Source organism: Melitaea cinxia, chromosome 12 (genome assembly GCF_905220565.1).
Source record: "Melitaea cinxia chromosome 12, ilMelCinx1.1, whole genome shotgun sequence".
Classification (NCBI taxonomy): Eukaryota; Metazoa; Arthropoda; class Insecta; order Lepidoptera; family Nymphalidae; genus Melitaea; species Melitaea cinxia.
The window spans coordinates 14447985-14592163 of record NC_059405.1 but is presented as its reverse complement, the minus strand read 5'-3'; the positions used below and the strand labels follow the sequence as shown (position 1 = coordinate 14592163).

At 34.9% G+C, this 144179-nt stretch overlaps 8 protein-coding genes across 9 annotated transcripts; 4 read left to right on the top strand and 4 right to left on the bottom strand.

Moving 5' to 3' along the window:
- Positions 1–34179: 34179 nt before the first annotated feature.
- On the bottom strand, positions 34180–36609 carry LOC123658282. The gene is made up of 4 exons (XM_045593719.1): positions 36546–36609; positions 36032–36257; positions 35675–35826; positions 34180–34349 (listed from the first exon to the last, which is right to left on the bottom strand). The coding sequence occupies exons 1-4, from the start codon at positions 36607–36609 to the stop codon at positions 34180–34182; spliced, it is 612 nt and encodes a 203-aa protein (XP_045449675.1).
- Positions 36610–47629: 11020 nt separating this feature from the next.
- LOC123658281 lies at positions 47630–48247 on the bottom strand. Its single transcript, XM_045593717.1, has one exon. The coding sequence runs from the start codon at positions 48245–48247 to the stop codon at positions 47630–47632; it is 618 nt and encodes a 205-aa protein (XP_045449673.1).
- Positions 48248–53850: 5603 nt separating this feature from the next.
- On the top strand, positions 53851–54825 carry LOC123658163 (SRR1-like protein). Its single transcript, XM_045593600.1, has 2 exons — positions 53851–54065; positions 54135–54825. Exons 1-2 carry the CDS (start codon positions 53911–53913, stop codon positions 54817–54819), a joined length of 840 nt encoding a protein of 279 aa, XP_045449556.1. The 5' UTR covers positions 53851–53910; the 3' UTR covers positions 54820–54825.
- On the top strand, positions 54016–55241 carry LOC123658164 (protein FMC1 homolog). 2 transcript variants are annotated; one of them, XM_045593603.1, is made up of 2 exons: positions 54016–54099; positions 54832–55241. In XM_045593603.1, exon 2 carries the CDS (start codon positions 54840–54842, stop codon positions 55161–55163), a length of 324 nt encoding a protein of 107 aa, XP_045449559.1. In that variant the 5' UTR covers positions 54016–54099; positions 54832–54839; the 3' UTR covers positions 55164–55241. The 2 variants fall into 2 exon arrangements, with proteins under 2 accessions (XP_045449559.1, XP_045449558.1); XM_045593602.1 differs by lacking the exon at positions 54016–54099 and adding an exon at positions 54110–54198.
- A 53-nt stretch (positions 55242–55294) lies between these two features.
- On the bottom strand, positions 55295–76900 carry LOC123658162 (short/branched chain specific acyl-CoA dehydrogenase, mitochondrial). The gene is made up of 9 exons (XM_045593599.1): positions 76820–76900; positions 76615–76738; positions 66237–66337; positions 64615–64821; positions 63928–64098; positions 58320–58483; positions 57521–57665; positions 56118–56253; positions 55295–55622 (listed from the first exon to the last, which is right to left on the bottom strand). The coding sequence occupies exons 1-9, from the start codon at positions 76847–76849 to the stop codon at positions 55444–55446; spliced, it is 1257 nt and encodes a 418-aa protein (XP_045449555.1). The 5' UTR covers positions 76850–76900; the 3' UTR covers positions 55295–55443.
- An 8806-nt stretch (positions 76901–85706) lies between these two features.
- Positions 85707–96474, top strand: LOC123658320 (activator of 90 kDa heat shock protein ATPase homolog 1). The gene is made up of 4 exons (XM_045593757.1): positions 85707–86336; positions 87430–87966; positions 89581–89737; positions 95923–96474. Exons 1-3 carry the CDS (start codon positions 85980–85982, stop codon positions 89710–89712), a joined length of 1026 nt encoding a protein of 341 aa, XP_045449713.1. The 5' UTR covers positions 85707–85979; the 3' UTR covers positions 89713–89737; positions 95923–96474.
- Positions 96475–103051: 6577 nt separating this feature from the next.
- Positions 103052–115184, top strand: LOC123658280. Its single transcript, XM_045593716.1, has 14 exons — positions 103052–103063; positions 104439–104654; positions 104931–105022; positions 105363–105426; positions 107505–107639; positions 109236–109658; positions 110810–110887; positions 111622–111813; positions 111901–112125; positions 112407–112441; positions 112617–112677; positions 113220–113360; positions 113757–113987; positions 114822–115184. Exons 1-14 carry the CDS (start codon positions 103052–103054, stop codon positions 115164–115166), a joined length of 2250 nt encoding a protein of 749 aa, XP_045449672.1. The 3' UTR covers positions 115167–115184.
- Positions 115185–115424: 240 nt separating this feature from the next.
- On the bottom strand, positions 115425–142187 carry LOC123658279 (protein TANC2). The gene is made up of 16 exons (XM_045593715.1): positions 142106–142187; positions 140982–141395; positions 140195–140308; positions 126937–127112; positions 126177–126321; positions 123268–123396; positions 122595–122726; positions 122309–122514; positions 120775–122221; positions 120390–120637; positions 119242–119527; positions 118892–119002; positions 118320–118477; positions 117986–118065; positions 117455–117689; positions 115425–116864 (listed from the first exon to the last, which is right to left on the bottom strand). The coding sequence occupies exons 1-16, from the start codon at positions 142185–142187 to the stop codon at positions 116571–116573; spliced, it is 4257 nt and encodes a 1418-aa protein (XP_045449671.1). The 3' UTR covers positions 115425–116570.
- Between the last annotated feature and the right edge of the window lie 1992 nt (positions 142188–144179).

The window sequence follows — 144179 nt, the reverse complement described above, 5'->3', positions numbered from 1 at the left end:
TTTTTGTTTTTATTTTTATTATTAGCCATGAGTGGTAGTATAAAGTTCATCCTGAGAGTGCTTCCACCCTCCTTGGAGCCCTCAAGTGGGGACGCTGTTAGCGCCAGAAGTCACCTCAGGATATAGAGCCCCACCCCGCTAGGAAGCAGGCCGAGCTGGGCGAGATGATCTTCACCGTCCCACCCGTCGTCCACCCCCGACGGGACAGAGCTCTCGCCTGACGGCCCTCTGACGGGACGTCGCAGCCGATTGACCGAAGGTGGCTAGCCTCCGGCCTCCCGTGTCAGGAGAAATCCAGACCAAAGTGGAGTGTTGCCTTGGAGACGTACAACAGCCGACGCTCTTTCGGCTCAGCTACCAGGATTCCTTCATCCCCCCTTACGGGTCCCCGCGCACGGCACAAACACGCGGGTGGTCAATTGGGGCCAACCCTCGCTCATTGTTGCGACGGAAGGTCCGCAGGAACTTGACCACACCATCCCTGCAGAAGTGTTATGTTAAAACCTTGTTGTGAGTGTCTATTGTGTGTAGAAGGTGTATGGGTGCATGTTTAGTATGTACGCACTTGCGCGTGTGGGGGCCTGTGGGAGTGTAACTGTGTAGTGTAAATGTGGTGTTCTAGGTGAGTATATTATGTATGTGTAAGTGTGTTACGGGAGTGCCCGCGCCGGCACTGCCCAAGGTTGCTAGCGCAGGCACTCTCGACTTGTTATTCATTTAGCACCACCCAGGGGGCACGTGTAGGGGCAAGTGGTTAGGTAGTACCTACGGACGCGAATAACTTTACCCTGACAGGCTCTATAGAATTAAGATAAAATTTTACTCGTATAAAGAATTGCTAAAATATTTTGTAAGGATTTTAAAATATTATCAAATTAGCGTCTGGTATTAAATATAATTCTGAGATCTTGGACTTTCTAAGATGGTATTGTTTCTAAGGTGGTATTATTACCTGTAATTAAATACATAAATGGGTACATTAATGTATTGTATTTTCGGTTATTATTTGACTAAACTGAATCAATTTCTAACGTCTATGCTTAGAAAAGACACCTTTTATATACAGTAGAAGGGTTGGTATTTAATCCACCAACACACTACCATAAGTAATAAGTATCTGCGATAACAACCAGGACCAAATTTAAGAGCTCTTAGAGGTGGAGGAATCAACAAGAACTTGCAACCAGACAGATATACAAATATCTCCCCCGAGTAGGGATCTAATCTGCAATTGCCGCTATATAAGGGACTACATACAGTAATGCGCCAGTGACTTTGCTTTGATTATTACTGTTCAAATCAATTACCTACTTTTAATTACATTAAGGGCCTGTTTCACTGGTTGTCGATAACGCTATTTCACGGATGACGGTATCCAACAGATAAAAGTTATTGAGGTATTAAAAGCTTTAGTTGCGAACGTCTGCAATACTAGAAGCATCACAATGAGCGCGTTATCGACCCTATCCGATACATTTTAGAACGATTGTATCTAACAAAAACAAATAATGTATCTATTTGTAAATATTTAGTTCTTAAGTTGTGAATTGTAAATATGTATCTGTAGTCTTTCGACTAATTGGAAGCTCCATCTTTCTATATTCGCAGGGCGCGGGCGTAGGTTATACTCGCACTCTTTACAATATTATGTAGGTAGTACTTAAAAAGATTATAACGAAATTGTAACGTCCACCGAACACGTGTCTATCGTGTGGCGGAGGGAGTAACTCAGAGCAGTGCCTAGGACTTGCGACCCAGGTGTAGGTTTAAGGAGATCTCCTTTGAGATACGTATCAACGCTCACCTTCACTGCTCGAGTTATCCGCCATAATATGTAACAATTAATTCGTATGCACAAATTAATTATCGAATGAGTCTAGGTTAAGCTTCCGCCGACGACGCAGCCTTCGTGGCGAAAACTCCCGGGGAGCTTCAGACTTTGTTGGACAAGTTTGCATACGCATGTTCGCTGTTCTCCATGTCCATAAATGCAACGAAGACCGTAATTCTAGCGCAGGGCTACACCTACCAGCCTTCTATCTTGCTGGAAGGCGAACCCTTGAAAGTAGTCGACAAGTTCTGTTACTTGGGGTCAACTGTGTCGAACAATCTTTCCATTGACGGAGAGATTGATATCCGCATCGGCAAAGCGGCCACGACGTTCGGCAGGCTGCGTACAAGAGTATGGAATAACAAACACCTTACCGCAAAGACTAAGATGATAGTCTATCAAACTTGCATATTAAGCATACTCTTGTACGGAGCCGAAACCTGGACGTCGTACGCCAAACAAGAGCGAAGACTTAACACTTTCCACATGCGCTGTCTCCGTAGCATACTTAACATCACGTGGAAGGACAGAGTAACAAATGAGAGAGTGTTGGGGATTGCACAGCTTCCTAGCGTTGTCGCTCTCCTCAAACAGAAACGCCTGAGATGGCTGGGACATGTACACCGAATGAGCAGTGCGCGTTTGCCCAGACAAACCTTATTGGGCCAAATTGCGTTTGCAAAGCGTAACGTGGGGCGACCTATGCTGCGTTTCAGGGATTGCACTAAACGTGACATGGTTGCATTTAACATTGATCGCAACTCTTGGGAAGACCTAGCATCGAACCGCAATGAGTGGCGGAAGACCATCTTCACGGGTTGCAAAACCCACGATAGCACCTGGTTCGAAGACCTGGCTCAAAAGCGTGCAAAGAGACACAATCGCGGGGGGGCTCCTCCACCGATGAATCCCCAATATGTGTGTCCAAAGTGTGGACGAATGTGTCGTTCACGGATTGGCTTATTCAGCCACGAACGGCGTTGTCGCATAAATAACACAGACACTGATTAAATCATCTGTCAAGATGTTACAGGCCATTACAACTAGGTTAAGCTACTAGCAGGATACAACAAATGTATCGTGCCAAGCCAGAGCCAAGACTGCCTTAGCGGCGGTTGCACGGTTCGTTTTATACACGTCAGAATAACTCGAGTAATATAACGAATGAGGGTAGTTGACTATCGAACGATGTGCAACTGTTATTTATAAATTCCTTGCTAATTGCGTACGACAGTGCTATTGTTGACATATCTATATTTTAATTAGAAAATGTTTTATATTTCTCATACAAAAGACAATAATTGTGTTTGCTGGCAAACGAAAAAACCAATTACATCGCCAAGTAATACAACGTAAGTAGACAAAAAAAAAAAAAAAATAACAAACGCACTAGTCGTCACTACGATTTTCGAAGGTTCCCCTCGATTTCTCTGGGATGCCATCATCAGATCCTGGTTTTCTTATCATGGTACTACCCTTGGGATATCTCATTTCCAACGAAAAAAGAACTATCAAAATCGGTTCATAAACGACGAAGTTATCCGCGAATATATATATATACTCGTATAAGGTCGAATTAAGTAACCTCAGGCTTTTTGAAGTCGGTCAAAAAATATCAACCTTATTAATAATAAGTAACGAATACTTTTTCAGGTAGGCAAAATACCTAAACCAGTCAGTCAATTTAAATTGATCAGAAGGGAGACATAATTTATCAACTAAAACTCAGAGTTAGTTAATATAATGTACTGTAATACAAAGTACTATTTACTAACTTGTTGAACTAGTTCTAGGGAGGGGGGGAGTCCTATGTCCAGCAGTGGACTGGAATAGGCTGAGCTGATAATGTTAATGATAAAACTTACCGTTTTGCTAAAAATTGCGAAAAACTCATTTTTTTCACCTTTGACGTTGATAAAAAAAAAATTCCATACAGGGGAAAGATGGATTGGAGGGAACTTTCAAATTTTATTTATTACGAATATTTTGAATGATTTCACCAATTTTCAGCTTGTTGTAAATTTATGTAGCTTCGAATGTCTAAATTGACCGGAAAATTAATACGTTTAAGTATTTGTTACGTGATCAGAAGATTAACATCTTGAAACTAGATAAGGATGCTAACATTTTGAATTTTAATCACACATTAATATTTAACACGATGTTATTACACAATGACATTAATTAATATTTAATACAATTTTCTTTATATTTGCATTCTATTGCCAATCATCAGTCTAAATTGTTTTTATTAACGTCCGACGTGTTTTAAGTTTGATGTCAACGCCTGCCTGTGCCCTCATATTATATATACTTGGACCGATTTCGATGCGGATTTTTATGTAAGAGCGAGTTATTTTGCGTTGGTTCTTAGCTATGTGTTACAAAAATCGACCCAGTAGTTTAGTATATAGACAATATCAGTTCTTTTCCAAAATGATGGAAGTCAGTGCATAAAATGGATTTTTTTTTTAATTATTATTTGACTAAACGCTATATGTGCCAATATAATTATTATAATGACAGTTATATGGAAACTTTGATTTGATGCTGCGACCAGTTTGTTCTGCAGAGACTAAACCGCTAGCGCAGTTTGTAGGGCTTGCTCATTGCTCCAGGCTTTGTGGGTTCTATTCCCATCCCGAGTCAGGGTATGATATACATATTTATTTATATATGTATGAAGTAATATATTTCTTTGAGTTTGTATATTTGTATAGTACCTTTTTACAGCAGTAGTGATATGTATTGTTTTAAAAAGAGATTCTTGACACTCCATAATAGTCACAATTAAAAGAAATATTTAATTTTAATTTTATGTATAGGAATTGGTAAATAACTTTAAATGTCGTTTCTTTGTTTTTTCAGGTAGGTTAAGGGTTTTTATAATTTATTTTTGTATCATAATGTATAAAGAAAAATTGTATAATAAATTTTTTGTTTTTTCAGAGCAACACATTGTATTATTTTCCGATTCCAATTTTAAGTAGTTAACGAATGTCTTATATATGTATTATTTATGTGTAAGTTTATCAAAAAATGTAGCTACACCAGTCGGCTGTTACCTAAAACACAAGCATTAATTTGCTTCCGGTAGGAACAGATGACCGCGTGTGTATGTTGTAGATATTTAATTATTTATTTAATCCAACGATTCGAAAACTTACAACAGGCATATCGTGTTTGGATTTACTAGGTAAGTTTCAATTTTATTTAATTTTAACGGGTTGCTTTTTACTGACATCGAAAAAAGGAGGAGGTTCTCAATTCGATAGATTTTTTTTATGTATCCTCAGAACTTTTGATTGTTCTAACAAGTACTTTTAGCGTTATATCTGATAATGCGTATGTAAATACGTATTATCACATTGACTACTTTTTCGTCGACCTACGAGTACGTTGAATTATACCGCATAACTTTTCACTGGATGTACCGATATTGAAGATTCTCATTTTAATCGAACGCTAATCCTTGTCTTGCAGTTTCATTTAAATTTGATTGAGATCTGATGACTAGTTTTTGAGTTACCTTTGATAACCCGTTTTTACTTGACTATTTTTTCGTCTACTTACGTTTTATTACTTGTCGATGTTATCAAAGTCGGTTTTTTTCGTTTGCGAGCTACGCAATTATATCGCGTATTACCTCTTAACTTTGTATAAGTTTTAATGGTGTTTTAATTTTTTATGTCACTAGGTCGGCAAACAAGCGTACGGCTCACCTGATGGTAAGCGATTACCGTAGCCTATAGACACCTGCAACACGCATCGCAAGCGCATTGCCGACCCAATCCCCAATCCCCCCAGGAGCTCTGGTCACCTTACTCACCAACAGGAACACAATACTGCTTGAAAACAGTATTATTTAGCTGTGATCTTCTGTAAGGTCGAGGTACTACCCCAGTCGGGCTGCTCCATATTTTGAGCAGGAAATTCCTGCTGTGCCCTACCTCAGTTAATTTAATTTTTTCGATTCTTTTTTTATATAAGGCTGGTTGTTTACTTGTTATGTCTCAATTCGATTGTTTTGTTTATGCACATTAAATAATGTTTGTTTTTTATGAATTTTTGAATTTTTTTAAGTGTGATTATTTATTGATTATTTTATATTTATTGATTATTTTATATTTTTTGATTATTTTGTTTTTATTGAATTGTTTAAATTGTTTGTTAAATTTAATGTTATTTGTTGTGATCAACTTAACTAACGCATTGGGTTACTGTAATAAATCAGCGGTAAATCTTCGGATGTAACTCGCACGGATCGGGTGGTCTCCCCATAAATTTCGATTACGAGCTCTCGACGACCAACAAAGATAAACTAACAATTAACAACAGTGATTAAATCATTCCGTTTCCCGCTTCATATTGTTAGTTCTAAGTTTTTGTTAATGAATAAAAAAATAAATAAATTCCAATTCCAAAAATTTTTTTTTTTATGTACCTTAGAAAGTTTGACTTGGTGGTATTAATGCTAAGTTTTAGTTTTGAAAAAATTATAATTCTTTAATTAACGCCTTATAAGTACGTCGTATGGTTTGATGATGATGATATTTAATAAAAGATAATAATAATAATAATAACTTTATTTGCAAAACACACTGCTCCTAACATACATAATATATGCATATACATATAACATCAGAGGCAGGCATTACAGTCAAAGTCTGAGGTCTAATACATTATGTGAGTAATAAAAAGACAAAGAAAATAAAATAAAAAATAGACGATAAAAGAAGATAGTAGCGCGGCAACAGTGTGTCTCACAAAAAGGTGGGACCTCAGCTATTCTCAGGACTAAAAGCCCTGACACTGGTTTTCAGGACCACCATTCGTTTTCCCATTATGGCGGCAATAGTAAAAAGGATAATTAAATCATAATGCGAAATTAAAGTTAAACAAATATTAATTGTTAATAAATATACTAATATATAATAAATAGACTAAGGAAAACAATAAATTATAATATGTGACATATTAAAGACAAAATATGACCTACATGACCAATACACATATACATGAACACATACACACACACTTACAATTATATAATACGATGACACACAATAGTACTGAGCACTTGTGACCAAATCAACGAATGCTGCTAAATTGATAATGAATATATATAATTTATCACATTTGCCATGATCAGACTATAATTTTAAATATCTTGTTGCCCTAAAAGTAAGATTCTTTTATAGAGTTTTTTAAAACTTGATTTGGTTGTTAAATTACGTAGCGGTGGTGGCAAGTTATTCCAACACTTAGTTGCAGCATATTTAAAGCTACCGCGAAAAGCGGCTGTACGGTGTATGGGCAAGCTCAGGGCATACTGAGATGACCTTGTGCAGTGCGCGGTGTTAACGTTGCGTGCCCACTCAAGTTTGTCAACCAGATACGTAGGTTCGCCATGCTTAATGACTCCAAATAACACTGTGGCTAGGTGTAATCGCCTACGGTTCTCCATTTTCAAAATGGACGCCTGATTCAGGTAAGAAGTGACATGATCTCGCCGTGGTATGTAGAAGCAATAGCGTGCACAGGCGTTTTGAACCCTTTGTATGGACTTTTTTGTTCTCTCTAGTAGTCGTGGCCCTATAACGACATCTATGTAGTTAAACTTAGAGAGTACTAGTGTCTCACATAGTGCTATGCGCAGCTTTTCATCAAGAGAATCCCTGATGCGATATAATACTTTAAGCCTATAAAAACAAGTTCGTACTATATTAGACACGTGCGATTCGAATCGCATATTCTCGTCCAACAATAGTCCAAGGTTCCGTACTTCACATACACCCTCAATCCTGCTACCGTTTATTTCGAGAGAAGGGGCTTTGCTCTTCACTAACTGCACTTGGTGACGGGTGCCAAGGACTATGTATTTTGTTTTATTTGGGTTCAAAACCAGCGCATTGGATTTCGACCTGTCAAAAATGCGTTCTAGGTCACTGTTAATTAATTCCAATGATTTTTCCAACTCATGTGGCTTGAACGATAGGTAGATTTGTATATCGTCAGCATATATGTGATACCTACAGTTTCGTATAGATTTAATTACGTCTCCCGAATATATGCTGAACAATATGGATCCAAGTATAGATCCCTGAGGAACTCCTCTAACAAGGGGGCTGCGCTGCGACCAAATCACATTCTCCCTCTCATTTCTAATTTCTACGATTTGATGTCTATCTTGTAAATAGCTTGCGAGCCATGAGACAACGGCCTCCTCCAGTCCATAAAATCGTAGTTTTGCTAGAAGCAAGCCTATATTAATGGCATCAAAGGCGCGAGAAAAATCGAGTTATCCATTATGGTTACCTTTCCATCATCTTGGGCGTGAATTACATCATCTAGCACACTCACAAGAGCCGTTACACACAACTCACAAGATTGTTAAATATCTAATAAAATACAAATATTTTTTTTAATCAATATAAACTAATGTATATTATGTTTTGTGACATTTTATTCTTTACATATTTTTCACATACGAAGTGAGATCATCGATGTAATAGTTTTTGGCGGGTACATTGTTAAAGAAGTTTCCTAAAAATGTATTTATTATACTTATAGTTACTTCAAATACGCCGTTTCCAAAGGTTGGCATAAAAGTCTTCCAATTTTCATTAACTAATTTTTCGACGATTTCACCTGAAAAGTTATAAAAATATTAAAAAAATTAATGTATTTATAAACGTACGACGTATTTATAAAACATTCGAAAACAGGCGAAAGAAAAAATGTAACAGATTTTTAGGAAGACGTAAAAAAATCTTTCCTAGCTTTTTAAATGGGCCTTAAATTTATAATGAAAGAAGTTTAAAAATAAGATCAAATTACTTTCTTATACTTACTTAGATCTTGGTTGCCGAACAGTATTTTGTCAGCCGTCAGTGTTAGTTTTTCGATATCAAAATTGGATGCTAAATTGTCGGTATTAGGTACAATGTATATCTCTCCATCATCCTTTTTGATGATTTGAACGAAAAATTTCATTTTCATGTGCATCTTATCTGTAAATATAAAACAATTGCAACGATAGTGTTTCTTATATCTGTCCTAATTTAATTATTTTTAATCAATGTTGTTCTATAGCTAATTAAATGTTGTGAATGGATAGCGTACAAACATGTATAAAAATTATGTACATATATAAAAACGCACTGTTTGTCAACTTTAATCGTAATGATGATAGGATATCATCAAATTCTCCTTAAGCTGCAATCAGATTCAAGGTTCGGTGAATACCTCTTTAATGCTGTCACCATCATCACTTCAGCCTATCGCAGTCCACTGCTGGACATAGACCTTCACAAGTTCTCGCCAAAAATGGCGTGAACTCATCTATTTTGCCCATAGTCACCACGCTAGGAAGACGGGTTGGTAATCGTGGGACTGGCTTTGTCCCACCGAAGACGCTGCTGCCCGTCTTCGGCCTGTGTATTTCAAAGCCAGCAGTTTGATGGTTATCCCGCCATCGGTCGGCTTTTAAGTATCAAGGTGGAAGTGGGAACACCCACGGGAAGAGAAGGGTTGGCTATATTCTTTATTACCGTAACCACACAGCAAATTTTCAATGCTATAAAGTTGACAAAAAAGCGTTTAATCCGCCTTATTTTAAGCCGTATTATATGGACGCTTGCAACACCAAGAGCACCGCAAGCTTGTCGCCGTCTGTATCCCCCTATCTTCCACCGGAGCTCTGCCCACCCTACTCGACACAGAAACATAGCACAAAATGATTAATTTGTATGTTAGCATTAGTAATTTCAACACTTACCAATTTTCAGTCTCAAAGTTCCACTTCCACTGGTGGCTTCAGCGCCAAACAATTTCTGAGCAACAGGGCCAATGTCCTCTAATTTAAACTTGGTCTTAATTGTGAGGTCACATGTAATGTCCAAGTCCGTTACTAAAGCATCAAAATCGTTGCTGTAACAATTGTTAGATTTAATTATATATATATATACTAGCTGACCTGGCGAACTTCGTATCACCTTATTTTTTTCTGAAATATAATAATAACATTATATATCAAAATAAAATATAGCCTATCTTTTAAGTTGGATCAAACTGCACACGGTGTGCAAATTTGACTAAAATCGGTTAAGTAGTTTAGGAGTCCATTGAGGACAAACATTGTGACACGAGATTTATATATATTAAGATATATAAATATAGAGATTTTGAGGAATACTTACTGCACATGATTGATCATACAATCTTTCACCCCCGTTAAAGACCCCTCCAAGACTGTAATATTTAACATTCCTAACACTGGTACTGATAGACCTGAAAGGGCCAAAGGATCGACCGCTGGCATATTTAATTCTTGGATACCTTTTGTGGCAATGTCTTTTACAGTATTTTGCACTGTTTTTGTAACGCATTCGTCATCCTTGAAAGAGCATTTATTGATCGTATCCACTGAAATTAGAAATTAAATACATATTTTACATGACAAAGTCGCGCACTTTTTATGGATAGCATTATAAATTGTTATCAAAATTAAGTACATATTACGCAAACTCGTAAAAGGAACACAAGTATAAGCAGCCTGACAATATATCACAATATACATACCCGTAGTATAAAAATTATAAAGAAAAAGTTTATTTGTTTTTTTAAATAAAAGGTACATTTTTTAAAAATACTATAGGCTGTAAAAGATACTACGATATATCCCAGGCCTTATACCTTTTCTTAAGGAGTAAACTCCAATAATGTTAGCATATATGCCACAGCAGATTATCGATAGGTGTACGCTTCAGCCTGTAATCCTACTGCTAGGCATTGGCCTCTTTCCTCATGAAGAGAAAAGGATCAGAGCTTAATCCAACACGCTGCTCCAATGCGGGTTGGCGGATATATAGAAACCCACAAGGACTGCACAAACACCCAGACCACGGCAAACATCTAATAATAATAATAATAATAAATGCCGTGTGGTTCCCGGCAGAGTAGAATAGGACCACCCCTTCCTACGCCTAGGGTGTCGTAAAAGGCGACTAAGGGCAACAAAAGCTGCATAACACCCACGCAGCCTCCTCGGAGAGCGTGAGTGCCTCTCCAAGTGAGTATATTAGCACTCGAAAAACAAAAATGATGGAGGATAATTTGGAAAGGCGCATAGGGCCGCTGCCTGGGGGACGCCAGGGCGCGTCTGGAGCTGGCGCTGGACGTGGCAGCATGCGGGCCGCCAGCCAACCCCGCCGACCGGCACCACCACCTGACCGGTCAGCTTATCCACCATCCCCACCAGTTGGCTTGGCGACGACAGAGTTCCAAGGGACTCAGCATTCGTTGCCCGCCGCTGGTGGAGTACGTCGCATGAGATGGACACCGAAAATGAATGAGTGTCATGCGTGCGTACTATAGGGCTGTAGGACGGGAGACCGGGCGGACTGGCTACCGGGCAGTAATGCACCGCGAGTTCCTACTGCTTGAGCCTACACTAACTGTTACGGAACAGAACTTGGCAGATCGAGCTCGGTACATCCAACGAAAGGGCCTATTTGACGCCGCCGAGCTCGAACGATTTCGACGTGAGGCTGCTCCTGAAGTCGAACCCGTGTCCACGGTGCGCAACGAAGTGTCAACGCAACAAGAAGGCGTTCGTAGCGTAGCGCCTGTGGAGGCGATCACTGAGGGAGCAGTCGCCCAAAAAGTAGAACAGATGAGAGGGATCTTGCAAGAGGCGATTTCCGAGACTCGAGGCGCTCCTCTGGAAATGAGACCGCGACTTTCTCGCCTCCCCCTCAATGCCACGACGCGGCATGCCATTGAGGCAGCTAACAGGCTGTTGCCTCCCTATTTGGAAACCAGCTTCAGCTTGGAGGATACGGGTTCTATTCTCTTCGGTGCTGCTCTAGCTGTGCACCGCCTTGTCGGAGCCAAGACCCAGGAGTCTGGACGCGCTACTCATAAGAATAGCGACGTACCAGCCTGGAAGAGGAGAATAGAACGCCGTATCAACCTGGCCAGGGCCCTCATTGGTAGGCTGCTAGCTTTCAGGTCGGGCAACACAAGGCCAAGGATTGTGCGCTCTGTTAGAATGGCCTTCAACGGGCTAGGCATCAGCCTCGATCAGCCTGACATAGCCGATAAACTAACGGAGCGCGTCGACGGCCTGAAGCAGAGAATCGCGGCATGGGGAAAGCGCATTCGCAGGTACTCTGAGAGAGTTGAGCGCTTTCGACAAAATCGCCTCTTCGTGAGTGATCAGAAAAGGTTCTATAGAAAGCTGGAGAACCCGATATCGAGCTCTGCTTCCCTAAAACCGAATACGGTTGACCTCGTCGCCTTCTGGCGCAACATATGGTCAGGGGAGGTGGAGCACGAGGAGGGCCCTTGGATTGCAGCGGTTCAGGGCGCATGTGCTAAAATCGAACCGATGAACCCAATCGCCATCTCTACGGAGGACGTCAGTGGTGCGGTCCGGCGGGCTCCGAACTGGAAAAGTCCGGGGGCCGACGGTCTGCATCACTACTGGCTGAAAGGGCTCTCGGTCTGCCATGCGACCTTGGCTCGACAATACCAAGAGGCAATAGATCGGAAGACACTCCCGAACCTTTTCACTACCGGGATCACTCACTTAGCTCCTAAGTCCACCAACACCGCAGATCCCACCAACTACCGCCCCATAACGTGTCTGACCTCCATCTACAAGACACTGACGTCCGTTCTGAGCTGTAAGATCTCACGACATATTGGTGAGTTTAATATAGAAAGAAAGAAAGAAAGAAAGAAACATCTTGTCTGCAGCTCAGAACGGATGTCGTGGAGGCGGTCGCGGTACAAAGGAGCTCCTTCTCATCGACTCTGTGGCGGGCCAGCTTGTCAGACGCAACCGTCGGAACTTTTCGGCCGCCTGGATTGACTACAAAAAGGCTTTCGACTCGGTGCCTCATTCATGGCTCCTGAGGGTCCTCGAGCTGTACAAGATTGACCAGGCAGTTCGAGACTTCCTCGGAGTATGTATGGGGCAATGGAGCACGATCCTATGTCTCCAGGGCGAGCGACTGACGGGTGCGGATGACCCAATCAGGATACGGAGGGGTATTTTCCAGGGTGATTGCATGAGTCCGCTATGGTTCTGCTTGTCTTTGAACCCTCTAAGCACCCTACTGGAGCGTTCGGGGACAGGCTTTCAGTTTTTTTTTTTTTTTTTTTATATAACAATATATATCCACGGGCTCATAATGCCCGTGCTTTTATTATTCCAATATTAGTTTGTTAATTTCTATAACTTGGTACTTACACATGCAACTTAGAGGACTAATTAAACTAGACTTAGTATCTCTAATCCTACGTGAGTCCACCGACCAAAAATTTAAAGTTATACTAAATTTACTTCTATATACATATATTAATTACTATATATTATATATTTTTTGTATTCCTACTGTCAGTTTTATTATCTAAGTTTATATTTACACTTATATACTAGTTACCGTATATGTACACTTATGTCCTAGTTACCTTATATATACACTTATGGCCTGCTGGCCTACTTACAATATACACTTAGCCTAGGTTACTGTTAGTAAGATTTTTTTTTTTTTTTTTTGTAGTCAATATTATATAATTTATCCTAATTAATTTGGTACACATGTAAAATTATTTTGCACACGTTTTGTAATATGTAATTAATACTATTTAATTTAACACTAACTTTATATGTTTATGTACACCCTATTTCTTTACTGAAACTAATTTCTTCACACGCCAAAAGTTCTCAGTGACGGCTGCGTCTCTATGATGAATCGCCATCTTGAGACTGTGCTCGAGTATTTCCTTGTCCGTGGTCTCCACTGCCCTCGCCACAAAGCGACCAATTGCGTCGTCCCTGTCGTCGGTGTAATAGACACAGGTGTTGGTGTGTCTAGTCACCGCGATTACAGCGTGCGAAACGCTGTCGTGGATCCTGAGCCTCCTCGTCTTCGTCTGGAGGACTATGACGTCCTCGTAGGTCTGGCCCTGCGCCTCGTGGATGGTTAAGACGCGCGATCCCTCCCCGGATCCGTATCCCTGGTCAGTCAGCAACCTCTTCTCCTCTTGCGTAAAGACCAGGTATAAGGTCCGGTCTCTTCCTGCAGGAATACGCGCGCCCGTGAGGCTCTCCACTCGCAAAGATCGGATCTTTGAGCTTGAGCTGTACACGTCCTTATAAACTTCGCTGATGGCAAGGGCGACGTCTTTGGGATTACGATGCGTGCATGACAACTCGCACGAGATGGTTGTTATCTGGGTTGGTCTGCAGTACCGCATTTCGAACATATTGTCCCTGTCGATGTACGGCAGCTGGTTTATGTCTCCGATGAGGACCATCTTCTGTGCTCCTGATAGTCGGGCGGCCATTACTATGGCTCCGAAGTGGTTCATGAGGGCCTCGTCCACCGTTAGGCGGTTGATTTTTGAGTCCTCTTTGAAACCATTAACTAGTACGGAGGCCATAGTGCGCACCTTTTGCTTGGCTTTGTTGCCGTAGCGGTGCGCCAGTTTTTCTTTCAAGTCTTTGGCCGCCTCGACTGTGGTCGTAATCACGACCTCCGTGTCCTCATCGAAGTCCCCGACTATGCGAGTTGTCTTGCCGCATCCCGGTACCCCGTTTATCCACTCCAGTGATGGTAGTTCCCAGGGCACGGTCAGTAAGCCGTCCCGGTCGCCTGAGATGGTTTTCGCCATCCGTAGCATCCGGTCTCCCAGCATTACCTTCGTGCATCTGGCCACTACCACCACTGGGTCCCCTTCAGGTGTTTCGAAGGTTTGTGGCTCCTCGTCATTCCCCTGCGACTCGACTGCGCTCACGAAGCCTGCAGTGCTGTTATACGCTGCCATATACCTACCCGACATCTTGCCCTTGAGTGTTTGTCGGGTTTCACTGTTGTATATGGCCGCTTCGGCTTCCTCGAGTTCCACCTCCAGTAATCTTTGGTGATCATACTGGTAGGCCTGCATGATCTTTTTGCAGGTGGCAAGGCTTACCTCGCGGTTTGCCTTTATTATCGCCAGGAACTCGATTAGGGCGTTCTCCGCATGTTGTAGCGGTGTGGTCGCAGGTCGAAGTCTCGGCGGTGTTACATGTCCCATGTCGGCCTTAGTACGAGTCGGCCTTAGGCTTTCAGTTTCGGAGAGGAGGTACTAAAGTCTCCCACCTTCTCTACATGGATGACCTCAAATTGCTGGCACCTAACGCTGCACGCCTGCAGGAACTGCTGAAAATCACTACGGAGTTCAGCAGTTCCATCAGGATGCAGCTTGGAGTGGATAAGTGTGCGGTCGTGCATGTGGACAGGGGTCAGGTGACTCAATCGTCGCAGCTTAGTCTCGAATTAACATCATTCAAGACCTTTTCCTTCCTTTCTTGTACACCTTTGGCATACTCAGATGGACTCAGACCGAACTTGACGCCCTGGACAGAAGAGTCCGCACAACTATGACGTACCATCGCGTGCATCGCCCTAAGTCGTCGGTCATGAGACTGTACATGCCGCGGAAGTGTGGTGGTCGAGGCATGTTAAGCGCTAAGACCATGCATAACCGCGAGGTGTGCAGCCTCAGGGCCTACTTTGAAACGAGACGGGACAGCGCTTTGCATGGTGACGTTTCAATGTGTGACAAAGGACTAACCCCCCTAGCCTTGGCCAAAGAGAACTGGCAGAAACCGGTCGTACTGAGCACCTCTGACCGGGAGACCGTATGGATGGAGAAGGAACTGCATGGACGGTTCTACAAGGCGCTTCACGCATCACACATTGACAGTAAGGCCTCCGTACAGTGGCTGCGATTCGGCGACCTCTTTGGTGAAACCGAAGGTTTTGTCTGTGCAATACAAGATCAGGTGGTCAAGACGAACAACTACCGAAAGCACGTCCTGAAGGATGGCACTCCCGACTTCTGTCGAGCCTGTCGTCATCCCGGTGAGTCACTCAGGCATGTGCTTTCGGGTTGTTCCGCGCTTGCTAATACTGAGTACTTGCACAGACACAACCAAGTGGCCAAGATTCTCCACCAAGAGCTTGCTCTTATGTACGGTCTCCTGGAACAGAGGATGCCGTATTACCAATACTCACCGGTGCCAGTACTCGAACGCGACGGAGTCCGGCTCTACTGGGACCTGCCTATCGCCACAGACAGGACGATACTGGCGAACAAGCCTGATATCGTGGTGATGGACAGGGCACGGTCGAGGGTATTTTTAGTGGACATCACCGTCCCGCATGACGAGAACCTCGTGAAAGCCGAGACTGAGAAAAAACGTAAATATCTGGATCTGGCGCACGAGATTGTCGACATGTGGGGTGTGGGGTCTGCTGAAATAATCCCTATCGTAATATCTGCCAACGGTTTGATCCCGGTTAGCCTCGCTCACCATCTGAGGCAACTGGGGATCCGGGACGGTTCGCTCGCAGCCAGGATGCAGAATGCGGTGTTACTTGACTCGGCTAGGATTGTCCGTCGGTTTCTCAGCCTACAGCCCTAACCCCCGGCCGTTTGATCTCCCTGCCGGGGCGTATTCCTCCACCCGCTTATATTTATATATGTAAGTATAAGTAAATTTACTATATTATTTATATAAATAGTTATTATAATATATGTATCTATTATGTATTGGGCGGGCGGAGTGACATTCAGTGAAATAATAATAAAATGAATTTATTGCCACATATATATAAGTTAAAATAACACGTTAAGTAAACATACATAAAAGAAACATGAAAACATAGCATACATTAAAACGTATTAAAATTAGACAAAATATAAAATATGAATAGGCAATAGGAAGTGGCTCAGCTTCAACTGACACAGGACTAAAGTCCCATGAAGCGCTGTTTTTCTGCATTTCCTTTATCTGTATGTATATATGTAAAAAAAATGTTTGTCATGTGCGGGGATCGAACCCACAACCGCCAGCGCAACAGCCACTAACTAGTGCTGTGACCGTTGCGTCAACGCGTCGATAAATGTAGGTATAAAAAAAATTGAACTTACCATAAGCAGAGTCACACAAACTCAGTATAGCACAAACAACGTAACATACCAATTTCGAATCCATTGTTACTTTGTACTAGCTCCTTACTAAGTAATTAACTAAAACATTCGGGCTGTAAATTTATATTTGGTTAAGTCAATAAAAAACCCAGCTAAGTCCGACTCGGACGTATATACGAAGTGTTCCGTACTACCACAAAAGGTAAAACACTCGTTTCTTGTATAGAGGTTAATTTCTAATGTTAATCAATCTGTAGACTAATCAGGTGATAAATAGCCAGGAGCCATAGGAGATTGGATAAACTAACGGATGGAAAACATCGTGTTTTTTTTAATAAATAACTAGCTATACTCGCGGCTTCGTCCGCGTGGAATTTAACATAAAAGTTGTTTTTTAGTTTGCAGATTTATAAAATAAATAAATTTTTATAATAAAAGTAGCCTAAGTTACTCCTTATTACATCAGCTATCTGTCAGCGAAAGTCCCGTCAAAACCGGTACAGTCTTTTCAGAGATTAGCCGGAACAAACAGATCGACAGACAGACAAAAATTGTAAGAATGTTACTTTGGTATATGTAACGTGTTCGTAATTTCTTATGCATTACGTAAAAAGCGATCATTTTAATATTACAAACAGATACTCCAATTTTATTAATAAATAGATAGAAGATATAAGAAGAATAGTTATTTTGGCACCCATTTATTTAACGATTTGCTGCATATTTAGATTAAGCATTAGAGAAAATAAGAATATTTTAACGAACAAAAGTGCCAAGGTCATCTCCTCCAGAAGACCCCTGACACTATTGATAACATTAAGCAATAAGCGTTGTTAGTAAAGGATTCTCTTTGCAACTTTATTTATGTACAACATACACACAATTGTTGTTCTTTAATGCTTGTGTGTGTGTGTAGGTAACAGCCGACTGATACAGCATATTTTTTTATATATTAAACACAGACTCACAAAACTCAAACACAACCCCGGAACAGAAAACAGGGTCCCTACAAACTGCGCCAACGGGCTAGTCACTGATGCGGAATCCTAAAAATAATAATTAAAATTAAGGAAGCAAATTTTGAATACGTCCGTTAATTTCTTGTGTTGAATGTACGAAATGTAATAAAATTAAGTATTGTTATCATCGTGAAGTATTTTTTTCTGTAACGTACATTTGGTTCTGGTTTAGGTGTATTTTTTTATAGAAACTTACAATTAATACAATGTAGGTGTCAGGTTTGTTGCGGTTGTGCTGTGTGTTTACGGCAGTAAAGAATATAGCCACGTCTTCTCTACCCGTGGGTGTCGTAAGAGGCGACTAAGGGATAACATAGTTCCACTACCACTTTGGAACTTATAAAGCCGATCTAAAGCGATGCAGATCGCACATCCAACTGCTAGCTTTGAAATATACAGACCGAAGACAAAAGCAGCGTCTTCGGTGCGACAAAGCGAGTCCTGCGGTCACCAACCCGCCTACCCAGCGTGGTGACTATGGGAAACACACATGAGTTCACGCCATTTTTGGCGCGAACATGTAGAGGCCTGTGTCCAGCAGTGGACTGCGATAGGCTGATGTGAAGTGAGGATTGTTGTGGATGCTAAAATTTTGCCATCCTTTGGTTCAAATGCGGATGCGGATATATTTCAATTATTATATACATTTTTGTAGTTTAATAAAAATTAATAAATATTAATTTTAATGTTTTGTTTATTTTGAGAAAAAATCAAAGGACATAGTAATGCGCAACTAACTATAGAATTTTATATTAAAAAAAACTATGTACTATATTTACATATTATATGTATATGTTTATGTATATATGTACCGTTTTATGTATGAATATTGTATTATATAACTATGTTAAGTATTTTAATTTGATTTCATTATGTGTAATAAACTTGCGTTGCTGATTGCACACTATTACGGACACAATTTTGCTATACTACTTTCCTTAAAGGTTGCCTAGAAGAGATTGCTATAAGCGATAAGGCCGACTTTGCATACTTATTTTTGTTTTTGTATCAAATGGTTCTAAATTTTATCTTTTTTTTGTGCGATAAAGTTTTAGCAAATAAATAATAATACGTTTATTAAATACTAATATTGCAGCCTTCTCAGTCTACTCGAATTCCTTAGTGGGTCATATTATATATTTAGGACATCTTTTTAACATTGTTAAGTTCCCTGTCAATCGAGAAATCTAAGACTATAGCAAATCGCTTTTAAGGAAGTCTTTATACATACAGGACGTTTATGTTTCCGGATCTGGGATTCCATTATTTATCAATATAAATTTCCGAATCCGGCGACATTATAGGAAAACCGTAGGTGATAGAACGTCATATTAAGTTTTGATATTATTATTTTTTTCTAATATAAAATAGGTCCAGATTCTATGAATGATGGTATAAATTGTTTTTTTTTATGCCAGTATGTGCCAGTATAATCGTTAAATTGATAATTATATGGAATCATTGATCTAATGCTGCAACTAGGTTGACCTGCAGGAGACAACTTATTACAGACATATTTGGATTGTGCGTAGTTTCCTTGCACGTTATGATATGTTTTATATCTTGCGGTTAATAATAACAGGTTAATAAAAAGGATCGTGATGAAAACATTATGTTAAAGATAAATATGTATATTATAATATATATGTTTCATACATGAAAAATAGTCAAATATTTTATATTGACACCTTTCACAAATAAGAAGTTAGGTCCTCGGTAAAATAGTATTTGGCAGGAACATTATCAAAGAATTTTCCCAATATTTCTTTTATTATAGATAATGCAGCACCGAATGCACTGTCTCCGAATATTGGCAGAAGGGACTTCCAATTTTCATTAACTAAGTTCTCGACGAATTCACCTAAAAAATGACAAAAACATTAAAAGTCATATCGCATTTACAAAATATTCGAGAATAATAAAACTTCAGTTTTCTGTTCAAAATTCAAAATTTTGATCGTTTAAGATAACGTGACGATCATTTAAACTTTACGCGTTTGGCATTTTGGAAGACAGGGTAACGTCTGTCGGCTCAGCTAGTACCATATATATAGTTAAAATGCAATCATGATAACTTTACCCTTTAATGTAATATAATATAATTTTTTCTTACTTATTTATTACGGGTTTATTATGGAAGCAGTTATAAAGTAGAAAGAATAGTTTTCTTATACTTACTCAGATCTTGTTTGCCGATGAATAGTTTTTCAGCCTTCAGAATAAGATTCTCGATTTCGTAATCGGATTTTATACCGTTCTTCTTAAGTACTACATATATGTCTCCATTATCCTTCTTGGCAATATCATAGGAAAGTTTCATTTTCATGTGAATCTTCGCTGTAATTATAAAACCATTATATTTTGGATTTGCACTAATTTAACAATTTTATATCAATAATTTTGCTATATTAAGGGTCATTTTTAACGTTGGTGGACAAATTTTATATTAAAAATAAGAAATCTTAGTTACTTTGATAAAATTGTAGTAATTTCATCACTTACTAATTTTCAGTACCAAATTTCCATTTCCACTGACGTCTTTAGCGCCAAACAATTTCTGAGCAGTAGGGCTGATGTCATCAAATTTAGCTTTTGCATTAATTGTAACATCACAAACAAGGTCCAATTGTGTTTCTCGTGCATCCAAATCGTTGCTGAAACAACAAAGTGTTTTATGCTCTTATTTTTTAAGTCATCATTAGTCTTATAAGTTTTCAAACGAACCGATTGCTATTAAATATTTATTTAATTATTGTTTTCAAGCAGTATCGTGTTCCTGTTGGTGAGTAAGGTGACCAGAGCTCCTAGGGGGATTGGGGCTACACCAAAGCGCTTGTGATACTTCTGGTTGCAGACGTCTATAAGCTACGGTAATCGCTTACTATCATATGAGCCATAAGCTTCTTTGCCGACCTAGTTTTAAAAAAGTTCGGAATTTGGACAAATACGTATAACAGATTTGAGGAGATTTTGTGGAATACTTACTGGATATGATTAATCACACAATCTTTCACCCCGCTTATAGTACCCTCCAATAGTTTTACATTAAACATTCCTAATATTGGTATTGCTAGATCTGACAGGTCCATACGATCAGTCGCTGGTATGTTCAATTCTTTGATACCATTTGTGCCAACATCTCTTACCAAATTTTGTACCGTTTTTTTAAAGCATTCATCATCCTTGAAAGAACATTTATTGATCGTATCCACTGCAATTAACAAATTAAATAAGTGTATGCTAATTCCTTAATGTAGGTATAACTAGTTATTCGTCAAATTAATTTATGTTACATGACAAAGTTGTGTATTAAAATACTTATCGAAATTATGTAAAACATGCTAGTCGTACGATATATCGTAGCAGAGCAGTGGGTAATAAATCAAAACGACTAAAACTACGAGAATACCAATAAAATATAAAACTAAACGTTAAACATAATCAACGATTGTTTTTTAATGTTTACACGCGCTTCGCGCTTCATCCTGTAATATCCCACTGCTGGGCCTATAATTGGCCTCTTTCCCCATGTAAGAGAAGTATCAGAGCTTAATCCACCACGCTGTTCCAATGCGGGTTGGCGGATGTATTCCCTACTATGAGTAACGATCCCCCTATCAGGTGTACACGATAACAACCGGGACCGACGGCTCAACGTGCTCTCCGAGGCACGGTGGGGAGACCCAAAAGGACTGCACAAAAACCCAGACCACGGCAAACACCTGTATGGCCAATACAAATGTTCGTCATGTGCGGGGATCGAACCCGCAACCGCCAGCGCAACAGGTACAATCCATGGCCGTGACCGTTGCGCCAACGCGGCGTCTGTATCGGCGCGGTGTATGTTTACACGAATTTTACTAATTATAATGAAACGACTTTTTCGCATTCAACCACGCTCACGTGAAGACTGACTCCTCCCATGACCGTGGTTGCTGTAAAGTATACGAAACGTATGGCATCTTAAAATTTGATAAACCGCGATAAAAACCGAAAAAGTTGTTTCATTATAATGAGTAATCAACAATGCTACGGCAATTAACAGTAACTAGTGGTCGCCTTGTGGTCAAAATTCGACCATAATTAATTTAAATTATAAGCGTGATCATTATTAAGATTCTGTTGTCAAAGACTATTACTTCTATAATAATAAACTAAAGAGTACATATGCGGATGTTTCAAATACATGGTAAAGTGTGTAATGTTTTTTTTTTATTGATTTAATTTATTTTTTATCCATAACTAGCGACCCGCTCCGGCTTCGCACGGGTATAAAATATAATTATAGCCTATGTAATTCACTGAAAAAATGATTAAAATCGATCCAGTAGTTTTGATTTATTCATTACTGCCCGTGGCCCGCACGCGTTAACTTAGAGTAAAAGCCGGCCGGAACCGCCGCAAACGCTTCGTACCGCGATTTTTAAATCTGTAATATCTTCGAAAATATTCATTTAAATCATATACTGTAAAGGGCCATATAGATCTATATTAAATAAAAAATACATTTAAGGTATTTAATTGGATAAGGATTAATGCTGTATTGGTTAAAATCGCTTCGTAAATTAGCCATTATTTGCCGTAAAAAGTAAATGACAAAAAAATGTTATTGTGGGATATCCATAAGAGATAGGTATATACCATCGCGGAGTTTTCTGTAGACCTTTTCAATGTGTACAATACTTAGTACATTATTTTGATAAATCTCGTAGGGTTCAGCCTGCGTTTGCAATTTAAGCGAAAAAACAATAATTATTTACGACATAACATTAGAAAATTCAAAAATAACAGTATTTCTCCACTATTTAATGGATGTTATTATACATATAAACCTTCCTCTTGAATCAATCTATCTATTAAAAAGAACCGCATCAAAATCCGTTGCGTAGTTTTAAAGATTTAAGCGTACATACATGTGCAGGGACAGAGAAAGCGACTTTGTTTTATCATCATTACAGCCTATACAGTCCACTGCTGGACATAGGCCTCCACAAGTTTACGCCAAAAATAACGTGAACTCATGTGTTTTGCCCATAGTCACCACGCTGGGCAGGCGGGTTGGTGACCGCAGTGCTGGCTTTGTCGCACCGAAGACGCTGCTGCCCGTCTTCGGCCTGTGTATTTCAAAGCTAGCAGTTGGATGGTTATCCCGCCACCGGTCGGCTTTTTAAGTTCCAATGTGGTAGTGGAACTGTGTTATCCCTTAGTCGCCTCTTACGACACCCACGGGAAGAGAGGGGGTGGCTAAATTCTTTAGTGCCGTAGCCACACAGCACCCGTAGCCACACAGCACTTGTTTTATACTATGTAGTGATTTAAAAAAAATATTTGCATTCAGAACTCCATCTCTATGTAAACTATAAGTTTGCGAAATATCAAAGTCCTGCGTCCGCGCAATTTTCGTATAAAGAGGTACAAAGGGGTACTACGTTTTTGCTCCATGCTTTAACATAGAGATAAAATAGTTTATAAATAATAAATAACACAATAAATATCTTTAATATTGTGTATGTTAATGATACGAACGAGTATATCGTTGGCTGTTCCTATAGTAATCAACTTAATGCTAAATATACATAAAAAATAAAACATATATGAATAAATAAAAACACATTTTACACCGTGACTCGGGCGGGAATCGAACCTACAACTACCGAAGCAGAAAGCAGGTTAGTAAAACACCGCACACTGCGCTATCTCCATCGGGCAAGTCAGTAATCTATACACAATACAAACTAGTGGACACTCAGAGGTCATCAATTAATCATCATCAATTCATCATTCAACCATAATTAAAAAAATTATTAAAGAAAACCAAAAAATAATAATGAAAATAAAGAACCTTTTTTCAAATTTTTCAATTTGACTACAGACTGACAATCAACAAAAGAGTGATATGCGTGTGTGTGTAAAATACATGGTAGTGTGTGTAATGTTTGTTTTATTGAATAAATATTTATGCACAATTTTATAAAATATATTAGCATTTTGCACTCCTTCTCTATATAAATTATAAGTGTGTGAAATTTCGTATTCCTTCGTCCACGAAATTTTCGTAAAAAGGGGTACAAAGTTTTTGCTTTACGTATTAATATATCTATATAAAGATAAATAAAATTATAGTGCCTGTTTGTAATATTAAAATAACCGCTTTTTACTAAATGCACATAGCATAGAGCTAGATGTACACGTTACATGTACAAAAATAGCGTTTTTTAAAATAAAAAAATTGTCTGTCTGTCTGTTCCGGCTTATATCTAAAATGGCTCGGACTTTTACTGGCAGATAGCTGATGTAGTAAGGAGTAACTTAGGCTATTTTTATTTTAGAAATTTATTTATTTTATAATTCTGCGAACTGAACAATAGCTTTGTTAAATTCCACGCGGACGAAGTCGCGGGCAAAGCTAGTCGTTTCAAAAAAATATTTAATCCGTTTCAAGCAATAAATCTATAGAAGAATAATTTGTTTACAAATTACTAAAATAATAAGTTTAACATCTCATAGCACATTATCGACAGATATATATTACTATTTTGTAGAGAATATTTTGGAACTTACCATATGCAGAATTGCACAGACCCAGTAACGCGCAGACAACAAAAGATATCAATTTCAGACCCATTGTTACTTGTAGCTGCTAATAAAACAATTAACTATGGCTTATATATAATTAGCTTCTTAATTTATATTTAGTTCAAGTGGATAAAAAAACCATTGCTAACTAAGCGTGAGCCGGTCTTGTACGTGAAGTGTTCCGTATCGTTAAAAAAAAAATCAAAATCAACAATTACTTTATTCCAATAGGCTTCAAAAGAACTTTTGAATCGTCATTTTATAAATTAAGATTATATTACTTTTAGGTAATTACTTATCGTTAAAAGCGAAGCTACCACTGAATCAGAATGTGGATTCTGCTAAAGGCTGCTAACTCTCGTTTCTAGGATAGGGGCTCACTGTAAATTTAATGCAGCTAATCAACAAAAGACAGCAAGAAGGATGGAAAAACGCACGGACAGCGGTCCTAGTAATAGCGTTATTTTGGCATTGGGATGCGGAATCATAAAAATAATAATTAGTGTCAAAGCAAAAAAATTTAAATACGTTACTTGAGTTAAATATAATAAAAATAATTGGGCATTGTTATTATCGTGAAATACTTTTTGTGTAACAAACATATAATTCTGGTTTAGGTATATTTTTTGTATACACCTTACAATTAATTATATAAGATCTCATGTGCTAATTATAATGATCCAGTATATACGCAAAATAATACATATACCGACACAGACGGTCGCCGTAGATGGATACGTCTTTGAGGACATCATATCGACATATATCTGACACCCTGCCTACTGTAATCGCCTCCAGATGACGTTAATTAGTAAAATTGTTGTTGAAATATTTTCAGTCTTCATTTTGCATTAATTTAATATAAAAATAATTGTTTTTGATGGCAAACGAAAAAAAAAACCGACTTCAATTACATCGACAAGTAATACAACGTAAGTAGACGAAAAAATAGTCAAGTAAATACGCATTATCAAAGATTTCTCCAAAAGTTGTAATCATATCTCGATAAAATTTAAATGTGACCACATGATAAACATCAGCTTTCGATTAAATTAAAAATCATCAAAATCGCTACACCCAGTAAAAAGTTATTCGGATTTTCGAAGATTTCCCTCGATTTTTCTGAGATCCCATCATCAGATTCTGGTTTCCTTATTATGGTACCACACTTACAATATCTCCTTTCCAACTAAAAAAGAATGATCAAAATCGGTTTATAAACGACAAAGTTATCCCCGAACATACATAAAATATATATATACCTTATACGGTCGAATTGAGTAACCTCCTACTTTTTTGAAGTCGGTTAATTAGTGTCTGATCGAAACTGGTTTTCATCCGAAACCGAAATGGAAACCGAAACTCACATGGACTATATACTTAGTGTAGTACCCGACTATTGTAGGAGGGTAATGTTTTTCGAGTGTATGTATGTATGTATGTATATTTCTATGTTTTTACTACAGCCTAAACGGCTTGAAGGAGTTAACAATAAATGTTAAAATCCTTCAAGCCAAGGTATCGTTAGTTTTGTCTCGATGGCCGAGCGACACTGCCTATATAATTGAAAAATTTAAAAAAAAAGAATTACAAAACACCTGTCGAGTGCAGTATCATATTAAAGTTCTTGATTAGCTGATTTTAGAGTACTTAATTAGCTGATTTTGATATATCGCTACCCCTAAATCCAATATGGCGCTGTCAAGAGATCAAAAATATTTTTGAGTTAAAAATATATAATCTTTATCTCATAAAATAATTATTATACGCTTCAGCCTACAATATCCACTGCTGGCCATAGGCCACTTTCTCCATGTAGGAAAAGGATTGGATCTTAGTCCACGATGCTGCTCCACTGCGGGTTGGCGGATGTGTTCCTACTATGAGTAACGATCGCTATCAGGTATTTATGATAACCACCGGGACCGACGGCTTAATGTGCTACCCTACCTCAGCTCGAATTCAGATTTCACCCGTACTAAATACACATGAGAATTGAGAGCGCTTGGTTGTTCATCGCGCGAATTATATGTATTTTCTCCCCACCAATTATCAATTATTACCAATAGTTATTTTTAAAAAAACGCAACATATAAAATGTTCGTCATACTTATTTCAATTACCATGCTTAATCTCAAGTCCATAACTTCTATATTTAGTGAGATATTAAGGTTTTAATGCAAAAATAGAACTAACTTTGCGATTTTTTTCTATCGAGAAAATTTTATGGAATCGTGTTTTCGAAACATATTAAAGATAGTTTATGTCCTGAACTTAACCATACATAAATTTCAAACTTAAATATTCAGTAGTTTGGAAGATATGGACATCCTGCCGAGTGGAAAATAAGCAATTTGAGGTAGCATACACTCTTAATGTGCTCTCCGAGTCACGCTGGGGAGATTCACAAGGACAGATATTCAAACCGGAAGGAAATATTTATTCAAATACAAACAGCCATCCCGAGCGGGAATAGAACCCTCAAACCGCAGCCGGTGGGTGTTTTAGGCGACTATACGTACCACTACACCAGAGTTGTTGCCTTATTGTTGTTGTCTACCCACGGTGGTGAGTTTGTTTTACTGCGAGACACAGTAGCGCAAGAGTGATATTATTGGATACATTAATCTTAAAGTTGCAATTTATTGGTTGAGGAGGAACAGGTCCTGCAAGAAAGGCAAGAAAAGTATTTATACGAATATTCATAATTATTTTCCCCGAGTGGGAATCGAATTTGCAACCGATATTCCCAAGGAAATTACAAAACAAAAACTTTGGGATATGCCGTTAGATCGAATTGCCATTATTATTTAAAATATAATCATTAAAATTACTAAAACCAGTATAAGTACAATCGAGAACCTTTTTCTTTTTTTAAAGACGGTTAAAATGCGAAAACAAAAGAACATTGAAAAATGGATATTACAAACATAGGATTATTAATTTTATTTAATATCATAATATGCAAATGCTTAGAATATATTATGCATACATTTAGATTATTTTTTACGTAATGAGAAGATTAACATCTTCTCAATAGACAAGGTTGCTAACAGTTTTAATTTTAATCATACATTAATATAAATCACAAACAGTAACCTTTTTCATGTACGAGCGAGTTACCTTGCAATGGTTTTTAGCTATATGATAAAATCAATCCAGGAGCTTAGTATATAAAGAGTATTGGCTCTTTTCCAAAATAATGTAAAACATTTACGATCGATAATGTTTTTTTTTTATGATTAATCAACTAAACGCTCCATATGTGCCAGTTTAATCGTAAATTGACAATTATATGAAATCATTGATCTGATGCTGCAATCGGGTTGGTTTGCAGGAACTCTTCGAAAAATTATAACAGACGCATTTGGATTATGTTAGTTTCAATGAGTAGTTTTTTTGCACGTTATGATACGATCTTGCGATATGACCACGTTGACCTAACGCTGGACCCAAAATGGTCTGCAGAGAATCGAAAATGTTTACGAAGAGATGGGTAAAATTCGTTAGTATAGTTTTATTTTATTTTTAACTTTTTATGAGTTGCTTTTTTACTATTAGACTTTAATAGTTATAATTATAATACAGAAGTTAGTTTTAATTACTTTAAAAAAAACACAAGCAAGCGCGTGGTTATGCTAAGTATCTAAATTTATAATTTAATCAATTAACACCTTATAAGTACGTTTTAAGTATAGTTTTTATAAATGTGTATAATAATAAAATCAAATACACAAAAACACACTCAAATATATATATTTAATATGTTAGAACTAGCTGTGCCCACGAATTCATCAGCGTGGAATTTAACAAAAAAGTTATTGTTCAGTTCGCAAAGTTATAAAGTAAATAAATTTCTAAAAGAAAAGTAGTCTAAGTTACTCCTTATTACATCAGCTATCTGCCAGTGAAAGTCCCGTTAAAATTGGCCAAGCCGTTTCAGAGATTAGCCGGAACAAACAGACAGACAGACAGACAATTGTAAAAAAACATTATTTTGGTATATGTATCCTGTATACATATGCATATATTAAAAAGCGGTTATTTTGAACCACTACCACCAAGCCACCAAAACCAAACAGCCTCTTTTTCCGTTTCGTTGCATACGACACAGAGATTTTAGATTAAAGCAGTTTGAATGTTGAGAATTCTCTAGAAATGTCAAAACTCTGGTGACAGTATTTTGCTAAAAACAACAAACACACAACAAAACACAGTTTACATATTGTTTTCTAAATGAGTTAAAGTTTAAATAAACAATTAACAAATCCTTTTTTTAATGTCGAATCAGAACTTGAATTTCTTATACTTTTGATTACAGATTGATAAAGTCCCATGTGTTAATAGTGTTACTAGTAAACAAGTAGTATAACAATAAAAATGAGAAATATATAAAATGTAAAATATCCATGGTCAATAATGTGTAGGTGTGTATGTGTAATTTTGTGAGTGTGTATTATTCATACGTGCTAGCAAGTTTCTCTATTACAGCCCTTTTAAAGGAACTTCTAGATGAAAAAATGTCAATCTCAGAAAACAACTTGTTATACTGACGTGGCAGTCGACATTTTATTGAATTCCTGCTATAGTTTGAGCCACAAAGGAGAACATGAAAGAGATTCGTGTGCCTGGTACGTCTACTAGTACTAGGAGTATAAAACTGTAACATATCTGATGTTAACTGAATGCAATTAATAGAATTAGAACAGATGTCATGTAATAACATCATATCCGCTACGTTACGGCGATCTTCCAAGGTGGTGATTTCATAATGAGCACACGAGGTATCATATTTTGAATCCCTATGTCCAGTGCGAAAATTTAAATATTGAACAAATTTACGTTGAATTTTTTCTAAAACCTGAATATATGTTACATACTGGGGATTCCACATGGAAGAACAATAATCCAGGAGACTTCGAACATAGCAAAAATAAGCAATTTTATTGTATTTATGTTATTAAATTCTCTCGAGACCCGCATTACAAATCCCAAGTCTTTATAGCTTTTATCTCATATGCGGTCTATGTGTGCAGAGAAAGTCATTTTTTGATCCAACGTGACGCCCAGGTCAACAACAGAAGAAACTTTCTTGATTGTAGCAGCTTTAAATTTGTAGGTACCACAATAGTCGGTTCTATTGCGTGAAAAAGTAATGTGAGTACATTTACTTACATTTATCTATATATTTACAATCGTCTTGAAGTAATAAGCAATCTTCAACTGACTATATTCTCTTATAAAATTTGGCCTTATCGGCATATAAAATGAATTTAGAGTTCTGGATACAATTGCATAAAACATTTATGTATATAGAGTACAACAAAGGCCCAAGCAACGATCCCCGAGGAACCCCGGAATCAATCGCAATATAATTAGATTTGCTACTGCCAACGACAACTGCTTGAGATCGATTAGTAATATAAGACTTGAACCACCGATACAAGTCTCCACAAATACCTAAAGAAAATAGCTTCTGAAGAAGTATGGCATGATCCACGCGATCGAAAGCCTTTTCAAAGTCTGTATAAATTACATCAACCTGAAAGCGATCACTCATACTTTGTAATATTTCATTTTTGAAGACCGATAGATTGACGAGAGTAGAGCGACTCTTAGTGAACCCGTGCTGTTCCTGCGGAATATTTGTTAAAACAATAGGATACAAAGCCCTGTAAACAATTTTTTCTTGAACTTCACTAAACGTATTCAGGATCGAAATCGGTCTATAGTTTTCAATTTTAATTTTTAACCCTTTTTTGTGTATTTGTACAATGTAAGCTTGTTTCCAAACAGACGGAACTATACATTCCTTAAAGGATTTGTTATAAAGTATACTTAATGGGTAGGCAAGAATATCTGCACATTTCACAATAAAAGATGGTGGAATTTTATCAGAACCTGCCCCTTTTGTTACATCTAAGGCCGATAAATATTTGTATACCCTTTGCCTATCTACAGTAATGTCAGTTAACTTATTTATTGATTTTGAATAAGTATAGGAAGGAAACTCGTACTTTTGTAACGGTTTTTGAAACATTTTTTCGAAAAAATTGCTAAAAGCCAGACTAATATCTGCCTTGTTTCGAAGGTTTTTATTCTCGTAAAACATGATTTTCGGATAGTTACTTTTAATTATTCGTTTACTTTTTACATAATTAAAAACATATTTGGGGTTCCATCTAATTAAGTTTTCAGTTTTGAATATATATTTTGTAAAAAGGTCGTTTTCAACATCTTTACATCTCTTTCGCAGAAGGGAAAACCTATCATAGTCTACAGGGTTACTAAATTTCTTCCATTGACAATGTAATTTGTTTTTTTCTTTAATAATACGTATCAGTGATTTGCTATACCATATTGGATATCTATCCTTACCATGCGAAACAAGTTTTGGAACACATTTGTCTATAATTTCATATAAAATATGATAAAAAATCTGTGTAGCGTCATTTATTGGGATATTATTTAAAATAGTATGCCAGTCAAAATTGTTTAAAAGTTGATGAAAAATGTTATACTTTGCTTTATTGAATAAATATTTGTCAGAGCGCTTCTCACCAAGTGGTGGTGCTATAACATCAGTTAGATCAACAGACAATGAAGGGTGAAAGCTATCCTCTTCCACAAGTACATTCAAGGACCTCGCAACATCAATACTAAAATTACTGAAAATAAGATCAAGTGTTATACCACATGAATTCGAAACGGTGTTATACTGCTGTAAATCTAAGAAATTTGTAACATTCAATAGATACCTAGCTGACTCTTGAACTTCAATTGACCCTTTCTTTACTGTCGTTGGGCCGGTAGGAGTCCAGCAGATACAAGGGAGGTTAAAATCATTATTATCATTTACATTGCAAAGTAACTAGATGGCGCTAGAACGGAAATCTAAAGCTTTAGATTTATATAAATATAAACAGGACTTAAAAATTAGTTTGCCAAAGAAGTTTCACTTCTGACATGTGTACTTTGTACGCACGCATTTTTTTTAAGTAAATAAATTATAATAATAATAATCGTTGAAGTGGGTAAGAAATGCTGTGTGGCTACGGCACCAAAGAATATAGCCACCCCCTCTCTTCCCGTGGGTGTCGTAAGAGGCGACTAAGGGATAACAAGGTTCCACTACCATCTTGGAACTTAAAAAGCCGAATAATACAACGTCGATTGATGAAAAAATAATTTGCATTATTAGATCTAACTCGAAAAGTTCTTGCCCGATCTCGAATAAATCGAAATGGGACCACAGGAAAGGTGGCCTTTTCGTTTAAAAAAAGAATCCTCGAAATCGTCCACCCACTAACAAGTTCTGAGAAAATATTCATTAAAATTAAAAAAAAAACCGACCAAGTGCGAGTCAGACTCGCGCATCGAGGGTTCCGTACAAACAAAATTACTAAAAATATTTTTATTATATCACTAGCTGCCCGGATAAACTTCGTTCTGGCTAAAGTTAATAGTAAAAATTCATTTTTTTAAATTTATTTATTTTAAATTATTTTTTGTTTTTAGTATTAAAACCTTCCGTGGGCCTTAAGAAACATACAAAAAAGAAACGTGTGGCTCTGTAGCATTTTTATCAAATTATAATTATTTATTTATTTATTATTTATGTAGTTTTTTTTTTTCTTTGATATTAATTCAAGTTACACTTTTTGATCGTGGTGACCGATAAGAAAACATTTTTTTTCTTTTATTGAATAAATGAGAAGTTAATATCGTTTGAAATATTTTTATTATCTTACAATCATAGATCAAGTAAAAAGTATAGATAACGCACTTAGAACAAAAAAGTGAAGCCACTTTTTTAAATATGTGTGAGTGAGTGAAGTGTTGACACTTTTTAAAAAAAGTCCCTGAAAATTTTATTAAATGGGATTAAACACAATTAATTTAATATACATAGGTAAAATGGGTATGCGAAAATAAAAATCTGTTTATAGTTTTAAATATATTTACTCCTTTTTTGCTTCAAATTGTTAAATAAATCTATTGCAGCCATGTTTTGATTTAATGAATTATATAAATCTGTGTCAATAAAAATTGCGTTTTTAAGTAATTGATGATTCCTCTGAAGGGCAAGTTCCTGTTTTAAAGACGTCTAACTCTTTGCTGTAATGATTTAATTTTTTTACATTTTTTTTTAAATAAAGTTCCTGTTTTTTTAACTTTTCTCTTAGTTTATGTTTTCTAAGTGTATCAAAGATTGAATCTTGGTTAACGACTTTAAGACTCATCCGGTAGGTCCTAGAACAAAAAATTCAACATTAAAATACCTAGTAGTAAGTAGTAGTATATACGTGATGGTACTCTGCGAAGTCCACGTTTTGTACCGTACATGTCAGCTTTATCAAAATGGTTTGAACAAACCACACTAGATGAGGATGGCTGTCGTTGTAGTTCATTTCAGCTCAGTCGCACAGCAGCTACCTATTCTATCTCCTATTAAATATTCGTTGTAAACCTAAAATCATGACATTTAGTAGTAAAATATGAGTAGTTAATTCACAAATTTAAACAGACAAAAACGAGTTAAAAATTCATATTGACTTCAATTTAGGTAAAACATAAAATCACACGATAAAAAAAAACACAATAATGATGTCCACATTCTACTTAATTATTTTTCTAAGATTGCCTACAATTTACTTACCCGCATTTTGGGCTAATGGAAATAAAAATTACTGGTAACACTCCCTCGGTATGTCATTTCGGGGCATAGAAATTATAAGTTCCGAATAACCTCAATATTATTTTGGAATAACAAAAAATATAAAGTTTTGTATGTATTTACGTGTGAAACGATATTTCTTCAGACTTTTTGTTCACTTTGGTATTGTTTTTGCACTATTTAATTACAAAAGAACGGCATTTTATAGGCAAAGTTACTACTGTACGAGGCCTCGTGAGATACTAACGAAAATGAGCGTAGTTTGATGCATATGTGTGCGTGAGCGCGTGTGTTTACTTGAAGGAGCCGAGTTTTGTGGCTTCACTACAACAAAGGCCGCGCATTATCTACTTTTTTTTACTTCATCTATGCTTACAATACATGAAGCAGCTCGTCTCGATCCGTGCGAGCTTCGTACAGTCGTACCATATACATACACGTTAAGCGAACGCTCTGCCGAGCTACGTGGTAGGTGGGGTGGGGGGTGTTAGGTTTTATTTTCGTTACGGAGTTTCTTGATTTGGTTACCGCGCTCAAAACCTGCGATAAAAGCTATGGAATAGCTTAAAAAATTAGTCAAATTGGTCGAGCCATTCTCGAGTTATGCGCTTAGATTATTAGATGTAACTAAAAATTTACGCTTATCACAATTTTTCATTTATCTGTGCTATGAGACGTTCCTTCGTACCAATTCAAGATTCAGAGTTCACGGGAAGTACCCTGTAGGTTTTAATTCCCCTGCGAGTGTCGTAAATTTGTAGAATAAACGGCTGTATATTTTGATTGCGTTGGCTTAGAAGTTTAATTATTTCATAGCTCGAAAGGAGGACAGTAGACTTGAGTATTTGATATGAATTTCAGCTTCATACTCCACGCATTCCTAAGAAAAATGGTCTTGGCAGACAGACCGACAACAAAGTAATACTATAGGCGTTCTGTTTTTCCTTTTTAGGTACGAAACCCTAAAAGTCGGTTAACAAATAGGAATTGTGATAAAAACATTGCATTAAAGATAAATATATATATTATAATATATAGGTTTTATACATGAAAAACAGTCAGACATTTTATGTTTACACCTTTTACAAATAAGAAGTTAGGTCCTCGATAAAATAGTATTTGGCAGGAACATTATCATAGAATTTCCCTAAAACTTCTTTTACTATAGATAACGCAACGTCGAATATACTGTTTCCGAACGTTGGCAGAAGGGATTTCCAATTTTCATTAACTAATTTCTCGACGAATTCACCTGAAAAATGAAAAAAACATTAAAAATCATTTCGCATTTAGAAAATATTCGAGAATAATAAAACTGTTCAATTATCAACTTAATATATTGAAACAATGTTTATGATTAAGTCAGTAATAATAGTATTTCTTACGTCAGTAATAAATAATAATGATATAAATAACTTTTCTTATGTATTTACTTTTTTATTATAATTATCTATCATCTTTTTAATTAAAATTAATCACTAATGGGTTTCTAAGTTGGAAAGTTTATTTTTTAAGTTGCTGTGTGGTTACGGCAGTTAAGAATATAGCCACCTTCTCTCTTCCCGTGGGTGTCGTAAGAGGCGACTGAGGGATAACACAGTTCCACTACCACCTTGGAACTTAAAAATCCGTAATCGTATTTACTTGACTATTTTTACCCTTTAATGTAACATAATATAATTTTTTTCTTACTTATTTATCACGGGTTTATTATAGAAGCAGTTATAAAGTAGAAAGAATAGTTTTCTTATACTTACTGAGATCTTGTTTGCCGACCAATATTTTATCAGTCTTAATATTAAGATTTTCGATTTCGAAATCTGATTTTAAACCGTCCTTCTTAAGCACAATATATATATCTCCATCATCCTTTTTCACAATGTCAAAGGGATATTTCATTTTTATATGAATCTTATCTGTAAATTTAAAACAATTGCGCACAAAAGTTTATAAAAATTAAGAACTAGAGACAGACCTCCGCGAAGTCCGACAGACAGTACTGAGTAGTTTGAAAAGCTGTGTAGGAGATCTATTTCCAGTAGTGATTGTGATTAAATATTTCTTTATATACAACCAGAAACAATACATGTAACATAAAATATGCAAGAAAAGAAAAAGAAAAAAGAATGTTTACAAAAGGCGGTCTTATAAAAAGGACAAGAATAAGAATAAAGCGGCTTTGAGCGGATATAGCGGATATTTAGGGAGTAAATGGCTCCGAATATGATAGGGGTTATATACGTATTACACAATTTCAGACCAATAGATTTCACAGTGCTGTCTCAACGGCGCCTCGGAGAGCACGTTAAGCCGTCGGTTCCGGTTGTTATCACTCCTCTTTGATCCTTCTCCTACATGGGGAAAAAGGTATATGCCCATCAGTGGGATATTATAGGCTGAAGCGCGTAAGGACATAGCAATTACAATGGCTTCCACCAATTGACTAGTATCAGAAAGACATTTAAATATAAACCGTCGAACTCCAACCAAACCAAACCAAAATGACCAAAAGGTTCTAAAATTTAAGAAACGAATTCTTAGTTAATTTGATATAATTTTAGTTAATTCAGCACTTACTAATTTTCAGTACAAATGATCCAATTCCACTGACGTCTTCAGCGCCAAACAATTTCTGAGCTGCAGGGCTAAGGTTGTCAAATTTATTCTTTGAATTGATTGTAACATCACAAACAAGGTCCAATTGTGTCTCTCGTGCATCAAAATCGTTGCTGAAACAACCATTGATTTAATTATGTCAGTGTTTTATGATCACACTTTTATAAGTCATAATAAATCTAGTCTGATATAACTTATAAAAGTTTTCTAACAAACCGATTGCTGATTAGATTAAATTACAGTTAATTAATTCTTCTTAGATTTAATAAGTTTAGTTCTTTTATTATCACATTTGAGGAGGTTTTGTGGAATACTTACTGGGCATGATTAATCACACAATCTTTCACTCCCGTTATATAACCCTCTATCACATTTATATTAAACATTCCGAATATTGATACTGATAGACCTGTGAGGTCCAAACGATCAACCGCTGGCATATTTAATTCTTTGATACCATTTGTGCCAACATCTATTAGGATTTTTTGTACTGTTTTTGTAAAGCATTCATCATCCTTGAAAGAACATTTATTGATTGTATCCACTGAAATTAACAAAATAAATTAGTGTATGTTAGTTACTTAATATACATATAACTGGTTATTCGTCAAATTCATTTATGTTACATATTTTACATGAGATAGTCGTATACTGTTTTAGTTAGCATTAAAAATACTTATCGATAATATACATTTAAATTCGTGAACAAAACCAGAAAATTGATGTATAAGACTACCAACATAGCGTACACCTGTAATATTGACATTATAAAGAAAAAGATCATTTGTTTTTTGTTATCAATAAAATTAAATAAAAATATTTTGGAACTTACCATATGCAGAATCGCACAGACTCAGTAACGCGCAGACAACGAAGCATATCCATTTCGGACCCATCGTTCTTGTAGATGCTAACAGAGTAATCAACTGTAGCAGTCAACATTTTAATTTATATTAAGTTGAAGTCAATAAAAAAACAGTGCTTACAAACCATGAACCGGATTCGTACATGAAGTGTTTGTTCCATGACGTAAAAAAAAAAAATTAAAATCAGAATAAAAAATTACTTTATTCAAATAGGTTACAGAGTTACTTTTGAATCGTCATTTGAAGAATTAAGGGTAATTATGTACATGGCCGGCAAGAAATTTATGGGGGTGGGGGGAAAGCGGTTGGGGTAGGGGGTGTTAGGGATTGTGGGTTTTTCACCCCCCCCCCCCCCCCGGACAACTATTTTCGTGTAAACCCCATTGTTACAGAGATACAGTGGTTGAAGTTTTGAAGTTCAATTTTTAAATCGGAAAAAATTAACCTACTACCTTTGAGGTTTGAATAACGCTTGGCTCCGGCGCTGCGGGAAGTGCAGCCCTTCCGCCCATGTGTGCGAGGGCTGCCCTCCCTCCGCGCCTCCGGCTTAAAAAAAACACTCTAGGGGTAGGGCAGACCAAGACCACGTGGGCAGTGGGGTGCTCCGATTCGGTTTTGGGTATTTTTCGAATTTATATACCTATATTCTAGCACACAATGTTACTAATTTTAGAGCTATTTTTTAGCTAGAGTCAGAAATAACAAAAATTTAACCTCCCATAAATTAATCTACCTGTGATGTACATAATAGCCGCTGACTGTAAATTTTAATGCAGCAAATCTACAATAGACAGCCAAATCGATGGAAAAACGAACTAATAGGGGTCTTAGTAAAAGGGCTATTGTGGCAGCTTTGGGATGCGGAATCCTAAAAATAATAATTAATGTCAAGCAAAAAATTTCAAATAAGTAAATTTCTTGTGTTAATTAATGTACATAATAAATAATGAAAAAAATAAAATGAGCATTATTATTATAGTGAAGTATTTTTTTTGTGTAACATACATTCGGTTCTGATTTAGATATATTTTTTGTGTAAAATATTACAATTAATTTATATTCTCTCATGTGCTAATGACCTATATCTAACCTAACCTAAACTAGAACTGGTGTAGGTATATTTTTGTATAGAACCTTATAATTCATAATAAAAATACTCTTATGTGCTAATGATAACGACCATACAACAAGATAATACAAGATAATACATACGCTTCAGCCTGTAATATGCCACTACTGGGCCTCTTTCTCACTACGCTGCTCCAATGCGGGTTGGCGGATCCAATGCGGGAAAATAATACATAAATCGCCTTATATCTAACACGTTGTGTACTGAAATCACGTCCAGACAAATTAATAAAATTGTTGTTGAAATATTTTCACACCTCGTTCTCCATTTGTACAATACAAAAATTAGTGTCTGGCTGAAACTGTTTGAGGTGCCGATGCCGTTAGATTTGTTTTAATGGCCGAAGTGACACTGCCTACATAAATAATTGTGTTTGCTCGCAAACGAAAAAAAAACCGACTTCAATTACATCGAAGAGTAATACAACGTAGATCGACGAAAAAATAGTAATATTTTGTTCGTATTCCATATAACGCGACATTATAAAATTGTAGAATTATATAATGTTCTACTGTTATTTCTAACATTTTGTTAGCGACATGATTGTAGGCAGAAATTTCATAAAAGGCCCGTCGTCGATTCGCGCGAAGCGCTGACATCGCTTATTACGGCGGGTTTTTTAGTTGAAGCGGATTTATATTGAATTACGGTTTATGTCTTTTTTATTAAAAATATGTAATGTTCATGTTTTCACACAGCTCCGATGCACGACTGGAGTTTACCCCTTCAGATCAACTGTCTGAATAGGCACAAAAAGGCTTACTAGTCTAAGAAATATATTATTACTATATCAAATTGTAAATAAATGAATGCAATAACGCCATCTATCGGAACCTAATTGCGTTATTAGAAAACGTCTGAACGCCATCTCTAACAAGGTCATTCGTTCAGTAGATTTTACTGTTCAATTTTTTCATTCCGGGGCCTTAAATGAAAATCGATTCTTAAGGAGAAAACTCCAAAAACAGTCAAGTAAATACGCCATATCAGATATAGCTCAAAAAGTTCGAGTCAAATCTCAATTATATTTAAATGGGACCACATGACAAGCACCACCTATCGATTAAAAAAAGAATTATCGATATCGGTCCACCCAGTAAAATAGTAATGAGGTTAATATAACGTTGGTCGACGTAAAATAGCCAAGTAAATACCCAGTATTAGCGATAACTCAAAAATTAAAAGCTCAAATATATTTATAACGAATAAACTGCTACTCTCTACTCTAGTGGAATATTGTAATTTGATCGATAGTGAACGAAGTAATTTCATTAAATTTTGATAGATGGCGTTGTGGCAAAGTATTGAACATGACCACAGCCGTCTTAACATCGTCATGTAAATACGTGTCATCAAAGATTACTCAAAAATTGCTCATTATATCTCAATCATATTTAAAACGGACGACATGACAAGTATTAGCTTTTAATTTATACAAAAAAGATCAAAATCAGTGTACCCAGTAAAAAGATATAACGTATTATACAACGTAGGGTGACGAAAAAACCGTCAAGTAAATACGCAATATTAGATATAACTCACAAATTACTAATCAAATCTCAATTAAATTTGAATGGGACCACGTGACGAATAGTAGCTTTTAATTTATATAAGAAACGTCAAAATCGGTGCACCCAGTAAAAAGTTATGAGGTATAATACAACGTAAGGTGACGAAAATAATGTCAAGTAAATACGCGTTATCAAAAATTAATCAAAAAGTAGTTATCAGATCTCGATAAAATTTATATGTGACCACATGATAAACATCAGCTTTCGATTAAAGTAAAAATTATCAAAATCGATACACCCAGTAAAAAGTTATTGCGGATTTTCAAGAGTTTCCCTCGATTTATCTGGGATCCCATCATCAGATCCTGGTTTCCTTATCATGGTACCAAACTAGATATATCCCCTTTCCAACAAAAAAAGAATAATCAAAATCGGTACACCCAGTAGAAAGTTATGTGGTATAATACAACGTAGGTCGACGAAAAAAGCGTCAAGTAAAAACGCATTATTAGATATAATTCGAAAAGTAGTTGTTAGATCTCAAATAAATTTAAATGGGACCAATTGGCACACACCACCTTTCGATTAAAACAAAATTTGTCGAAATCGGTCTACCTGGTCAAAAGTTCTGATGTAACATACATAAAAAAAAAAAAAAAAAAATACAGTCGAATTGAGAACCTCCTCCTTTTTTGGAAGTCGGTTAAAAAAATTCAGAATTTTGGATTTTGGACGTCATAAAAAAAGGAATTTTTGTAATTCCAGTCGAGTGCAGTATCCACAGAACATATATACCCTAAACGGGGCAGTATCATATTAAAAGACTTATTAGCTGATTTCACGTCCCTTAAATCCGATGTGGCGCTCTCGAAAGATCAAAAAAGCTTTTGAGCTAAAAAAATATATCATAAGTATCTAAGAATATTGAAAAATGAATAATACAAAAATATGATTAGGTATTATTTTATCTAATAACATAATATGCAAATGTTTAAATAATTCACACACATTTATTTATTTATTTGGGAAACATACAATATAAAAATCACATACAATTAATTTTCTTACAAAAACACATTAATCACTAAAGTTTCCATTAACAATAATATACACACAATATAAATTAAATTAACTATCAAAAAAGACAAAAAAAAAAATACTTAGATATAAAAATTTGTGATTTATAAAAATAAGTCATAAAAAGAGTCGAGCGTGTCAATTATGTCAAATGAAAGGATTATAATTTAAAAATAGGTCAAAGATTAGAATTAAAATTAAGTATAATTTATTATAATTTTTTTTAATCAAAGAAATACATTATTATTTTTTTACTTATTACGTCCCTAACATGCTGCTTAAATGAGGTTAGGGTACAATTAAAAATGTCAATAGAGTTAAATATGTCGTCATAGTTTTTACAGGACCTGAGAACAAAGATGTCTCCAGCATATTTGGTCCTGGTTACAGGGACAGAAAATAACCTTTTTGAACGCGAACTCGTCCGAGGGCATCTCAAATTAATATTTTTTAACAAAAACGCCGAATCAATATGAGATTTCATTTCAGTATCTTATACAAAAAGACTTGGTCTCTCTCTAAGCGCCGATCAAGCAACGATGGGAGGGGTAACGGTGCGGTAACATCATTGCGACTTAAAGCTTTAAAATTAAAGTGCCTTTTACATTAATATAAAACAAAATAATTACGGTACTTTATGTGCGAGCGAGTTACCTTGCGATTGTTCTTAGCTATGTTTGATAAAATCAAGCCAGGAGCTAGTTTAAATAAGTTTCCTTGCACGTTATGATATGATCTTGCGATATATCCACATTGAGCTGATGCTGGACCCAAAATGGTCTGCAGAGAATCCAAATTTTTAAAAATGTTTTGGAAGAGTTCGGTAAACAAAAATGTCGTACGGTTATGTAACAATAAAGTGTTTTATACTCTTATTTCTTAAGTCTTATAAGTTTTCAAACAAACCGATTGCTGATTAGACCAAAAGACAGTTATTAAGTTATTCTATGTTTGTTACAATAAAAAGTTTCTGTCTACCGTCTTTTATCTATATAATCTATAATCTATATCTATATCCTATATTCTATATTCTATATTCTATATTCTATATTCTATATTCTATATTCTATATTCTATATTCTATATTCTATATTCTATATTCTATATTCTATATTCTATATTCTATATTCTATATTCTATATTCTATATTCTATATTCTATATTCTATATTCTATATTCTATATTCTATATTCTATATTCTATATTCTATATTCTATATTCTATATTCTATATTCTATATTCTATATTCTATATTCTATATTCTATATTCTATATTCTATATTCTATATTCTATATTCTATATGCTATATTCTATATTCTATATTCTATATTCTATATTCTATATTCTATATTCTATATTCTATATTCTATATTCTATATTCTATATTCTATATTATTATATATAAAAGCGAAAGGTCACTCACTCATCACGAAATCTCCGAAACTATAACACCTACAAACTTGAAATTTGGCAGGTAGGCTTCTTATAGGACGTAAGCATCCGCTAAGAACGGATTTTACGAAAATGAACCCTAAGGGGATAAAACGGGGGTTGCAAGTTTGTATGAAAGTCCTATATTTTTAAAGTAAGAGATTTGAAATTTAAAATGTATGCTCTATAGATGGTAAAAAGGTGACCAAATAATGTATCTTTAGAAATCAACTCTCTTTTGGAGTTGAAACGGGGGATGGTAGGTTGACTCACTCATCACGAAATCTCCGAAACTATAACAGCTACAAGCTTGAAATTTGGCAGGTTCCTTATAGGGCGTAGACATTCGCTAAGAACTGATTTTATGAAAATCGATCCCTAAAGGGATAAAACGGGGGTCGGAAAATTCTATGAAAGTCTCATGTTTTTCAAGTAAGAGACTTGAAATTTAAAATATATGCTCTATAGATGGTGAGGAGGTGTCCAAATAATGCATCGTAATCTATATATATAAAAGAGAAAGGTCACTAACTCACTCATCACGAGAACTCAAAAACCGCTGGATGGTCTATCCATCCAGGTTGGACAAAGACAAAATTTAGCAGGGAGTTAGCAGACGTCCGCTAAGAACGGATTTTATGATATTCCACCGCTAAGGGGGTTTAATTGGGGTTGATAGTTTGTATGAAACATATATAACCTGAAAATAAAACTAAAAATGTGGTGTATAGAGAGGTTTTATAAAAATAACTATTAAATTATACTAAATTGTGCCTTTTAAAAAGTTACTCAGTTAGATAATAAGCATTTCAAGTGACTGAAATAAAAAAATAATTTGCGTTAAACATCTTAATAGTAATGCATATCTGCATAACCACGCGGGCGTAGTCGCGGGCAACAGTTAGTGTATTATAAAACAAAGTCCACAAAAGTGTATATGATCGATTCGCTCAAAATCCACTGAACGGATTTTCATGCGGTTTTACCGTTGGTAAGAAGAAGGTTTACGGAACGGCTAAGCCGATTTTGATGAGAGTTTCACTGGAAGTTTGCCGGGAAAACTTTGTGACACACTAATTTCAATGCGGGCGAAGCCGCGGGCATAGCTAGTTATTATATATTTATTAATCTTAATATTACATTACATTTCGGGATTTGGACAAATGCGTATTTCAGATTTGAGGAGGTTTTGTGGAATACTTACTGAATATGATTAATCACACAATCTTTCACCCCGCTTATAGTACCCTCCAATACTTTTACATTAAACATTCCTAATATTGGTATTGCTAGACCTGACAGGTTCATACGATCAGTCGCTGGTATGTTTAATTCTTTGATACCATTTGTGCTAACATCTCTTACAACATTTTGTACTGTTTTTATAAAGTATTCATCATCCTTGAAAGAACATTTTTTGATCGTAGCCACTGAAATTAACAAAATAAATTAGTGTATGTTAATTCCTTAACATAAATATAGCCAGTTATTCGTCAAATTATTTTATGTTATAATGAGAAAGTCGTGCACTTTAGTTAGCATTAAAATACTTATTGAAATTAAGCCTTTAAACTTAGGAGCAAAAGCAGAAAAAGGACGTATAGGCCTTGTAACATGTCGTATATTTGTAGTATTGACATTATAAAGAAAAAGATGTTTGATGTTGATGTTTTTTGTCATCAATAAAAGTTAAGAAAGCTACATTGTTCAAAGATAGGTGAGGCTGTAAAACATGCTAGTCGTACGATATATCGTAGCAGAGCAGTGGATAATAAAGTCGAAACTATTGAAACTACGAGAATAAAAAACCAATAAAATATAAAAATAAACGTTAAACGTAATCAACGATGTTGCTACGGCAATTAATAGAAATAAAATAGTTTATAAATAATAAATAAAACAATAAATATATTTAATATTGAGTATTTTAAAGATACGAGTATATTGTTGTCCGTTTCTACAGTTATTAACTTAATGTTTGGTATAGATAACATTTGTTTTTATATATAAATATACTTAAAATAAAACGCATTTAAATGATAAATAAATAAAAACATTATTTACAACGAAACTCGGGTGGGAATCGGACACAACTACCGGAGCAGAAAGCAAGCCGGGTTAGTAAAGCACCGCACTCTGTGCGATCTGCATCGGGCAAGTCATATTGTTAATCGTTACATAAAAATATTTAATCGATTTTCAAGCAACGGATCAATACAAGAATAATTTGTTTACAAATTACTAAAATAATAAGTTAGTCACGTGATAGCAAATTATCGACAGAGATATATTACTATTTTGTACAGAACAGTCACCAACCCGCCTGCCCAGCGTGGTGACTATGGGCAACACACTTGTGGAGGCCTATGTCCAGCAGTGGACTGCAATAGGCTGGAATGATGATGATGATGATTGTACAGAATATTTTTGAAATTACCATATGCAGAGTCGCATAGACCCAGTAACGAGCAGGCAACAAATATATAATAAATATATCAATTTCGGACCCATTGTTACTTGTAGATGCTAACAAAGTCAATAAAAAACTAAGTTTGTTGAAATAAGTAAAAAAATATAACTGAGCACCGTTATTATCGTGAAGTACCTATTTTATTATGTAACAACATCTGGTTTTGGTATAGGTATATTTTATGTATTAAATTTTACATTTAATTATATAAACTTTCATGTGCTAGTGATAATGATCCAGTAGGTAAATAATACGTATATCGCCATATATCTGATACGTTGCCAGCCGAAATCGCGTGAAGACAACTTTAATAAATTAAATTGTTGTTGAAATATTTTCAGTCCTCGTTCTCCATTTGTTTAATACATAAACTAGTGTCTAACCGAAACTGAAATCGAAACCGAAACACCTGGAAAACTACTACTACACTTAGTGTAGTTTTACCCGACTACAGAACGAGGGTAATTTTTTACGAGTAGTATGTATATTTCAATGTTTTCCACTACAGCCTAAGCGGCTTATAGGATAACGTTTGAGGTGCCGTTAGATTCGTCTTGATGGCTCGAGTGTCACTGCCTACATAAAGAAAAATTCAAAATTGCGGATTTTGGACGCCGTAATTCACAAAAAAAAACAACAAATAAATACAAAGCCTGTCGAGTGATATGGCGCTCTCTAGAGATAAAAAAAAACTTTTAGAGTTAAAATAGTATCATCCATATCTCAAAAAAAAAAGAGTGTGATTTAGACCACACCGCTGAAGTAAAATTTCATTACAATAGGCCTGCGCTGTGTCTTAGATATACAAAACATGGCTATGAGAGGAAGAGAGAAAGAAAGCGTATGCTCGTACCTCTGTCTGTCGCACCGTTTGCTTCGCCCAATCACACTTTTCGTAACGCTCTCCACACGCATTCACGAGCTTACTCCCGTAGTCAAGCGTACGTAAAGTAGTTTACTTCAAAAATTATAATTAAAAAAAAAACGAGTGCGCTTTAGACCACACGACTGAAGTAAAACTTTTTTACTTGCCCTTACAGTAATATGCGAAATATAACACTCTCTCTCTTTCTATCTTCACCAACCGGTTTGAAGGTGCCAGTTAGTTGTTTGATCTTCGTGAGAAGTCTTTAGTTTGTGCCCTATCCGCGTGCCTCTTAACTTCCTCACTAAGTAAGTTAGTGTGATCATTCTTGTCCCAGCGATTTGATCTATGGAGTTCAGCGTGGTACCCGCATGATAGCGCTAGGTATCCGTTACCACTCTATCAGCGTCCATTAAACCTTACTAATCCACTTTTCTTTCTATTACATTTAAATAGTTTCCTGCTCTCTTCGGCGGTATCTAAAACAAACTTTTTAAGGCTGTTCCAATCAGCATTGCTAAAGTCGAAGGGAATCAAATGACTTGATCCTTGTGTCAACTACTTTTTGAAAATGCTGTAGAGCCGGTTTATTTGTCCGTTATCAACCGTTGGTAATCGCTTCAACCGTTGGCACCCGGTACTGTCTTTTAGTACCCGGTAGTGTCCCGCATTTGTCATAGACGATTGCAACCTCGACTTAATAGTTATGAAGTCGATCTGATTTTTATGGCCAGATGGAGAGATCTACGTCTAAAGTCTCCTCGGATTGTTTTAAAACCAGGTGTTCATGACAGAAAGCTGATTTTCCACACAGTATTGAAGGAATTTTTTCACCTCTATCATTCCTTTTCCCAAGGCCATAGCCACCGACAACCGTGTCTTTGACCGGATCACTGCTGGTACACCCCACTTTTGCGTTCCAGTCACCCTATCACAATGGTTACCTCTCTGAAAGGAATTATGTTCAGCAATGTATCTACATCAACATAAAACCGGCCCACGACTGCTTTCTCTGAAGCAGAAGTAGCCGCGTATATTTAAATTATATTACAGTACAGTTCTAGCATAAAACGGCAAATGTTATGAGGTTGCTCTGGCCCTCAGCATCATCAGTCTTTAAAACAATATATTTTGCATTAAGCTAGTTTTATTAATATACTGGATAAATTGTTTGGGAAGTGTTGCAAAGAGCACACTAATTTTCATGCATTGAAGTGAACTTCGTCTTTAGTTCGGATCTTCTACTAATCGTGATTGGTACCCAAGGGACAGGCTTGTCAGTATATAGGTATATTTTTATTTTTATTACATACAAGGCAAATACAATAATATATATCAAGATCTTACATTTCCTAAAATCTTAGTTATTGCTTAACAAAGATAATCAGTGCAATACGTTTATGGCTTCATGAATAAAAGTAATTAAAAAAAAAAATAAAACAAAAAAAAAACACTGGGATGGTAAAAATAAAATATTTTTTGTTGGCAGTAATAAAAGTTGTTATTTTCAAGGCAAAGTACGTCTTTGCTTAATACACGAGAAATATTAAATTAGTATTTTCCTAGTGCTAGTGCACTTATTATGTTAATAGTTAATTGAATTATGTGTATAGTGTGTAAATCTAATATTTTTACCCGACTGAGGAGAGTAAAAAAAAATTATGTGGTGTCATGGGACACCAGGTAGGAACGAAGTTCCTTCGGATAATATAATAATAATAATATAATATTTATTTATTTCAAATATTTGGTACATAACAAAAACAATTTGTAACGATAATAACTACATTAGTATAAAACTGTGTTGCAGTCGTAACGCAGACGTAACGTTTAAGATATGTTGTAAATTTCTCTTTTCTCAAAACAATGACCAACCCGTGAACAACAATTTTATCAATTAGATACTATCTGTATCCGATTTTACTTACTGAATCTAAATGGCTCTTTATACGTTTGACACCAACTAACTAGAAAAATAATTAAAAGGAAAAGAAAAAAAATGTAACAAAAAAATAATGACAATTACTCGAATGAAACAAAGAAATATTTAAAATTTTAACAATATAACCTAAGCTATTTACAAAACGCGCACTCAAGCAGAGAAAATATACCTCAAGGATGATTTATAATGCAAAAAATTCAAGACAACATGCGATATAATTACGAGATATACATATTTAGGAGTTAAACAATATATTTATTTACAGTTTAGCACTCAAACAATATATATTCGATATCCACAATTTTATTTATTACAAAACCAAATTACGTTTTTCTCGCTAGCCCTTGTCAAAATTATCGATCATGCGCTCTGAGCTATTTCTAGAGCGTTCTTTAAGAAATGACAAATTAGTTAGAATTTAAAAATCGCGAGAGATATAACTAATGTCAAATACGCCGTATACTACGGGTATCGTGCGGATATGCTTGTTTATTAAATATATATAAAAATAATATTTTGTAAATCAAATAATAAAAGTTAATATATGTCTGATACAAATAAATATAATATACATAAACAAATAATAAATACCAGGTAGCCTACACCACTCCCCTCCAGAGACCGTCAAGGGCGATAAAAATCTGGAAAATGAACTCGACGTCCAGAACGAGTTGTATGCTGTTTCTGAACATCTGGCAAAGGTTCTGGTTCAGAATTTGTAGGGTCAGACAGTATAAAGGTCGGCTTAGTGCGGTCTATTGATACCGTGATCTCTTTACCCTTTAAAAGTATTTTGAAAACTTTGTCATCCCTTGACAAAACCTTATGGGGGCCTGAATATGCAGGATGGAGAGAATCACGCGATGCGTCTTCGCGGAGGAAAATGTGATCGGTGGTAGCTAGTTCCTTATAAACAAAAACTTTCGGGCTAGCGTGACGAGAAGCGTTCTGTTTAAGGCGAGCGGAGAAGTCAGAGAGATCCGTTGTACCACCATCAGCAGGCTGGAAGAATTCGCCCGGTAACCTTAACGGCTCCCCGTAAACAAGCTCAGCAGATAAGAACTGAAGATCCTCTTTGAAGGCACTACGAATGCCTAGGAGAACCCATGGCAGAGATTCCGTCCACCTGTCATTAGCATGGCAAACGATGGCAGCTTTGAGTTGACGGTGAAATCTTTCCACCATGCCATTGCACGCTGGATGATACGCAGCCGTGCGTTTATGCTCGAAACCAGCGGTCATTGAGAGGCACTGAAATAACGCCGACTCAAATTGACGACCACGGTCGGTTGTAATTGTAGATGGACAACCGAATCGAGCGATCCACGTTGACAGGAGTGCTTGGGCCACTGTTTCCGCAGTAATATCCGCGATCGGCAGTACTTCTGGCCATCGAGTAAATCGGTCTACCGCCGTTAGGCAATACAGATAGCCTTGCGAAAGTGGTAAAGGGCCAATAATGTCAATGTGGATTAGGGTGAAACGAACTTTGGGCAAGGACAGACAAACAGACAAAAATTATAAAAACTATATTTTTGGCTTCGGTATCAATTGTAGATCAAACTCCAAGTATTCTTTTAAAAAAATATTCAATGTACAGTTTTGATTTTCCTACCATTTTATTATATGTATATTTTAATGAATGTTCGGGGATAACTTCGTCATTTATGAATAGATTTTGATAATTCTTTTTTTATTGGAACGGAGATATCCCTGGTGTGGTACCATGATAAGAAAACCAGGATCTGATGATGGGATTCTAGAGAAATCGAGGGAAACTCTCGACAATCCACATAACTTTTTACTAGGTGTACCGATTTGATTAACTTAATCGAATGCCGATGTATATCATGTGGTCATATTTCATCGAGATCTGATTACAACTTTTGGAGCAATCTTTGACAATGCGTATTTCTTGACTAATTTATTGTATTACTTTTTTTTTTTCTTTTATTGATTTTAGGGATATTGTATTACTTGTCGATTTAATTGAAGTCAATTTTTTTTCGTTTACCTGCAAACACAATTATTAATAATGAATTAATGCAAAATAAAAATAAAAAATAACGATAAATTAAAAATTGATACAAAATACACAATTACAATCCATGGCTGTAACCGCGGCGTCATGGATTGTACCTGTTGGTCTAGCGGTTGCGGGTTCGATCCCCACACATGACAAACATTTGTATTGGCCATACAGGTGTTTGCCGTGGTATGGGTGTTTGTGCAATCCTTGTGGGTCTCCCCACCGTGCCTCGGAGAGCACGTTAAGCCGTCGGTCCCGGTTGTTATCATGTACACCTGATAGCGATCGTTACTCATAGTAGGGAATATATCCACCAACCCGCATTGGAGTAGCGTGGTGGATTAAGCTCTGATCCTTCTCCTGCATGGGGAAAGAGGCCTATGCCCAGTAGTGGGATATTACAGGCTGAAGCGTACACAATTACAAGATTGAGAGTAATTGCTTCTCAAAAACTGATAGACGCTCCAACAAATTGTATTTTTTTTTAAAATCATATTTAAATACGAATTACATATTTATAAAATATGAATAATATTTTTTTACCGACAATAATTAAAAATATAAATAAATATAAAAAATCAAAATGAAAAAATAATTAAAAATAATAATGATAAAATATCAATAACATTTTTTGATTTTATCAACATAATAATAAAAAATAAGAACTGCCTATTTAAATAAAAAATAACGAGTGCAATTAGAAAAAAAAAGAAAAAATAATTGATCAGGGACATGAGGATTTGAACCATTATCTTCTCAGTTGATCCTGACCGGCCGATTTCCCACCAAGTTATTGCAACTAAATTGGCAAATGCGAAATTTACCTTCGCATTCTAACGATATTTTTTTCACTCCTTAAAAACAGAGATAAAACGACATTTTCTAAAAATGAATCCTAGCTAGATGGATTTATCTCCCCCGAAACCTCCTATATACTAAATTTTATGAAAATCGTTGGAGCCGTTTCCGAGATTCAGATTATATATATATATATATATATATATATATATATATACAAGAGTTGCTCGTTTAATAGTATTAGATACGTAGACGAAAATAAAATATGATACCTTATATATAATTACCTATATTTATATACCTATATTACCCATATTTCCTACAGTTTCATTAATGATAAATGTTTCTAGAACTTTAAATGAAAAAGAACCAGTCAGTGGCATAGTGAGTGGGGAGCAAGCGGGGACATCGTGCCCCAGGTGCTACTCACAAAGGGGTGCCAAATGATCCGCAAAACAAAAAAATGGTTTTAGAATGGGGATGGGGCTTCGCTAAAAAGAAGCTCGCTACGCCACTGGGACGAGTGATATTGTGAAACAGGATATCGGTACCTACACGAGGTTGAACCAGAGTAGTAAAAGTAGTTTACATAAAATGAAACTAATGAATGCAATTATTATTATAGCTCCTGGTTTTAAGAAGATGAAAATTAAAAAATATCTCCATGTCTAAATTTTAAATATTTGCAAACGCTAAAAAAAAAACAGTAGACAAAACTTGGAAAAATTGGAATCGGTCCCCGTTCTATGCGCTTAATAATTGGCTTATTGTGGACAAAAATAAAGTCTTTCTTTCCTAGTCAAATATAAAGTATACAAAAAATTGACCAAAATAAATAGATTAGAATCGGTCTAACCGATTGCACATACTTAACAGTTATTATAATGATATTTTTTACTTGCTGTTCGTTAATATTGGTAGGCTCACTTCTTTATCGTCGGCTACATCAATAGTTGCAGTGTGGTTACGGCAGTAAGAAGATAGCGCCCCCTTTCTTCCCGTAAGTGTCGTAAGAGCTGACTAAGGGATAACACAATTTCCCTACCACCTTGGAACTTAAAAGCCGACCGAGGGCGGGGTAACCATCCAACTCATCACCATCATCATTTTAGCCTATCGCAGTCCACCGCTGGACATAGGCCTCCAAAAGTTCGAGCCAAAATTGGCATGAACTCATGTATATTGCTCATAGTCACCACGCTGGATAGAGACTCTACGTAGAGTCGATAAAGAAAAAGTAGAGTTTTCTCTGCTTTTTCATAGGTTAAGATTAGGATTAAGTTGTTAGGTACTGGGGCATATTTGCCTGCCTTTTTGATTGGGGAGCGACTATTTACGAGCCGTTCCCGGAAAGCTTAAAATACTTATTATTATATTATCGACTATACGACTTTAAATTTTATAACAATTTAATTTTATATTTTTATTTGTGACGCACCTCTGACATGTTTGGCGTGTGCACCCCCCCCCCCCCCCCAAAAGAACAAGGCCGGACTGGCCCAGCCTGCAAAGACTACTAATAAGCCGACGGACGGGATGGCAGCAAGGCTTCCATCTCGGACGAGCCCCAGCAAAGGGCCGACACCTACTGTAAGTAGGACGAGCAAGGACAAGGCGGGGGCGGTGGGGGCTCCAGAGTCACCGGAAGAGGCCATGCTCTGCAGTCCCCACCTTCTTTCCCGCCAATCCATAGAGCATACCAGGAGTAGCTCCAGGATGGAGGCGGCTGACGACTTGGTGCACCTCTGCGCGACGGCTACGACCAATTCGAAAAATTTAAAAAGGGAGTATAAAAAAAATGATAGGTCAGGTCATCGATGGCCTCTATGAACTGTTCGAGGCGAGTGAGGCGGAACTCGGGAGGCTGAAGGCTCGAGTGGGTGAGGGGAATGCGGTAAGGGTGGGACCGTTATCCGACGATGCCGGCCCCGCACCTGCAGTGGCCCTGGACCCCTCGCTAAGCCAGAAGCTCGAGGAGCATACCCGCCTCCTGCTCGAAAACGGGCAGCGCCTGAAAGCAGGAGCAGGTGGTCGCCGCGCAGAGGTCATATGCGAGTGTGGCTGCGGCTGGATCTCCGCCGAGGGGACAAGCCGCTCTACACTCGCTGGTTGTCTCGTCCACGGACGAGACAATGACAGGGGACGACGTGCTCTCCCAACTTAGGGAAGCGGTCCAGGCGAAGGATGGCTGGACCAAAGTGGAAAGGGTGCGCAAGGCCAAAGATAAAAAAGTTGTCATAGCCTTCAGCACGAAAGAAGAGCGGAGCAAGGTTAGAGAAAGGGTAGAAGAGAAAGGTAAGGGCCTCTTGGTCGAGGAGGTCAGCAACAGGGACCCGCTTCTGGTTCTGAGGGGCGTCCTCTCAGTTAACACTGACGAGGATGTGTTTAAGGCCCTAAGGAACCAGAATCGGGAGCTGTTCGACGGCCTCGACCAGGAGACAAACAGGGTTCGGGTTCGATTCCGCAAAAAGGCCAGGAATCCGCATGCGGGCCACGTGGTGCTGGAAACCTCGCCCACCCTTTGGAATAGGATTGTCCAAAAAGGATATGTACATATCGACCTCCAAAGGGTTAGGGCCGAGGACCAGTCGCCGCTGGTCCAGTGCGCGCGATGCCTGGGATATGGGCCACAGCAAGAGGTTTTGTGCGGAGTTGGCAGACGTGTGCAGTCACTGTGGCGGTCCGCACCTCAAGACTGACTGCGTGGACTGGGTGGCGGCCGTCCCTCCCTCGTGTAGGAACTGCAGGCGGGCGAAGCTGGACAGCGTAGATCACAACGCGTTCAGCAACGACTGCCCGGTCAGGAAGAGGTGGGATAACCTAGCGCGATCAACAGTCGCATATTCTTGAGGGTGCAATGGTCGGCGTGGTGGCATGCGAACGAGTAGTCTCAAGCCCCCTGGCGAGATACGCGCGGGACGGTCTGCGTGGGTCCTGGCTTCGGAGGAAACTTATATGTTTGTTGCGGAACAAGACCCGCGCAGAGCAAGAGGGGAGCACGCGGCCACCGACTACCGCACGGGACATCTGCGTTTGGTTAAGCAGGGCAACTTCAAAACATAAAGGGTTTGTAAAAATAATGGCGAGTCCTGATCCTAGCAGTATGGGTTGGCAAATAAATAAATCGCTCTCCATTAATAAGGCAGGCAATTATGCTATTATTATATAGTAAGTATATATTTAAATAGCATAGATTAAATTGTAAATTAGGATTAGTATAAGCCACTGAGTTTGTAAATTAGTGTAAGTAGTTTTAAAAAGCTAAAATTAAGATTAAAATAGGAATCAGACTTTGTAAGCCAGTTATAGCGTATAAGATTTAAGCATTATTACTAGCATTAAGAAAATGTAAATTTAGGAATTATACAAATAAAAATCAATTAGATAATGGGTAAAACAAATGTATAAGTAAATAGAAACTGTAAAATAAAATTAAAATAGATTTAAGACCCATAGTGTGTAAGACAGAACAAAAATTGTATCCCTTTAAAAGTTGTCAAAATTTAACAGTTTGGACTGGAGATGATAAACATCACCAGGGCAAAAATAATATTATGCTAAAATAACAACAAAAGAACAGCCCTGTAAAACAAAACCATTCTTAAAAAAGCAAATTGTGTACAATTATTTACCCGTAATTAAGAAATATAGCAGTAAGTAGCCAAGCTGACGTAGGCCAAAACAGTAGTGGTTCCCCACCCCGAGCAAGAAAGAGATGAATGAAAGAAAGAAAAAGTATGCGGCATGAAAGTACGAGAGGCATGAAAGCGAGAACTGGTATGAAAGAGTAAATAGCAAATAACGTGCTCCGACCCCCATGTCGGAGGTATAGATTTAAAAAAAAAAAAAAAAGACCACGCTGGACAGGCGGGTTGGTGATCGCAGGGCTGACTTTGTCGCACCGAAGACACTGCTACCCGTATTTTTATCATGCCACTATATTGCGAACACATAGTGTTCAAATATGCGTTTCACCTATAAAATTGGTCAACAGTACCGTTTTTATGTTAGTGGAAGGCATTTCCGTCTTCCGATGTTATGTTCGATGGCGTTGTTGGCGTCAAATGGTATGTAGCCAATGTTGCTTAAAATGTCAAAATCTCTAATTGACAGTGATGGTTTTCAAATTATTACGACTAAAAAGTCTTTAAAAAGTAAATCAACTAAAGTACCTCCCAAGGAAACGAATTTTCAAAAACAGGAAACTAAAATAGATATTGAAAAATCTTATCGGTAAATGTTTACATACTCTAAAGATAAATTTGAGGTTAGTGTCATGTTTTAATTTTTATTTATTTTTAGACGTGTTCACACCTGTGTAGAGGAATTAAGCACATCAGAATATTTGAAAAAAATAGATAAAGCCGTAAGTAATATTTTAAAAGATAGGAACATCGTAGAAATCGTTTGTTTTGGCCTTGGGCACATCGGAGAGTGCAATATTTCGAAGTACCAATTAGCACTACTACTATGTCTAAAAAACAAATATAAACCCAATAAAGTATGTGTACATGACCCGATATTTTATAAAGATGAATGTGAAATTTTAAAAAAGTTCAAATTAGATGTTATTAAAGAAAATACTGAAGGAAGTTACATAATTAGTGAACAAGGAGTAACCTTAGTATATCTTCCACACTGTCCAAAACAACTCACAAATAATTTTTTTTGGAGCAATTGGGTAGAGAACTTAGAAAATTGCATTCTTCTTTGTAATAGTTTTACATCGATTATAGAAAATCAATTAAGTCGAGTTGTAAAAGAAACTGTTCCATTAATACATAAAATTTATCCTTTCACTCAAGAAGTGCTTTTAGACAATAATTTCATATATAAGGATATATTTAATGATATATCAGTACATTACTTTCCAAAAGATAAATTGGAATGTGTACCAGCTGACTTTTGGAATAAACCAGATAAGCCAAAATATGAAAACGCTGAAGAATTTATAACGTCATTAATGATAGAAAAGTTGACGATCTAAATTTGTTTGAAGGTCTCAAAATGGCGTCATTCTCATCAAAGCCTGCTCTTGTTACATTGCGGCAAGTGCTCTCCGAATTACGGAAACAGGCAACTTCTAAGAAATTAGCCGAGAATCAAATGGCCAGATATATTTTAAGTCAGTATCGAAAGCATCAAACGACAGATCAACAACTTTGTAAAGCAGCAGATGAGATGCACTTCAGAGCTAAGACATATTATGACTATTTACATTTTTCTAGAAGATACAAAGAAATAAATGCAGAATTTAAAGGAAAAGGAGAAAGGACTGTCGAGGAAACGGCAAGGATGGTCGGCTTCAAACTACCACATGACCCAAAATAACAGATGCAATCAAATTTATAAAAAATTTAATGTAGTTTTAAAATAACATTGAACATGTAATTAAAATGTAAAAATATAGAATAGTTTTAAATTTATTTGTTACTTTTATTTTATACATTTAAATTTATTTGTTACTATAATTTTTATTGTTCTGTATATAATTATATATATGATATAATTGTTAAAGTAGAGAAATAGTCTGCTGACAGTTTAAATTGTATGTAATTGGTATTCCTTAAGCTAGTTTAAATGCTTGTAACTTGAAATCAGTTTGAATTTCTTATTGAGAGTACTCCTTTTCAATGAGTTTAGCTATTGTCTGCAATTGCATATTGCTTGTTCCTTCATAAATGGTACCTATTTTAGCGTCTCTAAAGAATTTCTCTTGTGGGAAGTCACGAGTAAATCCAACGCCACCCATGAAGTCTATGCACTTTGAGGTCAGGGTTTGGGCAATTTCTGAAAAAAAAAATTGATTTCTAGTGTTTACGCGAATTTTACTCATTTAATGAAACAACTTTTTTCGGATTTTATCGCGGTTTATTATTAACTTTTGATTCCCGACGTTTCGGATACTTTACAGCAACCATCCGTCCTCCCGTGACCATGGTTGCTGTAAAGTATCCGAAACGTCGGGAATCAAAAGTTAATAATAAACCGCGATAAAATCCGAAAAAAGTTGTTTCATTAAACAATTGATATTAATATAATTATAATGTTATTTTAAAATTTTATAAATTCGGCATAGAACTTTACTAAAATTTCTTTATGTGGCACTAAGTGCTAAATAATTGTTAGATGAATTAGCAATTAATAAAATTATTGTAAAACAGTTGATAGGAAAATTTTTGGATTTTACTTCTTAAGGAACGATATTAGGCCCTTGGTATAAAAAAGCTTTTAAAATAAGCAATTTTATATTCTACCAATACCGTGTTGGAAAATAATGAAAACCTGAAGCGTAATATTTAGCCATAGCGGCTTCCTTGACGAACTCGATTCCATTTTCCTTGAGACGGGCCGCGTTGTAAGTGAGGAGTCGGGCCGCCTCCAGCTGTGTCTGCAGATGAGCTATTTGGTAACTTATACCCTGGAAATATTGGGAAAATTCTTCATAATATTCTATGACATTTTAATATAATTAATTACTTTTGGAAAAACTGGGGGTTAGTCGTAAAAGTCGTCATCAGTAAAATCGAACAATTATTTATGAATATAATTGGTGGATTTGGTCTCCAGAATGACACTTATAATTATGTTACATTATATGTTGTAAAGCTCATACAGTACCTATTTGTAATATTCTGGACGTTTGATATTGTGTATGTTCCGGACTTTGTACCGTACCTTTTTCATTCAAGAACCCTATTTGTTAAGTATGAAGCTTTTAGACTTTTTTAACCGACTTCCAAAAAAGGAGGAGGTTCTCAATTCGACTGTATTTTTTTTTTTTTTTTATGTATGTTACATCAGAACTTTTGACTCGGTGGAGCGATTTCGACAAATTTTCTTTTAATCGAAAGGTGGTGTGTGCCAATTGGTCCCATTTAAATTTATTTGAGATCTAACAACTACTTTTCGAGCTATATCTAATAATGCGTTTTTACTTGATGCTTTTTTCGTCGACCTACGTTGTATTATACCGCATAACTTTCTACTGGATGTACGGATTTTGATAATTCTTTTTTTGTTGGAAAGGAGATATCCCAAATTTAGTACCATGATAAGGAAACCAGGATCTGATGATGGGATCCTAGAGAAATCGAGGGAAACTCTTGAAAATCCGCAATAACTTTTTATTAGGTTTACCGATTTTAATGATTTTTAATTTAATCTAAAGCCGAAGTTTATCATGTGGTCACATTTAAATTTCATCGAGATCTGATAACAACTTTTTGAGTAATCTTTGATAATGCGTTGTTACTTGACTATTTTTTCGTCGATCTACGTTGTATTACTCGTCGATGTAATTGAAGTCGGTTTTTTTTTCGTTTGCGAGCAAACACAATTATTCATTTAATACTTTAGCAAGCTATATTTAACGTTTACGTTACGTTACGTTCTTTCTTCAAATTAGAATGATTTCACTTCAGCCTACAATATCACACTACTACTGGGCATAGGCCTCTTTCCCTACGTAGGAGAAGGATCAGAGCTTAATCCACCACGCTGCTCCAATGCGGGTTGGCGGATATATTTCCTACTATGAGTAACGATCGCTATCAGTTGTACATGATAACAACCGGGACCGACGGCTTAACGTGCTCTCCGAATAGAATAGAATGATTTGCAAAATGACAATTGCTTTGTAATAAACCTTCTTTGACATTGAAACTGTTATAAAATTCGTGACTTGCCTGGTATGCATAGATCTTTTGACCAAACTGCTTCCTCTCCAAGGTATAAGGAATGGTGGCGTCCATACAACCCTGGCACAGACCAATCATCTGGGCCGCAATACCAATGCGACCTTCGTTTAAGAATCCAGCCGCATATTTGTATCTGGTGGAAAAACACAATATTAAAGTAAATTAGTCGATAGTTTTGGAATATGATATTACGTTTTAATATATTATTGGTTTAACGTACCTACTGGCTAAATCGAAATGTATTTAAATCATTGCAAAAACTTAACATTGAAGAGATTACGAGTCGACGAACATATCTTTTTTAAATAAGAAAATATTGAGGAGTTGTAAGTGTAATTTGAAAGTCGTATTTTTTACCAGAAGACCGGTTTATTTAGGTTTTTGTACTAAGCTTTAGATTCGAGGTTGTGACATAGAATTTCTTATAGGTAAGTAAAACGCAGAAGCCATTAAGAATGACTAGTTAATTATTTATTATTGTAATTAAGAAAAAATATACCATATGGCTATATTCTTTTCTGCTGTGTGGCTACGGTAGTAAATAATATAGCCACTATTCAGATATAGATATAGATATAGAACATAAGAGGCGACTAAGGGATAAAACAGTTCCACTACCATCTTGGAACTTAAAATGCCGACTGATGGCGGGATAGCCATCCAACTGCTGGCTTTGAAATATACAGGCCGAAGACGGGCGGCAGCGTCTTCGGTGCGACAAAGCCAGCCCTGCAGTCACCAACCCGTCTGCCCAGCGTGGTGACTATGGGCAAAACACATGACTCACCCTTTTCCATATTCACCAAGAATGTTCTCTTCTGGTACTCTGACGTTGTCGAAGTGCACCATGCAAGTGCCAGACGCGCGGATACCGAGTTTGTTTTCCGGTTTAGCTACACTGAGCCCGGGGGTATTCCGTTCTACAATGAAACAGGTGATGCCTTTGTAACCCTGAAAAAATAGTAGTACCATAAACATTTAAGTTGATAAAATTTATTTGGAATTCGTTATACGGCACCTATTTATTATATTACAGTTAAAATAATTAGTAGCTTCTTTTTGGTTAACCTACTGTCTGTATTTCCCTAAGGTAGGCAACCTTATATCTGTATTTTAGATAGTGGCTGACTGATATAGGTAATTCATTTATATTTTTTCTTAGGACCCCGCTACAGCCCACATCATCATCGATTTCTTTAAATTTATATCGCCTACAGGGCTTCACGATTCAGCTTATATCATCAAGCTGCTAGGCATATACCTCTTTTTCCATGTAGGAGAAGTATGCAGTGCTTGGCTATTATAATAAATGAAAGTAACTTAAGTGACAACTTCACATACTCGTAGTACACTTCACATGGACGAGTAGCCAGCGCTGGACTTTAAAATACGCGACTAAATGTAACTGATATATCCATAAAGTGATATTAATTATAATTACCACAAAATGTTTTATTAAAACGTTTACGTATTTAGAACTTCATTTAATATTGATAAAAATTGATGATATACCTACCTAAATATTTGATAGGTATAAATTTATTATACTCAAATACTACTGACGTAACTAGAATATTCTTTTGCAGCTATTATGAAAAACCAAAAACATATTTGATGTTAGTATAGAACACTATATTTCACTATTTCACTGCAAACGTTATCAGCGCTTGATAAGGTCAGGTTAGTTATGTGTTATGTGCTCATTAGAGTTCAGAATTGATTGTTTATTTTATTTATTTATTTATTTGGAGAACGGTACAGAAACAATTACAAGAATAACAGTGTAGCATAAAACAGAAAAATAGATACAAATTGTCCCCTCTATGTCTCACTAAGAACATAGGGATAAGATTTATAGCAAGGACAGTAAAGATGATTAGTTATTATTACTAATAATTAATTTGAGCTAATGATTAATTAATTGATCTAAGCAAATAACTTCCTAACTTTAGTTTTAAAAAGATGCCGGGAGCATGATAACATATCTATTTCATTAAATAAACTATTGTGTAGGACACACATTCTGTGAAGTGGCGCGCGTTCACCAATATTTGTTCTAGTTAATTCTATATGGAAGAGGTTTTTAGACCGAGTTGGTTTAGCTGGAGCTCAATAATACTGTTATGCAAGAAGTTGTGGTGCATTTATTTCACCCATGCAAATATGTCTAAAGGTAAGTGCAACAGCTACCGAACGTCTATCGTAAAGCGAAATCATGTTGTATCTATCTAATGATTCATTATAAGAGCACCTTGGGGAATGAATACGGTAGTTGAGGATACGTAAAAACTTGTTTGTATAAGTTTTAGGCGATTTTTGTATGTATCGTAGTAAGGGTTCCAAATAAGTAGGGGAACACCGGGCAAGACGGGGTGGTGGGCAAGACGGGGCATCAGGCTTTTCAGATGATTTAAATTGATCAATCTCATTCGCTCTGCCATCTCGCTACTGGCCGCCACGACAGCTCTTAGTCACACGAGTACTAACACGGTGGCTATTCATTTGTTTTAGTTATCGTCGAAAAGTAGATTTCGTTTGTTCGTATTAAAATTTCTTATATATACGTTTCGTAGTACATGAAACTTGTATTTAGTGAATTTTAAGTGGCACCTCGGTTAATCCTATCTACAGTACATTGCAGTAACAGGTAATAACTTGTTTTGTTATGAAACATTATTCAATTTTTTTTTTGTTTGAATATTAATGTTGAAACGAATCAACGGGCAAGATGGGGTATCTGATACCCCATTTTGCCTGACACGATGGATGGATGGTTTATATTTTAAAAAAATCATATATGTTTATAAAAGAAACTCAGGAAGAGGAAAACGGTCAAGGGAAGCACTGAATAAGGCGATAGAAGTTGTTTTGAAGCGAGAAATGGGATATATGTTGGCTGCAAATTTTTTCTTAGTCCTACAAACTACATTGGAATGAAAGGTTTTTAACCTTTCATTCCAATGTAGTTTGTGGGAAAAAAAGAATGTAAAGGTACCTTTGGGTAATATTTAATAATAATTAAGCAAAAAAAAAGGCAAAAAAAGAATGTAAAGGTATCTTTGGGTACCAGTATTCTCGCAAAAAGAAGAAGAAGAGGATGGGCTTGATGGATTATTTATTAGACATAGAAATCGTTTTTTTTTTTAACTATAGATACTATGGCAGCACCTCTTACAACAACAGCAACGAGCACTGCAGTTATTGTTACAGATCCTGCTACTTCAACAGTTGTGACAACTAGTACAACTGAAATTAACACATATTTAAATTAGAGTCCTTCCCATAGATTTTCTTATTGGCCTAATTTAGTGCATTAGTCAGCCCAAAGCGACTATTGCCTCTTCCAGTGATCAAGAAGACATTAAAAGTGACGAAAAAACGCGGTAAAACTACTATCATAACCTCTTCACCCTATAAACAGAAGTTGTTAAGAGTTAAGTTAGAAGAATTAATTTAAAAAAAATGTGACAGAAAAGTTAAAAAAGCAAAACAAGGAAATCAGACAGAGAAAAAAGGAGCGAAAACAGAAAAAGGAAGAGTAACAAAACCTATATTAAGACTAAAGCCACAAAGAAATATAATCCAAAGAAACGTATTAGACAGTCGTCTTCTGAAAAGAGTGATGTTGAAACCGAAAACACTCCATGCCTACATTCTACAGGGTTATATTTCGGCTCCAAGAAAGGTTGGATTGCTTTTTCTTCTTGTGGTAAATGGTTACATTATGGCTGCGCAGGAGTGGATGATAATGATGCCGAAGCAACATTCATTTGCGAGTTCTGCACTCCTGAATAGTCGAGAGAATGGCTATACCCCATCTTGCCCATTAGGCCCACCCCATCTTACCCGACCTATCGGGCATGACGGGGTGATATGTCATATTTTACATTTTGTTATATTATTAACAATTCTGTGGTGCTGTGTTCCTGATTTCAATTTAATATGTAAGATTGATAACTACAAGCCTGATTAAGAATAAATATGATTATGAAAACATGAACCCCTATGATTTCTGGAGCTTTAAACCTTAAGTACCCCATCTTGCCCGGTGTTCCCCTACTCAAGTTGTGAGCGCACTAAACTTTTGTAAAGACACAAATGTTTCTTTTCTCTTGAAAGATTTCGCGATGCGACAGATAAAACCTAAAATGCGGTAAGTTTTTTTTATTATATGATCAATGTGTGTATCAAGTGTAAGCTTTGAATCTAGATAAACAGATAAATCACGAATCGAAACTTCAGTATCGAGTATATGATCTTCAAGCGAAAAGGTGGACGGTATTATGTTTTTATTTCTTGAAAAACGAATATATTTGCACTTGCTATAGGCCAAAAATAGTTTATCGGCTCTACAGTATTCAGTTAGCCTATCCAAGTCTTCCTGCATCAAACAGATATCATTATTGTTTGTTACGGTAGAGTGCATTTTTAATCGTCTGCATATAAAAGAAACTTTGAATATTTAAAGCAAGGCGAGATATCATTAATGAATAAAGTGAATAGTGATGGATCCAATATTGATCCCTGTGGGATACCGGATGTTACAAGTGCAGCGGAAGATGCGTATCCGTGCGTGTGAGACAGACACTGTGTCGCCTAGGACACTCTTCAGGAAAACGCAGAGTTGCCTAAGCTCTGCGCCACCCCCTTGACCTCACTGGCTAGGCCCACAGGAATGACGAGTCGAAACGTGTGGAGCCAGTTCGGCTGCAGGAGTCTTTCACATTTTAGAGCGCCCTCGCATTTTATGCCACGAATACTTGACGGAGACCCCATTCCGGGTTTCAAATAAAACTTTCCTTCTCCAGGACCCTAATGATTTTAAGCCAGGTTTATCCCTCGGTCGCCTTTTACGATCCCCACGGGAGGAAAGGGGGTGGTGCTATTCTACTCGGCCGACACCACACGGCAAAAAAGAACAGAAATACATAATACGTGAATATTTCAACTGTCTAACTATCGCGGTTCTTGAGATACAGCCTTATGACAGACAGGTGGATGGACGGACGGACAGACAGCGAAGTCTTAGTAATAGGGTTCCGTTTTTACCCTTTGGCTACAGAACCCTAAAAAGTATATTATTATCTAAGTCGATTCAGGATGCTTTCAGTACTATGGCCGATAAACCATTTGACCACTAGACTTCTTGCAATAAAAAGCTTGAAGAGAGCAACGACTAGCACTTAACTCAAAACTCACTTCACGCATCGAGCGTCCACATCAGAGAATGATATGCTGTATATTTACCTCATTCTCAATAGTTTGATTCTACGTACAGATTGGAAACTGTCATTTGGCTTTGCTTCTTGTGCCTTGTGGTTCATGCTATGATGTTAGTGAAGACTAATAGAGGTTACTTTTTACTGGCTTGGCAAAACACCAAAAGGCATGGGTTCCATTTAGTAAACCTAATAGCCTCACGACATATCTCCGTATAAGTATATGAGTTTTTGTTTTAATTATATTTTAGGTTAATAAATCTTCTGTAACCAGCGCCGCTGCCCTAAAATATGGACACGAGTAAAATTCGTGGCTGTACAAATAATGCTTAATATTTTTTTAAGTTATTTCTTACTACTAAACATGAGAATTGAAAAAGAAAATGTTGATGAGAAAACTTGAGTGATTAAATTCTGCTTAAACCAAAAAAAGTTAAATTGCAAAATTATTTAAAATTCAAGCACAAATGTGAATGTTTAATTGCAAGTAGTACACTTTAGTACCGAAAATCCCGGTTCACAAAAACAGACCGGTTCCGGGAACCCTAATGCTATAATGTAAACTTTTACAAGAAACACATTACTTGTTTTAGTTTAATTATCATATATATATATATATATATATATAACGTAGATAAAGTTTGAGTTCTTTGCATTTGAATTGGTTATTATCCTTGATTTTTTTTGTCAATTCTATCACTGTTTTTCATTTAACGCAGTACCGATGTGCACTGTTCTAGTTTTCAAGAGATAAATACATTGTTTGTTATTCTAAACATTTATAACTTAAATTTACATAAATGCAATATAAACAACTATTACATAAAGTACACTTTTTCAATGAATATTTACGTTCGAAACGGAATCCTTATCGTATGATACAACATTTTTGTAAGTATATTAAAATATTGTGTAATGAAAATTTTCTTTACTTGTTATATATAGGTATAGATTTTTTTTTAAATTTTATGACAGGTAACAGGTATTCGATTTACGTAATATGAACTTTTTAAAACAAAAATATGAAAAAAAAAACACGTGTGAAAAATGTAGGTAAACAATGGTATCGACAGTTTTTATTTTTAAAATTTATTTAATAACCAAATGGTGGAAATTAATGTACCTACATGACAAATTAAGTAAAATAGTTCACTACTTTAATAACTTTAGTCTCACCTTTGAGGGGTCTGCATTAGCCATAACAAGGAAGACGCCAGCAACATCCGAGTTGGATATCCACATCTTTGAACCGTTGATAACGAAGTCTTTGCCATCTTTCTTCGCTACGGTTTTTAAAGAAAACGCGTCGGATCCAGACGTGGGTTCCGTTAAACAGAAACTACCCGCCTGGAAAGATAATTAAAATAGTTATTTACTATTTTCGTATTATAAAATTCTTACCCGTAATATTATTATAATTTTTGCATTACGTCAGATGAACGATTTTAAATAAAGACGTTGAAAAATATTTTTAATATTGTGAAGTCTTTGCGTTGGATGTTTTAACTAGTAACTTTCTATTCATGTCAGAAAAATATAAGACTCCATCAAAACGAATAACATCTACCGTCTCTTGTGTATTATGGACTAAGATTAGCTATTTTGTTACTTTATCGTTTCTTGTAACCAAATATTTCTTTTATTTATCATGAATAATACTCCAATTCAGTTTCATTTTTATTCAGTCAGTCAGTCAGTCAGTCAGTCAGCTCAGCCTATTGCAGTCCACTGTTGGACATAGGCCCTCCTCAAGTTCCCGCCAGACATCCCGGTTTTCCGCAATCCTCATCCAGCCTACACCGGCAATTTTACGTAGATCGTACACTATTACAATCATTTTATGACATCTGTGTATAAACTTACGTATTCCGTGCACAGCTTTGTCAAATACTTCTTCTTCTGTTCTTCTGTCCCTAGCTTCATGAACAGAGAGTTCACTAATGTGTTGTGTATGTCGACGTACGCGGCAACCGCTGGGTCTACTCTGGACAATTCTTCTACGACGAGCATCATGGTAAGGAATCCGCAACCTGAGCCGCTGTATTCCACTGGGGTTTCTATCCCCATTAACTGTTGAAAAATTAAAAAAATGTGTGAATATAATTAGTTAATTTTTAACCGACTTCCAAAAAAGGAGGAGGTTCTCAATTCGACTGTATTTTTTTTAATTTTTTTTTTATGTATGTTACATCAGAACTTTTGACCGTGTAGACCGATTTCAACAAATTTTGTTTTAATCGAAAGGTGGTGTGTGCCAATTGGTCCCATTTAAATTTATTTGAGATCTAACAACTACTTTTCGAGTTATATCTAATAATGCGTTTTTACTTGACGCTTTTTTCGTCGATCTACGTTGTATTATACCGCATAACTTTCTACTAGATGTACCGATTTTGATAATTCTTTTTTTGTTGAAAAGGGGATATCGCTAGTTTGGTACCATGATAAGGAAACCAGGATTTGATGATGGAATCCTAGAAAAATCGAGGGAAACTCTCAAAAATTTGCCATAACTTTTTACTGGGTGTACCTATTTTGATAATTTTTAATTTAATCGAAAGCTGATGTTTATCATGTGGTCATATATAAATTTTATCGAGATCTAATAACTACTTTTTGAGTAATCTTTGATAACGCGTAGTTACTTGACTATTTTTTTGTCTACTCGTCGATGTAATTGAAGTCGGTTTTTTTTTCGTTTGCGAGCAAACACAATTATGTCTCTATCTATAGCCTAATCTTATGTTGTTTTACCTTCTCCAATACACGGCCTATCTAGCATATAAAAGTGAAGTACCTTCCTGTTAAGGAGCTATAATAGCATTAAGCACTTGACAACCCTACATATGGATTTAAGGTTGTAAAGGTCGCTTTTAACTTACTGATTTTATGGCCATATTTGTTTTTAACACTTTCACGGACAGTACGTGATATTACGTCAGAATGTAAGATTATCATATGGCATAACGTACCATGACGTTAAAAAAATAGGATCTTGTACGCCAGAAAGTTCATTTCCGATGAACTTTAAAGTAAACATTCTATTAAGTGTACTTTGTGTTACAACATATCAAAATACTCTAAACTTTACTATCATATTGAACAAGTATTTGCGTATGTCAAAAAGGTGGACAGTTAAGGACTGCGGCAACGTTACACACACATGAGCAACGTGTCAATACGTCGTTCTAACTACCCGCATCCCTGCATTTAGTAGTCTCTGCATTAACATATCAAAAGTCCTGGGCTTAATGACAAAACATACTTATTGTTTTGATAATGATGACGTGATCAGACGTTTCTGTCGTAAAGTCTTCGAAACATTTAATATCATGCCAGCACGACGTATATAAACGTCAAGTCTATTTGTATGAAATTTTTTTGTGTCATTCTTGAACAGCGATTACCATGATACTGGTCTCGAACGTGTTAAAACTACTAAAAAAAAAAAAAAAACATCAATAGATGAGAAAAATGAAACTTACGCCATTGTCAAACAGCATCTGCCTAATTCCTTCGTCGATTTTGTGTTCATCTTCCATTTTCTTAACAAGGGGCGCTATTTGTTCCGTCGCTAATTTTCTGACTAAACAGAATTATATGGTCAGATTTCATTTTAATGTGTGTAATAATAAAAATCTTATACTAGAAAACTACTACATTTCCATCTAACAATATTTATTTAATTTAAGACTTTTTAAAATCGTTTTAAGGGCTATCCAAAAGTATAGGTACTTAGTTGTTTTTTCTTTTAGATTCAAAGTTTTAATGCATAAATTATCCAATTTCGACATAGTTATGCCAAATTAAATTTTTATTTCGACCGAAAATAGCTGTAGTGACACGATTCTAATTTTTTGGATTTGAATACTTAGGTCTAAAGAGAAGTTTAATTGCATTCTACATCCACAAATCTATGTTTTTATCATCATCGAATTATTACTTGTTGATCATCATAATGCATATTATAATTATAAACAAACTAGCTGTGCCCGCGACTTTATCCGCGTGGAATTTAACAAAAAGTTATTGTTTAGTTCGTAAAGTTATAAAATAAATAAATTTATAAAATAAAAGTAGCTTAGGTTACTCCTTATTACATCAGCTCTCTGCCAGTGAAAGTCTCGTCAAAATCGACCAAGCTGTTTCAGAGATTAGCCGGAACAAACAGACAGACAGACAGATACAAATTGTAAAAAATTATTTATCGTTGTGTCCATTTGTTATAAGTATTCTTTGACGGTTAGCAGGAAAGTGGACATAAGGTGCCAATCAAACCACTAATTGCAAATTCATGCGACGTTTCGATCCTTTATTGGACCATCATCAGGCATCTTTACATGTAGTAGTCAATAGACATCTCCTTATCAAAGTTCTTTCATTATGTAAGATTCCAAATCCAAATACATTATATATTATTTTTAAGTTATGTTTTAAGCTGTATTCTATGAATTTTGAAAATTTAAACTAAAACATTTGAATTTGATAGGTAACAATATGCACAATTTTAAGTTATTAAGTTTTTTGGTTTTTTCAATTTCAAGGCATCAAATTCTCCGAACTTGACTATTGAACTGCATCTTTACATATATTTTTTTTTTAAATTTATAATTTCTTTCTTCTTATTTTGATTTTTTTTTATAATTTATATTTTTTCTACCTACATGTATTTTTCTTCAATGTTATATATTATTTTTCATTATTAATCATTTCAATAGTTAAGCTTTAAAAAATTAGTCATTTCTTATAAAAATATGTCATTCAAAATTAGCCAGTTACAAACTTTTTTAATACATTATAATTTCTATTTTATAATCATTACTTGTTATAATTACATCGTGTTCTCAAATTTCTTCTATTCTCGTGTCTACAACATTAACAACAAATTATATATGAGACATAGCCGAACACGTTGTAGGTATTGCGCAAGAACAAAAACTACATACTCTAGTAGTAAAGATGCCTGATGATGGTCCAATAAAGGATCGAAACGTCGCATGAATTTGCAATTAGTGGTTTGATTGGCACCTTATGTCCACTTTCCTGCTAACCGTCAAAGAATAATTGTAAAAAATGTTATTTTGGTATATGTACCGTATATATCCACATGCATTTAGTAAAAAGCGGTTATTTTAATATTACAAACAGTCACTTCAATTTTATTTATTTGTCTAAATAATGTTATTCTCTTTACGTACAGTCAGTCATAACTAGTATCACCGAAGTCACTAATAGATCAAGAGTCCGCGAGGGCCAGATTTTCGTCATTTTATAAAAGCAGAAAGTTTCTCAGGACATGCTTCCGGTGCCATGCAATATCGGTAGAAGTATTGACTAAATATGAAGTTTAACTCATATAAAGCAAGCATTATTACATAGCAAAAATAGCAAATTAATTTTATTGATAACGTATCACAATAGTATTACAAAATGTCAAATATAGCTTCAAAACTCAAAAGACGTTGTTGCTACAAGGTTACTGATAACTGGACGTAATCCTAGCGGGAGGTAATGAAGGAGTCAAAATGCAACAAATTTGATCTAAAATAAAATACTCCTTATTTTACACAACAACAATCAACACAATAACATATTACAAATAAAAAAAAACAGTGTACAAAGGCGGTCTTATCGCTAGAGTAGCGATCTCTTCCAGACAACCTTTGGGCATATAGGATACAGCGTAGTGAAAGCGGTAGGGAAGTGTACATAGAGAAGTGACAATTAGTGTCACCTAGAACAATATCAACTATCGAGTACAAATACACATACATGGGTATACAATATACGAGTATAAGTATAAAATATATGAGTGAAAAAAAATACTCTTGCTACTTCTGCTTAATAATATTTTGTACATGAAGCATATTTCATAGCTTCTACGAATACTTTGAAGAATTAAGACGATGTCGTATTTTGTTTATTTATCGACATTATCATAATTTGACTTTAAGATAAAGAAATGTCAAGCCTTATTTCACGCATACTAACTTGACAGCCAGTTGCTGTGTATGTACATAAATAATTTCAGTAACGTATATTTGTGGGTGAATATCCAAGAGTAGCGTGTGCAGGTTTTTTTATTATAATCTAGAAGTCCTTTAGCAAGGATGGAATGGGGGACTAATTATTATAATATTTTTTTCACCCAAGTATTTCAACACGTTTGTTAAAAATGCGAAGAGGCCTATATTTTTTTAGGTAACTTTGTTTAAAATTAATTATTTTTCGCACTGCTAATACGTATGCTCGGCTTGCGCCGGCGCCCCTCATGCTTGATGTGATATGTAGGTAGTTCGTTGCTTATTCATTTGTAAGTTTTTCCTACCGACAAAAGTCAGTTGTTAATAAATAACCAGCTGCGTGGCACTGTCGTTTTACTTATCCCGGTTATCCTTAAAATAGTTAAGGATATTACACTTGACTTGCGTCACCCCTCGCTAGATGCCGCCCCAGACCATGGCCTATAGCTCTAGGCTAAAAAAGCCCATGGCTTTAATACTATAATTATGTTTCTCATGAACCGGTTTCTTGGTGGTTTCTTGTAATGGAAACCCTAATGAGAGGATACTCATTACAAGAAAGTTGATCTCACATTTTTTAATTTTATATTATTTTTAAAATGCGACAACATTAACACGAGCGTTGTAAAGAGTCTACTACTAGTGGTCCGGGAGCCAGCGACAGACAGAAAGTGGGAGAAAACGACTAAAAAACTTTTTTTTTTCCATGCGTGGGAGGCGGCAACTGCCCGCCCCGCTCACGGAGTCACAGCTGACGGTCGCGAATATACATAATATAAATCCCTAATGCATTTTACAAAGTTTCAGTTAGGAGGAAATAATTGACCAAATTTGTACCTGACTCCCGGACCATAGGTACGATAAGAAGTAGAAGCAGGGAATTTTTGATCCGATATATTTGTGACTACTAAACCAGAATAAACAGACTTACCATACGCATGTTGTCATACCAGGACAAACTGGCTTACCTGAGGCCAAACTACTTTATACTATGACAAACCAGTCTATAGTACGTGTGTCATCACGCCTGGATAAAAAAGGTTTACCTAAGATCGACTTATTAACTTAACCACCTTACCATACCTATGCGCATGGATAAACTATTAACCCTAGATCAAGATAGTTTGAATCAAAATTCTTAATTTAAACTTTTTTTTTTCCTTTTTTAAATCATTTGTTTTTATTCGTTTATTCACTAGGCATTATAATTGTATCGGTGATAATTTATTATTTGTGTACGTATTATCTCAATGACTGTAGTTACGTCATCGTGTAAACATCAAAACGGTCTTGATAAACATATTTTAATGTGTTTACGTAAAAATGTGTACAACAAATCTATATATGTGTGTGTGTTAACTTGGCCTCTTTTATTAAAATTCTTAAAGTAAAACTTTTCTACGCACGCTTCACTTAGGGAGTAAGCTGGTGAATGCGTGATGTGAGCGTTACGAAAAGTGTGATCGGGCGACCCAAAAGAGGAGAGGAAGATATAAGTTAGTGAAGAGAGAAAGAGAGAGCGTTACGTTTCGTAAGTTTTACTTTAGTCGTGTGGTCACAAGCACACTCATTATTTCATTAGAAGCCTTTTCTTTCTTTTCTCTCAAAAGAACGGAGAAAAAATATTTTTGTTGATTACTTACTCTTTCTCAATTCATTTTGTTAGAAATTTTCAAATGTTCTTCATTATTATTTATCGTTGTGTCCATTTGTTATAAGTATTCTTTGACGGTTCGCAGGAATCATCATGATTTAGAATCTTACATAATAAAAGAACTTTAATGAAGAGATGTCGATTGACTGCTACGTGTAAAGGTACTAATGGTTTGGTTTTCTTTGGTTTGTTGTTGTATAGATTAGTTAATGTTGTACAAATTTCTTCAATAATAATAATAATAATAATAATACACTTTATTGTACACCAAAAACAGAAATAATACATATCAAAGAAAGAAAGAAAATATTGACAATATATTCATTAGGTACAAAGGGCGGCCTTATCGCTAAAAAGCGATCTCTTCCAGGCAACCTTAGGGCAAAGGAAATGGTCTAGCGTCAGCATAGGTGTACAAGTTACAACAAATTTGTTATAAATATTCAAATAATTAAACATATACATACATACATACATACCTACATACATACATACATAAATAGATACATAAATACATACATACATACATAAATAGATACATAAATACATACATATATACTGACATATATACTTATATACCCACGTACATGCAGACATACATGTAAATACATATATGTATACATTATAATTATAAATTACTTGTTTATTGTTGAGTTTGAAGAAAATGCTTCCAAACAGTCTTTTTAAAAAGTGCAGGTGTTTGTACACGTCTGATATTCAAGGGCAAGGTATTCCATAAGCGAGAGGCTTGAACTGTAAAAGATTTGTCATAAAAGGAAGAGGAGTGAGAAGGAATTTCAAGAAGAAAATTACTGTCAGAACGAAGACAGCGTTCGTGAGAATCACCAAGGAATTTGAAACGTTCTTTCAGATAGGAAGGGGTAAAGGGATTAAATAAAATGGAGTAAAGTAGGGTAAGAATATGAGTATTCCTGCGAAGGCGAATTGGGAGCCACTTGAGTTTTTTGCGAAATTCCGAAATATGGTCATATTTGCGTAGTCCAAAGATAAATCTTATACATACATTCTGAATGCGCTCAAGCTTATTAAGCTGCTCCTCTGTAATGTCAAGATAGCAAGTATCAGCATAATCAAGAATTGGTAATAAGAGACTATGTGCAAGAGCAATTTTAGTAGGAATGGGCAGAAGATTACGCAATCTGCGGAGAGACCCAACCGAAGCGAACAGTCTGCGACTAATTTCACATATTTGAGGACCCCAAGAGAGATGTTGGTCAAAGATAACACCTAAATTTCTCACGCTTTCGCTATATGGAATGGTGAATCCATTAAATGTAACAGGAGATAGCTCAGATTTATCAATGCGGCTGAGCAGTCTGGAGCTTCCTATAATAATAGCTTTCGTTTTATTTGGATTAATATTTAGGCCATAGGCTTTACTCCATTTACCAATGGCTAAAAGGTCATTGTTTATACGCGATACACACTGAGATAAGTTATGAACAGTGGAGTGAGAGTATATCTGGAGATCATCTGCATAGAGGTGGTAGAAAGAAGATATTACATTACAGATAGAATTTATAAATATTGAAAACAAAAGAGGGGAGAGCACGCCACCTTGCGGGACACCGGTATTGACCATTGACCAATTGGAGTATGAGTCATTCAATTTAACTCGCTGCCGGCGACCCTGCAAGTAACTAAGAAACCAATCAGCAACCTCAGGAGATATGTTAAGAGAACGTAAAATATCACATAGTATATCAAAGTCCACGGTATTAAAGGCGTTACTAAAATCGAGTAACGTTAATACCGTGACCTGTTGGTTTTCCATATTTGATCGTATATCATCCGTTATTTTTACAAGCGCAGTAGTCGTACTGTGACCTGGGCGAAAACCGGATTGCATAGGATTCAACAGACGGTGTTTTAAAAGGAAACTGCTGAGCTGTTGATGCACAAGCCGTTCGAGTGCTTTGGACAGAAAAGGGAGGATGGAAATAGGACGATATTCGGATAAGGACGACGGATTAGCTTTTTTTGGGAGAGGTACAATTTCAGCATCTTTCCACATTGATGGGAAAGTGCAGGTAGAGATGGAAGTATTAAAAATGGATGTAATTATCGGTGTTAGTATATCAAGGAGAGGAAGGATCATTTTCCGACTAATGCTATCAGAACCAACGGAATTTGAAGTTATTGCTAAAATATTCTTCTTAACATCACATTCAGAAAGCTGATCAAGAAAGAAAATGGGAGAATCAGGAACTGACAAAGCTGAAAGTTGATTTCTTGTATGGGCTTTAGTTGCACTATCTATGGCAACAGACGAAGAGAAGTGGAGATTTAACTCGTCAAGATTAAGATTTTGAGAACTGTTATCTAGACGCGCTTTGCCAATTCCAAGTGATTTAAGAAAATTCCAGACTTTGCTGGAATCTTCTTCTTCGATGACAGATTTGTGGATATGGCGACGATGTGCATCTCTACACACCCTATTACAGTGATTCCGAGCCTTTACGTATACCTCTCTATTAGCCTCACTGTTATTCAGTCTGTACCGCGACTTAGCACGAACTTTTTTTTCCTGCAATTTTTTAATTTCGGGTGTAATCCATGGGGCAGGTAGATGTTTTATTCTTACTGGTCGAATGGGTGCGTGAATATCGTAAAGTTGTGTAAGCAGAGAGCTGAAAACAGCTACCTGGCTGTCAATTGTACCTGCATCGTAAATCGCAGTCCAATCAATCTCAGCTGCATCCCTCCGCAGTTGTTCCACATCCATTCCACCAAAACTACGCTGCAGAAGAATTCTTGATTTAAGCTTAGGAGGTTTGATTTTGTAGGATAGATATAATAAATCGTGGTAAGAAAAAGCATCAGCAGCACATTGACCATGTTTTTCAACATGGTCAATGGAAGAAACAATAATTAGATCTAAAAGAGAAGGAATACAATTTGGTAAAGTATGAGTAGCAAGCAAAGGTAAGATATGAAGATTTGAACCATTAATTAGAGTTTTTAGCCGGGAAGACCGGTGATCGTTTTTGAGCAGACAGGTGTTAAAATCACCCATGATTACCGTATGACTATATAAAGGACTAAACTGTTGAAGTAACAATTCAAGCGAAGTGAAATAGTCTACAGTAAGACATGGGCTATAAAAAACACCGAGTAGGAGTTTTGTGTGTGACAGATTCACTTCAACAAAAAGATGCTCAGCTCCACCGGCCTGAGGTTGTGAAGTATCTATGATGGTAAAAGGAATATGAGAGCGAAGATATATGGCAACCCCTCCACCTGTCCGACCAATGCGGTCATTACGGATCAAGTGAAATCCCGGTATGGAAAAGGAAATAGAAGGCAAACAAGGTTTGAGCCAAGACTCGGAAACTAGGATAGCGTGTATATATTTATTACCAAAAGATGACAATAAATCTGGATAATGAGCAGGAATACTCTGTGCGTTTATGTGGACTAAATTAAAATTCTTGGGAGTGTTTTCAAAACAAGAGTTTAACGTGTCGCTCAAAGAGGGTATGCTATAATAACTGTCATTGTTACTTGAGTCTTCGGAAGCAGACGATAGCGATAAAAATGCGTCACTATCATCAAAGAAAGACATAAAAAAAGAAAAAAAAAATGATAAATAAATAAAAGAGAAAATATATATATAATAAATGTAGGTATATAAAAATAATAAAAAAATAAATAATAAATAATAAAACAATATATATAAATATAATACAATAACGTAAAAATAATAATAATAATAATAGCAGGAATAGATATTAAAAATATATATATATTATTAAGGTATAAATAGATAAAAATCAATTTCTATATAAATTAAACCTTTAAATCAATAATATAATAATGATGATAATAATAAAATAATATAAAAAATAAAAAAAAAATACTATAGAAAAATAAAATAATTATAACTATTATTATAATAATAAAATTACAAAATGAAATAAAGATGAAATATGTTAATACCATTTAACGTACCCACCAGTTGCAATGAAAGAAGTTAGAATTTACAAACTTCCAAGCGTACAAGCAAGGTATAAACAAAAATTATAAAATAGTTAATAAAGATGAAGAGATAACGTTAATGTACACAACACAGAATTAAATATAAAGTAGCATGGCAAATTATACACCACTACTGGCAACACAAACACCCAGAAAACAAAGTATCAATAGTAAAACACCCAGAAAGTAAAGTATCAATATTTATACATATTTTAGATGCCTGATGATGATCCAATAAAGGATCGAAACGTCGCATGAATTTACAATTAGTGTTTTGATTGGCACCTTATGTCCACTTTCCTGCGAACCGTCAAAGTGTTCTTCATTATATTCAGAAGGAATAAAATCTTGCAAATGTATTTAACTAAAGAAACTGCCACTAAAACAACTCGTAGCGTTGTAATCTTTATAAAATTATTGTAAGCTCGACGCAATACTGGCAAATTAATGAATGAATTTGGAAAAATCAAAAAATTGAAGACAGTGCCGCTAACAAGTTTATCTGCTAAAGAGAACGCGTGTTAGAGTTCGAACCAAGCATTTCAGAAACATCCCATGTAGCTGAACGAGAGAATTTCAAATATTATGAATAAAAAGCGACAGTATCAAGTTCATCTAAGTGACATACAACAGAAGAAAAAAGAAACTTTACAAAATATCTGAAGAAGATATTAAAATAACCACAAGTGCAAGCATCCTTCAGGATAAATACGTTTCTCGTCCTTATTCATTCGCTCCTGCGAAAACAAAATTTGGAGAACATTTACGCTTACAAAATTTGGAGAACATCCGGCAACCCGCATCGGAGCAGCGTGGTGGATTAAACTCTGATCCTTCTCCTACGTGGAGAAAGAGGCCTATACCCTAACTATTTTAGTCTAATTTGACCAGAAATATTAAATTTTTAAATCTGACTTCTAAAATATTTTATTTTAAATATCAACAATTTAGTTTTATTTGAATAATCATCCCACAATCCTCATAAGAATTAAAAGCGTATGTAACGTCATATATTTATTTTTAAACTTTGATAACGGCACTGCTATTTAACAATAATAATTGAAGTCATTATATAACTAAATACCTACGACATAAGCAGATTACGTGTTTCAATTTCATCAAAATTCATTTCAATCAAAAATCAATTTTATGTTCTTATTTATTATAAAAACTTGCTATTACGAAATCGACGCAAGATTGTACATTAACATTCGTTTGATATTTATTTTATCACTTTTTTTTCATTATATTTCATCTTTAAATTACTTTATTTACTTAATTTATTAGGCTTATTATTTATCAATGGCTCCTAAATGCTAGTTTTCAAAGGACGGTGTTAATGTTTATCTTATTGATAAGTAAATAATAAGATAACAGTCATTGTCATTGTCAGCAAAAAGTGAAATAGGATCTTGAGCCAGTTTCATGACAACTAATACATTATAAGCTTTTGTTTTACTGATAGTAGTAATATGTAACAGATATGAAGTTTGATGGCGATAAGGAGAAAGCAAAAAAGAACCTGTTGGATAGCGGTATAAGTCAGATAATCTGAAACTTTATCAGCAACCCGTTCAACAGATCCGAAACATTTTATTTTTGAGTAAGACACCAAAAAAAAAAAAAATGAATTCTTGTACTTTGATTCTTCGTGTTATAATTGAATTACTGAGACTTAGAATCTTAAATAAGAATCAGATTCATCCTAACTTCAAACCAAAATGTTTCTACATGTTCTATATAGCGGTTAATTTTTTATCATAAATAGGTAGCTTATTTGTAAGTAAGTATTCTAAATCTCCAGATATCAACACAGTCAATTTTATCGCAAGTCCTAAAATATTAACGCAGTAAGATTGACACACCTCGCGTTTCTGTCTTTGACAGTTTTCTCTTGAGCTACGCGTTATGACGTGATATTTTATAGCCTATGTTACTTACGTTATGTTACAGATAGTGAAAGTGTGAAGTTTTAAAAGTAATATTAGTGAGTTAGAAAAACTAGTAAACAATCTTTTCCTCTTTACCATAACATAGCATAGAAATAAGTATGTTAATGTACGCAGAAACCGGTTGTGTATGTGTAAGTCAACCACACGTGGTTAGCGTTAAATATCACATACCTACAGTTTTAAATGCCATCAAATAAAACCACTTGGTAATGTATTAAGAAGTTATAAGATTTACTTGTGTCCTTCATGGCCAATTCATCGTCTGTTAACATGGTAAGGGGCCGAGGAGGCGCGTCCGAGCTGTAATTCCGCGACGCCTGCGCTACAGCTGCGACCGGCGTCCGCCATTGCTCCAGAATCTACAATCGTGACGTTTCAAATTACTATCTATTTGATTTTTTTAAACATAATTAATAACACTTTTTTATGCTATAACACACCTTAAAGCCAACGCGACGCAGTGGAAACATGATTTTATTATTTGCGTTATGCGCGTGCGCGTGCGAACTCAGACGGAATACAAACTGGTTGATTTCATACAGCTAGCCGAGTAACTCACTCGCACAGAGATAACACGTTTGCCTAATTGTTTTACTGTTCATCATTGATAATTCTTTACTATTGATTTTAGTGTTTAAAGTAGTTTATAATACAGATAACTGTATATAAACGTCAGTCTGTATCTAAGGCTATTTTTTAAGAATTCAATAATATTTCGTTAGCAAAGCAAATGATTTAAAATCTTAAAATTAAAATAATATTAAAATTTCCGTCATCGTTCCTTTGTTTTTCGATACAATATCAATATTCTTTTGTAGGTAGGTACCCAGTATTATTATAACTACTTTTTGAGTAATCTTTGATAACGCGTAGTTACTTGACTATTTTTGCGTCGATCTACGTTGTATTACTCGTCGATGTAATTGAAGTCGGTTTTTTTGTCGTTTGCGAGCAAACACAATTATTTATTTTTCCTAATTCCTCGCAACTTCCTTAATTTTTCATTCCATAACAATCTTTTACAAAGTAATAGAGTATAATAAAAAATATATAATAATAAGTCGTTATCGAGTTTTGTGCTTAGCAACACTTTTAACGATTTATTATTATTGTTAAAGACCTTATTACCGATCTTATGAATGTAAAATTAGAAACACTGTGTCTGTGTGTTAGTGGGTGTGTGGGTACGTGGGTTTGTTTCCTCGCCTAAATCAATAAACCATTTTATTTTTTAATGTTTTATTAGATTTAACTTTAGAAAATGAACTCAAAAGTAGTATCTATACTAATTACAATCACGAAGAAACATCAGTGTATTAGTAACATTAGGGTAATTTGCATGGTAAGGGCAGTATCACCAGTTGTGGATAACGCTATTTGACGGATGACGGTACCCAAAAGATAAAAGTTTTTGATATATTATTCATTTTTGCCATCGAATTCAATTGTATTTATGAAATATTTCTACTCATAAATATTATTCTAAAAGTTGTAGTCTATTAATGAGGAGAAACAGTCCTAATCCACAACCTACGTGCTATAAAAACGACTACTCGAGTGTAATGCTACCATGTCATACTTTAATATACCTATAATATAAATTATGTACCTAACTACTTACGCATTGTTGTAACCGCAAGTTCTAGTTTAACAATAAGCTTTCAATAAGGCTGCTGTTACATTAACATTTCCAAAGCGTGAGTATTCTATTGCCCCGTCATCACTCACACAAGCATCGCAATGCATACCACTTATGGTCCGGGAGCCAGTGACAGATTTGTATGATCAATTTCCTCTCAATCGAAACTTCTTAAAATGCATCATAAATTTATATTATGAAAACTATAATCCGACAAATTTTAAAGTGACAGGACATGATTTAAAAAAACATTTTTCTTCCTCATGCGTGGGAGGCTGCTACTACAAATCCCACTCACGGAGTCGCAGCTGATGGTCGCGAATATTCATAATATAATTCCCTAATGCATCTTACGCCGCCGCGTTGGCGCAACGGTTACAGCCATGGATTGTACCTGTTCGCTGGCGGTTGCGGGTTCGATCCCTGCACATGACAAACATTTGTATTGGCCGTACAGGTGTTTGCCGTGGTCTGGGTGTTTGTGCAGTCCTTGTGGGTCTCCCCACTGTGCCTCCGAGAGCACGTTAAGCCGTCGATCCCGGTTGTTATCATGTACACCTGATAGCGATCGTTACTCATAGTAGGGAATATATCCGCCAACCCGCATTGGAGCAGCGTGGTGGATTATGCTCTGATCCTTCTCCTAAATGAGGAAAGAAGCCTATGCCCATTAGTGGGATATTACAGGCTGAAGCGTAATGCATCTTACGATGTTTCGAATGGGAGGAAATAATTGACCAAATTTGGACCTGACTCCCGGACCATTAAAGTCGACGGTGACTTTCAGAAGTAAAACATACACGTACCTAGTATAACATGTTTGGATAAAAACTAGCTTCACGTCATTGAGTTATTATTACTAGCGTAGTAATAATAGTTCAATGGTTCACGTAACTACCAACAGACAACGGTGTTCCACCAACTCTTTATTTCATTTTAAAACGACCATATTTTATTCATGTAGCAAAAGTATATCTCATAATACGATTATATACTTATTTTAAAAGTAGCTTTAATTGAAGGTTTGTAGTAATAAATATACTTCGGTGCATATATACCTAACTATCGACCCGTCCCGGCTTCGCACGGGTGCAATTCTGAATGCTGCAATGCTACTACAGAATGTCTCTACATACAACGTTCACAGGATTTTTTTGTCATTAGATAATACAAACATGTTTTCTTTAGAGATTACTCTTATAATAGCGACATATAATTGACATGTATTATACATGTTAACTTTTCTCTGGAATCACTCTGTTTACTAATGAAAACCGCATCAAAATCCGTCGAGGGACAGCGGAAAGCGACTGTTTTATACTATGTTGTGATAATAATTAATGTTTTATTGTTCAGTTATTCATGCATTCAAAATTTTAGAGCTCGTTATCGTTGCTGGTTGTTGATAAAGCTTTAATGTTACATTCCTTTCTTGACGGACTTCCAAAAAAGGAGGAGTTTCTCAATTCGATTGTTTTTTTTTAATGTATTTTACCTCAGAACTTTTGATTGGGAGGGTCGATTTCGATGATGTTTTTTTATCGAAAGATGTTGCGTGTCAGGTGGTCCCATTTAATAATTTAATTTGAGCTACTTTTCAAGTTATATCTATTTACTTGACTACTTTTTCGTCAACCTACGCTACCGCGTAACTTTTCACTGAGTATACCGATTTTAATAACTTTTGTTGTAAGCGAAAGCTGATGCTTGCCATGTAATTCCATGTAAGTTCAATCGAGATCTGATGACTACTTTTTGAGTAATCTTTGATAATACGTATTTACTTGATTATTTGACTGTTTTTGTTTTTGGTCTACTTATACCTTGTATTACTTGTCGATGAAATGAAGTCAGTTTTTTTTTTTTCGTTTGCGAGCAAACACAATTATTACCTTCAAACTCCACATTATCTGTCATTATTTTTATTCGCCACCAGTGTATTTTTGAAATCTAAATTTGTAATTTAATAGTTTTTTTTTTGTACAACTAATGTACCTACAAGCAAGCGTACGGCACACCTGTTGGTAAGCGATTACCGTAGCTTATAGATGCCTGCAACACCAAAAGCCCCACAAACGCGTTGCCGACCCTACCCCCAATTTCCCCTGGAGCTCTGGTCACCTTACTTACCATTATTTAGCTCTGATCTTCTGCAAGGTCGAGTTACTTCCCAAAACGGGCTGCTCCAGATATAAAGCAGGATATTTCCTGCTGTGCCCTACCTCAGTGAAAAATAGTTAAGGTCAAGAACCCTATAAAGGCCTGGTCATCAAATCTATCACTAACTTACATAAGTTATAAACTTTAACAGGTTCAAATATGGTAATAGGCATGGCCTAGCTGTTACATAACTAGAATAAGCATATTAGGTTCAAATGCGGGCTAGCATAGCATTGTTTTCAAGGACGATGAAAAAAAAACGTAATAAACGTTTCGAATAAGATTTTGAGGAATTTATAACAGTATATCAAAGATTTGCTATGTGCTTATAGTAAAGAATATAGCCACCCCCCCTCTTACCGTGGGTGTCGTAAGAGGCCATTATGGGATAACCATCCAACTGCTGGCTTTGAAATATACAGGCCGAAGATGGCCAGCAGCGTCTTCGGTGCGACAAAGCCAGCCCTGCAGTCACCAACCCGCCTGCCCAGCGTGGTGACTATGGGCAAAACACATGAGTTCGCGCTATTTTTGGTGCGAACTTGTGGAGGCCTATCTATAGTTCAGAAGGAGACTGCGATAGGCTGAAGTGATGATAGTGATATCAAAGAATGTTTGATTTAGATGCTGTAGGTATAATAATAATAATAATAATAATTGTTTATTTGCAAAAACATGGTGTTGAAGTTGTACAGAATTAACATTTGTATAGTCCAAACATGTTCTACCTTACGGTGTGCAAATATTAAATATTAATGTGGTTATTATACAATATTTTTAACATTAACTGTAGATTATTTATCTTTGAATTATTTATATATTATTAAATTATTTATAGATTATTGATGATTAGATTGATTATTGATTTACTTTCTTCCTAAAACTATGCAACCAATATTATTATAATTGAGAAAGAAAAAGTATTAAATTATTTATACATTATTAATATATGTTATAATCTCTTCCTAAAACTATATAATTAATATACCATAATTGGAAAAAAAAAATACATTATCAATATGATTGTTATAAAATTTCTTTCTAAAACGATATAATTAATACTACCATAATTGATATGTTTCTTAGATGTGACGTTTAATTGACTATCTCTAAGGTCATTAAATTAATATCCTAAATTCCGTGCACTAAAAAGTCATTTACATCGTAATACATTTTCTCCAACAGCAGATCAAATAATTTTTTCTTAAACATTGCAGTTGTAAGGTCTTTTAAGGTATCAGACAATGTGTTATAAATTTTTATAGCCATACAGTATACATTTTTTTTATAAAGAGTTAGTTTTTGAAATGGTACATATAACTTTTGTGGATATTTTGTTCGTGATATCATATCTGAATTAGTCTTGAGGAGATACAAATGCTTTTTTACGAATACACAAACTTCAAAGATGTACAGCGAAGGTAATGGTAGTATTTTTAACGATTTAAGTAATGGTTTACAACTGTCTAAATATCCGGCGCCACACATTGATCTTATACATTTTTTTGGATTTTAAAAGCTCGATGAGCGTCTACAGAATTACCCCAGAAGATTAGGTCATACCTAAGATTTGACGCCACATATCCATGATATGCCAATAGCCCTATCTCAGCAGTTGCTACTTGATATGTGCGCTTCCAAACATAAACAAATCTATCTAATTTATTGCACAATTTGAGGATATGTTCTTTCCAGTTACAATATTTATCCAAAGTTATACCTAAAAATACAGCGGAATCCACGTTCTCAATGGGCGAGTTATTATAGTTAATGTCAATTTTCGAAATAGTACTATTAGCAGTTTGAAATTGTATGAACTTTGTTTTGGTTAAATTTATTTTTAAGTTGTTTTGTGTAAGCCACTCTACGATTTTTGTTAATGTTGAAGTAGCTTCAATTTTTGTGTCATTCATATTTTTTTCGCTAATGGTTATTGTTGTATCATCGGCGAATAAAACAACGTTATTATTCGTAATGTCAGGCATGTTATTTATATATATAAGAAATAATAGGGGGCCCAAGATACTGCCTTGAGGTACACCATATGAAATATGCTGGTAAGAAGACTGAAATACCGTTTTTTCTTTATTTAAAATTTTTATAATCTCCACGCATTGTGTGCGATTGGATAAGTAATTTTTAAGCCATTCTAATGCCTCGCCTCTGATGCCATATTTGTACATTTTTTCTAATAAAATTGGGTGAGAGACAAAGTCAAATGCTTTAGTCATGTCCAAAAATATCGATAACGAGTAGATTTGTTTATTTAGACATTCAGTGATTTTCTTTATTAGCGAAAAACATGCCAAATTTATCAAGCTTCCTTTTCTAAACCCAAATTGTGATTTTTTTAATACCTATATTAAATTGGCAAAGAAAGTTATATATTTTATTGTACATTACTTTTTTAAAAATTTTTGAAAGGACTGGCAGAAGTGTTATTGGCCTGTAGTTTTCAACATTTTTAATATCATCTTTTTTTATGTATGGGTTTCACTATTGACTTTTTTAAGGGCGATGGGAATTTTCCTTGTATAAATGAGGTGTTATTTAATTGCGTTAGGGGAATTATCAAGAGCGGAGCGCATAACTTTATAAGTTTTGTATTTATTAAATCATATCCGGTTGAATTTGTGTTTTTTAATGAAGATATTATTTTTAAGATGTTATGTTCATTTACTGGCGATAAGAAAATACTATTATTATTAAATGGCATTTTATTATTATATGTCAAATTCATCATTACAGCCTATACAGTCCACTGCTGGACATAGGCCTCCACAAGTTCACGTCAAAAATAACGTGAACTCATGTGTTTTGCCCATAGTCACCACGCTGGGCAGGCGGGTTGCTGACCGCAGTACTGGCTTTGTCGTACCAAAGACGCTGCTGCCCGTCTTCGGCCTGTGTATTTCAAAGCCAGCAGTTGGATGGTTATCCCGCCATCGGTCGGCTTCTTAAGTTCCAAGATGGTTGTGGAACCTTGTTATCCCTTAGTCGCCTCTTACGACACCCACGGGAAGAGAGGGGGTGGCTAAATTCTTTAATGCCGTAGCCACACAGCACGCCGTAGCCACACAGCACCCGTAGCCACACAGCACCCGTAGCCACACAGCACAATGTCAAATTACTAAGTGGAATTTTATTATTGTGATTTGCCAATTTTATAAAATATTCATTAAAATATTCACAAATTACGATAGGGTCGCTACAGTTTTTATTATTTATTCTAATGTCAGTTATTTCGTTCTTTTTTGTGGCATTGGCAAATGTATTTTTTATAACCTCCCATGAGGCTTGGCATATATACTTGTAATTGTGTACATTATAGCTCTAAATTAGAATACTCTTGTAAACAAGTTACTTTCTGTTAACTTTGCCTTTGTGCAATGGGTCAAATATATAATAATTTGTTATAAGATCCCAATCCCATTTTCGGACTGAAATATTATACTCAGCTCAGTGGCATAATACTAAAGTTCGTCAAAACTTCGAGATTGATATTTCGAAAGGTTTTATTGTAGATAGCTATTAATTACTAGAGGTATATTATTACTATATGTAACAGCTTGATGCTATAACATAGCTCTGATAGCTGTGATAAAAGTACCACATCCAGTGGCAGTAACTAGGCATGGGCGAAGTGTATCCTTACCTACAGTCACGGTGCCCCTAAACTTAAAAGCGCGTTTGTTGGCGCAAGAAAGTGGAATGGAGCGTATCTTTAATTGCGATTGCAAGATCGTTTTAAAAATCTTCAGAGATACGAGAATAAGTATAGGTATATTTAATATTGGAAAGAAAAGAAAATAAGCCATACTAATGTGATTTCGCCTACGTCTATAAGTATTAAATATTTAAGGCTACACCTCTTCATACACAAGTACATATATTCTTTAAATAAGTTTGTGTGCCTATTATGTTCGCACGTAAGAATACTTAATTGGCTAGCTAACTTCACGTTGCTAACTTTTTTTTCGTTGACAAACTTCAGGGTGTCGGTTTCTTTCGTGACGCTGTGCGCGCGCATCGTAAAAATGACTCTCATAGTGTTTCCCTAACGTGTTAAAAGAAATATGACTTAAAAAAATATTTAAGATATTTATTACCTACTATTGGGTATTACTATATTCTTACTATTGGGTATAATTATATTCTTTACTGTACACCAAAACAGAAAAACAAAAATAACAAAAACAAGAATAGTACACCTAGCAATAGCGGCTTGGGTACCTACCGTTTAATTGAGCAATATCTTCCAGGTAACCTTTGTATGGAAACTATAAAAAATGTATAATAATGAAGTTATAATTTCGCCTAAGAATATTACAGTAAACAAGAGAAGGAATGATAAACTTGTCATTTTAATTTATTAACTAAATATTGTAGGCCAAGGTATTCGTGTATAATTATACATTGGTGTGTATTTAAATCCTTGAACCTTTATACCTAGTTGTCATACATAAAAGTCTTTAATAGTTAGAGTATTATTCAGTACAAAATTATGTAAATGATGAAGATATGTGAGTTGGCTAACGTTAGCTTTTTCTCTAGACACACCTAAATTTATAATTATTAAGATAAAGTTTTAATCATTAAAATTTTTGGATTATTATGACACAAATTACTTTTAAAACACATTTATGAAATGTAATAAATAAAAATATAAAGTAAATTTCAATTGAAATAATAATATTATAGGATAGCAATAATAATATTATAGGATAGAAATAATAATATTATAGGATATGTGAATATATCCGGGTAAACAAAATATTATAATTATTTTATATTAAAAATTTATTATTAAATTTAATATATTATTTTTTTCTTTATAGACGGATTTCTCGTTATACCTGTACTTGGTATAGTTATTACAGGCCTGATGAAAAATTCTATTTGAACTTGAAGATTATTACATTAAAATACCGCATTGCGTACAAAGTAACAAAGGCTATAAGTAACAATAACCTATTATTTTATTATAATATTAAATGAAAAGGTGTCATTATATTATCAAATAAAACAATACTCATTTAAATAATTTAATTATAATTAGTATCAAAAACTAAATAAAGTAAAATATAATAAGTTTACCTTGCGTGTAATGGAATGGCGGCAACAGATCCGGATACAAATTGAAATGTTGGTAGAGTAGTTTCTAGAAATATACAGAAAATGTCATGACGCTGCCATATAGAAAAAATTTCCCTCAAGATAAGTTACTGAAAATATCTTCTAAATTATTGTGAGATTATTATCAATAACTGAAGCGTAGCGTTAATAAAATAAACGATTATATTAATTCGTTTAAGATGATTTTTTTAAAGTCTTGTAAATGTTATCCCCTATTTGAAGTATTTTAAATGTTGAAAATATAATAATCCTGAGTAAGGGAAATGCTGTTTTTCGAAAAATATTTTTATTTTATTAGTAAACTTGAAAGAATTTCGTTTTTTCTTCCAAATATGAATGACATTTTACAAATGGGAGATGGAAAAATGAGAATAGAAACACCGTGTATGTCATTTTACCTGCTTTGACTTAAGATTCATGCATTCACGACGTTTCTCGAATAATATGAACTAACGTTTTCGACTGACATAGATTTACCAAGCGAATACTTTGCGAAGTTGACTAAATATTAGCGTGATAAATACTGCTATGTATGAGTATTAATTGAACTAATTAATACAATTTTCGTGACAGCTGGCAAACCTTGAATTACGTCTATTTGTAGTGATTAAAAAAAAAAAAAACGCGGATCATTGACCACCTCGTGCTAACGTTTGTACTGGAAAATGGCCAAATGGGGAGAAGGTGATCCTCGGTGGATCGTTGAGGAACGACCTGATGCCACGAATGTGAATAACTGGCACTGGACGGAGAAAAATGCCGGGCCCTGGTCGAAAGATCGGCTGAAAGAGTTATTGAATAACTTGAAGATAGCGCAAAATGGTATAGACTGTAAGATTACTGAAGTAGAGAAAATTGACGGAGAGGCAACTGCAAATAATAGGAAAGGAAAATTAATCTTTTTCTACGAATGGGATATTAAACTAAAGTGGGAAGGTGTGTTGGCTGGAGCCAAGGATAAGGTGAAGGGTGAGGTTCACATCCCGAACTTGTCCGAAGAAAACGATGTCAGTGAAGTAGATGTAAGTACTTAAATAATATTAAGGTTTTATTTTATATGAATGTCTATAAAATGGCACATAGGTTATACCCCATTAGTGGCCTGTCCTAAAAAAGTTAACATAGTAAATTGTAAGTATATCATCTAGATTTTAGCCTTGTTGTAAATGACATAATGTTTTATTTTGTTATTGATTCTAATAAGAAATACTTAGACATTAATAAAGTATGTTTAACATGTTTTTTTTTTTAAGTTGACAGGCTTTTCCTTTTTGTTTGTCCTGGGTATTTATTACTTTTTGAGCTTTTGATGTCATTATTATTATTGGAGTATTGCCAGGCAAAAGATGCACACAAAGGCATTATAAATGATTACAGCATTATAACCAAATAAATATAAAAACATGAATTAAAACAAAATTAAAGATGATTAAAATTTATGAAATAAGTTCCTGTATGTATTAATTTACATTTGAAGTAAAATTTAAAAATATTTTTTCTCTTGTAAGTCTATACTTGTGTAAAATATTTTTATTGATATTTAGCTGTTTATCATTTTCAAAAGTTACAGCTTAAGAAGATAAAATAAAGTTAATATTTTTAAAAAATGTGTGCAATTTCAAAGATAATTATTTTTTTCATAAATTGAGAACTATTTTTCTACTTATTTCATACAAACTTAATATTTTATTTTTATATCACTAGGTCAGCAAACAAGCATACGGTTCACCTGATGGTAAGCGATTACCATAACTTATAGACGTCTGAAACACCAGAAGCATTGCAAGGGCATTACCAACCCTATCCCCAATCCCCCCCACAAGCTCTGGTCACCCTACTCACCACCAGGAACACAATACTGTTTAAAAAAAGTATTATTTTTTTGTGATCTTCTGTAAGGTCGAGATACTACTCCAGACGGGCTGCTCCATATTTTGAGCAAGAAACTTCTGCTGTGCCGTACCTCAGTTAATATGTTCAGTAATATGTTCTGCAAATAAGCAATGTACGTATATATGGAAAGTTATGAGTACAAAATCTTTACAATTTACTACTGCAAATGTTATTAATTGCTTTATTTAATATTTTAAAATTATTGTTGATTTAATTTTTCAGATGACTGTCACAATCAAAGGCAGCGGTGATGAAGCTCAGAGACTAAAGGCATTCATGCATAATGTCGGACGAGATGAGATTCGAAAGCAATTGAAGGAGTACATCAGAAGTTTGAAAGAGGAATTCTCGAAGGGCTTAATCCTGCCCAAGAAGGGGGAAACCCCAATCAAGCCAGACAATGTTTCAACAATCACGAGCGGATTTAATAAGAAAATTAACATGGAACCAGTTATCAGTTCACAGAATACGCCAATTGGTTGTAAATTAGACACGAAAACGATCGAGCTCTCTGAGTCATTTCAATGTCGGGCTCAAGAGTTTTATGATGCAATGACACGAATAGAAATGGTAACGGCTTTCACTCAGGGTCACGTAAAAATGGAAGCTGAAAAGGGTGGCAAGTTTTCTCTGTTCGGTGGCAACGTTAGTGGTGAATTCCGAGAATTGGTTCCCGGTAAAAAGATTGTTCAGTACTGGAGATACAAACAGTGGCCTGATCAACATTTTTCTGAAGTTACCTTCAATATTGAAGAAAAGGTAATATTTCTATTCCTTTTATACCAAATATATAATTGCTTTCAATTTTTAATAATTTAATCTCAAATCCATCCATCCGATCTGTATGTAAGAGCAATAGCTAATAGTCGATGTCAACTATTTTCAATAAATTGAAATATAATATAGTAATTTATTAAACAATGCTAGGCAACATAACACAGTGAAAATGAAATTTGTTGTGTAGTTATTAATTTTTGAATTTATACTTCTTTTGGCGCGTTAGGTAAAAATTATGTGAGTAAATTTTTACGATGCACCTGCACACCATCACGAAAAAAACCGACACCCTGAAGTTAGCTAGTCAACGAAGAAGAAGTTAGCAATGTGAAGTTAGCTAGCCAATGAAGTATAACTTTTTTTAACTGACTTCCAAAAAAGGAGGAGGTTCTCAATTCGACTGTATTTTTTATTTTTTTAATGTATGTTACATCAGAACTTTTGACTGGGTGGAGCGATTTCGACAAATTTTCTTTTAATCGAAAGGTGGTGTGTGCCAATTGGTCCCATTTAAATTTATTTGAGATCTAACAACTACTTTTCGAGCTATATCTATGCGTTTTTACTTGACGCTTTTTTCGTCGACCTACATTGTATTATACCACATAACTTTCTACTGGATGTATAGATTTTGATAATTCTTTTTTTTTGTTGGAAAGGAGATATCCCAAGTTTAGTACCATGATAAGGAAACCAGGATCTGATGATGGGATCCCAGAGAAATAGAGGGAACTTCTTGAAAATCCGCAATAACTTTTTACTGGGTGTACCGATTTTAATATTTTTTATCGAAAGCTGATGTTTGTCATGTGGTCACATATAAATTTTATTGAGATCTGATAACTACTTTTTGAGTAATCTTTGATAACGCGCAGTTACTTGACCATTTTTTTCGTCGATCTACGTTGTACTACTCGTCGATGTAATTGAAGTCGGGTTTTTTTCGTTTGCGAGCAAACACAATTATTGTTTATTAATTTAAGTAATTTTATTTTAGTCTTTTATAATACCTTTTATCAGTTGACATAATACCACAAATGTGATATTTGACAGCAATTGATTTAAAAATAAGTTTTATTATGTTCCATTGCTGAAATTTTTTAAGAAAAATTCTAATTTATAGATTAATATAAAAACCAAATTCCATATTACTTTCATAAAAGTAATAATGCTTATAGAAATGATGCTTATAGAATGATAGGATAGCCTTAGCACACTGAACTGAATAATGTTTTGTCTTTGCTTTTTTCTTTTTTATCATTCTTTATAGTGACTCAAATTAAGTTTTATTTTATCTATTAAAACTCTGTTATATTACAAAAAATCGAGTGTGCTTTACACCACACGACTTTTACGTAACCCCTGCCATCAGCTATATGTGAAATATTGTTTGTTTAATTATGTATGATAATACCTGATAGCGATCATTACTTATAGTAGGGAAAATATTCGCCAACCCACAGTGGAGTAGCGTGGTGGCTCAGATTCTTCTCCTACATGGAGAAAGAGGCCCAACAGTGGGATCTTACAGGCTAACTTTCTAGTGTTGATTCTAGATCAATAAATAGTTAATGATAATTGGCATTTTGTTTCCAGGATGACCATACTTTAGTATCTCTGAAGCAAGATCTAGTTCCAGCGACGGAAGTAGATCAGACTCGCGAAAACTGGAAACGATATTACTTTGACAGCATCAAGAGAGCGTTCGGCTTTGGAGCCTTCCTGTGATTTCAGCTTGAATTAGACAAATTAGGTGAGGTGTTATTATGTAATTTATTCTTATGTATATGTAATTAAATTTATGTGTCACAAGTAATTCTGTGTCTAGATACTTTTTTCTTATTATTTTTTTTTGTACGAGGCTTAAACTCATTGAGTATTAGTAGTAGCACAGCCTATGAAACACACAGTCGGCCAACGGACACGTCTAGACAGAGCAATCGTGTGGGGTTTGTGGGCTGAGAGAGGCGTGGTAGCAAGCCCAAGCTGCCATACACTCGTTTGGGACAAGTCAGTTGGGGTTGACGCTTTTTAATTTCATTGTTATAAGTGTTTTGTTTGAGTTGTGCGTATTTATAAATTATAATGGTTCATACTACATGTGCTGTGAGAGACTGCATGTCATCATCTCGTATAAATAAGAATTTAAAATTTAGTATTGGAAATCAATTATATCAACACTTAAAGAACATTAATTTTAAGGCGCCTCCCTGACCAAAACGCCGCGCTAGCCGTTTTTTGTGCACTTTTTTGGAGCTATCTACTTGGTAATGGAAAGAAGAATCAAACTAATAAAAACACAGTTAAATTCTGCATAATTTTAATTATACAATGGTAGAATTTTTTTTTTTTTTTTGAAGGAAATGATGTTAAATAATCTCCTTACAACGATACCACAAAAATGAGAAATAGTGATTGATAATATGCATCTCCTCGTAAAGTAAACATTATTTTATTTTGCAACCGACACCAATGGATTGACAATTTAATACTGAACAATACGTAAGAATTTTTTTTTTCAAAAGACCCAAATTTGAATTTTTATAGATTTTTTTCTAAAATCTGGGCGTATTCACTACTGTAACTCAAGCACAGGGTATCGGAATTCAGTCTGCCGCAAGGTTTGGAGGGAGAAGCTTGTGTTGTTTGTCTCCGTGTCGGCTAGCGCACGCTCAATACACAATATCAATTAACAATAATAAATTTATTAGCATCTTGTTAGCATTTATTGTTGAAGTTTATATAATAAAATTTACTTTGTTTTAAATAAAAAAAAGTTGTTTGTTAAAAATAAAATATTTTTCTACTTACACTGTCTGAATAATAAAGATAGATTGCTTTTTAACCGACTTTCAAAAAAGGAGGAGATTCCCAATTCGATTGTATTTTGTTTTAACCGACTTCCAAAAAAGGAGGAGGTTCTCAATTCGACTGTATTTTTTATGTATGTGGACATCAGAACTTTTAACTGGGTGGACCGATTTCGACAAAAAAAATTTAGTCGAAAAGTGGTGTGTGTCATTTGGTCCCATTTAAATTTATTTGAGATCTAACAACTACTTTTCGAGTTAGATCTAATAATGCGTTTTTACTTGACGCTTTTTTCGTCGACCTACGTTATATTATAACGCATAACTTTCTACTGGATGTACTGATTTTGATTATTCTTTTTTTGTTGAAAAGGAGATATCCCTAGTTTTGTACCATGATAAGGAAACCAGGATTTGATGATGGGATCCCAGATAAATCGAGGGAAACTCTCGAAAATCCGCATAACTTTTTACTGGGTGTACCGATTTTGATAATTTTTTATTTAATCGAAAGCTGATGTTTATCATGACATTTAATATCATCATATTTAAATTTTATCGAGATCTAATAACTACTTTTTGAGTAATCTTTGATAACGCGTAGTTACTTGACTATTTTTTCGTCGATCTACGTTGTATTACTTGTTGATGTAATTGAATTTTCGTTTGCGAGCAAATACAATTATTAGCAATAAGATCGCCTGGTTGAACAATTTATTACTATAATTGCTTATTATGTAAATTTTGTTCTTTATTTACATGTGCAATAAAGTATATTATTATTATTATTATTATTATAGATAACTCGCCTTCAATCCAAAAAGGCAACACCAAACGAGTATCATGAATACTTATACTTCACTACATAGTATAAAACAAAGTCGCTTTCCGCAGTCTGTATGCTAAGATCTTTAAACCTACGCAACGGTAATATAATAATGTACTAATATATAATATATACATTATAATGTAATACAATATATTTTTTATATATTAGTATCTTTTCATCTATATATATTTTATATTTAGTATCAGCATTGCACCCGTGCGACGCCGGGGCGAGTCGCTAGTATTAGAATAAAAGTTGTAAGTATTCATTATGAACGTAAGTGTAGTGACTGAATTCATTACCAAAATTATTTATGCACCAATTAAATAAAATTAATTTACTTTTTATTGTACACAGCAAATATATTATATATTATATTAATATTAAATAAAATATATTTGTAGTACATATATATATATATATATATATATATATATATATATATATATATATATATACACGGTGATTTTATAACCGTTTTGGAAACGAAATATTTTACTTTGGAATCATCTATAGTACCTATAAAAATTGATAAATCAATTGTAATGTTGATTAAAAAAAAGTTTCAATTTTAATATTCATTTTTACTCGATCGACTTGGAAAGTAGTAAGGCACTGATCATTCATTCATTATTTTATGAATGAAACACGTCCGTGCGCGTTTCGGTTGATAAAAGTATACCTATAGGCGCGAGCTAGCGAGTACTTACGTAGATAGACTCGTTTGTCCTTCATACTTTACACGGGCTTAGGACCGTCAGAAATACCTATTTTATTTAAACTTCTTTTCGATTATTAACGACGATTGTTCTTTTCACAACAAATAAATTTATAAACGGACTGTAGGTATAAATTTCTGGCGTATTTAAAAAATCGGAGCTATCTACAGAATAATTAACTTACATACGTATTAACAGTTTATTTACACTATTTACACTTCTCTGTATCGAAACAACTGCTCAAAATGGAGTCCGCTGCGTTCAATACACAAACGTACACGTTTAATACAATTCTTTTAATTTTCTTAATGTGTCTTTATCACTTTTCACTTCATCAAAAGCGTCCACTATCACAATGCGTAAATCATCACAGCTTTCATATTGACGTGTATAATTTTTTATTTCCGACCACAAGAAAAAATCCAAGGGCGTTAAGTCCAGACTTCCAGGTGGCCAAGACACAGGCCCTCCTCGACCTATCCACCTATCACTAAACTCATTGTCCAGGTACGCACGCACTACACTCGCGTAATGAGCGGGACAGCCGTCGTCTTGGTAGTACATACCTCTCGAGTAAGCTAACGGCACATCGTCTACTAACTCAGATATTATTCTCCTTAACATCTCTAAGTACGAGTTGCCGGTTAGATGACCTTCAATAAAAATAGGCCCTATTAATTGGTCGTTAATAATACCGGCCTACACGTTCACACTGAAACGAACCTGGTGATGGTTTTCTCGTATCAAGTAGGGGTTAATTAGAGCCGAGTAATGCTCATTGTGCACATTGTATAGTCCCACTTGAGTAAACAGTGACTCGTCCGTCCAGAGTATGTTGTCGTTTGTATTATTTAACAACCACTGGCAAAAGGCGATTCTTGCCGGTGCGTTGTTTATTACGTGAGCCTTACGAAAATGATACGGGTGTAATCCTTGTGTACGTAATATCTTCCATACGAAGTTTTGGCTAACATCGAATTCTCTTGCTGCCATCCTTGTCCTCCGCCGGGTATCGCGCTCGAAGTACTCAAGAACATCTTCAAACTCCGGCGAATAATAATTTAAACGTCCTTGACCTTGTTTACACATGTACCGCTATGGTATTACTGACCGACTGAAAGCCAGGGACGCGGGACGCCGACGATTACAGGTGAGCCGTCATTGGTCGACTCCGGCGCAACGCGGTAGCTTTGTTTTTATTGGCTAATACGATTTTGTGACGCAATATTAAAACGTATAGTATTTCTATTTTTAGAATTTACCTACCGTGTAGCGCTACTACTGGTTCTCACTTTTTGTCTGTAAACGATATGAATATCGACTTTGATGAAAAAAAAAATACATATATTTTTAAATTAACGTTATATATAGCTTCTGTTATTGATAAATAATTCAAAATTTTCGTTTCCAAAACGCTTTCAAAATCACCCGGTATATATATATATATATATATATTTATTTATTTATTTATTTATTAACGTAGGTGTTGTCACTGAATTCATTACCAAAATTAATTTACTCACCAATTAACATTTCTTTCTTTCTTTAAAAAATTTTTTTTTTAATGAATGCCATGTCTACGGACTCCATGATCTATATTTTTTACGCGTATTCGTAAGTTGTTTACCAAATAGCGCTAGTAGTGTTTTACGAAGTATTGTAGAGGTGGGGTGCGGCAAAGAGGGAACGAATGCTCAAGGTTATTTGGTCGGGGTAGCGCCTTAATACAAAACCATGCGCCTGCTCCCCATCTGAATTTTTATCAAAATTGTTTCTACGTATGAGAATCTACTACATCGTCAAATTCAACAATCGCAATCTGCAAACTAGTAAATCTAAATGTCGAAAATACCTTTCAGTTTCACATTTGTAGATTTTAAAAGAATCTGTATCAGTAGTTTTTTTATTTTGGTATCTTGAGAATATTATTAAAGGGTATAATAATAATAATAATGTTAGGTATTAGTTGTACTAGCCTATCTAATTTGTATTTCTTTATAATAAGCCTCGTCGTATTATGTACTTCAATATTTTTTCATTTCATTCCTCATACTCTACACACAAATACGAATACACAATTGTAGAGCGGATGATATAAAATATATATTATATTGTGACAACCCTGCAGCAATGATGAATGTCTACACAAAAGCGGCATTTCGCGTGACTTCAAACGCGTTGTCCCACTGGTTTTTTTTTATGCCGTGGTAGTAGTATGTATTTTTAACCGACTTCCAAAAAAGGAGGAGGTTCTCAATTCAACTGTATTTTTTTTTTTTTTTTTTTTATGTATGTTACATCAGAACTTTTGACCGGGTGGACCGATTTCGACGAATTTTGTGTTAATCGAAAGGTGGTGTGTGCCAATTAATCCCATTTAAATTTATTTGAGATCTAACAACTACTTTTCGAGTTATATCTAATAATGCGTTTTTACTTGACGCTTTTTTCGTCGACCTACGTTGTATTATACCGCATAACTTTCTACTGGATGTACCGATTTTGATAATTCTTTTTTTCTTGGAAAGGGGATATCCCTAGTTTGGTACTGTGATAAGGAAACCAGGATCTGATGATGGGATCCCAGAGAAATCGAGGGAAACTCTCGAAAATCCGTAATAACTTTATTGGGTGTACCGATTTTGATAATTTTTAATTTAATCGAAAGCTGATGTTTATCATGTGGTCACATATAAATTTTATCGAGATCTGATAACTACTTTTTGAGTAATCTTTGATAACGCGTAGTTACTTGACTATTTTTTCGTCGATCTACGTTGTATTACTCTTCGATGTAATTGAAGTCGGTTTTTTTTTTCGTTTGCGAGCAAACACAATTATTATTATTATAAACATTGATCCAAACTCATTAGTGCTATAGTCACAAACCTGGCTTTTACGGCCGTTGCGCTGGTGGTTGCGGGTTCGATACCAGCACATGGCATACATTTGTATTGCTCATACAGATGTTTGCTGTGGTCTGGGCGTTTGTGTTTGTGTATTGTGTGTGTTTCGACCAACATAGGAGTAAATCTTAGTTGGGCCCATTGAGTGTGAGACATTTATAATTATTATTGATAGATTTTGTTTTTTCTATATTCAACATTTATACATATTATTATTAAGTACCTCTGCAAGATAAACAGTATATACTTCAAGTAACTAGCGACCCACCACGGCTTCGCACGGGCGCAAAAACTATCAGTGTTCCTCTACTATGCATCTATTTATACATATAAAATAAACCTTCCTCTGGAATCACTATTTACTAAATAAAACCGTATCAAAATCTGTTGCATAGTCTTAAAGATTGCAGACAGCGGAAGCAACTGTTTAATACTATGTAGTGATTATAACAAATGCAATTCCATTAAGTTTTGCAAAATATCATCTTAAAAAGATCATATTAAAAAAAATTAAGTTTAGAAAGTTATTTGTAGTTGAGAGCATAATTTGATTCAGAAAGCCTAAATTACTGATATTAAAAGAAAGAAACAGGTTACGAAAATTTTTCATAATTGTTAAAATATTTTGAAATTTGAGGGGGTTTTTTTCAAATATATATATTTTTTTGTTTCAGGTTCAATTGTATCGCACCACAATACATTGAAGATCGTTAGAATTGGCAAGTTTGCAATTTTATTTTGTAAACTTCGGGGATGGATAAAATGATTTAGCGATTTTTATTGAAAACTTTTATATTATGTTATTATTGTATTAAGTTATGAGCTACTTAATGATTAAAAGAAGGTTTAATATGTTTTGTGTGCTACCTTAATACATTAAATGGTATCTAATACCTGCATTGAATTTTTTAATTGTATATGTATGAATTTTTGTATACATATTTGTTTTTAAATCTACCCTCAAGGGTAAATAACAGGGCTATTATTATTTTTTTTCGAAATATCGCCAAATAATTTTTCAATCGCTTTATACTTTTGTCTAACCCCTGTATAGAATCTGTGATTTCGAATCCATTGTTTTCAAAACATGTATAACATTCGCTTTAGTATTTGTGTACATTTAAAGTTCAATAGTATTTGTATCACCATCTCATTGCTTCACTAGCATATTGTGAAACTCTTTAATTTATGGTTTTTCAAATAAATTATGTTAAGATGTATTAAAATTGTGTTTTATTTTTTTTTTCCATTTTTGATTTCCACTGTAACTGTAGCAGTAATTTTTAATAATAATTTTCCAACTTAAGAATTTCGAGTAAATAGTTCCTATTTTCATACAGAAGATAGTTTTATTTAGTCTATATTTTAGATTTTAGTCTCTTATTAAAATATAAAATTAAATTATTTGAAGTATTTAAAATATCGAGCAAGTAAAGCCCCCTTTCCTACGACCTCGTATTTTTTACTAAGAAATCGAATAATATGTTTGAAAAACAAACTTCTTTTTCCATACGCCCAGTTAAATTCTGAACACATAGTAAGTGATTTATAAACGCATCTCATGAGATTAAGAAAGTCTTGTTCTAAAAATTCCATCTCACAAAAGTTCCTTCACACAGCTAGTATTATAAATTTAACAATCAAGTTTTGTCTCACTTATTAAGGCCCACATAACCTTAGTTAAGTGTACCTGTATGTATGTAGTAGTGTATCAATATAGATATTTGTTACTCATATATAAGAAATATGTGCGTTACGTATATTTTTACCCGACTGCCAAGGAAGGGTTATGTTTTTCGCGCGTATCTTGTATGTATGTATGTATGTTTGTATGTAATATTCTTTACTACCTCATATTTCCAGAACCACTGAACGGATTTACATAATTGAGGTATCGTTAGGTTCGTCTTAGCTGCCCAAGTGTTCTTAGATAGGTGACATTAAAAAAAAATCAAACATGGCGGCTGCGCGAAGCCATTGTAGTTAATGAAAAAATTTTTTTTTCTCGAATACTACAATATGGGTATCAAATTGAAGGGCATAATACAAGGATTTTAAAAAGGTATATCATGATTATTATTATTATTTGCTATCTGTGCCCGCGACTTCGTCCGCGTGGAATTTAACAAAAAAGTTATTTTTCAGTTCGCAGAGTTATAAAATTAATACATTTCTAAAATAAAAGTTGCCTAAGTTACTCTACTATATCAGCTATCTGCCAGTGAAAGTCCCGTCAAGACGGTTCAGCCATTTAAGAGATTAGCCGGAACAAACAGACAGACAAAAATTGTATAAAAATGTTATTTTTGTAAATGTATCCACATGAATTTAGTAAAAAACTCCAATTTTATTTATTTGTCTAGGTTAATAGAATAGACCAGAATAGAACAGAATGGCATAGAACAAAACATAATAGAGAGTAGCGTAGAGTGAAGTGGAGTGAAATTGAGTAGAATTTTTGATTTTCAAACTAATATAAAATCGATTCTCAATCGGAAATCGATTTTTAGTCTTCGATAAGTCTAATAGAAAATCGAATAGAAAATCAAAATTTTTGCCCCGGTTTGAAAAAATCGTAGATCCAGGGCTGTCATTATGTACGACTACGTTAAACATTAGAAGTAAATACATAAACCAATAATATACGCATTCTCAAGTCAAAAAGTACACAAAGTAAAAAGTTATGAGGTAGCAGTAACACTCCTAAAATACTGTCATAAAGTAGGAAGTTCTAAATTCAACTGTATTTTTTTATGTATATTACCTACCTCAGAACTTTTTACTGGGTTGTCTTTTTTTAATCGAAAGGCGATTCTTTTCATGCAGTCCCATTTAAATGTAATCGAAATCTGCGAAGTACGATCTGATGAGCTATATCTATTGATGCGTATTTATATTTCGATCGAGAAATATAATTTGATCGAGACCAGCTGATGAGTACTTTTTGAGTAATCTTTGATAACGCTTATTTACTCGACTCTTTGTCGTCTACCTACGTTACCTACGTACTTTACATTACTTGTCGATGGAATTTAAGTCGGGTTTTTTCGTTCTAAAAATGCACGGTTCCCTTGTTGTATTTTAGAGACTTCAGTTTAGGATTCATATGTTGTTCGATTAATATGATTAGGTATAATAAAACGAATGAAGTCACCGATGACAATTATTAATTCAATCTTCTCATAAGCCATTATGTAGTCGTAACGATTTCTGGTGGCATATTAGTGTACCGTGTGGCTACGGCAGTGAGAATATAATCACCCCCTCTTTTCCCGTGGGTGTCGTAAGAGGCGAATAAGTGATAACACAGTTTCACGACCGCCTTGGAACTTGAAAGCCGACCGATGGCGGGATAACCATCCAACTGCTGGCTTTGAAATAGACAGACCGAAGACGAGTAGCAGCGTCTTCAGTGCGACAAAGCCAGCCCTGCGGTCACCAACCCGCCTGCCCAGCGTGGTGACTATGGGCAAAACACATGAGTTCACGCCATTTTTGGCATGAACTTCTGGAGACCTATGTCCAGCAGTGGACTGTATTGGCTGAAGCGATATTAGTGAACCTAATAATTTGTAACAAAAAAATCAAAACCTTAAAATTTTGTAGTACTCAAACTATTTTAAATAATAGAATTGAGTTATTGTTTGCGCTTTGATGTGCAAGTCTAGACCTTCGCCAAAGCGTATCGTAATGAGGTCGTTGAGGGTGAAAAGATTATAATTATTATTTGACACATCCGATTATACGGAAATGGAATGTGCCTTGTAGTCAAAACATGCGTCACTTATACTTATAAATTACGCATTACGTTTGTGTGTTCTGAAGCTTGATTATTTTTTCTTAAGCTACAATGATTTCACATGAAAGATGATTTGGCAGGCATAAGTAAGGTAAGGCCGTAAGGTGCTTTTATTATTTAAGCCTTCGAACTCTAAATTTATTTAATGAATTTAGTACTACTCGTATTTGGTGTTTACGGCATGCTGTGTGGTTACGGTAGTAAAGAATATAGCTACACCCTCTCTTCCCGTGGCAGTCGTAAGAGGCGACTAATGGATGACACAGTTCCACTACCACCTTGGAACTTATAAAGCCGACCGATGGCGGGATAACCATCTAGTTGTTTTGAAATACACAGGTCGAAAACGGGCAGCAGCGTCTTCGGTGTGACAAAGCCAGCCCTGCGGTCACCAACTCGACTGCCCAGCGTGGTGACTATGGGCAAAACACACGAGTTCACGCCGTTTTAGGCGTATACTTGGGGTGGACTGCGATAGGCTGAAGTATATTGGGGTTTGTTTGAATTATTATAATCTTTCTGGTGTATTCTGGAAAAGTGGTCGCCTTAACGAAAGCACTTGTAGTTTGGATTCCTAATCGGGGCATATATTTGTATTTGTAGGTACAGGTATTTATTTCTGGCTTGTATGTCCTTATCGTGGTTTTCATCATGTGTCCTCATTATGCCTCGAAGAGTATGTAAAGTTGTCGGTCCAGAATGTTATTGCAAGCTCTTGATAGCAACCGTCACTTGGTAGAAAATGTTTCGCCAAACTCGCATTGGAGCTGCATGGCAGATTAAGCTTGAATTGTTCTTCAAGATGGTAGAGATCTACTTTCTCCAGTAGCGATACGCTTAAAGTTTTTCATTAGTTTTGTAATAATGCTGAGAACCAATTTCAAGTTAAGGCATAATATATTAATTATATGAAATCATTTCTTAAAGATAATTACAAAAATAATAAAAACGAATAAAGGACTATAATATACTAAAGTAATGATTCCATATAATTAATATGTCTAAAAATGACTTACAAATAACTAATTTATGTAAAGAATGAAATGATGTCTTAAAAGACAATATACCAAAATACAAATATTTGCCGTTTTAATTGCGGTTGAATTTCTAATGTCATACCACCTCTGGTTAGTGGTGTTTATCGCGAAGAACTTAACATATAAATAAATAATTATATTGATGAATGGAAGTTATCACTTGACCTGCGGGCTGCGAGATCGACTTGTCTTATCAGTGCGAGTTGTGAGACGGAACAGAGATGAAGTGTCAGTGGTTACTTTTGTTCTTGGTGAGATAACTTTATATTTTTATATTATCCACAATAAAAACTATATGGTTATATAGTTTTGTTGATCTTATATAAAGATTAGTAATAGCCTAGTGTGGGGCCGCCGGATATTATGTAATAATTGTTAAAAGTCTTGTTTTGAAAAATATTTTTCTTTTTTTAAATAATCGTAGCTATTTTATTAAAGAGTTATCGAAATTTATTTTCGTTGGTATGAGTTAGATATGTTTTATATGAGGAAATATTTCGTTAAATTACTTAATATTATACGAATTTTATATTTGTTTTGTTACTTTGACTTATTCCCATCTTAAGTTATGTATTGGTAATTTCTCGCATGTTCTAGGGCCTAAAATCTATTTACATTAAAATTTCATCGAGATCTGATTATAACTTTTGGAAGTAACCTTTGATAATGCGTATTTACTTAACTATTTTTTCGTCTACCTACGTTGTATGACTTGTCGAGGTAATTGAAGTCGGTTTTTTTTTCGTTTGCCAGCAAACACAATTATATTTATTGTCTACTACTTATTGAATATTCTTATGTACCTACTATCTACGCCATCACATAAAATAATTGATATTATTAGTTAATAACTTATAAATAAATAATAATATTATACTTCTTTGTTTAAACAAAATAGCTCTAATTGTAAGAAATAACAGTTTTATTAACCGACCTCCAAAAAAGGAGGAAGTTCTTAATTCGACTGTATTTTTTTTATGTATGTTACATCAGAACTTTTGATCGTGTGGACCGATTTCGACACATTTTTTTTAATCGAAAGGTGGTGTGTGCCAATTGGTCCCATTTAAATATATTTGAGATCTAACAACTACTTTTCGAGTTATATCTAATAATGCGTTTTTACTTGACGCTTTTTTCGTCGACCTACGTTGTATTATACCGCATAACTTTCTACTAGATGTACCGATTTTGATAATTCTTTTTTTGTTGGAAAGGAGATATTCCTAGTTTAGTACCATGATACGGAAACCAGGATCTGATGATGGGATCTCAGAGAAAAAGAGGGAAACTCTTGAAAATCCACAATAACTTTTTACTGGGTGTACCAATTTTGATAATTCTTTTTTTTGTTGGAAAAAAGATATCCCTAGTTTAGTATCATGATAAGAAAACCAGGATCTGATGATGAGGTCCCAGAGACATCGAGGGAAACTCTTGGAAATCCGCAATAACTTTTTACTGGGTGTACCGATTTTAATAATTTTTAATTTAACCGAAAGCTGATGTTTGTCATGTGGTCACATATAAATTTTATTGAGATCTGATAACTACTTTTTGAGTAATCTTTGATAACGCGTAGTTACTTGACTATTTTTTCGTCGTTCTACGTTGTATTACTCGTCGATGTAGTTGAAGTCAGTCTTTTTTTCGTTTGCGAGCAAACACAATTATACTATCTTAAAAATAATCGTACTTATAAATAATCGCCGACACATATTGAGTGACATCACGAAATGTATGTAAGTGTTTGTGTAAACCTATATTTTATTTTCGTATATTTTTTGTATATTGATCGTGGATGTCTGAAGAGATGCCTAACGCAATGGTTATTATTTTGTTGGCACGTCAATGTACGACAATGTACAATAATATAAAAATGTGCATTCATATTAGTTGTAATTACGTAAAATTATATATTACTTCGACTACGACGCTATTAGAGAATTTTCTCATGTTGATAACCGATTAAATTCAAATTATTGTAAGAAATATATGATAAATGAAGACAAAGAAATAGTAAATCTATTAAAAACATGTTAAAATTTTATTTGATAAGCTATCTAATAATGGATATATTTATTCAAATTTAAAAGTCAGATTATGAACGATAAAATCTTGGTTGCTGTCCATGGTATTAAATATTCTAGTAAGGATATTGTGTATTAGATTAATAATTCACATTTTAATCCACTTATACAACGGATTCGGACACAAATCGGACTTTTTTCAGCTACAGTTGATCTAAAAACTATATTAAAATCTAATATCGATAACAAAATCTTAGCTTTCGTATACTTTATTGATTGATACTGTTAGCTATTTAATTATTTATATAACCTGATACGTATTGGTGTTATTAGCAATATCTTCAGTATATTTAATTGCCAAAAAATGTAGACAACAAAGCAATACACCAGTACACATGAGCTTTGGAGTTGTGCAAGGTTTCATCTTAAGACCCTTGCTTTTTTTAGTTTACAATAACGACGTAGCAACTACTTATATAGATTATTGGAAACCTTCATATTGTAAACACTTCCTTTGTGGGAGCTCAAAAGGTGATAATGTAAAGGTGATTAGGTACTATGGAATTTACTAACTAATAAAATTTGTATCTAAACATAAAAATTATTATGATTGTCGAAAGATATAGAGTAATCTGAATCTCATTCAATTTGAATATCACTGTAGTTTTAAATTTATTATCTATGGTATAGGGTCGTTTGTGTTTAAGTAAATAAGTAATATCATTTTAATGTTTCAGTGTTTGAAGATTTCTAGTCATTATTAATTCGTCTTGTGTTAAGATATTTATGATGATTTTTAAATAATAATGTATTTTTATTATAGGTACACGCACATTGTACCCCCACAGACCGTTTGGTAAGTAGACTTCCTTTTTGAATTTGTAAAAGAGAATTTTCACGATTTTTTTTCATGTGAATCAGTATCTGAAATCGATTAATGCAACAATGGGTTAGTGGAACTGCGGTAGCAGTTGTTGCTTCGGTTCCCGCTAATGACTATTGGCATTGTGGATGGTTTCCATAAATTAAAACAGGGTGTCATGAGGACTATTAATGGTGAGGCTGAAAATAATTGTATATTTAAAAATATATATGTGTATTCTATATTTTTACATGAAAATGCTCATTATTATTTTATATCGTTAAAGAATTAAGTTAGTTTAAAGACTTTAAACAGTAAGTTTTGATTCTCTCTCGAGATGAATTTTTATCTTCGTAGGTCTTTTGATGCTAGCTTGGAGTACGTTAAATCATTGGTCTGTTATCATAAACATCTGATCGTTACTCAACATCTAAATAGGGAAGATATCAGCCATTCGTAGTTACGCAGCATGTTTAATAAAAATTCAATACCTTTTCTATAAAGTAGAAAAGAACCAACAGTGGGATCATTGTAGATAATTTTAGTACAATTTAGTTTCGTAAAAAAATATTGTTAAAACATAACAGCTGGAATATAAACCGACCATGTTGTTTTACAAAGTATAAATGTACAATGGATGTGACATAACGTGACCACGAATCTTACCTGAAAAGTACAGGTTTTCTGAAGATACATTTTTCATATGCTTACACTAATTTTAATAAAAAAATATTTTCGGTAAAAAAATCAGCAATAAAAGCCTGGATATATGAACCCGGGACTAGTGTGTATCATAATGAGTAAAAATGTCAAGTTTACGATACAATATTATTTTAAACTTACTTGACATATATTAACATAAATTCAAATTTATATTACACTAGCTGTACCCGCGACTTCGTCCGCGTGGAATTTAACAAAAAAGTTATTGTTCAGTTCGCAGAATTACAAAATAAATAAATTTCTAAAATGAAAGTAGCCTAAGTTACTCCTTACTACATTAGCTATCTGCCAGTGAATGTCCCGTCAAAATCGGTCCAGTCGTTTCAGAGATTAGGCGGAACAAACAGACAGACAGACAGACAAAAATTGTAAAAAATGTTCCTTTGGTATATGTACCGTGTATACATTTGCATTTAGTGAAAAGCGGTTATTTTAATATTACAAACAGACACTCCAATTTGATTTATTTGTATAGACTAGCTTTTACCCGAGGCTTCGCTCGCATTGAATTTTTTTAATAAAAATTATTCTATATTACTTCTAATACCTCCAAGAATATGTAGACATATTATAATATAAAGTTTCATGATGATCGGTTAAGTAGTTTTCGTGTGAAAACGTACCAAACAAACTTACATTCACATTTGTAATATTATATTAGTAAATTAGGGATTGTAAGAAATATTTTTCGACCTACTTCCATATTCTTGAAAATATACATTAAATTATTGTATTTTAGTGCCAGAAATGGAGTTGTATGACAGAAAAACTCAACTTACCCGACTTACCAACAAAAGAACAGTACACTAAGTTCTTGAGGATTAATTTGCCAGCTGACTGGCAAGATGTAGTCGATACTGTGGTTGACGCTTGCTACGAGAGGAGACATAAGACGTACCTCGACCCCTGTCCTGGACAAGGGTTATTTACCTGTATTGTGGATAATTTGAATAAGGTATTGTATTATATTTATTATAATTGAAATAGATTTTAAAATTAGTAGTCAGGATTTTTGTGTTGTGATGTTCCAGACATTAATGTACCGTTTGGATTCTGGGAGCTCTTTTGTCCCTTCGAATTAAGCTATTTTACCCTCGAGCAGTTTCTCATATAAAACATGAGTTACGAGACTCAACTCTCTTTGAATTAGATTCATTTTGTTTTATGTTCTCTTCGATTTTAAAGTTTCTTTACGTTTAGAAAAAAAAAAATTACTTTTTTTGTAACACAGAATTGTCCCGTTGGATCCTGGAGGAAAGAAGACGCCTGCGCGACTCTTCAGTTTTCGCCAGTAGAAAATGCGGATCACATTTTCTACCAGGGGTAAAGCACATTTATTATTACGGAACGCCTTTATAAATTTCCATTGCCTTAATATTGTAAGTTGTTCTCGCGACAGACGCGGCTTTGCAGATTGCGATGCTGTGATCGGTAAATAGAAAAAAAATGAATACTTTAACATACACAGTACTTATTTTGACTAGCCTATTTTCGCAGTTTACTGCTACCTTGCCATCTGCTCTAGGGGTTATGGGTTGTATTGCCACCCCAAGTCTGAGCCTGGATTTATTAGAATTAACTAATATTATATCAAGAAGTCGTCGAAGTGCCAAGAAAACCTAAGTGCTTTAAGTCATTATCATAATATTTTTTTTTGTTACAGCCGATATCTCGATTTTGAGAAGAATTTGCCAATTGAGAGGAGACCAGAATTCTTTATGAGGAAGGTGAGTCCTTTTTATGTAAGATATTTATTTAGTACGGATTTTATGAAATCGCAAGAGTTTGGCAAATAGTTTATTGCCTACTGTCAGTGGGACTTGTAGTTTTTTTTTTAAATAATGAGGACCTAATTACATTTTTTTCATAATCTTAAAGAGATACATTAACAATAAGGGCTATAATTATACGCTATTTTTAACCGACTTCCAAAAAAGGAGGAGGTTCTCAATTCGACTGTATTTTTTTTTTTATGTATGTTACATCAGAACTTTTGACCGGGTAGACCGATTTCGAGAAATTTTGTTTTAATCGAAAGGTGGTGTGTGCCAATTGGTCCCATTTAAATTTATTTGAGATCTAACAACAACTTTTCGAGTTATATCTAATAATGCGTTTTTACTTGACGCTTTTTTCGTCGATCTACGTTGTATTATACCGCATAACTTTCTACTGGATGTACCGATTTTGATAATTCTTTTTTTGTTGGAATAGGGATATCCCTAGTTTGGTACCGTGGTAAGGAAACCAGGATCTGATGATGGAATCCTAGAGAAATCGAGGGAAAACTCTCGAAAATCCGTAATAACTTTTTACTGGTGTACCGATTTTGATAATTTTTAATTTATTCGAAAGCTGATGTTTATCATGTGGTCACATATAAATTTTATCGAGATCTGATAACTACTTTTTGAGTAATCTTTGATAACGCGTAGTTGCTTGACTATTTTTTCGTCGATCTACGTTGTATTTTATGAATTTTATGAATTTTTTAAGTGTGATTATTTATTGATTATTTTATATTTATTGATTATTTATTGATTATTTCTTATTTTTTGATTATTTTGTTTTTATTGAATTGTTTTAATTGTTTGTTAAATTTAATGTTACTTGTTGTGATGAACTTAACTAACGCATTGGGTAACTGTAATGTTAGTTCTAAGTTTTGTTAATGCATAAATAAATAAATAAATAAATAAATAATAAATAAATAAATAAAGTATTACTTGTCGATGTAATTGAAGTCGGCTTTTTTTCGTTTGCGAGCAAACACAATTATTATTTATTTGTTTTTATATATGTAGATATGTATTAACATCGATAACTTCTAAGTTATCTTGCTGATTTGCGAAGTGCTTATTTACAATCTGCTCTTCTGTACTTCCATTCGTTTTGGTCTTCATGGCCTCGGGAAAAGTTATATAGTAATATTCAGAGGTTTTCCGGAATTAGTAATTCTAGTTCGCTTTTAATTCTTCCTATGTACTAACGAAAATAAGCTTAAACAAACAATATTTCGAAATGTATATGGAAAGGTAAAAAAAAGTATGACGATCATCATCACAGAAGCCTTTCGCAGTCCACTACTGGACATAAGCCTCCACAAGTTCACGCCAAAAATGGCGTGAACTCATGTGTTTTGCCCATAGTCACCACGTTGGGCAGGTGGATTGGTGACCGCAGGGCTAGCTGTGTCGCACCGAAGACGCTGCTGCCCGTCTTCGGCCTCTGCATTTCAAAGCCAGCAGTTGTATGGTTATCCCGCCATCGGTCGGCTTTTAAGTTCCAAGGTAGTAGTGGAACTGTGTTATCTCTTAGTCGCCTCTTACGACACCCACGGGTAGAGAGGGGGTGGCTATATTCTTTAATGCCGTAACCACACAGCATATAAATATTTATTTTCAGTCTGGTTCTTAGTTCCCGTAGGTCTCCCCACCGTGTCTCGGAGAGCACTTTAAGCTGTCGGTCTCGGTTTTTATCATCTACATCTGATAGTTATCGTCATATTAGGGAACTCATAGTAGGGAATGTATCCGCCAACCCGCAGCTCTGATCCTTCTCCTACATGGGGAAAGAGGCTTATGCCCAGCAGTGGGATATTACAGGCTGAAGCGATAGAAAAGTAATGTTATAAATAATATAAAATTTCAAATAGATATTGTTTTAATTGTTGTTCTCGGCCCGATTTCAAAATAATCGGTTATACGTGTTAGGTTCGTGCAGGGAAATACGTAGATTTTCTTTTGTTGTGACTTTTTTTTGAGTCGATAATGCGTAACAAAATTATTTTATTTCATTTTACAAGTACTTCCACGAGAAATGCTGTGATTTACCATCATTGTACAACAGTTCCCTGGTAGAGTGCGGCTTCAAGACACTTGTAAATTACCATATTTTCGCAACTCAGAAAATACCCTTCACATTTGGAACCACGGAAAAGGTATTATCATTTTTGGTTATGTATAATTAGAAAATACTTACAAGTCTGTTTGTATTTATTAAGTTTAAGTGTATATTTTGAACCTGTTAGTCTAATGCGACGTCTAATCGTAAGGCGATAGCGTCCTTTTTTTTTTACGTGGGGAAACCCATCATGGATACCCTCCAGCGTAGGGGCGCCAGAGGGTTATGTCAGACTCCTACTGACTAAAAAATCACCACGAGTGAGCAGTCTAGGTGGGGCGAGATGTCGCGCTAGCATTCGCCACCTCGCCCCGATGTGCGATAGCGTCCTTTTTTTTTTTTTTTTTTTTTTTTTTTTTTTACGTGGGGAAAATCCATCATGGATACCCTCCAGCGCGGGGGCGCCAGAGGGTTATGTCAGACTCCTACTGACTAAAAACCACCACGTGTTAGCAGTCATCCGCCTGGGTGGGGCGAGAGGGGTCGCGCTAGCATTCGCCACCTCGCCTCAGCGGTAGGCCCGGACAAAGCTTCCGGGCCCCGGCATGATGGTGGGGTGGCCTCGCTCACAACAAGGCCACCCCCAGACGTATGGGGTCGTGTCGTCCGGCCGGCCGAAGTCCCCCGACTATCGGCCGCCGACCCCACTATTACGAGGGGGGGAGGAGGTGGGCAAACCGCCTTCTCCTTGCCCCCGTACGTCTGCGCCGGAGTGGGCCAGCAGAGGCGTCTTCCTCTCTGGCCCGCTCCGCGGTCTCCTTCTGCGTCATTACCTCTTCGCAGAAGGAGACCACCGCCTGCCACGATCTCTCGCTGTCAAGCATGGCCTTTACGACACTCGGCAGCGTGAGATCCCGTCCGATAACCGCTGAAAGCGTGCGCCGCTGCGGTTCCCAAGTGGCGCACGCCTCCAGCGTGTGGAGCGCCGTATCTTCTGGCGCTCCACACTCGTGGCAGGCTGGAGTCGCCTCCCGTCTCGCGATTTGGTGCAGGTACTTACCGAAGCACCCATGTCCGGAAAGCACCTGCACCAGACGGAAGGTCAGCGGCCCGAACCGCCGCCTCACCCACTTCCGGAGGACCGGCTTCACTGCGTCCACCGTCCACTGCCCGGGGACTGGCGAAGCCAAGTTCTCCGTCCACCGCCGCAACAGGGTGTCCTGCGCCAGCCTCTGCATGCGTGCGAGCTCCTCCCACGTAGGAGACTCCCCCCGGGATCTCCTCGCCGCCACAAAATGATATGTTTCGGCAAGGATCTCCGCCTGCAGTTCCCAGGGGGGATCGCCGGCCAGCACGCACGCCGCCGTCCAGGACACCGTCCGGTAACCGCGTATCGCCCTCGTCGCGATGACCCGCTGCGGCCGTCGCAGCTGGATTTTGTTGGCGCGACCGAGGGCGTCCGCCCAGATGGGTGCCCCGTACATGGCCATACTCCGGATGACCCCGGAGTACAGCCGACGGCAATGGGCACTCGGACCACCCACGTTCGGCAGCAGCCTTCCCAGTGAGGCGGCGGCTTTCACGACTCTTGGGGCTAGCTCTGCAAAATGAGCCCCAAAAGCCCACCTCCCGTCCAGGGTGAGACCCAGGTACCTCATCTGGGTCCCCACCCGGACCGAAACCCCATCAACAGTCACCCGCGTACCTGGACGGGGTCCCCCTCGAGGCCCATGGAACAGTAGGGCCTCGGTCTTCGTCAGGGCGACTTCCAGCCCCAGGGCTCGTATACGGTCGACCACAAGTGTTGCGCCAGCCGTGGCCAACCGCATTACTTCCGCGAGGTCCCTTCCTTTTGCCACGACTAGGGTGTCGTCGGCGTAGCACGAGACCCGCACACTTGCGGGCAACGTGCTCCGAAGCACCCAGTCGTAGCCGATGTTCCACAGGAGCGGTCCCAGCACTGACCCCTGTGGAACTCCGCACGAGACACGACGTCGCCGCAGACCGTCGCGCCCTGGCAATAGGACCTCGCGACCCTGGAGGTAGTCGCCCAGCAGCGTCCGCAGATACAGAGGCACCCGGTGGTAGCGGAGTGCCTCCAGTATCGTCGCGTGTGGTAGGCTGTTAAAGGCGTTAGCGATGTCAAGCGAGACAGCCAACGCCTTCTCCCCGTCGCGGACCGCCGCCTGCGTCCATCTTTTAAGCCAGAGCAGGGCGTCTAATGTGGACCGCCCTGCTCTGAACCCGTACTGGGCCTCGGATAACCCGGGCTCAGTTACCTCCAGGTGTGCGATAGCGTCCTAATCTAAGAACTTAAATAATCAATATGGAAAAATTATAAGTACTTTACAATAGCATCATTGATTTATTAGTAGATTTTGACTGTTAATTTTTCTGTCTATGGTTACTATCTATATAAATGTGCCCATATCACACAGTAATAATATAAAACTATCCGGATGCAAGAAATTAAAATAGCTTAAGTTCGAGTGTAACTGTTACGAACAAAAAACAAATCATTCCACTTTATGATATTATTGTAGTTAAAAGCATGATTATTATTAAATTATATTTTATTAATAGTATATAAAATATAATAATATATTCTTCATATCATTCAGACGAAGATATCATATATTATGATATGACATCGTCTATATTATATGGACGTCTTCTGTCGATAGACAAAAGACATCCATATAGACAGAACTTTATAATTTTAATAATATATTTATATGTATACACATCCTTGATAATTCGGATGTAAATTCAAAACAAAACGCTTATGATGTCATACTGGTGAGTATCGCAGTTCTCAGTTCATATTGTAAGAATTGTCAGTATATAATTTATATTACTTAACGTAAAATGTAATACACATATAAATAAAGAACCAATTTTGATGGTGAATTAAATCTTGATTAAATTTTAGTAGATGAAACTAGTAGGAAATAGCCGGTTCAATATGGAGCAACCCGACTAGGGCAGTACCTCAAACTTACAGAAGATCGCAGCTAAATAATACTGCTTTTAAACAGTGTTTTGTCGCTTGCAATGCTTCTGGCGTTGCAGACGTGTATAAGCTACGGTAATCGCTTATCATCAGGTGAACCGTTCGTTTGTTTGCCGACCTAGTTATATATTAAAGAGTGTGGTTCATGACTTCATGATTTAAGTATTTGCATTAGGTGCGAAACATTAAAGAAAAAAATTCTAGCCAATTCTTTTATAAATAGTTTCACAGTAAAAAAAAATCGAACATTACAGACTACACCGAAAACAACGCCAAGTACTGAAAAGGCAGCAATAGTAGCGGATAACAAGAACATCAACGGATATGAAGAAGTAAGTTATGGAACATTCATATTATTTATGCACCTTTTTCGTTTTTGTTAAATTTAAAAAATTCATAATGCCTATATTTTATATTAATAGCAAACGGACTAGTATAGGTACCTAAAGGAAGGAAAGGGTTCTTAAATTCTTATTGTCTCTTTAATTCATTGGTTTCTGAACTTTGTTTGACTTCTTACTTAAATTCTATTTCTATTATGATTAAAAAAAATGTACGTAATTTAAATAAAATATACGAAGTTTGTAAGTTTGTACGTAGAGGTAGGTTTTGTTTATGTTTAATATTTAACGAAACTAGCGCTTTAGTTTTAGTAATATTTTGTGTTTTAAATTTATTATAAATAGTGAAGACTGTTGAGTGAGAACCGTCTGTTAAAATTTTAAGTTTAGTTGTTATCTATACAAAGAAATAAAATTGGAGTGTCTGTAATAATAAAATAACCGCTTTTAACTAAATGCATATGGATGTACACACAGTACTTACATATACCAAAATAACATTTGGTAAAATTGTAAACATGTTTGTTCTGGCTAATCTAGCTGGACCGATTTTGACAGGACTTTCGTTGGCTGATGCTGAAGCTGATGTAATAAGGAGTAACTTAGGCTAATTTATTTTAGGAATTTATTTATTTTATAACTATGCGTATTTTGCACAGTTAGTTTTAAACTAAAATTTAGACGATAATTTATATTTTTAATCGTATTTATAAAAACGCTTTTAGCCTATCGATCCCTTAGATTGCTGTGATATGGAACATTTTATAAAAAAAGAATGGCGAACAGATTGCGATTTTAAACTAAAATGGGACGACGAGAACAGACTAGTGATACTTAATACTAGCGAACTAGTGACTACGACTACTGAGGTGCCGAAGTTACTAAAGAATAGTGATGTGAAAATTGTACCAAATACGGTAAGTTTTTAAGGAAACGTCATAACGACAAAATCGTATATATTAATTTAATAAAATTATTAATTGTGAAAATATTATCTATTTTAGTGCGAACAAGAAACTTGCATTTTCAGTAAATTAAATATAATATCCAACGGTGTAGTAGACAGGGAAGCATTTTCAAAACTATTAGATAATATGACAAACGTACATACGGAATGGATAAAGGCAAAAGCGAAAGTCGTGAGGTTGTGTTTAAACAAACCCCTTGGTTATGAAGATACTTGTGAGATTAATAATATACTGGCTTGTGCCTTTGATGTACTTACAGAGGTAAGTTGTGGGGTTGCGCAAGGTTTTGTCTTGGGACCTCTGCTATTTTTAGTTTACATTAATCACATATCTACGAGTATACTAATAAACGGAGAGCCGGTTATTTCGTTCAGTTATACTGCGAAAAATTCTCAACCGATCGAAATAATAATAACTATAAACTAGCTAGGAATTAAAAAAAGCTGTTTCGCTTTGTTCATTTGAAAATGATTTTTACCTGTTTATTTATTTCGATAACTTAAAATTAATAGACATAATTATCATTGCATTTCTCGTTTCAGAACTGCCCCGATGAAAATAAAAATGATCCTTGCAGGTCAGTTTTTTTTTTACCCTTAATAGCAGGCACATTTGTAGTACAGGTAACATTACTTCATTCATGAAATTACCCCTACATATTTTGATATAATGAATATTCTGATAAGTAAATGTGATAGTAATCCGAATATAAAATGTTTGAAATATTTTATCATACCTTTTTAAATTTTAAGGCATTCTACTTCTGCAATTGATGGGATAATTTGTCAAATAAGTTCATCAAAATACAGACCAGTAAGTTTATTTGTTTTACTAAGTATTATAAAACTCGTGAATAATTTAATAGTTTACGAATTTTCTTTGATTGATGTTTGATGTGATGTGTCGATGCTTAACTACAATATTTGATTAAGAGTTAATCGCGATACAAGACTAGTTTCATAGTTAGTTTTTGGTATACTTAGTTACAACTTAATTTTTTAATGAATACACTACTACTTATATTTTATTTTAATTAGTATTAAACTGAGTTAGGGCACAGCAGGAATTTCTTGCTCAAAATATGGAGCAGTCCGACTGGGGTAGTACAGTACAGTACCTTACAGAAGATCACAGCTAAATAATAGTTTTCAAGCAGTATTGTGTTCCTGTTGGTGAGTAAGGTGACCAGAGCTCCTGGGGGATTGGGGATTGGGTCGGCAACGCGCTTGCGACGCTTCTGGTGTTGCAGGCGTCTATAAGCTACGGTCATCGCTTACCATCAGGTGAACCGTTCGCTTGTTTATTGACCCAGTGATAAAAAACAATTGTTAATAATAGGTAATTGTTTTATTCAGAGATCTCGCCGTCAGCTATGCAACTTCCCAAACTTTGTTTCACACGAACTTCTTTCTGAGTGCGGAGTGAACTCGATCTACAAGGTCGAGTACGTTCCTGAACCAGCCGCCAGAAGTACTGCTTGGAAGTCTTATGACAATGTAAGTTTTCAAACATTATTTTTATGACAAGCGGTTTTTTTTTTATGAGTGCTGCCCCAGGGGTCTTCGATTAATCACATGACGAAAATATTGTGTATTCAACAAACAACCTGTAACCTCAATGTCTGTCTGAGAATTTGTAATACAATGATTAGCTTGTATTTAAAGATAATATTCTGAAAATTTTAATATTCTTTGCACACAAAAAAATACGGGGGGGGGGGTTAAAAGTTTCTAAAACGACACGTTAATAATGAACGACCCCTAGTTGTATAAATGTTTAACTTATTTTTATTCATTATATATTATTTATTCGTACACAGATAATGTGCACATATAGTTTGGAAAATCTTCTTCTGAAATTAGACAGTTTTGTAAAAATGATCTATCTTTCAGTGTCAGAAATCGCCAGAATCAGCAAAATGTGTGTTAAAGAAGATGGACGTGTTCAACAGATATGGTTTCATTGATCGATTTAAAATGAGAAGAAACATTGGCTCGTACGCGGCAGAGTTCCCACCTCTATTCGAGCGAATGTACAAAAATGTTCTCGACAATATACCGCTTTACACGAATCACTGCATGACTTCGAGGAAATTTTTAAATTTGATCGACTCTATGTTTACCGTAAGTTTTTTTGCTATTATTTTATTTCAATCGTTTTTTCATCGGAAACATGCATTTTGATTATCCGTGAATCCTAAAATATTATTACGACTTAATCTTCTTGTTACTTCATATCTTTTTATTTTTAACCGACTTCCAAAAAAGGAGAAGGTTCTCAATTCGACTGTATTTTTTTTTATGTATGTTACATCAGAACTTTTGACCGGGTGGACCGATTTCGACAAATTTCTTTTTAATCGAAAGGTGGTGTGTTAATTGGTCCCATTTAAATTTATTTGAGATCTAACAACTACTTTTCGAGCTATATCTAATAATGCGTTTTTACTTGACGCTTTTTTCGTCGACCTACGTTGTAATATACCGCATAACTTTCTACTGGATGTACCGATTTTGATAATTCTTTTTTGTTGGAACGGGAATATCCCTAGTTTGGTACCATGATAAGGAAACCAGGATCTGATGATGGAATCCCAGAGAAATCGAGGGAAACTCTCGAAAATCCGCAATAACTTTTTACTAGGTGTACCGATTTTGATAATTTTTAATTTAATCGAAAGCTGATGTTTATCATGTGGTCACATATAAATTTTATCGAGATCTGATAACTACTTTTTGAGTAATCTTTGATAACGCGTAGTTACTTGACTGTTTTTTCGTCGATCTACGTTGTATTACTCGTCGATGTAATTAAAGTCGGTTTTTTTTTTCGTTTGCGAGCAAACACAATTATTACTAAAAAATTAAACGACTTTTTTTTGTTAAAATACAAACAAATGTTTGTATTTTGAACTATAAGTTCTTTTTTTTTATAAATTATTTTAAACATATTTTCAGACTTGTCCATACCTAAAATTAAAAAAAGACGAAAAGTGTACTAATTTAATGAAGAAAATTCGACGAACGTCTGATTTAAATACATTTGAACAAGAATCAACAACAGAAGATATTAAGAAAACTCATAGAACTGTCTCTAAATACCATAGTAATCCCATGTTTAATTTTGGTATTTTGGGAGCTGGTGACATTCCCCCAGTGAAAATAATAGACTTGAAATCAACGACTGAAAAAACATTGGTGCTTTTACCAGTTTACAGCCGGATGTTTAAGGGTCCTTTGGCTGTAAATTCTATTTACAATGACGGAATTTTTAGATCGAATGATATGGCAATCCCTTATTAATAAACATTGAAACTATAATTTTTTATTCATTATATATGATGTGTTAAATATTTTTTTAAAGATTAAGTTAGCCATTGAATATTATAAAAAAAAAAAAAAAAAAAAAAAAATTAATGTTGATCCAAATCTGTAAATTTTTTTTGTAATGGCAATAAATATTTAGTTCCTATTTTAAATAAAACATTTTGTGTTCTTTTTACTATTTTTTTTTCTTAACATTCTCTAGGAAAAAAATATGGTATATAAAAAAAAGTAAAGTTTCGAAGCAATATGTGTATTTATAATTATTATATACTGTCACAGAAACTATTGTACTTATTTATAATTCTTAATTGTCTACAATTTATTACAAGAGACTGTTGAGATGTGGTTTTGTATACAATTTCTCAGTCTTATATTTGTCGAATACATTGTTCTATTGTAAATGAAAGTAATGACACAAGAAAGTATTTAATGAATCATACATTTTTTAAATGTTATTTAAAATTTTCAATATAAATTGATCGTTATTTCATTCGTAAAATAAATAGACACGCTATATAATAGATACATTTAAAACCACACGTGAATTAATTTTGATACAATTTTTAATACATTATTTTGCCTTTTTCGTATAAATTTTTAAACCTAAAACATAATAAATTAAAATAAAGCAAGATAATGGGCACTTGAGTTTAACTCAAAACTATTTTTAACAATAATAACAAGTTTATTTATAATAATGGCTAATTTAAATTCTTTCTTAAACATATATTTGTCTATTACATTTTTTTTAATTTAGTAAATGAACAATGAAAAAAATATAAATGGCAAGCCAAAATTTAAGGTTCTATATATTCGAGTCAGTAAACACTAAATCCTACACCTATGCATTTCATGTATTAAGATACAATTAGAAATAATACTTATTTACAGAAACGTCATTTAATCACAAGGATTCTATTAGTGTCTAGAAAAAAAATATAAAACTAAAAATTGACGAAGTTTAACAGTTTATTTTGTCAATTAAAAAAATTAGAGCAACTTTTTTATATGCACAAAAGACAATATGAATGTGCCAGCACTAATGCATATATATATAAATCTTAATATGAACAAGACAAACGTTACATAGGAAATAGTTAAAATAAGTATACAAGCATAAAAGTAATATACGCAATATAGATAAAAAAGACAAATATATACTCAAACAAACGATATTCACAATACGAACATAGATTTTTATTTTTATTTTTGAATTTTTTTTAACCAAAAATGAAACCTAAATGCAACAATCACAAAATTTTACTATCAAATTATTCATTTCAAGGAACGTATCATCCAATGCGACTCATTGTACTGTTAAATATTTATATAATAATAATATTTTTACAAGTTCATCGAATTTTATACGATTGTTATTGATCACGGCATGTTTAAACTTATGCTGTCGTAGTTTCTCATCGAGCGCGTATCTCCATTTAAGCTGTGGGTCCCAGTGTTGATCCTTGTGAGAATCTCTTGTTGTAGGGCCTTTAGTGTTCTCATGGCTGATAAATCTGTAGAAGGGGCTAGAAGTAGGGCTCTTCTGGCGTGTGGTAAAGCATCAGATGGTTTATTAAGTGCTAGTATGGCCCTCGCCATCGCGTAGGAACATTCGAATGCGTTTGGACGTAAGACAGATGCGCGTCCAGCTAAGGCTAAGGCCTCTGATGGTTCCTGAAAATAAAAATTTTCTTTTCAGTATTTTTAGACATAGTAAGGTAGTCGTTGTAAGAATAGCTATAGACTTCCATATAATTGTATTATGTATAATTGTATATTGTATACTGTATTTATATGGAATAGAAAATTAAGTATCCCTATATCTATAATCTACTTTCTTCGAATAGACGGTTGATTATAATGAGCAAAACTTAGTTCCTGTCCATTTGTAACGTCAGATAAAATCAGATGGTATCATAGTAATTTTAACTGAGGTAGGGCACACAAAATATGGAGCAGCCCGACTGGGGTAGTACCTCGACCTTACAGAAGATCACAGCAAAATAATACTGTTTTCAAGCAGTATTGTGTTCCTGTTGGTGAGTAAGGTGACCAGAGCTCCTGGGGGGATTGGGGATTGGGTCGGCAACGCGCTTGCGATGCTACTGGTGTTGCAGGCGTCTATATGCTACGGTAATCGCTTACCATCAGGTGAGCCGTACGCTTGTTTGCCGACCTAGTGAAAAAAAAAAAAAAAAAAAAAAATTGATACAGCGCGTTTGCCCACCTCATTACATAAAAAAAGGTAAAGAAAAATTCCTTACGTTGAGCTTTCTCTTGCATCGTGACATGTTGAGTAGAAGGTTAGTCTTGAGCTGCACAAAGGCAGCCACGTGTTCTCCGGGCAGAGTTCCTGGGGAGGGGGCGGTGAGACCCTCATCACTGATGAGAGGGTTGATCTTCTTCAGGGCGTATTGGTAGCGATGAGCTGCCTCTGAAGGTCGGTTCTTGCGATACAGCATGTTCCCATCTTCTAGAAGTTTGTTCAGGAGTATAAGCCTGAAAATTGAGATATTCGTTAAGTGATGTTCGTAAATATGTTTTGTGACATTATTGTTTGGAATGTTCGAGACGATTTTATGATTTCTTCTAAAGATATTAATAGAAAGTAATGTATAGTATAGAAAGTAATATAAGCTATATCAAATATATGTGAGATTATAGTGGATAAATTAGTTATTACACAAGTGTTTATATTTTTTCATTTCAAGTTATTCCTATTTAAATATTACATGACGATATATAAAAATAGCAAAGTGTAAAAAGCATCCGATATTTATTCATTAGAAACTTACATAAATTCTGGTTTGCCTGATGCCATTACCCATGTCGTGGGACCGAGTTTGGCCCCTTTTCTCAAAAAGCAATTCACCACCTAGAGCGTAAGAAACTTGAATACCAAAAAGTAAAAAAGTAAACAATTTTATTTCTACACAAAATAAGTTTGGTAGATCACGACTTATAATTTAGCAGTTTTAGGATTTAGGATTAGGCATAAATCTATATATGACCGACTGCACCATACTGTTTCCTTTTTTTTTAGATTAGTTCTATTCAGGGGGTCTCAGTCAAATTTAGTTTACTTATCATTTAGCCGATATGACAATGTTTAGTTTGGTTTGCACTCACGGGAACATTCCGTTGTCCAATAGCTCTGTCCAGAGGTCTCAGTCCACTGTGGTCGACCCGCTCCAGTGAGGCTCCTCGTTCTAACAATAGCTCCACCAGCTCAGCTGGCCCTCCACACGCCAGCCCTAGTGGTGTCCTGCCGCTGCCGTCCGGTTGGTCTGAAAAATACATGATATGATGATGAAGATGGTATTTTTAGACATACTTATGATGATACAGCGTTATATATCTTTTTAATTTTCTCAATAGGTTATGCAGGGAGCCTGTACTCGCGTAATAGAAATGACCTGAAACGTGAATGATTACAGGGATCCATTGTATTTGATTCGATAAGAGACTGATTTTCGGCAAACGCAAATGCAATTAGTCTTAACGATCACAAGCACGGTAAACGACGGAAACAGCTCGAGCAACTTATGCGTTCTTTTTGATTGGCTTATTTTAACTTGTCAATTTGAATACGGCGTTCTTATTTACTATATAATATGCTAATCTATCAAAGTCAGGTATTAAATTATCAGCATCTTTTAAAGCGTATTTTACGATTACGCTTATTCATTAAATATACGCACCGATTATAGCACCCTTATCTAAGAGCACTTGTATTGTTGGTATTCTAGATCGGAGACTCGCCCAGCCAAGTGGCGAAATACCATCGGCATCAACGGCATTTGGATCAGCACCTGAGTAAAAATACATACTTAATTACTACTAGGGTTTTAGATATTTTTGAAAAATTGTTCATATGGTGGTCATTAAATTTCGCTTATTTTGAACCAAACTTCAAAATTTCAAAGTCTGTTTCAAAATGAAAGTATTTCAAGACAAATATGATTTACAGAACTAAATACATTGAGCTATTTCAAGATAGACAGTAGGCACTAAGTTGTTTTATTATAAAATAAACAATTTCACTACTCACCATGGGCCAAAAGCATCTCTACAACATCAGCGTGGCCCTCGGCCGATGCCAATATCAATGGATTCTTTCCTCCAGACCCCATCACATCTGCACCAGAGTCCAATAATCTCAACACTAGAGTTGTTCTACCATTTTTCGAGGCCAAAGCTAGAGGGGACATTTGTCTCGCGTTCAGGGAATATGGTGTTGCCCCTCTAATAAGTAGAGCGTCTGCGATACTTGCATTGCCAGTAGAGCAAGCTGCTGTTAAAGCTGTTTCTCCAGTTACTGGGCAGATGCCATCCGGCTGTGAAATTTTAATGCATTTAAAATTTTGCTGGAAATTTTAAATATACCGGTCTGCTGTTACCTATAACATAAGCATTAAGTTGCTTTCGATTCAACCTATAACATTCCACTGTTAGGCATAGGCCTATCCATCGCCATCTGGGAGAAGGATTGGAGCTTAATCAATCACGCTGGTCCACTGCGGGTTGCCGAATATATTCCCTACTATGAGTAACGATCGCTATCAGGTATTTATGATAACAATAGCTTAACGCGCTCTCCGAGGTATGGTGGGAAGACCCACAAAGAAAAACGTCCAAACCGGAAATAAATAATTATACAAATACAAATATCCATTCCGAGCGGAAATCGCACTCGCAAACCGGCGGTGTTTTAGGCGACTACACGCACAACTACACCAGAACGGTTTGTTGAGCTTACTTAGGGACAAACTTATATATATAATTCACAAACCATTAAAAAAATTAACATTTTTTTTCCAAATACATTTTGGAGCTCTTTGCTATAACCATTAAGAGTGATGAGCAATTAAATGATCTAAACTCTATTTTAGTAATCATAGTTATAACAAAGTGCCATAACACATGAGCATAAAGGGCCTTTTTCGCCAGTTGCCGGTAACGCTATTTGACGAATAACGGTATTTAACGGATAACGTTTATTATTATTCTTTTACACCATCGAATCCTAGTACTACTCATATTTATGGAATATTTCTATAATCGTAATGTGAATCTAAAACTTGTAGTTTTTTTAATTGAGGCCCTATTGAACAATTTTACTTCCTTCTGTAACATAAGTGTGTGTAAGTCTATTCGTAACATATCTGCAGGATAAATTTAAATTACTAAAAAACTTACAATCAGTTCTGCTGTATCCAAAAGATATTCTACAATATCTAAATGTCCATTTTGAGAGGCGGCTATCAAGGCATGTCTGGAGCCAGGAACTAATTGTTCAATGTTGTCTTCTTCAATGTCTAATGAATTTCTGTCATCTTTCCCTGTCTGGCATCCTAAGAGGTAAATTACTGTGTCTCGATGACCGTTTTTGGCTGCATGGACTAATGGAGTTTGTTCAGCAGTATCTGTGTGGCTTAGTGATGCACCTGTAACATTTCAATTGAATGTATTCTTAAATTTTAATTCTATCTTAAAGAACAGTCCATAATTATCTGTTGTATTTTTTTGTCATTATAACGAAAATTGTGGTTGTTAAATAAATAAATTAGTTTCATTTTCTTACCTGAGGCTATCAACATTCTAGCGACATCGGTGTGACCTCTTTGACACGCTAACGATAAAGCGGAACATCCTTGAGAGTTTGTCATTTCTAAATCAGCTCCAAATTCAATGAGCAATCCAACCATTGATATGATTCCTTGATAGGCATACATGCACAGTAACGGTGCGTTTCCAAGACAATCCGTTATCTGGTTGGGAGATCCTCCAGCTAATAGCATTAAACGTGAAACCTTGACGTTGGGAGTATAAATGTTTCTTAAATTTGCAACAGCTTCGCCAACGTTGGCAGAACTTGTAGCGACCATCATAGCTTGTAAATCACGAGGACATAACCCTAACTGGGCTGGTCCCATATTTCTGTACATGTGAGCTTTAAGAATGTGATGTCCTAATTCCATAGATTTCTCCGGATCTAAAGGTGCTTGTACTCTTGACAGTCTAAATGCGATTCCACAATGTCCCGCTCTTAAATCGCACAAAAATTTAGGACTTTCATTATCATCACGACGTATCAACCATTCCCTGAATGAAGGGTGAAAGAACATGTAGGTGTTATCAATTCGTTTCACTAGAAAGTCGCTAAGGCTTTCGAATCTGTGACAGAATTCTTCCCAAGGCAAAAATGTGTCGACGAGTAATGAGTTTACTGAATAGTAAATTTCTACCAAAGTGAGCGGATACAGGGCAGCCAAGCAAACACTTAAAATGTGTGTCACCTTTTCAAACGACTGCACGGTGGGGAATCTCAAATTAAATTGCAACAAAAATATTTGTGCCAGCGAAATGGGTACCACTTTGTAGTTAGTTGATTTCACAACTATGTGACTTCGCTCAAGAAGATCGAGGATTAATTTTAAGAATAAAAATGATCCTTGACTTAAGTGTAAGACGTATTGCGCGAATTTCATAACTGAATTGTGTACTCCTTCAGTTTTTCCAGTGGAGCTTTTAATATTAGTTTCTATAATAGGCGCTGCTTGGACTCTTGCGTTGAAGTATTCAAGTAAATCTTTATGTACATTGTCAGAGTCGTCTAAACTCACTCTTGTGTATGGAAGTTGTTTTGTTAATTCGAGAAACTGAGTTCTTATAGTTGCAATCACTTTAAGCCAAGATGGCATTTCCGGAACATGTCTTGTTAGGAATGAAGCGATAGTATATCCGTGATCCGGTCTATGATATTCTGCTTCACAAAGGCCATCGACGAGAATGATGCTGTTTGTCGAATCTATACTTCCATTCTTTCGTAAAATAATGAGAGGTTCTATGATTCCTCTCATGAATGCTAAATCTGGGTCCGCTATACATTCTTTAAGAGAAAGACAAGCTAAAAGATGGGGCTCGCTTAGTAGGTATTCTCTGTACGCTTGTAATCTCGGTGCTTGGCAAAGTTGTGCTGCAAGTGAGTGAACGAATTCACCTACTAGGCATGTACTGTTGTTATCAGCCTGAAAAAAATAATGATATTTAATCATAAAACTCAATAATATTACTCACAAATATCACTAAAAAATACATATAAAAATAATGCTTACTTGACAGAAATGATAGGCGACAACTTGTGATGCTAAGTGGTTTACCATTCCTGTCGCAATTTCTTCGGGCAAAATTTCCCTAATGTCCAACTGTTCTCTTAGTTCTTCGTATTCAAAGTTTCTTTTACGTCCAAAACAAGAATACTCTACTAGTTGTAGGATTAGAGCAGTTTTGCCAGTGCCTGGACACCCTGAGACCAGAATACCTGAAATTTAAACATGTTATTTTTTAACTATTTTCCCCAAATATGTCTTTATACATTAATAAGTTGAAAAAAAATTATACCGGAGGAAGTCGAGCTTAAAGCTTTTTCCATGTCTCTTATTAACCATTGCCTTCCAGAAAATACATTTTCATTTTCACTGGAAGGTACTTCGAAGAATAATGGTCGAAGAGTAAGTTGAGGCGTGGGGTGAACTGAAAGAAGAAGGAAAAATATTTATTAATATGTATTACAAACTGATGATTGGCTTCAATAACGTACAAGTTGTTTTTTTTAATTATATATAATATTTTATAATTTAATTTAAATTTGTATGTATTTGCAATAGATTTTTTTTTGGCGACCATACTTGGAAAAGTTTAGTCGACATTTGAAAATTCAAGTGCCTGAATTCAAAAGAAATAATAACCGGCCAAATGTGAGTCGGACTCGCACACGATGGGTTCCGTACCATTATTTATAAAAACGGCAAAAAAAAAACGATTGTTGTATGGGAGCCTCCTTAAATATTTTTTTTATTCTGTTTTTTATATTCGCTGTTGTAGCGACAACAGATATACATCATCTGTGAAAATTTCAACTGTCTAACTATCACGGTCCATGGTCTCAGCCTGGTGACGGACGGACGGACAGCGGAGTCTTAATAATAGGGTCCCGTTTCACCCTTTGGGTACGGAGCCCTAAGTAAGGATTAATTTTTCATCATTAGAATTACATCCTTTAAGTACTTGTTACCTTTCTTTAATTCTGAAGAAGAAGTAGACTGCTTACTACTGACTCGAGCTGATCTTCTTGCAGCTGTTTTCCTATTCTTGAAGAAACCGCTCGACATCCGTGTCAATTCTTCACGGCCATTTTGTAATGCTGAACATAAATAGGAATTATTAATATAGTGAATACTCAATAAATTCAGAAAACAAAGTGTTTGTCTCATAATTAGTCTTGTAGCAGCGCGTTAGCGCAACTGTCACAGTTCTGGCTTATGGCCGTTGCCTTGGCGATCGCTAGTTCGAGCACCACACGTGGCATACTTTTGATTATAAAAGTAGGTCAATAGGCCATATAGGTATTTGCCGATATCTGGGCCTTGTGATTATGAATTGCATGTGTTTTCGGACCCCCGACAAAGAAGCAAAATCTAATGGTGACCGTTGAGCGTAAGGCGTTTAATATTGGAGATATTAATTAAATATTTTCAAATTTTTACGACCACATAAAACTTAAACACATCTCAAAGATAATTAAATTGCGTATACTCCGATGTTTATTAGCAGACTCACTTAAGAATATTTACAACTGTCGTCGAGCTATAAAACCTTATGAGGTGTTGGTAATTTGAGAACTTACACGCAAAAAAGATCGTTAAAAGTTTGAGTGTGTGAATTAAGTGGATGATTACAAGTAAATGCCATATAATTTTCTTTTTTGCAAGAGAAGTTACTTAGCAACAAACAAAAAATATCGTAGGTAACTGTTGTGGTCAAATAAGCCAAGGATTTGAAAACTTCTCCTTTCCGCGCAGCCGACCTGATCACTTATGGGCTTTTACGCTGCTTTTAAAGTTTTCGGATCTTGTGTATCCATAAATTGTAGTTTACCGTTAGATAAGTTACTGATAGGAGAGATTCTAATAATAATAATAATTAATAATTTATTCTTTATTGTACACATTAAAAGAAGTTTACAATTTATTATACAATTCAAGAAAGAAATGTACAACAGGCGGTCTTATCGCTAAACAGCGATCTCTTCCAGACAACCAGCTTGGAGGAGATAATGTGAAACAAGCGGAAAGGGTGTACAAACTTAAAATAAAAGAAAACAAGAATAAAATCAAATATGCACACATACATGCACATACTACATACACATACTACATACTACAAACAATATTAACTATACTAAAAATTACAGAACGTATTACATAAAAATATATAAATACACTACACACATAAATACATATAAACATATACACATACAAACATACATACTCATATACACATATATACACATAATATTATAGATAACTGTACATTATTACAGTAATAGAACAAATAAGTGTATATCTTATTCAAATAGCAGTGACTAATGACGAAGTGGACGACAGTAATTTCAAAGTCTTAAGTAGTGTTCCTTAACCTTCTTTTTGAAAGATTCCAGTGATGTTGCACGTCTAATGTGTAAAGGGAGAGTATTCCATAACCATGCAGCCTCAATGCAGAATGACTTGCTGTAGAAGGCAGTAGAGTGTTTGCCGATTTTCAAAGTAAGATTTTCACTAGAACGAAGTGATCTATTGTGTGAGTCACAGAGAAACTTAAAGCGTTCTTTCAAATAAGACGGAAGGATGGGATTAAATAATATAGAATATAGGAGAGCTAGCACATGAGTATTCCTGCGCAGACGTATAGGAAGCCACTTGAGCTTCGTACGGAACTCAGAGACGTGGTCGTACTTGCGAAGACCAAATATGAACCGAATACAGAGGTTTTGGAGACGCTCAAGTTTGTTTAGTTGATCCTCCCTTAAGTCTAGATAGCAAGTGTCAGCGTAATCAAGGATAGGATGAAGAAGAGATTGAGCAAGAGCAACCTTAGTAGGAGTGGGAAGAAAATTACGTAACCTTCTTAATGAACCGATAGATGCAAAAATTTTTTTGCTAACTTCACAAATCTGTGGATCCCACGACATAATTTCGTCAAACAATATACCCAAGTTTTTTACCTTTTTACTGTAAGGAATTATAACACCGGCAAAAGTTATTTGTGTCAAATTCGGCCAATCAATTCGTGAAATAAGCTGTTGGCTTCCGATAATTATAGCCTGCGATTTTGATGGGTTAACCTTCAGACCAAAGTCTTTGCTCCAGCCATTGATACGTTCGAGTTCCTGATTTAAAGCGTTAATCGTATTAGGTAGGTCTGTTAAGCTTGTGTGTAAGTAAATTTGGAGATCGTCAGCATACAGGTGGTAGGGAGAAAAAATATATTGAGTAATAGTATTTATGAAGATTGAAAAGAGGAGTGGAGACATCACGCCACCTTGCGGTACACCGGTATTGATATTAGCCCAGTCAGAAAAAGTGTTGTGATTCTATTAGCCGAAGGTCGAATAAACCATTAATACTAGCGTGTGTTAGTGTTACTGCGTGTGATATAATGTGTACAGTACCTAGGTGACCGAGCTTAGCTCGGTATTTTTAGTAAATCGTGTTTTTTGGAATTACATATTTATAAAATATGAATAATATTTTTTTAACGACAATGATAAAAAAATATAAAATATAAATAAAAATAAATTATATATATATATATATATATATATATATATATATATATATATATATATATATATATATATATATATATATACAAGAATTGCTCGTTTAATAGTATAAGATAATGAAAAAATAGCCATCTTACACTCAACGGCCCCAACTAGAACTAACTCGTATCGGGTGTACATTTAATACACAATCACTAACGCCCAGATCACGGCAAACGTCTGTATGGCTAATACCAATGTATGTATGTCACGTGTTGAGAATGAACCTGCGACTGCCAGCATAAAAGCCAGTAACTGTTACACTAACGCGTCATCTGTACATTATAATATAATAGGCTATTTAGTTTTAATCATCTTACCAGTCACAGAATGCCGTCTACTGCCAGGACTTGATGAGGAACAGTTGCTGGCAGCTGACAACGACATTGAAGCAAGGGATCCAAGTGAGTCGCGACCAATAGGAGTCGCTGCGTCCACCTCCGACGACCCGGTCAGCGTCGATACCTTGGATAAAAACTTTGATTACATAGTTAAATAACATTTATAAATAAATCTAATAAGCCTAATCGTAAACCTAATAGGTTTCACATAGTAGATTTACTAGGTTTAGTAAAACAAATACATTTACCGTATAGTATTTTAAGTAGATTACGCAATTATATCATTGATCGATTCAGTCTACAATGTTACACTGCTAGGCATAGCCATCTTTCTCCATGTAAGAAAAGAGTAGAGCTAAATCCACTATCGCTTCACTGTGTATAGTTGGATAATTGTGCCAGATGTCTATGAAAACAACTAGCCCTAACAGCTGTATGTGCTCTCCGAGGCACATTAATGATTTTATGGACATTCTGTCTACTTTATATCTTTTGTGAAAGTAACACAGATAGCTAATACTTCAGCCTATGGCAGTCCACTGCTGGACATAGGCCTCCCCAAGTTCGCGCCAGACGTCCCGGTTTTCCGCAATCCTCATCCAGCCTACACCGGCAATCTGATAGCCATACTCATGTATAATAATGATAATGTATCCAAGTTTTATATCAGCGTTGTTAAAAGATACTCCTATTATGTTTTCTAGAAATATTTTTTTTTACATACAAGATGATAACTTACAGGACTCGTATTATGGGATGCCAAGGTATGAGCGTCCAAAGATGCTAATGACGTGCAGCTATCCCGGGATTTGTTCCGGGATCCGCGTCTCTCGCCAAGCAGTAATCCCAATCGCATGTATAGATCATTCTGCCGCCTCGACTCGTATCCTTGCTTGATGTGGCCACCCTCGTCATCTGTAAGATAATTCTAATATTATTTTATGATGATTAGTGTAGCGAACATGCATCACACTCATTTCATGCTTGTGCTGTATTTATAGTGTATTGTATTTTATACATGGCAATATTTATTAATTAAATACGTTTTTTATATAATATACCTGGCAATTACAACAAAAAACAAAAAAAAAAAAATTAAGGTCACAAAATATATTGATGATTCTGGATCACAAACAACACCACTTTCTTGTAGGAATTGGTGCAATTTTTAAAATTTTGTAGTTTATGTAAAAAAAATCCCATGCTACATTTTACATCAAAACACGTACAAAATAAAACTAGCAATTATTCCCAATCTTAATTACAAAAAAAAAAACTGCAAATAAACATGCAAAAATTAAATTGCAATATTTTTAATTGTGCAATAATTTTATATAGGTGATTGATTATGCGTACATAAATTTATTTACAAAAATGCTTATTAATTACACTTAATCAACTACTTAAAGGATAGTGAAAGGCAGTAATACAATCGACTGTTAAAATTAACTCCAATAAAAACTGTCAAAGAATCTCTTCAATTCTCTTTATCAACTACATTATCATTACAGCCTTTACAGTCCACTACTGGACATAGGCCTCCACAAGTTTACGCCAAAAATAGCGTGAACTCATGTGTTTTGCCCATAGTCACCACGCTTGGCAAGCGGGTTGGTGACCGCAGGGCTGGCTTTGTCGCACCGAAGACGCTGCTGCCCGTCTTCGGCCTGTGTATTTCAAAGCCAGCAGTTGGATGGTTATCCCGCCATCGGTCGGCTTTTTAAGTTCCAAGGTGGTAGCGGAACTGTGTTATCCCTTAGTCGCCTCTTACGACACCTACGGGAAGAGAGGGAGTGGTTATATTCTTTAGTACCGTAGCCACACAGTATCAACTACATTATCTTCATCCTAATCCATGTATCCATCCATGTATTAGAATGTAGTACCCAAAAGGTAGTAAGTCACTATATCACTGAAATAAGAATTATTTAGAGCTACACAATATAACTTAAGGTACATTGTTTGTCAAATTGTGACAATATTTGTCAAACGGCGACAAAAAAAATTCATTGTACATAACTTGTTGAAAATATGATTTGTCAATCGATTAATCGTTGTGTATGACCGCAGTTACACTTTTATTCGCTTTTCGCTTTCCCTTAATAAATTTTTCGACGTTGTAATTATGGATACATATCTGGGGTATTATAAATTAATAATAAATAAAGATCTTATAACATACACATTTTTTACCTTTTAGATAAACGCACACTAAAAAAATGATTCAAAATAACAATAGCCACGCTACGTATTTTCCATTTTTATGTCAATTGTAGTTCATCAAACTTATTTCAAGTTCACGGAACTGTTTTTGCACAATTACATTTATTAAATGCTTAGTCAAGGAAATAGTCGTATCTTCTCACGGATTATGAGAAACCATAGCAAACGATTCTCACACTTAATATTAAAATATGCTTACTTTCTTATCATGACTACTAGAGTTTGAGATTAAAGCCATTGTTCGCTGACTACAGTAACTAAAGCGTAATAGATAAAAGCGTATTTTATAAAATAATTTTCATAATTGTAATTGCTAATACGTACAAATAGAAATTGTTGAATTTTTATGAGTTATTAGAATGAATTAGGATTAACTTTTATAATTACTTAAATAACGAGTAATTTTTTTTTTGAGATTAATAATTCAAACTGTAAACATTCATCTAGTTCACTTTTTATTCCATGGCGCTTATCGTGATTATTGTTAAGAAAGAAACTGAGAGCTTTAAAATAATAATCAGGGTAAGTTCCGTAGGATAAAATGTTTTCATATTGACCGTGAAAGTTTAAAAAGATTTAAATTTTCTCAGAAAATCAGAAAAACCTAAACCATATACATGTTTACAATAATCATAATATCAGTGAACGGCTATTTAATTCAAAGAAAAGTGATTTGACTATTCAAACACTTGATTTTGTTACCCGGTAGTATTGTGGACGAGGTTATAATACTGTTGTACGTCAGTCAAAAGGCAATCAGTAATTTTGGAATAAAGTTAAACTGTCGGTCCCGGTTGTTATCAAGTACACCTGATAGCGATCGTTACTCGTAGTAGGGAATATATCCGCCAACCCGCATTGAAGCAGCGTGGTGGATTAGGCTCTGATCCTTCTCCTACGAGGGGAAAGAGGCATATGCCCAATAGTGGAATATTACAGGCTGAAGCGTCTAGCGCTGAAATAAAGTATGAGTCGGTGAACAAAACAAACATCGTTTTAAAGTTTTTATATTAGATTTTGATGAAAATGATAGAGCGTTAAATTATAAAATGCGTTCGTCCATGAAAGGTTGGGATGATTTTGTCGGAGACTGCGGTGTAAGACGAGACGGGCACCTGTTTACGTGGGAACTAACGTCGTTCCGTACCTTTAATATGATATCCTGTACTGTCATGAAAAGGGCGAAATCATAGGCTAACACCTATGATATCTAGAGCGATTTGCTCTTAAAGCGAGTTATATGAAATACAGTATATTTGTTATAATTTTAAAATTATATTTGAGAAACATTAATAATGTCTAAAGTTTGTCATATCTATACAAATAAATAAAGTTGGAGTGTCTGTTTGTTCCGGCTAATCTCTGAAACGGCTGGACCGATTTTGATGCGACTTTCACTGGCCGATAGCTGATGTAATAAGGAGTAACTTAGGCTACTTTTATTTTAGACATTTATTTGATTTATAACTCTGCGAACTAAACAGTAACTTTTTTGTTATATTACATGAGGACGAAGTCGCGGGCAAAGCTAGTAAGTAATTTAATATAAACGTTTAAATATATTTTGAATAGTGTAATTGATGGTTTCACGGCTTCTCGACGAAGATTGGACAGAGCGTCTATTGTTTAATTTCCTTTGACCGACCGTTCATGGGAAAGTGATCTACTTACAAAATGTCAAATTTCCTATAATGACATAACGATTAAACAATAGGTACCTTTTTCATAATGATTACGCTTTGGTTATAAGTTGATTTGAGATCGGGAGTAAATAATATAATTATCGAAAGTTTGTCGGTTGGTCGGTTTTTGTTTTTCCAATATTAACAAAAATATACAAGTAATGGAAATTGTAGCAATTCCGTAATTATTAGTTGGTTTGCTACCATGAATCTTTTATTTTTTTTTTAAATGTAGAATTGTTTTCACGTTCGTTAAACGTGTGTAATAAATCAGCTTTTAGTGAAATAAATATTTTTATTTCATTTTGTTTCATTACAAACTATTGTTATCTAATGTTATCTCAATTAAAACATTTTGGCGACGCACACGTGGGTGACGCTATAACTAAAGAATTGCTTTAGCTTATATATAAGTGAAGCATTTTATATTATAGAATAAAAATAATTATTAGAATTAAAAAAAAACACGAAATAGGAAATTATCGGAAAACTTAAGGATTGTTTAAGCTAAACGCGCTCAAATTTTCGCAAGATAATGTCTTATCGAGGCAGCCACAATTTTTTATCTATACTAATATTATAAAAAGGAAAGATTAGGTTGATTGTTTGTTTGCATTGAATAGGCTCTGAAAGTAATGAACCGATTTGAAAATTTCTTTCACTGTTGGGAAGCTACTCTATCCGTGTGTGACATAGCCTATGTTACATTTTCACAAAATTAGGGTAAAAATATTTTGAAATTGAAAATAACAAACAATCAAACATTCTTGTAATATAATAATATAAATAATAGAATACACCATACCAACACGAGTAAGAGAGAGCGCAGATCGTGAGCTTTAGGAAATTGTCCGCTTAGTTTATGGTTTTCGTGAATAAGCAAAACATTTCGTAGTCATGATTCAAATTAAACATGTAATTATAATAATTGCTTGGAGACACTCGACTTAGTCGTCGGAGAAAGTTTTCATGAGACATTTAACTTGATCTTTGACTTAACAATTAGGTACAAAATATAATTTACGTTTATTTTTATGGTATACAAATTTTGTGAACGTATCCTGATATATTTTAAAGGTATTTTTTTTATTTTCAAGTAAAAAGAAATATATGTGGGGCATTACATAAGCTGAAGATAATTAAGATGATTATAAATAATTCCACAAAAAAGCACATTGTTACTGAAAAAAGTATTTTTTCGATAGATTCTTACCAAAGTTATCTGTTTGACAGATGTTTGAGATAAAATGATTACATGTTTTTGAGGCCATTAGTTTTAAGGCCTCATTCGATTTTAATAATATTCATTACAGATATTATTAAAAGTATAATTAAACTGCAGTGTAGATTAAGCTTAATAAGACGGATACAAATGGGATATACAAAATTAGAATTGTGAACAGTCACTGGTGATCAAAAGTTTCAAATAAATCTGTTCTCAAGCAATTTAAGTAAGGCTTATAAATAATAACAGACATTAAAACGTCCCATAATGCTAATGATATTATTCAAATGGTTGGCTATGTGGGTCAGTGCGCTCGTGACAACGTCAGGTGTAAACTAGAAGCGAATTGTATAATGATATTGTAAGGCAAGGAGAATTTTACGGAAATATACTTCTTTTGTTTAAATTTTTGCGATTAATTTTGTAAAAAATTTTCGTAAACATTTAATACTTGTTTTGGGTATTTAGTGATGCTGTCAAGATGTGTTAGCAAATAATTTTAAGTCCGCGAACATGCCTTGCGACTTCATTCGTGTAAAAATTTTGTATAGGTCTAATACTCTTAAAATAAAATGTATAATAAACGCTTCATACTCGACGATACTAATAGAATCAAATTATTGTTTATGGGTCCGGAAACATACATTACACATACATCTGTATGGTCTATAATCTATATAAACATTTCTAATATATAATTATGGTCAACGAACCCGCCAGCGCATATTTGAAGTCACCACTATACCAAGGTGTAGTAAATTTTTAAAATCCTAATTTATTCTATAATAAACATTTTTACACGAAATATAATGAATGTAACTAAAACTTTTTTTTCTTATTATTACAAATTAACTGACCGTGTAAATTCAATGACATGTAATACCATAATTACAATAATTATAACGGACCACCGGACCGTGACCTAAGTCACTATGTGGAACATTTTTAAAAATTATTTTTACACTTTATTTATGATAAAATTCTACAATATTTAACTGAGGTAGCGCATAGCAGGAAATTTCCTGTTCAAAATATGGAGCAGCCCGACTGGGGTAGTACCTCGACCTTACAGAAGACCACAGATAAATAATACTGTTTTCAAGCAGTGTTGTGTTCCTGTTGGTGAGTAAGGTGACCAGAGCTACTGGGTGGTGGGGGGGTGGGGGTAGGGTCGGCAACGTACCGGGATGCTTCTGGTGTTGCAGACGTCTATAAGTTACGGTAATCGCTTACCATCAGGTGAGCCGTACGCTTGTTTGCCGACCTAGTGATGTTTAAAAAAAAAATACTATACGGTAATATAATAACACCGACTTCAATTACATCGACAAGTAATACAACGTAGGTATACGAAAAAATAGTCAAGTAAAAACGCATTATTAGATATATCTCGAAAAAGGGTCGTTAGATCTTAAATTAATTTAAATGGGACCAAATGACACCCACCACCTTTCGATTAATTTTTTTTTGTCGAAATCGGTCCACTCATTCAAAATTTCTGAAGTAACATACCAAAAAATAAATAAAATACAATCGAATTGAGAACCTCCTCCTTTTTTGGAAGTCAGTTAAAAAAGTGCGCGACTGGAGTTTACTCTTAAAGAAGACTACGATTATCGTAATATTTAAATATTAAAATGTTTTATTAAATGAAGTGTAATTAGATAAAAAATAAAATTCTAAAATTAAAACATAAATTGACGCAAGTTTTTCGTATCGGTATAGCAAATGTTGGTATACTATTATATCTACTACAGCTAAAAGCGCTTTAAAGCGTTGCTCTCTAGAGTAAATCACAGCGTAGGTGCTGTTTGTTCTAAAGCTATCTTTAGAAATTAATATATTTTAATTTATTTTTGTGCACAATAAAACATTTGTAGACTGATAACTTAGATATGAACGTAGGCTATAAAATATTACGTTATGACACACAGAAGCGGAGCAGTAACGATAAATGTCAACCGTTTTGACGTTAAAACTCAAAGTAAATTAAACCGTGCAGTACGCTCACAATTTGCATAACAAGTAACTTAACGAGATGTAAATTTTAAAAGTAAAGGTAAAACATATATTGAAGCATAAGAACAAAGAAAGGGAAATTTAAATTTAAATCTAAACTAAAATTATTTAATTTTATACATGAATTATTGTTATAAAAAAAGTGCATTAATTTGTGTGTCATCCACTACAACTTACACATATTTGAACTAAGTGGATGAAAAGAGTTTTTTATTCACAATTAAAAATTTAACAAAGTACATAATTATATACAGAAAGAGGGTGAAATACATAATAATAGGAATTGAAAAAACTTTATTCGAATAGGCATCTAAAGCACCTTCGAATCGTTATGTTACCAATTAAAGTATAGCTTAAGATAAAAAGTGAAACTATCATCGATTCGAAATGTCGATCGGAACGAAACTTTGTAACTTATTTAAAAAAATATGGCTTAATGAAGGCTATAGTGAATATTTTTAACTGCGTCTTGAGAAAGAGTGACTTCAATTTTATTTATTTGACACGTGTCAAACAAAAGCGTTAAAGTTTAATTTAGCATACAGTACAATGGCAATGACAGTAACCTTTCACATTGCATTGTATAATTCAATTGTATTTATGTTATACAACATTTCACGTCATAGAATAGGTGTATTTGGGAAGTGCTATGTTTTTAAATATTGCAAAATATAAATTATCGTATTCACATGCACTAAATATAGAATAGAATAGAATATACTTTATTGCACACCACTCGGCAAAAAATTACATAAAACAGTTATTTACACATAGAGATAGTAATGTACAAAGGCGGTCTTATCGCTTAGTAGCGATCTCTTCCAGACGACCTTTAGATATAGGATAATATGCATTATATAATATTTATCATAGTGAATTTTATTATTAAAGTAAATATTAATATTATATACGAAAATTAATCTCGAAATACGTAGTTAAGCGTTAAACTTGAGGTCAGCTGGATCAATTCGGTTAGTAGCTAATACTTTGTACAATATACTAATAGCTTCCAAACATAAAAGTTTTTCAGAAAATTCTAAAACGGGAAAATTATATTATATTTATTAAAATCAATGGAAACCTCTTTACTAATGAGTATTAGAAACATTTAACAAACAAAAAAAGATAGCGGCATTAATAAATGTCCTCACGTTTTAACGATGATTGATTTAAAGACGCGATGTCAAAAATACAAGCTCAATACAACATCACAGCGCTTGACAACATTTCATTAAAATGTATGATTCTATTTCAATAAGTCACTGTTCCGAGTCTGACGGACGCACTGTCAAGGCCTCACACGAAGTATTTCACTTCGATTCATTTGACGGATGGGTTATTGTTTCCAAAGGTCAGCGAAATTATTTTATTTATATTGATGTGAAATTCACAAAGTTTTCTAAGTGGGATTTATGCGGTAGCCTTAAGTGGTGGTTAAACTTAAGACTTAAGCTTCTCAAACTTTATTAACATATTTAGGAAGTATAATTCTTTTTAACTTTATAAATAATACAAAAGGAGAGTTAGTTATGCCCTAATAATTTAAACTAAAGCTTATTAAATATGGTCTTAAGCGTATTTATTTCTTCAAACAATGCTTCGTTGAGTTAAAATTAATAACAATAAAAATCTTTACACCTCAACAAAGATCGTCAGTCCGAACAATACCTGCCCACTTAAATTTTATGGGTCATAGGTCTTGTCCACAGTTTGACGTGACGGTTAAAGTTGGGCTAAAATAAATGTTACACAATATACGTCATAAAAGAGAGCGGATTTAATGAAAGGCGGAAGCGGAAGAGGTAGCCATATTTTCTTAGATATATTTTATTTATATTTATACTAGCTGTGCCCCGCGGTATTAATTTAAAGAAATTAATTAAAATAAAAAATCAGGCTCATTAATTTAAAGAAAAAAAAAATACCCTATAGCCTTCTTCAGTAAATAGGCTATCCAAAACAAAAATAATTTTTCAATTAAAATCAATAGTTCCTGAAATTAGCACGTTTAAACAAACCAACAAACTAGCACACTTTTCATCTTTATAATATTAGTACAGTAGTTAATTTACTAGTAGATCCGTCAACCCGCATTGGAACAGCTCTGATGCTTCTTCTACTCGGGGAAAGAGGCCTATGCCCAGTAGTGGGATATTACAGGCTGAAGCAAAGCAAGCAAGGCAAGAATAAAATTGGAGTGTCTGTTTGTAATATTAAAATAACCACTTTTTACTAAATGCCTATGGATGTATACACGATACATATACCAAAATGTCATATTTTTAAATTTTTATCTGTCTTTCTGTTTCTTCCGGCTAATCTCTGAAACGGCTGGATCGATTTGAACGGGACTTTCACTGGCAGCTGATGTAATAAGGCGTAAATTAGGCTACTCTTATTTTTGTTTGTTTTTACAATATTTTTTTTTAATTCCACGCGCACGAAGTCGCGGGCACAGCTAGATCATTTATAAAACCCGCTCGCTTGTGTACCATGTACATTTCTGTAGTCAGTTTTAACAATTTTTGAATGATGCAACATCTACATACGTGCCGTCTCATTTTGATGGGCTCTTGTTATTATTCCTGCCCTTTGGCTTCTCTTGCACTGACTCGAGTCCCGTTATCTCGTGATGAGTGTATTAACACTGCTAATGTCAGTAATCTCTCAATTACATAATAAATGCCATTGTATTAATAATTCTTACGGTTATTACTGTAACGTTTTTACGATCTATTTGATCATATAATTTACATATGTATATTTTATTTTTAGTTCAGTATAAAAAGAAAAGGCAAAAGTTAGTATAAAATTATTGTAAAAATAAAATGCAAATTAAAATTGTAGTTGTCACTCGCTAAGTGATATTAAATCGATTTGCGTTTTAAAAATAAGAACTACTTTAATTTTTAAATACTTGAAATTTATCGGTGTAAAATTGCTAAGAATCGTTTTATAAACTAAAATAATATTTTTGAATATTTTTCTGCAAGACCGAATTTTGGGCACAAGTATATTAATTCTTCGTAACAGAAGAACTAATTAAAATGCCACTCTGTAATTAAGAGCAATAATAATGTAACATTTGAAGACAAAATATGTATTCAGTCGACCTGCACTGACATACAAAGTTAATCCATAGTTAATTACTGCAGTGAGCATATTGGCACTTGCAAACTAGAACTGGCACAAAAACACAGTATTGCCAAAATTGAGGTTATAAACGGTTGCACATAAGTAAATGATATGTTCGACAGTGGTGTTTTTTGAACTTGTATCATGGCTGACTCAACAGTAATATAGGAGATCCGAACTATAGACGGACCTCATCCATCTGCTTAATGGATGAAAATTATTATTTTACTAGCTGACCCCGCAAACGTTGTTTTGCCATATATTTTATTAACCTTCACAACCCCTCCTCCCTTATAACTTAAGGGAATGAAAATTAGATGTTGGCCGATTTTCAGATCTACCTGATATGCACACAAAATTTCACAATATTTTAGTAACCCTCTTAACCCCCCCCCCCCCCCCCCCCCCCTTATAATTTAGGAGGTATGAAAAATAGATTTTGTTTGATTCACAGACGTATTTGATATGCACACAAAATTTCATGAGAATCAGTCAAGCCGTTTCGGAGGAGTTTAACTACAAACACCGTGACACGAGAATTTTATATATTAGATTATATTAGAAAAATAATTGTGAAATAATATAGCCAACCCGGTTAAAATTATTAGTCAGGCTATATTTAATTCAAAATTGAAAAAAAAATTATTTAAAAATGTTCCTACGAGATTAAATAATAAATTTAATACGACAGTACGAAGCCTGTAGAAAATGCAGACGTTGGGTTATCTATTATTTTCCTGGTATAACTACTGAGTGTATACTATATATTGTTTTAGTACTTTCACCCATATATTTAATAAATAAATCTTACATTAAAATGAGTGTTGTTTCATTGCATATACGATGACATAGGATTGCCTGCTAAAACACTGGTTTTAATGGCGGTTGCTGAATATGTATAATATAGCCTGGCCAGAAATTTTTAAGCCAACCCTTTTGCGATTTATCTTTAATATACTAAAGAAGATATTTATTTAATTTTTATCCACTAAGATGGGTGAAGATTACGTCTAGTGTTGATTTTAGGCCAATAGCGAACTTGACGGAATAGCGACTTTGGAAATGACACAAATATATAAAATTTCGTATAATCTTGATTAGTGTCAAATATTTGTACAATTGTATCATTACATAGTAAGTATAAAAAAAGTCGCTTCCAGCTGTCTGTTTGCTTAGATCTTTAAAACTACACACCGGATTTTTATTATTTGTTTAGTAAATAGTGATTCCAGAGGAAGGTTTATATGTATAATACGAGTACATGCATAATATAGTAGAGGAACACTGATAGTTTTTGCCACCGTGCGAAGCCGGGGCGGGTCGCTAATATACTTATATATTAAGAATGACACTGCATTAGTGTATTAGGTCGTTGGTGTTGATTGTTAGATAGGATGGTTTTGTCAAGAAGCAAGCAAGAATCATTCTTTTGTAAATAATTGTTATATGTCTATGACGCGTAATTTTGATGAACTTAAGTATTATAAAAGTCAAGTTAACTTTAGTTATACGATTCAGTCTACCACAGTTCAAGCTGGACACAGGTCTCCCTAATCTCGCACCACACTCTAGCTAAGCGTATCTGCAAAATTTGTCATTATAATTTGGACAAGCAGGTCAATCATCACAAAGTTAGGGATTCAGTATCAACTTTCCTCGTTCAGAGCAAAATAAACCTATGCCCAACAGTGGGACACAGACTGTTACAGATATAATACCCCAATGTGAGTATGAAACCTTGATTGATGCATGGGACGAAAGCGGTGAAGGCGTCTCTCACCTTGTTCCATATAATAACGACATGCCCACTCAGCGAACAATCGTCCAACCTTCGCCCACAGTGCTATTGACCGACAATTTGTCAGATTATGTCGGATTAAATACCTCAATCAAACCAGATGGAAGTTTGAGATTAAACGCGAATTATATCCCTTTCATTTCGATTGTGGATAAAGCCATAACTGTTTCCTGACTAACGGTTAGTATTAATGATACGAGCTTATTGATTGTAATAATGTATCTGTAGATAAGTTATGTTTGTACAGTCATATCAATAAGAATATGATTATTGAAGTTTTATGTCTTAGTAGATAATTGTTACACATAGCTGTAGCGTCACGTTATAGCCTAAAACTTTCTTCATAAGCATATTTTAAACCTCAAAAATAGAACCACTACAAAACCCTAATATTTTTTTTTTCTCTTTATATTTTGTTACTTTTTTTTCGACTCTTGCTTTGTAGATGTAAAACGTTTTTGTAAATTTAGATATATGCACGTTCGATATGTTAAAACACAAGCAAAACGAAAGCAGCTTAGTTTTACTGATACAACTGACTTAAAACACACAAAAAATATTTAAAGCTATATTGATAATAATATATAAATCTATATAATAATAAAAGCCACTCAAACAACACAAGCTTACAATAATACAAGATGGAAATGACAACCTCACATTTAAACTAATCTTGATAAATCCTTACTAAGTTTAGAAAACATATTGTATGCTAAAACTAGGTTATAAAAGGAGTTAGAAAGGCGAATAACGCTAAGCGTAATACCCTCGAATGGTCAGACGATGTACGTAAGCGATAAACATGTTAAAACATGGCTATTTGTATGTACGCATTATTCAAAATTGCTTCGAAATACCGCAGGCCATTTTGTTTTCATCACGGTGTTAAATTATAGTTTTGTTGCGTTTATTGTAATATTCGGATTTACTAAGTTGTTTCACCAAATTTTGATGATAATATCGTAATTTAGAAATGTATTGTACGTTTATGGACGTAGTTACACAATTTCTATTTCAAAATCAAAAATAACATTATTTAAATAGACTTCATATATTATTTTTAAAAGAGAAGTTCCCACCGATTCGGTATGTAGATTCTGCAGAGAAGTATCGAAGAGAAACTTCGCAGTTACTCTTTTGTAAATAATAATATAAACTAGGAGACTCCGCAGTCTCTTCGTTATTCATTATATAAGTTGAATAAAATTCTTGAGATATTCTATTTGGCGACCATAACCTCTAGCAACTATTTTATTCAAAAGTGTTAACAAGTACCTAATTGGGCACATTATTTTTGTCATCGTCGTTTTATAGCTTTTGTTATGCCACTTTTTCTCTTGTCAACGTCTCAAACTCAGTTACAAAGATTCGACTCATGCGTGGATCAAAAGGCTTTCTAGCGTTCGTAACTGACAGGCAAAAGGAAAAATTGTCGATTCATTTAACAAAACCTATTGATAGCCAATTACATATGTTAACTGCAATGAATAAATTAGCATTCTCAGATATGAAGATGTAAGCTTATAAATAAATAAAAAGATTAAAACACGCAAATTAAACACAGATGTACAAACCAAACAAAAAACTGGTTTGGATAAAAAAGCTGTGCATCAAATAACCGAGACGACGGGCAAATGCAAACGCGCAAAAAGATGTGCAAAAATCGAGCGGCCGTGCCCGATTGGGCTCGAAGGAATGTGGATCGAATACCGTCCGAAGTATTTGTTTTGAACATAATTAGAACCTTGTAGAGCTTATAAGACTTTGACGTGTTATATTATTTAAGAAACTGTTGCTTTTGAGAAATTAATCTTTGTAATTTATTTATTTAATCTTTTTGATTATTTGCATTATTGGTTCCGAAGGAAGTAAATATTCGATCAACATTCCTCCAAAAGATAACAAGTTGCCGTGCCTGTCAATTGGTTGAGTCCGTGAGGAACGGAGGAATGGGCGGACCACAGCGACCTTATTTTATTGAATACAAGACTTGGCCACGCCGCACTCCTGGGACCCTCCTCCGGTAATCCTGTTAAAATATACCCATCAGGTAACCACATTCATTTATTTGTCTTTGCTAAATTAGAAGCGGACATCATTATTCATTAATAACAATCGTAACGACAGCGGTACGAATTAACAAATCATAAAGGACACAGTATTATACATTTATGAACAGAAATGTTACTCGATTGATTAAGAACAGTAGCGGTCGAGCAAGTGTTGTATTGAATTTAAACTATAATTTATCGAGTGCGCAGCTGTGATCAGGCTGCTTTATATTTCGACGGGACCGGAATGATGTAATTAATGGAAATCGAAAATGTACCAGATAGTGAGATAATGTTCGCCGGCCCGCTGTCTGCGCGGGCAGGATTGCAAAAGTCTGATCTGTACCTAAATTAATAAATACGCTAGGCAGACAACCGGTCCTTTGCGGAACCCCCTACGTACATCCGGCGGGAGCGCGTGGGCTCAGCGCGATTGTCATTCACCATTATTTAAGTCTCGATGAATCCTCGTTTCTATGCACATCAAAGAATCTAGTCGGTAAGTGAGAGGCTTTGTGAATGAAAATTTATTTCGATCTCAGGCGTTAATGTAGTAAAGTGCACTGCGTCTTACGCAACGCAATGTAAACCGGAGGTCACCGCGGTCCCACAGGTATGCAAATTGAAAGATGACATGCGATAATAGCTTACCAGAAAGTGGCACGTGGTTTTCATTTGAATGGCGACCACTACGTTGTCCGAAAGGACTCCGCAAGGATTTAGGACTGAGAAAGAATCTTCTCCTCGTATGCGGTGGTGTTGGACAACTTTGAGCAAGGCTTGATGGCTGTTTTGGTGGTTTTGGAAGCCGAGTGGGCGACTGCCATTCCTGGTCGACTTGTCTTTGAGGAGATGGTGTGTATCTCTCCATGACTTGCCTCCTCCCTTGACTTTTTCTGGCACATATAGGGCAAGTTTCGTTCCTGAACATGCAGGAATAGCACCGTTCATGACCACACGTGTCGATCAATTTTCTTTTTTTACCCTTATCAAAGGGCATATTACAACTCGGACAGGTTGTGCCTCCAGTTTCGCTATCCAGGAGTTGCCGTAGTGCAGCTAAATCTGTAACAAAAAACCATAATATTACTGTTTGTTCATTGTTTGAATACAATTAAAATTTGATATTAATAGTAAGCTCTGATGTCACAGCAGAATTTCGCATGGAAATTTATTTAAGCCAGAATATCCTTGTCGTTACCTTGTGGAGTATAATTGCACAATTCATTTTATGCGAGAATGTAGTACAAGCAATTATATATAAATGAACACGTAGAATTAAATGTAGGTGATTTATACTTGAGCAAGATTAATTATAACATAAAGAAGGTATATGATTTTTCCTCTAAAAATCAAGATGCCCTTAATATATAACACGTTGGACTCAACAGTTTTTAATGAAATCTGATTTATTGATTCGGCTGATAGCAGTGAAATTCGTTAAGAGCGTCTCCCAAAGATTTATATCAACGTTTCGTATTAAGCGATACGTTAATCAAATATCTTTAGCACATAGTAATTAAATTTCGATATCTTGAATACGAAAATCGCAAAGTTATGTGCTGTACACATTGTAAACCTCGATTTAAACAGACAAATGACTATAAAATTGACGGCAGCAAGCCTTTGGGTCGAAGTCTTTAGGTCTTTTGCAGGCTCCCTTAATCTTTTTTTAAGCACTGGTGCCGTCGATATATGTGCATTTAAGGGAAATAAGTTTTTACGATTCAAATTATAAGATTGAAAGTTTAACGATCGACAACTTGATTTATTACTTTCTTGAATGTTCGATTCTTTGTAAACAATATTTTTCGCGGTGTCCAAGCTCGTTTCAAGAGCCCGAGGCACGCTTTCCATTTCTGACCTTTATGAGTAAATTTTTTGCACAAGCATTAATCTGATATAATAAATACGGTCGAATTTAACGCTTACAATTATTGAATTAATCAGAAAACAATGTGTAATCGATCAATTCGTGAATATTAATTTGCATAATTTTAAAATTAAAGTACGTTGAATTTTGTAATGCTTTTAAGTTAATTTAGTGTTGATAAGGTATTAGCGAATGGAAAAGTCGTGTACAATGCTTCTGATATGCCCTTAATCGCATATTTTGCGTATTGAAATTAATTTCTACAAAAGTACGTAATTAAACCTACCTATATTCGTTGTCTTACTTATACTTTGTTATATTGGAACTCTTCGAGCCAAAAATATTATAAATGATAATAACAGTAATTTGCTCGTATTAAAAAATGATGGTATGGAATTAGCCAGAGTGCTGTTATTCGTCTTTTATTAAGACATTATATTCCATTATATCCACAAATTCAGCTCCACAATCAGGTCATTTTGAAACTCTCACAATGATTAAGTACTAAGTACTTTCAAGAATTCGATACGAAATGTCTTATTAATTTAATTTTCTGTAATGACAAAAAATTTCTAAAAATTGATCTTCAATTTATGAGTTCAATGACTTCATTAATATCTAACGATTTGATGTCTTCAATTGCACAAAAACTGAAACTTACACTTTTAAAAGAAAAAAAAAATGGTTTACATTTATTTGTTATGTCATTATGGATTTTAAACAAATTCCTCCATTTACACACATAATGTAGATAAAAATTTGTCAAAATATTTACTAAAGGTCTTATAAGTCCCACGGAAGATTTACGTGTTTATAATAATGCCTAATTTTGCTTGACAGCTTTAAAAAGAAATAAGAATGCTATAATTAGACCGAGTCTGATTTGTTTTTGTTTTATGTTTTATTATTGCCTTAATAAAGGCTCTTGACCTAAAAGAATGTCTTTGAAGAATGCCCCGTATGTTCCTGTATAATAATAGGATACTCCAGGAAGCTGCTACTTATCTATCTCTGTCGGTTGTATAATGTTGAAATGAGAAAGATAATACTGCCTTTTGGATAGCAAATGTCTGTCTGGGTTGGCAGACGTTGACTCATTTCACATTTCAAGGTAACTGGATTTTATCTTGAAAAACTTTGAATTGATTTTAAAGTTACCTTGTTTAGTGTTGAACATTTATATTGATTTTTGATCAGCTTACTTACTTGACATAATTTTTAAAATTGGTATGAACAATGTAATATATCATCAATTACATAAATTTGAATGATTAGTGATTTGTACCAAATTTTATATAATACTTATTAATATGCATGTAATGGGGATGTCGCAGACAAAGGGTTATTTTAATTTGAAATTTTTAATATTTAATTATTAACTGGTAAAAGCAAAAAATATCCCAAAAAATACAAACTAGATTGATATAAAAATTCTTATTTTTAAATATGTAATTAAAAATTGTGGAGAAATACATTTTATGAACGAGTTGTATCATATGAAACACAGGTATCTTAGAACGGCTTGACTATTTCGAAAGTGATGGATACATTCCAGACAAACAGAAAAATTTGAGGAAGTCGTTATCGAAGGACATCATTTTTAATTTAAAGGAGTGAATGTTTAATTAGAAGAGCTTAATAGGGACTTGCTGCGAATGCGTCTACTAATAATTTTTTTCTCATAATGAAATGAGGCATTAAAAAGATCTTAAAAAAATATTTGTAAAGAAGTTTAATTTTACAGCTAGTTTTTCACTTAGTAGCTCAGCGTCAAAAAGCTAATACCACACTTTATTACGCAAGTTACGCAGTTAGTCAACATAATAGTTATTAATACTATATTAGTTATTCAAGTAGCTACAAATTTAATTGAAAAGTAATCGAATATTTAAGTGTTTTAAATAATATAGCATAACTTAGAGGTATTCAAAATTGTATTCTATTTAAAGCGTGGTAAGTTGCTCTATCGTTACAAA

What these genes read in the sequence shown, in the direction of transcription:
- LOC123658282 (XM_045593719.1), bottom strand. Translation starts at nt 36,609, where the DNA reads ATGGGTCCGAAATGGATATGCTTCGTTGTCTGCGCGTTACTGAGTCTG. An exon ending in TGTGTGATTAATCATGCCCA is followed by an intron (nt 35,827 to 36,031) that starts GTAAGTATTCCA and finishes TGGTTGTTTCAG; the next exon opens with CAACGATTTTGATGCACGAG. An exon ending in ATCATTTGTACTGAAAATTA is followed by an intron (nt 34,350 to 35,674) that starts GTAAGTGCTGAA and finishes TTCATTTTTCAG; the next exon opens with GTGAATTCGTCGAGAAATTA.
- LOC123658281 (XM_045593717.1), bottom strand. Translation starts at nt 48,247, where the DNA reads ATGACCGCTGGTTTCGAGCATAAACGCACGGCTGCGTATCATCCAGCG.
- LOC123658163 (XM_045593600.1), top strand. Translation starts at nt 53,911, where the DNA reads ATGTTGCTTAAAATGTCAAAATCTCTAATTGACAGTGATGGTTTTCAA. An exon ending in GATATTGAAAAATCTTATCG is followed by an intron (nt 54,066 to 54,134) that starts GTAAATGTTTAC and finishes ATTTATTTTTAG; the next exon opens with ACGTGTTCACACCTGTGTAG.
- LOC123658164 (XM_045593603.1), top strand. Translation starts at nt 54,840, where the DNA reads ATGGCGTCATTCTCATCAAAGCCTGCTCTTGTTACATTGCGGCAAGTG.
- LOC123658162 (XM_045593599.1), bottom strand. Translation starts at nt 76,849, where the DNA reads ATGTTTCCACTGCGTCGCGTTGGCTTTAAG. An exon ending in CTAATGCAGACCCCTCAAAG is followed by an intron (nt 58,484 to 63,927) that starts GTGAGACTAAAG and finishes CTATTTTTTCAG; the next exon opens with GGTTACAAAGGCATCACCTG. An exon ending in CTTGGTGAATATGGAAAAGG is followed by an intron (nt 57,666 to 58,319) that starts GTGAGTCATGTG and finishes TTTTTCCACCAG; the next exon opens with ATACAAATATGCGGCTGGAT.
- LOC123658320 (XM_045593757.1), top strand. Translation starts at nt 85,980, where the DNA reads ATGGCCAAATGGGGAGAAGGTGATCCTCGGTGGATCGTTGAGGAACGA. An exon ending in ACGATGTCAGTGAAGTAGAT is followed by an intron (nt 86,337 to 87,429) that starts GTAAGTACTTAA and finishes TTAATTTTTCAG; the next exon opens with ATGACTGTCACAATCAAAGG. An exon ending in CCTTCAATATTGAAGAAAAG is followed by an intron (nt 87,967 to 89,580) that starts GTAATATTTCTA and finishes TTTTGTTTCCAG; the next exon opens with GATGACCATACTTTAGTATC.
- LOC123658280 (XM_045593716.1), top strand. An exon ending in CCTTTGATGTACTTACAGAG is followed by an intron (nt 112,126 to 112,406) that starts GTAAGTTGTGGG and finishes TTCTCGTTTCAG; the next exon opens with AACTGCCCCGATGAAAATAA. An exon ending in GTTCATCAAAATACAGACCA is followed by an intron (nt 112,678 to 113,219) that starts GTAAGTTTATTT and finishes TGTTTTATTCAG; the next exon opens with AGATCTCGCCGTCAGCTATG.
- LOC123658279 (XM_045593715.1), bottom strand. Translation starts at nt 142,187, where the DNA reads ATGGAAAGCGTGCCTCGGGCTCTTGAAACGAGCTTGGACACCGCGAAA. An exon ending in TTCTTCAGAATTAAAGAAAG is followed by an intron (nt 122,727 to 123,267) that starts GTAACAAGTACT and finishes TTCTTCTTTCAG; the next exon opens with TTCACCCCACGCCTCAACTT. An exon ending in TTGGACAACGGAATGTTCCC is followed by an intron (nt 118,066 to 118,319) that starts GTGAGTGCAAAC and finishes CTTACGCTCTAG; the next exon opens with GTGGTGAATTGCTTTTTGAG.